The sequence below is a fragment of the Monodon monoceros genome, unplaced genomic scaffold (genome assembly GCF_005190385.1).
Source record: "Monodon monoceros isolate NGI ecotype Baffin Bay Population unplaced genomic scaffold, NGI_Narwhal_1 Super_Scaffold_3, whole genome shotgun sequence".
Taxonomy (NCBI): Eukaryota; Metazoa; Chordata; class Mammalia; order Artiodactyla; family Monodontidae; genus Monodon; species Monodon monoceros.
Window position 1 is genome coordinate 57967424 of NW_021703780.1, and position 144179 is coordinate 58111602.

The 144179-nt window shown below is 47.0% G+C and overlaps 1 protein-coding gene and 1 pseudogene across 13 annotated transcripts; one reads left to right on the top strand and one right to left on the bottom strand.

Annotated features, from left to right (window-relative positions):
- Positions 1-2225: 2225 nt before the first annotated feature.
- On the bottom strand, positions 2226-106456 carry TRAK1 (trafficking kinesin protein 1). Of its 13 annotated transcripts, none has more exons than XM_029243172.1 (17): positions 97249-97678; positions 80087-80281; positions 46248-46324; positions 38205-39296; positions 37861-37868; positions 36485-36585; positions 35545-35653; positions 33585-33663; positions 32489-32619; positions 31746-31820; positions 31073-31210; positions 27366-27442; positions 25814-26050; positions 24440-24756; positions 18106-18324; positions 8333-8435; positions 2226-5067 (listed from the first exon to the last, which is right to left on the bottom strand). In XM_029243172.1, the coding sequence occupies exons 6-17, from the start codon at positions 36556-36558 to the stop codon at positions 4269-4271; spliced, it is 2358 nt and encodes a 785-aa protein (XP_029099005.1). In that variant the 5' UTR covers positions 36559-36585; positions 37861-37868; positions 38205-39296; positions 46248-46324; positions 80087-80281; positions 97249-97678; the 3' UTR covers positions 2226-4268. The 13 variants fall into 13 exon arrangements, with proteins under 13 accessions (XP_029099005.1, XP_029099003.1, XP_029099004.1 ...); XM_029243170.1 differs by having other exon boundaries at positions 37661-37868; XM_029243171.1 differs by lacking the exons at positions 37861-37868; positions 97249-97678 and adding an exon at positions 106173-106456 and having other exon boundaries at positions 18169-18324; positions 39180-39296.
- LOC114907046 lies at positions 67950-70939 on the top strand (annotated as a pseudogene).
- Positions 106457-144179: the final 37723 nt, after the last annotated feature.

Here is a 144179-nt window from a genome sequence, read left to right on the forward strand (position 1 = left end):
CATCCCAATCTTTTCTTGTATAGCATCTTTTCCAATTTGGGATCAGGAATTGCATTCGTTGTCCCTTTATTCTGGAACAATTCCTCTTTCTTTCATGGCATTGATGTTTTTCAAGGGAACAGGTACATGGTTTTATAAAATGTCCCTCAATTTGGGTTCGTCAATTTGTGAACTTCATGATTCAGGTTTTGCATTTTTGGAACAGCAGCATAGAAGTGCTGTGTCCTTCCCAGGACATCACACATGAGTGGTACCTGATACCAGTTTGTCCCATTTGGGTAATGTTCAGTTTGATAACGTGTTTAAAGTGGTGCCCAACAGGTTTCTCCACTGCAAAGGTACCTCCCCAGCACTTCGAAAATTAATAAACATTCTATGGGAAGGTACCATGTATGTAAATATCCTGCTACCTAACAAATTCTTACCCAATAGTTTTAGCATCCACTGTTGTCTAAATGAGTTAGTTTTGCAAAATTGTGGTTTTCCTAACTCTATTGTCCCTTCTACTCAGCATTCTACTTAGAAGCATGCATTCCAGCCTCCTTTTCCCATCCCTCCTCCCCTTGGAATGCCCTCCCCACTTGGCAAATCCTGCCCATCCTGGAAACCCAGATCCAGGGTCACCTTGTCTCAAAGCCTTCCCCGCCCCAGCCAGTAGATTAACCCACCCACGCTCTCTCTCCACTTCAAGCAAGGTGGCTACAGCTACAGCTGTCTGGCCTCCCTGAGCCCGAGATAGGGAGGCACTGGGGAGGGGAACCCACTCCTCCCACGGCAGGACTCCCACCCGAACTCCGCCTGATCTAGCACAGTGGTTCTCAGAGCCTAGTGAGCCCCAGGACCCCTTGCCGGGCTTGGTGAAACACATACCTGGACCCTACCCCCTGGGATTCTGATGCACCACCCCAAAACCTCACTGGCTTAACAACAAAAGTTGGTTTCTCCTTCAGAGCGTATGTCAAGTGCTAGAGGGCGGGGAGTCTGGTCCACACAGAGACCCAGGATAATGGTGGCTCTGCCAACTTGTGACACCATCATTTCAACATGTGGCTTCAGAGCAAGAGAAGAGCATAGAAAATCATGCATGGACTTTTCTCTGCTCACAGCTCACTGGCCAGAACTAGTCCTGTGCCCTGCCCACTGCAAAGTGACTGGGAAACACGGGGATCAGAAGGGCCATTTGGTGACACCGGTTTCTCTGCCGTAACCATGCTCCCCTTCTCTACTGGCACACAGCCATGCAGACCTTCTCTCTGTTCCTCAAACACACCACATGCTTTCCTACCTTTGGGCCTTTGCACCAGCTGCTCTCTCTGCCTAGATGCCCGTGTGCCAGATGTCACATGGTTGGCTCAAATGCCACTTCCTTGGAGAGGCCTTTCCTGACGGCCCAAAGTAGCCACCCCATCTCTCACACCAGCCTATTTCAATTCTCTGTTGAAACAGGCCTTATTATGCCATGTTTGGGGTCATCTCTCTCCTATTAACAGACTGTACGCACACTCCATGAGAGAAACTGATCACTTATCACCATGTCCCATAGATGTTCAAAATATATCTCCCTCAGCGCATCAACCCTAAGGTGTATTACTATTCCCATTTTACAGGTTAAGAAAATGGAGGACCCAAACAGAAGTGGCTTGCCCCAGGTCACACCACTACCAAATGGTAGCACCTGATTGAAATCCATGCCGCCACCACCCACTACTGTTCGCTTGTGTGATTTCACTGCTCCCAAATATTAAGGTGGCAGAAAATTTTATTTTATCCTTTCGTTCTCCATATGGTGATCCTCCACTGTGCTTGGTTTTTAAGTCTCAACAAGTTCTGTGGAGGGCAATTTGGCAACATCTATCTGGGAATTTATCCTACAGATATGCTCATGTATGTGGAAAATTACATATACGCGAGGCTTTTTCATTACAGTGCTGTGAGAGGAAACATTTGGAATTAACTTATAGGTCCACGGGGGTGTGTATGCATTCACAGTGGGCGTGTGCACGTGGTGGAGTAGTATGCAGCCCTGAAAAGTGAGAAAGAGCTTCAGGGTCTGATTGGAAGGTTATCTAAGGGAATGTATTACATTAAAAGAAAGGTGGGTTACAACAGAAGTATATGACTTTCGTTTCAGTTCCCCCAAGAGCTGAATACCTTCAAGTCCTGCATAGAGATGGTCTCCTCAATGAAAAGAACAAAATACAAATCAGAATAGCAGTGTGCTTTCCATCATTTGAACTTATTTTATTGGTACTAGCAAATAAAATTTAATTGTTGATTTTGGATGCATTACAACACACTTTTTGGTAGTGGGTACACAATGTTGATCATTTATTAACTATACTAAATACTGCAACCTCCGAATTGTTGATTTTTACACGGGTATTTCCTTTATGAGGATGGGTGGCCCCTCTCTCTGAATACATAAAATGGTCCATTCCATCCATGGTTTTCATATTCCTTTGTTATTCTACCTACGGCTTTAAAATACGTTCAAATAAAAAGATGTAAGTTCCCTGCAGTGAGTGCACACATACCACAGCGAGGAGAGTTGAAAACACAATTAACCAACACCCTCGTGTTCAGAGAATAAATAGTATGAAATCATGGGACCAAAGCTTGCTCCTGGGGACTTTCTCAAAGTATCTTCAGTGGACATAAGGTCACACTCACTCAATTGAAGGATACGTCTTTTGCCAAGGGTGGCGGGAGGAGGGTAATGGGGGGTGCAAATGACGATTTCATTTTCATATGGTGTTATCCTTCCATAAATGTCTGGAAGAAATGGCCACAGAGCACCGTGATGTGCAGTGCAGTCCTCAGATCAGAATAAATAAATGACCTGCTTGGATTGGAAAGCCGCAGGCGCACCGTGACCGAGCTGGAGAGGACAGAAGATGTTTGTTTAAAATACAGCACACACAAATAATAAATAAAAGTTTGAAACTTAGTCAGTGACGGCGATGGGACCAGACTCCCTGTCTGTTCATGGTTCTTCTCACAACACCTCTACCTTTTCCTAAGGATGAAAAGTGGCACAAGGACACAAAGGGCTTTTGGGGACCACTCTGTTCTGAAACAAGAGGGCAAAACGTGTTTTGAGGGCATCGAATGGCTGCAGAAGAAGACCACAGACATGAAAGCATGCTCACCAGTCTAGGGTCCAGAACAAGGACCAGAACAAGAGGACCGCCAAAGCCTCATTTCTCTGTGAACCAGTCTGGTGTTACCTTTGGCCGTGGTTCTTCTCTTTTACTGTTGACAAAATTTCATCCACCACCTTTCCCCAACCCCCTTTCCTTATGATCCTATTGTTAAAATCGCCTTGGTCTTAATTTGGTTGTGACACTGGGTCCCAGAAATAAGCTGCTATCTCATTAGCTGCTTGGTGTGTCTGAAACTTGTATTTTGGTGCCACAGAACCACAGAGAGAACATTCACTGCGACTTCCCATCTAGTACCATTACTTCCCTGCATATATTAAAAAAAAAAAAAAAAGCAAAAAAATAAAACAAATCACACAGAACACACAGGGGCTGCCAAACGGGGCAGCAGGAGTGTAAATACATTCTCTTTCAGGTCAGACGTCTGGCCCGACGGTGGATTACAAAACACGGAGGGATGAATTCAGGTTGAAGGCATGAGAAGAAAAAGTCACAGCTCAAGAAAAGAAGCGACCGTCCGTCGGGGCCGAGCAGTGAAGGTCTTGAAGAAGCTGGGACCCAAGAAAGAAAGAACAGCTCTCCCATCGTGAAAGCTACAGCAGCTGCACGTGGCAGCAGACGGAGGCCCCTTACGCTCTTACAGGGAGGGTGAGACGAGGTGCCCAGTGACACCAGGCGGCACAGCCACCGTGCTACGTGACAGCTCAGGATGTGTGGCTCCGGCAGCCAGCCACAGCTTCACTGGTTTCCTATCCATGGGATAAGAACACACATGGGGGTTTCAACGCTTCTCAAAGGAAAGAAGGAGGAAAGACACCGGGCTGCCCCTGCCCCCGGCCAGCACGGGCCAAGTCCTCAAGAGAGCGATGTCGGTGCTGGGGTGCTTCCCGTGGGATTCGAAGGAAGGGCAGGGCAGATACAGGTCTCCAGGTCCTATGTACACATTTTACAGAGTCTCCACTCTGCCCCCATTAGGCACGAGGCTGATTTGTCTAGCTCAGGAGGGGATGGGCAGAGGAGAGCAGAGGAAGCGTGTGCAGTGAAGGGGGAGGGGAGGGAGGGGAGAGCAAGACTGGTTTCCTCTAGGGGAAGGGCCTTCTCCCAGCCTCACCGTAAGCTAGTTTGTTTGGGGAGTTTAGCACCCATCAAGATGCCCGAGGTGAGCGTCACGGGGGCTTTCATCTGCATGCTGGACCCCACCATGGTGGGGAAGCTGCGATTCCGTCGGATGCCACTGTTGAGCTGGAGCCCGCCGATGGCACTGGTGACAGTGGGGCATCCGAGGGGCAGGCCCTCAGGTACCAAGCCTCCGGGGACAAGGGCCTGCGTGGGGCCCGGGGGCCCACAGAGGAGAGGTCCCTGGTCCTCAGTCAAGGTGGGGACGTGGGCTCGCCCCGAGTTCACCACTTTGGCCACACCAAACCTCCTAACTTTGTCCACGAGGTTAAGGTTGGAGACAGACACATCGGTCTGGCTTTCGCTGCTCCGGACAGCCTTCTTCTCCCTCACCTCCCTGAGGATGGAGCTGGCTGGCTTGGAAGCCAGGAAGTTGTCGTAGGGAGGGCTCGTGCACTTGAGCTCGAAGGAGGGCGGGGAAGACACGGGCGACTGCATAGGCGAGTTGGGCGGGGTAGAGGGGATCACGGCCATCCTGGGGGTGTAGGAGTGCAGGATAGAGCCCCGGCCGGCCCTGTCCCAGCTCTGGGGGTCGTAGACAGCCGCGGAAATGCCCCGCTCCTTCAGCAGCCACACCAGCCCCAGGGATGTGCTCATGGTGGTCGTGGACTCACGGACGTTAGTGAAGGATTCGGCCAGGCTCAGTCTCCGCGGAGTGCACGGCGTGGCCACCGGCGTGGACTTCAAGTGGCTGGTGCTGCCACAAGCTGGAGTCGGGGCCGAGTTAAGGCTGATTAAGAAAAGACGACAGGTCATTGATCAGAAAATGCCCACGAGCACCAAGGAAGCAGTCCGTGGCCAGCCGCCTGCAGGGGTGCAGCGCAGGCCTAGGACATGCTAAGGGGACTCCCCCAGCCCAGGCTCCCCAGGTGCCTCTTTCCATGTCTGCTTTTCCTCTCACCAAAGGGGCCATGGATTCCCCGTAGTGGGGACGTGGTTTAAGTTAAGGAAGCTGCATGTGATTTCCCTCTTTCAGCCCTAGAGGGTGGGTACAACTGTCCCCTTTGCAGGTGAGGGAACTGAGGCTCAGCTTAGGTGACTTACTCAACGTCACACTCACCTACTCAGTGGAAGACCCTGGATTTAAACACAAGTCTGAGTGACCCCAAAGATAGGGGAGGAAGGCCTTCAGCAGAGAGGCTTTCTGTCCCTACCAAATTTACTCAGATTCCTGCCCTCCTTCCCAGTAGCCGCTTCCCTGAGGCAAGACGTTAACCAGGGCTACGGGATATGAGAGTTTATCCCGGGAATGGCCGAGGCAGGTGGGACATCTCGGTGGAGGACCCTAGGGTGATGGGGAGACTGAGGCTGAAGGTGCCCATCAACTCAGCAGCAGACCCGGGCCTCCTGACTCCCACCACAGTGTTCTTTCCTCTGCACCCTGCTGCCCTCTAGTCCTTCTCCCGTGGGTGCCCAAGTCCACCTTGATGAGTGGAGTTATTGGGACAGAGGGAGCCACGTCACGTATTATCAGATCTTCATCTATGGAACCACCTAGAAAAAGGCCCACTGGGTGTATGAAACCTGGTTACTAAAGGAAAAGTGGAAAGATTCCTTCGTCTACTCATGTCATGCTGACTGAGGACCCACTATGTTCCAAAAGCTGGTATCCAGCAGTGAGGGAGTTAGGGCAGAAGGTATAACAGAGGGGCAGCAGGGGGGAATGCACTGCTGTCTACCTGAAAACCAGGAGAGACCCGCTTTTAACAACTGCTTCAGGGATGGAGTGAGGCCACCCAGGCACAGAGGCCCTGAGCTGCTGCTAGATGAGCAACTGAGCGGCACAGAAAACACATCCCTCCTGACGGTCTCATGAGATCTGCCCTGGCACCTGCCTAAGGACGCAGCAGGGGCTTCAGGTGCCCCTGGGAACAGGCAGCTGGGTGGTCCGCGGGAGCCGGGGGATAGAGCCCTCTCTCCCCAGCCTGACAGGGGACAGGCCACATACCTTGGACAAAGCACCAACTTAGGGAAAGGGGAGGAAGGGGATGGGCTCTGGAGCAGGTCCTTGGAATGAGTGGAGCAGGGCCCCCTCCTGCAGGAGGGGCAGGTCAAGGGCAAGTACAAGCAGAGGCATCACTTGGCTGCACACTCAGGAGACCTCACCACTGGCCAGCCTGCACAGGGTGAGGAACCCAGAACAGGCCTGTCTCACACAAGCTCGGGACCGGGGATGCTGGTGGGTCGGGAGTACTCAGAGGAACATGGGATTAGAAACCACAGCAGATTCCTCAGGTTAAAAGGTGGATTCTTCAAAAGGCACAGGTGGGGCTTCCCTGTTGGTGCAGTGGTTGAGAGTCTGCCTGCCGATGCAGGGGACGCGGGTTCGTGCCCCGGTCCGGGAAGATCCCACATGCCACGGGGCAGCTGGGCCCGTGAGCCATGGCCGCTGAGCCTGCGCGTCCGGAGCCTGTGCTCCGCAACGGGAGAGGTCACAACAGTGAGAGGCCCGCATACCGCAAAAAAAAAAAAAAAAAAAAAAAAAAAAAGGCACAGGTGGAATTCTACAAAATTGATCTACAAGCAATAGAGGGCCCCCAAAAAATCTGGACTTAAAATCTTGTTCACAGAGCCATTCCTAGGGAGATTCTCTATTTTGTTTCAAGCTGCCATTCTTTCAAACTCAGGTAAAAAGCCTTTTCTTACTACTGACTTCTCAGGCTTTTTCATCCCTGACGAGGCCAGAAGGACTTAGAGAAGAAGGCAGGAGTGTGGTGCTGAGTCCTATGGCTACAGTCAGAAGGGCACCAGGATGCCAGCCTCTCCCAGGGCAAAGCTCTGTCCAGTGGTTTTAAACACGATCTCTTCAAACATAAAGCTGAGGGATAGGGAAGCCGGGTTCTCCAGAGGCAGGAAGGAAGACTGAGAGACAAGCTAAAATTTAGAGGTCCCCTTCCGGTGAGAACCTCGGTTAGACCTGTATTAGTGCTGGCACTCGGAGCGACTGGGGCATTTAGACAGGTTAGGGGTATCCGTTGTCAAGGCCGAGTTAGCCAGGCACAATCAGAGACACATCCACGCCTACATCGTGGGTTAGTGGCGGCCACGCGTGCACACACAGCTCCTTCATGGGGCCCTGCTGGTGGTGTCCTCACCCCCTGCCTTGCCCGCGGGCTTACTCTCTGCCCTACATCTGCTCTCAGCTCAACGGGGCCTGGGGCTGCTTCGTCGTCCTCCTCACATGACCTGCGGAGAATTATTCATCATTGAAGGTGCTCCTTGGGGCAGCTGCTCCCTCCGAGCTGGCCCTGCTCGCCTCTCTCCCGTAAGTTACCTTCCACTCACCCTGCCACCTCGTACCACAGAGAAGTCAGCTGATGGGGTCACGCTACCACGTTGGGGGAGACCATTTTCCCTTTTACTGGAAGCTCTGAAATCCAGCCAAGCAGACCGCCCCCCCCCCCCCCCCCGCCCAGGCCATACAAGTCCTCTCGTCCCATGGTACCAACTCTTACCACTTCTTGGAGGTGCCCAAGGGAAATGGACCACGCTGGGCATGTGGTTCCATTCAAGTTTTATCATTTCGGTCATTACAGGGTGGCTGTGATGCATGGCCCCTGGGGCCATCGCCAGAGGCATAAGTGCTACCAGAGGGCTCAGTAACTCCATTCTGTGAAAGAACACGTTCTACTGACAAACTTCGGGGCAAAAAGCCAACAGACTTGGACTTAGGGGCTGTGGTAGTGCCCTAAACTTCAGCTGGTTAAGAAGGGACGTAAGAATCTTCCACGGCCAATAAAAGAGCAACTAAAAGTGGGTCCAGGTCTCTCTATCTGTGCTGGATCTGAATCAATAGCGGTCTTGATTCAAAAAGAAAGAAAGAAAGAAAAAAAGATGGGACTCAGAACAGGCGACTGCAGTGCTTGGGAGATGCTTCCACTGGCTAGGGGTAGATTTGAATGAGCCTCTCTACTTTGGCTTTCCTCAACGTTAAGTCTCACAGGGAGTGTCTCAACCTCACCCCACCCTGCCCACCCCCCGGCCGGGTCCCTTACCTTGGTGTGACCCGCGTGAGCTCGTCTGAAGGGTGCAGGATGCGACAGGTGGTGAAGGTGAAGGTGGAGTTTGTCTGTGACATGCACTTCCCAGGGTGGTGGGCTAAATCGGGGGGAGGGGGGGAAGGGAGGAACAAAATATAGTCCTTGCATCCAAGTACACCCACGAGAAAAGTCAAAATCCCGCATGGCCCTGGACAGATGCAAGAAGCGATGGGCTACCTTGTGAACTGGATCTGGGCGAGGAAGGTGAAACGCAAATGTTCTGGATCGAAGGTGGTCCCTCAAAAATAACCACACTTTTGAGCACTGGTGTGCAGAGCATCGAATTCCAGCTTCCAACCCAGTCCAGACAGGGTTTCCCATCAGCGTTCTTTGGCCAGTAGTGGATTCAGTTTGAAGGGCTAATGGGCCCTTGGGGGTAAATTTGGGTTCCCTCCTCAGAGGTCCAAATCGGCTTCCTTCTTTTGTTGCTTTACTTTTCTTTTCATTGGCAAATAGGTGCTAAACTCTGCCAAGGGGAGGGGAGAGGTGCAGGGCAGGGAGAGGTACTTGCGCCTGGGAACAGGGCAAGGCTCACGGGCTCCCTTTTCTGTTTACACAAAAAGGGGCTTGAGGAAGCTGGCTCCACTACTGTCTAACTGTGGTCGACAGGGAGGGAGATGGGGCCTCAGCTGCCTCAGCAACAACGTGGCAGGAGTCCCAGGGCCTGGGTTCTCCGTGGGGCTGAAGTGCCAGGACCTGGGCTGGGCTGACACACAGCGGTGCGAGCAGCACCAGTCCCCCTGGGCTGCTTTCTTGCCATCTCTAGGATGTCTGGTTTCTGATGAAAATGAGACAGAACAAGTCGTCCTCAACTTATTTCCTCTGAAAGCTCCAAAGAGTTGTTAAGGCAGCTGAAAGACTAAGATCTGGAGCAAAGTAAATCACAGAAGCGTTAGGACCATGCACCAGAAAGCCGGCAGGGGATAAGTAGGAATAGAGTCTACAGGAGACATCATGATTGTAGAGGTCATCCTCATTCATAACTCAAATGTAAAAAAAGAAGAGGGAAAAAAAAAGGAAAAATGATGCTGCTCCCAATAGCATGCAAGGTGAGGTCTGGGTCAGCCCCCCTCCCCACCCACTCCACCCCTGCAGCCCCTCAGCCCCCAGAGACCTCCTTGGGAGACAACGGATTAGGATATTGGAGGCCATGAGCACGCTGAAGATTCGAAAGGCTGGGACTAGAATCTTCTAGCTCTTTATGGCAAGTTTTCTCTTGGATTTGACAAAAAGGAAAAGGAAAACAAACCAGAAGAGATCGGTGCCCCGAACCTACAGATCCACACACGGGTGATTGTATCTTAAAACAAAAAGAAAAGAAAAAACTAGAACCCAGATGAAACAAACAAACAAAAGCATATTGGAGACATGCAAATTGAAGGCAGGCAGGACACAGCCAAGGCACAAAAATGGTGGCGGTGACTCAGGAGCTACGCAAGGCTGGTTTCCCCTGATTATTGTGGTCCAATCCATGTCTTTGTGTCAAGGAAGGCTCCCGTGGCCCCTGGCATGGCAGCCAGCACCACGGCCACAAGAGCAAACTCTCAGCCACTGGGAGCTCCAGGCAAAGCAGGAGGGGGGTGGAAAACACACGTAAAAATAGCCTTTATGCATCTTTGTTTCTCAAGCAAAAAAGTAATGGTTTAGGAACTCAGATAATTGAGAAATGACTGCAAGCAAAACAAAAATGTTAGAAGCTATGAAGAAAAGGCAACCAACCAATCACGATTCTCTGATTGCAATAAGGTCTAGAAGCAAAAGCAACAAAAAACCTGAGAAAAGCATTCCAAATAACAGGCGTGAGGGGTTATTTGGGAGGGAGGAAAGAAAAGTGCAGTAAGTAGAAGTAATTAAGGCAGAACAGTTGAAAGAGAGAGAACATTTTTTTAAAAAATCAAACAAAAGCAAGGCTTGATTTAAACTTAGAAGTGTACTCCATTTAAATAAATACACGGCCAGAATATCAAATCAAAAGGTCACACATGTTCACTTTCTCCACCCCATTACATATCGGATCTTCAATCGCAACAGTTAGTGTGAGATGGACATTTTAGAGAGACAGTTGCATCAGCAGAAGCAAAACCCATCTTATTGCAAATGGGTTTTGGGAATAGGAAAAGGCTGCTAAAATTCAGAGGTCATCATTCCCCAGAAGCGATGGACAGCTTTAGAAGACCAAGGAAAATCAACAACAAGGATCAAAAGTGCCAAAGCCAGAGGTTCGGCCCCTCCGCAATACCACTGGGACGCCTGGACCGGCCAGCTCTCCGAGTCACCACTGCCCACCGGGCCGCTGCAGCATCTCCCTTCCTTGGGACACAACACAGAGACAGTGAGTCACCCGAGGCTCCTTGAGCTGCTGGGGGCTGATTCCTACAGTTCTGTGAACAGTAGAGAGCAAATTCCCAAAGCAAGAGGCACTGACAGAGTCCTCTAGGCAGGGAGCAGGGGCTCAGTGGGAGCGCTCACTACTGCAGTCACCACTGCACCCCAAAGCCCTGCCTTAGGTGCTGTGGGTTAACCGCATGCTGCTCGCTTGGGGCCTCCAAGGGCAGGGGTTTTGGATTTAATGTTCTGACTTCCTACTTAAATCCTCATTCCTTTTCTCGGTCTGACTGGAGGACTGCAGTGTTGTGAGCCAAAAGTATCAACACTGCCAAGTACTTTCATCAAATATTTTATTTAGGAATGAACTTGCATTTCCCCCCCTCAAAAGACCCTAACCTTTATTATTTTTCTTTGTCCCTCCGGCCATGGGCTCTGAAACTGGTACAAAAGCCTCATCTGTCAAAGAGAGCCTTTAAACTTAATTGATCCTTGATTATTCAAGACCATCTACGTTGGTGAACTACATACAGGTAGCTACCGTGCAGATTTTTTGTTCTTTAAAATGTGCCACCTGCAAGCACACACCCTTCAGCCGAGGTGGGGTCTCAGAGGGCTGTATAAGGAGGACAGTGCCCCTGCCCACTTGCACTCTGACCGACCCCGGTGTGCTCTCTGCCCAGAGCAGGTGCACTTGGTAAATGGCTCTAACTGGCTGTGCTCCTCTGGGGGCACATGGTGCCTGGTACTGAATGGGAAATTGGGTGCTTGGGATCTTGCCGCCGCAGCCAGTCGTGAGGGAGCCCTGGCCCAGCCCTGAGTCTCCAGTGAGTTGGGGCTTCCTTCTTGGATGCCCTGAAGACCACGCTGGGGATTATCTGCAAGTGTGCTACCCAGACCAGGTTGACTGCTGCTTGGTGGAAGGCTCAGGTCTCCAGGGAAGATGGGCAGGAAAGCCCAGTGCTCTCCTCGCAGCCCAGGGATCCAATGGTGAGAAGAGGAAAGAAACACGGATAAAGTTTGGTATACTGGCAGGGACCTGCAGGGTGACTGGGCTTTGCAGCCTGGCCGTCCACGTGATGAGATCTGTTCACACGAGCTCATGCATGTCGGTCAATTGGAACGATGCTTTCCTTCCCCCACCCACAGGGAAGGCCAGGCTGGGAATGTGCCGGGAGACCAGAAACTTCTCTCTCTAAAGGCCATCATAGCATCGTCCTTAAAAGAGCCCTCCCGGGAGCCCACACAGCTGTCAGGGTGCAGCTGCACCTACTGAACTCTATGGGGAGCTGGGACCTACACACACACGGCTTCCAAGGGGATCTCTGAGGACAGAGGAATGCTGGCCATGCTACACATCCAAGCTATTTTTTGGCTTACAGAAGTAACTTATTAAAATATTTTCTTTAAAATGACAAACCCATCCCAAAATCTTGGAAAAAGGGGTTTTTATCTTTGTGACATACTGAGAGCCTTCCAGATTCTTTTCCCACTCTTCACGGGAAGTGGCCAACTTGTGCAAAATAAACAAAATGGCTTGACATTTTTCCCCTTTTCTTGATTTGAACATGTCGTGTGAAGCTACCGTCACACGACTTGGATCTGCTCTGCCATTTCTATAAACTCATTCACCAACACACACACACACACACACACACACACACACTCCCCCCACCTCCTTTAATTCTAGTAGCTGCCACCACATCAACAGTGGCATCCACCGGCCGACCTTTTCTGTCCAAGAAAAAACAAACCTATTGAAAGTAAAAGCATTGTCCATCCAGCTTAAAGCCATGGCTTGAAAGCCCTGCAAACATCAGTACTTTATTTTTTTTCATCTTTTTACCAGCTTCTAATGACTTTGTTGTTTTTTGCTCAAGGAGTAACCACAGTGGAGGTGGGACGCGTATCTTTGCCTGTCAGCTACATGCCCCCCCCCTTTTTTTTTTTTTAAGCCATGTTTTAGAATTCTTCCTAAAAAACTAAACTCTCAGGGCATAGAAAAATGCTCTAAAGACTTTTTCTATCACTTCTTTATATAACTCTGCGTATAAATTTTTCTGGAAAAAAAAGTTCTATGATGAGTCCATGTGGGAAAAACTCCATAAAACCTTTGTTTGCCGTGTGCTTCATCATTTACATAAATGCTGTTTGGGATTAATGTGGCTTTAACAAGTGTTTTTCTCTGGGGGGGTAGGGAATCAAGGGCAGTTTCAGATACAGCAGTACAGCTTCTTTTCTTTTTTTAAAAATAAAAGTGATATTAAACTACACAGTATTACAAGATGACATTTTTAAGCCCTTAGTTCCAGGCTTAACATGGGCCTGTGACTCTTTTTCTCTGCTTCTTAAGCATTTCTTTTATACAGCCCCTGTCTGGTCCTGCAGCTCTAGGGACCCCTGAGTCCCCAGTGCAGACATCCAGCCCATAGGCACTGGGGAGGTTTCTAGCACAGAGATTGTGAACCACATCACAAGATCTCTTCCTGGTTTCTGTAAAACTTGTGTTTCCTGCAAAATTTTTAAAAATAAAAAGTCTACTTGTCCCCCTTACACCAAGCTGTCTACTCTGTTTCATCTGAAAAGTGACTTAACAGAGGAACAATCTCACGGAATGGCAAAGAGAGGACCAGAAATTCCCTCAGGTGGCCCTTGGGATATCTTCAGGAGATAAAATGACTTCAAAAAAGAGAAAGATATATTTATTTATTTTTGCCTGCGGCAGGTCTTAGTTGCAGCACGCAGGATCATTGTTGAGGCATGCAGCATCTTAATTGTGGTGCCCGGGCTTCTCTCTAGTTGTGGCGTGTAGGTTTTCTCTTCTTTAGTTGTGGCGTGCAGGCTCCAGGGTGCATGGGCTCTGTAGCTGTGGCCCGCCGGTTCCAGAGCACATGGGCTCTGTAGTTTGCGGCACGCAGGCTCTAGTTGAGGAGCTTGAACTCAGTAGTTGTGGCACGCCAGCTTAGTTGCCCCGCGGCATGTGGGATCTTAGTTCCCTGACCAGGGATCGAACCCATGTCCCCTGCATTGCAGGGTGGATTCTTTACCACTGGACCACCAGGAAAATCCCAAAATCACTTTTCAGAATGCTGTTAAAATATCAAAAGGGCAAACGCAAGAGTCTCTTTGGATTCTTCGGATGCCAACAAAGCTGGACCCTGCGCCCTCTGCCTTCATGTCCGTCCTGTGGCAAACACCAACAGGTGTGGGAAGCGGGCCTGGCTAAGCGGCCGCAAGTCCATCATCCAGCTAGTGCTACCAGAGCCTGTTCAAGAGCGTACTTCTCCCGTGCGTCAATAGGCGGCGCAACTGGACAACTCACCGGAACCTCAACGCGCACCCACGTGCTACCTCAAGGGCCATCCACTTTAGAAGAGGCATTGTGCAAACAAACGCCCACTCAACAATCCACGTGAGTGCCCCTTGGAGCACGGCAGTGCCCTCCTATGGTTTTCAGAGGTGAGGTTCCATAGAAAAAGCGGTTCCAGCAAGCGGGCTTGTTCTGGAAATGTTAAGCAGGGTTGACTCCGTGCTGTTTGGGATGAGTCAATTATGTGATTCTTCATTCATTTTTCACTTCGGGCTGCACTGGCCTGGTTCTGGTTTACTATACATTTTGATGCAAGAGCACAGGGCTTCCTTAGCATCTCCTAATACAGGGGGGTGAGAGCGGACCCCAGCTTTGTCCATAATAACCAAACTCCTGTAACTGCTACACACCAGGGTGGGGTTGAAAAGTCTTCTCACTAGAGTGGGATCTCTTTGTCAACTCCCTGGGTGGAGATAAGAAGGAACCTTCCCAGAGGGTCTGTGAATCGAATGTATCAGGCTTTCCCTTCTACATTCATCAGGTCCTCGCGGCCAACGTTCCCTCACAAGCCCCTTTGGGTCCTGCTTCTGCAGTGGGACTGACAGTGCAACAGGATGCCCACCCAGGGCTTTGCTCACACCAGCCCCTGCCCCAGAGGAGGCTGGAGTGATACTCAGTTCCTCGAGCTTTCTGTCTGCCTCCTTTCATCCACCAGCTGTTCCCTTCTCTTCACGTAACCTCTCCTGAACAGAGCCTGGAGCTACGTATCAAATAAGCAAGCTACAAAAGCAGCTAGTGCTTGGCTTTTGCTTCTGGGGGCCCAAGTGCTGCAGCTTCAGGGATTTTCAAGGGCACTTTTGACCAAATGTGATTTTTGCCTTCAACACTCAGCCTCAAAAATGACACACAGCTCCACTGCAGCACCACTGCCAGATAGGCTGCCATGATTTATCGGAGCCTGGTTTAGGATATTTCTCCCACTGGAAATGGTCTCCATGTGTATGAGCATTAAGTAAATCGACCTTTGCTTTCTTCTATGTTGCATTAATCCTGCCTGTCTCTCCTTTAAGAATCAAGGCATCCACGATAATTCACCTGGACTGTCCATCCAACCATCTGCTGACCTAACTCTGTGACTTTAAACTCGGACCTTAATCCTTTACCACACGCAGCCTCTTCTCTACACATAAATACCTAAAATTCAGAACACTGGCAGTACGAGATTATGTCTATTTCTGATAAAAGTGCACCTTCCATACGAATTGAAACATAAATATTACTGAAATAAAGTAAAACTGTAATCTAAAAATTGTTTTACATAGTCCATTTTAATCATCTAAATTATTTACAAATATAACAAGGATTTATCCTTTTTAAAGACATGGGATTATAAAAATCAAATAATGACACAAGAATACATTAAAATATATTAATAAATATTTTTCAGTACTCAAAATGTTTTCTCCATGAGAGCAGGCTCTAGACAAAAGTGCCTAATATACAAGTTTTCCCAATTTCCTCCCATAATACCAGTTATTAAAAAAGAAAGGTTAATCACCTTCTGTCTTCAAAGGTTCTCCCTACTAAGTCTTCCCAGGCAGATGGCAGCTCCTGGAACTGTGCCGTTTGGCAACGGGAAAGGGCAGACCAAGGCAGGGACCAGGCCAGCAGGGGGTACAAATTCCAAGACAGAGGAAGCCCCAGGCTTTCCCACTGAAACTTATCTGTCTGCCTGTGACTCCAAGATTGTGTGCATAATGCCACTCAGGGTCCCTGGGATGATTTATGTAGAGTGACGTGCTTCTTACATTCCTAGAATCAAAGTGGTTCTGTCATTCCCCACAGGGAAAAAAGAGCCAGATCATTGTCCGTGTCTTTCCCTCCTGCACTGAGCTTTTACCAAGTCTTACCCAGAAAACAAGTTCGAAAGAACCTTTGCCTAGATGATCAGACCTTCCCTAAATTACCTTCAGCGATCTATATAATTCTTTCTGGTTGCACACTACCATTGGGACTCCTCTGCAGTTTCCACTGTACATTTGCATGCCTCTCCTCCAAGTTGCTGGGATGGATTTGCTGCAGGTTTCAGGAAGGTGGGAAGAAGCAATGGATACGCCTTTGTGTGTGGTAAGGAAAGTGGTTAGGACTTAGCTCCTCATAACTGGTCCCCTTGCTCCCTCTGTCCTCAGAGAGATATTCTTAGCTGAATTGATAAGCTTTATTCCTTCTCTACAACTTCTCCAAGAGAAACCGAATGGTGCTTCTTTAAATTTACAGGATTCACCTTCTAATCCACCTGCAAGGCTGCAGGGAGGGGTCACCACACTCAACACGATGCCTGCCCCTTCAGCCACAAAATTAGCAGACACAGTGTCTCCTGTACCACGGTCTGCCTTCCAGAGGGGCACCAGTGCCGATGACACAGGGAGGTAACAGTTCCAGAGGGAAAAGGATTCCTTTTCTTAAGTGAGAAGATCCTAAATAATGTGCATTTTCATTCCCTTGCAAGCTTAATCTGGTAACTCAGTGGCTAAAAATTAAAATAAGACATAAACAAACCCAGGTGCTAAATAATCCTTTTTACTTGATGATACCTCTAAAGTTTATGTCAAAGAAAAAAGAAAAGTTCCTTGGCCAGAGGTGTGTGAACTTGGCCAGGGGATGGGAGACACCACCATGAACCTCAGCTCTCTCCTGCCCTGTACTCTATGGGGAGTGTTGTACCTCTCAGGAACGAAAATTATCAGTCACGAAGATGAACGGCCTCTCCTCAAATCTGGCGGCTTGGGAATGTCATGAGGATGACGACATTGGGTTAATTCATCGTTTTCTGGGTCTCTCCCCTCAGCCCAAGCAGCCAGGGGTTCCAGGAAGTCTGGGGTAAATAGTAAACCACGTGACCCTGTGATGCTAGGGCCCTGGGCACAAAGCTTTTCATCCCAGTGAGGCCTAGGATGTGTAATTCTGCAACCTCATGGTCATATCTTTAATATTGGGGTGGAGGGAGGTGGGCACAGAGATCAGCCAGTGCTCTTTCCAGATCCATCTAGAGTTCTCTCTCTAAAAAAGCTTACTGACATCCTCTCAGGGTTTGCTGGATTAAGAAGTATTGCTAAAACACTTAAAAAAAAAATCTACTTTGGGGCTTCCCTGGTGGCGCAGTGGTTGGGAGTCCGCCTGCCGATGCAGGGGACGCAGGTTCGTGCCCCGGTCTGGGAAGATCCCACATGCCGCGGAGCGGCTGGGCCCGTGAGCCATGGCCGCTGAGCCTGCGCGTCCGGAGCCTGTGCTCCGCAATGGGAGAGGCCACAACAGTGAGAGGGCCCCGTACCACAAAAAAACAAAACAAACAAACAAACAAAATCTACTTTGAACACATGTATAAGCTGGAAAGAAAACACATACGCCTTCACTGCAGTTAGGAAAGGGAACAGGCTGATCTACGAAGTGATCTCTGAAATCCTGAACACTTTCTGGGCTTCTTCCAATTTTAATGCATCGTGTAGGTAACAGATCCTCTCATTCACCTTCTGAACGATCCAGCACTCATAATTGCCCCTAAAACTGCCCAACTCAGCTCAGCTCAGTTTGGAAGTCACCAGGGGACCCGAGAAGCTGCCTTTTAGACATGGGGAGAGAGCCAGAACAGGAAGGGGGAGCTGATGCTCGGGGCGGGTAGGGGGCAATAATCCACTTCTTTTTAGCAGCCTTTCCTGCTCCCCTTTAAGAGCCCACCGGGCCATGCACCTCCAAGGTGGGCAGGGAGCCGCACCCATTTGTTACAAAAGGAGGCATCAGACTCTATTAAAAAACGGAACCGCACAGTGGGAATGCTTTCATCATCACCCACACAGACGAGCAGAAGCTACAGACAGAGAGCCACTACGGATGGTGCTTGGGACAGAAGTGAGAATGGCCCGGAACTCTGCCTCCGGTAGAGATGCCAGGTTTACAGGAGTGATCGCGATGCCCTCACCAGACCCCTCCTCCTCCTCGGCCGCTGGCGGCTCCTGCATCTCCTCTGGGAAAGCCTGAGGCCGGCTCGGGTAACTCCTGCTGCCTGAGACAGTCACGCGTGCTCGGGACCTCTCACCTGAGGTCTCTGGGTGCTGAACTGGCGTGGAGGTAGCTAGGCCCGGGAGGGAAATGTGGTCACCTGTGTCATCTTCTTCGAAGTCGTTAAGGCAGTACACTTCGTCCAGGTCAACGTCCAGCGTCCGGAAGCCCTTGGTGACCACACCAGGCCGGGGGTCCAGGATGCCCCCGAGGTGAGGCTGGGCCAACTGCTGCCAGTGGTGAAGGGTGGCAGAACCTTGCAGGGGAAAGGGCAGAGGGGGCGACAGGGAGAAGAGAGGGTTAGGACGGGGGTCGAAGCGGATGGCTGTTCACCACCCTCCAGTGCGGAGCGTGAGCCCCAGGGGGCCCTGGGTGCCACAGGTGGACTCTGGTAGGGACACCCATTGAGCTTCCCTTGCCCCTCCTGCTGTGCAGCAGGTGCTAATCCCCTTCCATGCCCGGAAGGGGCACCAATTTAAGGACGAAAATCAATTTTTTTACAAAGTAAAATTAACGCCATACTATGTGCCAAGGACGTTTGGTGACAAACTCTTTATTTTAATCAACTGATGTCAACCCCCAAATCCAACACAGAATCACTTGAGAAATAGAAGAGGAAAAGATAAGCGAGGCAAGCACAGAAGAGGGGTGGGAGGGGGGAATGTGTATGGATTCTATACCAAGTACACACAGCTGGGAACAGGGAAGACAGAGCAGAGGCAGAATAAGACGATGTCAAACCAACTCTAGGACCCACAACAAGAGAAGAGCAAAAAGAAATTAAAGCAGCACACAGAGAAGTGGTGGGCACGGCCGTCACCTCCTTTACCTAGGTTTTCTGTATTCCGCCAATAAGCCTGACAGGCTGCAGGCTTTGGGGAGTGGGAACTGGCTTAAAGAGACGTGATTTAAGAACACATAAGTCCACACAGAGGTCTGAAGCAGAGGAGCCCATCTCCTGGCTGACACCAGAGCCTGGGACTCAGATGACACCAAGCAAGGTCTGTAATAACACCGGAGTGCGTCCTTGAGGACCTGGAAGGTAAACCCGGTGCTCCCAAAGAGAGGTGTTCCAAGACCAAGTCTGCTTAGGAAACTTCGGTTAAGAAGTGTATTTACTGAGGAACTACATCTCAGAACCTTTAGCATGTTACTCTGTGCCGGAATTCTGCCCAACCCATCTGCTAGAGCAAACTTTCTCCCCCTTAGGACACTTAATACCCCTCACACGGCCCTGGTACTGTGGGTGCCCCGCCCGTGGGCATTCTATCCCCATTCCACAGATGAAGAAGCTAGCCACACCAATAACATTCCACGCTCAACAGAGAGACTTTGAGAACAGTTCTCAATGAACTCCCAGACACTCACTGCTGGTTTCCCGAGGGCATCCTGTGTTGGGAGGGTAAGAATCCCTCCAGACTACCAGGATGCCCTGGGGAATGTCAGAAAGGGGAACCAGGGATGCCAGGGGCCAGGAGCTCAGGAGTCAAGATGAAAGAGAAATGAAAGGCAGGCAGGCAGGCAGTGGGGTCAGGAAGTGGTCCAGAAATGTAACTGAACTCCCCGACCCTCCGCTGTGCCCAGTGAGTGCACTGCCTCCAAAACACTGCTGGGAAATAACTCTTCATGGGGCAGTCTCGGCCGAGGAGTCTTGAAAGGATTTTGCAAATGGGCAATTTGAAATCCACTTAAAAGAGAAAAAACTGTACACACTTAGGGGTCTCTCCCGGTTTTAAGTGTCCCAAGTACGATAGCAATCTACGTAACCGCAACCTATTGAATATAACTAGAAAATACTCTAAATGCAAAAAAGAAAAGAGATGAAAGGTACATATAATGAAACAAACCTGTGCATGGGATCCTGAGTCCCAGGTGCCACGGCAACATTTTTTAACAAGCTACCCTGTATGAAGGCGTACCAGCAGGGCAGCTTGCTTTACATGTATCACCTAGACTCACTCCTCAAAATCGCCCTGCAAGGTTAAGTATTATTACCCACACCTCACAGACAGAGGTTCACTGAAGTTACGTAACTTCCAGAGTCACTGAGTTAGCGGTAGCATAGCCAGGGTTCAGTGCTAAAGGCCCAGTTCTTTCTGTAAACTCATCCTGCCTCCCTCCTCAAACCATAGGTCTGAAAACTAGCCAGGAACCTGGGCTCAGTGAGAATATGGAGGAATAAATGGCGGGCAGGGCAGCTTCCCCGTGGGCGTCCAGGGCCTGCCAGGAGATGCACTCTCCCACCAATGGGGTTTCTCCTGCCACTCCTGGGGACCTCCACGCATAATAATCCAAAATGGGCCCCCGGTTTGTGTGTTCACTGTTCACATGTCCACATTCCTGGCAACAAAACTGCACTGGGGAGAAATTTTAAACAAGGCAATACGACACCCAGCTTGGGGCGGCGCATCCAGGTCTTAGAAGGAAGATGAGAAATCCCCAGATGCAATGTGGCCATGGCCACACTGGGAAGGGGACTAAAGGGAAAGTCAACACAATGGAAAGTGAAGAACCATGTCAAGGAAGTGGCAGATCTCCTCATCCTTCTGAAGGGGGTTCTAGACGTTTACAATGCACCGGGAAAGAACTCATTGAGGCTGGAGGTCTGGGCCCGGAAAAGAGTCCCGTGGGCCTCCATTCTCCATCTGTTTAACAGGCTGCCCCATCTCTCCCCACCCCATGCATGAGTCTGAGAGAGAAATGAGGCTACAGAGAGTTGCTATTTGGAGTTAAAAAGGCTACAGAAGTACATGGAGTTTTTTGCATTCCCTGAAAATGCAGAGCAAGGAAATCTAGTGAGATTACAATGCAAAGGTTATGCGGAAAGATGCATAATACGTGCCTTTTCACCCCACGCCTCAGGCCTCCTTTACTCATGGAATAGCCAACCTTTACTGAGCACTAAGGGCCAGGCTCTCTTCTAAGACGCCTACACTTACTGACTCATTCATCAGGATAACCCTGCCATCCTCACATTACAGATGAGGAAACCGAGCGCAGGGAGGTAAAATGACTTGCCAGAGGCTGCACAGCCAGGCTTTAAACCCAGGCTGGCTCCAGTGCCCAGCCCCTTGACCATAAACACCACATCTCAGACAGCACTGAGGAGGCCTCACATAATGTGAGCCTCAGAAATCAGGTGAGTAACACACATGAATGGTCTTCTAATTCTCAAACAGGTGTCTTCTATTCTACAAAAGTGACTATTGGTGAAAACCTCTGCAAACTTGACTGTCATGTGAGTTATGCCATGCAGGGAGCTCATGGACCATCTCCACTCCTGACTGGTTCTGAGGGCCCGAGCAAACGTGGTGGTCCAGGCGTGGCAGTGGATGGGAGGTGGAGTGTGAGGAGTTCTGCCTTATTCAGAGCCTTTGTTGTCTCTTTCCTATCCCCAGCTCCCCCCCCACCTCCCGTGCCCACCCCTCCTGGCCTCCTTTATTTGTCAAGCACAAAGCAGGAGGATTGCTGTACTATTAGCTACCTCCCATTACCATCACCTTCTCCCCACCCACATGAGAATGAAGCTGGGGTCAGGCAGGCAAAGAGGGGAACCTTCACGTTCCTAGTTGGCACCAGGATGGTCTATGGAGCAGGGCGTGGACAGCGCAGAAACGTAATTACGGCCACTGCCCCTTTCCTTCTGTTTGCTTTCTTTCCACACCCCGCTGTTCTAACTAAAAGGTTTTCATGCCACCAAAGGAGAAGAAAACTAAATCCATGTATGTCAGCAGAGCACCTAGGGCTTAAAAGTTAGAACTAAACCTGCTGGATAATGTACAGCTTGGAAGTGTATGCTTTTCCCTAATTACATATTAACTTGTTTATATTTGGAAATACTATCTGGTTATAATCAATCAGAAAGGAAGAGCAAAATAGAGGGGAAAAATACTGCCTGATTCATCCTTTTAATGCCGATATATCTCTTTCTAGTTTGAATATTTTGTTTGTCCTTTACCTGCTTAAAACGTGTAAGATAAGATGAAGAGACAAGAGTGCTAGCATTCTTAAACACCTAGCCCAGTTATTTTGGCTGACACCAATAAGCAGACAGCAAGATTAATTAAATAGGTAAGGGAGACACAGATGGACGACACAGATTGGCTATCTGCTATGATCCCAGCCAACATTCTCCAGGGGCCTCACCACAGGTACATTTACCTGGGCCACTGGAGAGCACGGGGTGGCAGTGGAAAAGGATGTAAGAACACTGGCCCCAGCAAAATACTGGTCCAGGTCTCAACACTGGTAAGGCTAGCCCTTATACCTGAATTACTGGAAAAGGGGCAAGTTCAAGGAGCCTACAAGTTAACAAGCACCTATCAGATGCTGGGCACGATAAAAACACATCACATTTATTCCTTGACACAATCTTGAGTGGTAGGTGTGAGCCCTATTTCACAATAAGGGAAACAGGACTCAAAAAGGTAAAGTAACTTATCCAACACCACAGTTAGAGCTGTAATGAACACAGCATCAGGCAGACTTCCATGTCAGCACTTTACCATATCAAATTAAACATGGTAACACAGAAGTAATTGTAGAGGAGAGGAAGAAAAAAAATATTGGTTGTATTTTAAACAACTAAGAAGTCAGAGCACTACAAAATGGAGCCAGAGGGATAGATCTCTATCATGAGGATACCTTACAGCCCATAGTGATAAGACATGACTTTTTAATGGTAGTGATATGGGTTCCTGGTGAGCAGGGTACTATAGTTGAAATTTATCTTGCAAATCTAATGGGATTTCCTCTTATTCTATTAATTTATCACAAAACTACTGCTATCTACGTCACAAGATTAAAAGAGAAAAGGATGAATTGGTCAAAATAACTTTTAAAAAAATCTCTTCCTACAATATGCTTGGAAAATGAATCCAGAAACATATCCTTAGATGATCTAATGAAACACAAAGTAAAATATAGAAAGCAGACAAGATAGAGATGATAAATTCCAATGACCTCTGAGAGACAAAGGAGAAAAAAGAAAAGAAAGGCAAAAAGTAAAATTGCAGAAATGGAAGATTTTATTGAAAGAAAAACAGACATAATTATGGATCAGAAAACAATCACCAAGCTTACAACTGAATAAACAGTTAAAAAAAGGATGAGCCATCCCTCTTCTGAAATCTAAGAAGGACCTAAATTATACAATTAAAAAGTAATTATGAAAAAAGAATGTTCGCCCACCCTCTTCCTTCCTTTGGAGAATTATGGCACCCAGCATTTCTTGGGTCTTTTACAAGTACAACCTCATCTTACAGCATGCATCCTAACAGGGGTGATACTGCCCCCCAGGGCTGAAAACTGGTTCTTCTGGGGTGAATATCTGTACTCTCTTTAGGCACAGATACGCATATAACACATATATCTATGGCATTAACTTTTCTGGGGGGGAGGGATTGGGAATTCATGTCTAAAATGGCTTCTTAAAGAGGGTAATAAAAAAAAAGGTGAGAAATACTGCCTTACAGAAATTCTGATTTGGCTTTGCATTAGATACCTAGTAGAATTCTGAAATACCTTCTCAAACTCTCTTGGGTTTCCAAACTAAAGAAGAAAAAAAAAAAAATTACAAGCACTTAGTGGCTCTCAGCAGGGTAGCGGTAGGTAAGGGGAACACATGTTATAATGCCTAAAGCAAAAAGAAGGAAAAAAGGGGAGTTTTTCCATGGGGTTAATCATCTAGGGTGTCCATGACACTAGAAACTGAATTGCCCCTGGAAAAGGTAGGCTTAAAGAGGGACAGGACTCACTCGCCGCCAGAGCCACCCCCTTCCCGGCCCCCAAATTGTGGAGGTCTACAAGCCTTGCTCAGAACACTGCATCTGCGGAAAGCCACACCCTCTTTATCTGAAGACCAAAGCGGAACATGTGAGTCAACAAACAGCAAACCGCTTTCACCTGGTTATTGAAAAAAAACAACTTACAGCGTTTGCTTTGCACACCCCCTCCCTGACACCAAATTTTTTGAGAAGTCAAAGCATCAATTGGCTACACTTCTCACACCCCCAGGCATGTCCTGATTAACCTCTGAGGATGTTAGGAGCGCCTCTGCCTCCCCAAAAGATTTGTACTTCTAAGGTCCTAAATGCAAGAGAAAGAGAACTAGGAAAACCGGCGCCAACACGTTTTCTTTTCTTTGGCTGAGTTGGAGGTTAGTCTGGGCTGCCTGTGTGTGCATTTCCAGACCTGCACCGGGAGAGGTGGAGGCCTGGGCACTCAGAGGAACTCAAACCAGCAGCGCGGGTGGCTATCTCGGAAGAAAAAGGAGTAGGCGTTACAGAGGTTGCCAGCTTTCCGGTGGTGGATCAGGGACCACAGAGAGTCGCTGAGGAGGGCAGAGAGGGGCCGAGGCCCCTTGTGATCACCTTCCAGCGGCTTGACGATCTGCAGCTTCTCGGGCAGGTAGGAGCGGCTGCTGAACGACATGCCAGAGAAGCCGGTGAACTCCGAGAAGCGCGAGTGCGTGCCCAGGGACATGATGCTCTCGGTGGGCGTCAGGGAGCCGCTGAGCAGCTCGCCCTTCTCCGCCAGCTCCCTGAGCTTCCGCTCCTGCTCCTCCTCGAAGAACCTCCTCTCCGAGAGGTAGTTCTCCCGGCGGAGGGACAGCCGCCGCAGCGCCGTCTCCAGGTCGTGGGAGCCCGGGGTGCCCGGCGTGCCCGGCTTCTTGCTCCGCTCCTCGTTTCTGGAAGGAGGGGAAACGGGGGGGTGAGCGCGGAGCACCCAGCAGGGGGCGCTAGACAACAACGGCCTTACTGCTAGTTTCCAGGTGGCAGCTGGGTCTTTTAAGGAAACCAAGGCAGCTGAAATTTAGGCTAAAATGGGGAAACAAATGCCTGTCCAGAATAACAATTCCCTCTGTTGGTTCTTTTTTTCCTCGGGGAGGTGAGGAGGGAGCACTAAGGTGCATTGCAAATTTGCACACACTACATAAAACCCAACCCCTACAAAACATCTCCCTCATGACGCCTTAGTCGAAACCTTCTTCAGGCTGATAACCAATATTTTATAATAACTCTAAGTGGACTATAACCTTTAAAAATTGTGAATCACTATGTTGTACACCTACCTGTAACTGACATAATATTGTACAGCAACTATACTTCAACAAGAAAAATGATAAAGTCCAGAAAAAACCAGAGTTCCGATAGAGCAGTTTCCAACTGTCTGACCCATCAGTCAGAAAAGCCAATTTTGTGAAGTCATAGGAAAAGGATGGACAATGAAATGGCGGTGGTGGTGGGGTCCTGCAGGGCTTCAGGATGAGAGGGACAGACCACCACTGAAGAGGACCCATCCCAGTAATGCATAGTGTGGCGGGCACTTGCCAGACACCCTGCACCCCACCTCCTGAAGCAAACCAGATTCTGCTCACAAGACCAAGCCTGAGTCCTCCTCAGCCTTTCAGAATCCAAGCTACAAAGGGGTTCATGAAACAAATGTCTGGTCTGTAGCCTAACAGATAAAGGTTAACAGAAAAAAATTGTCATTTCTCCTCTCCTCCAACATTTTACAGAAAAGCCGACTTCTGGTGCATCCTGTTATAACTCTTTAAACTGGTTAACATAGCAGCATCAAGATAAGCATAAGCTCAGCCGGTTGGTACAACAGATTTGAGAACTGAAAGGTCTACACTTTTCAGGCGACTCTTATCAGCCCCCCTTCTTCTGATTACCGAACCTGTGTTCAATCCCCCCTACCTGTCCCCAAAGCAGAAAGATAAAAGACCCTGGCTGGCTCACCCCAGGTCTGCTGACTCCGCTTCCAGGATGATGCTGTTGGTCTTGTTGTCAAGGACGACATTGCTGACATCGCTGCCGTAGAAGCTGGACCGGGGGGTGCTGACACAGCTGGACAGGAGGGAGTTCATGGCCGAGGACTGGTTGGAGCCAGGGATGTTCATGGGGGACGGGGTCAGAGACCTCTGCTTGACGACCTGGTTGATGTTTCTTACGGTCTCAAAGACTCGCTTCTGGTGACTGGGGAGAATGCACAACATCATCCATGACTAAGCAAATGCAGGAACGACCCTGGAGTTCAACCCTCCAAACACTATCCACTGAGAAGCCAACAGGCAGCTGGCCCACTGTGACCCCCAAGCAACCCGACACCCTGTGCCTTTCACGTGTTTCTTAGGGTGTTGGTTGGAATTCAAGAGACTCAATACCCACAGAATTCAGGGCTCCACTACGTGGTTGTGTCCTAAAGTTGATACTGCTTCCTACCGGAGCACAGGCTCCGGACGCGCAGGCTCAGCGGCCATGGCTCACAGGCCCAGCCGCTCCGCGGCATGTGGGATCTTCCCGGACCGGGGCACGAACCCGCGTCCCCTGCATCGGCAGGCGGACTCTCAACCGCTGCGCCACCAGGGAAGCCCCTACAAATATATTTAATGGTAACTTTTGTCTCCCACCTAGTTTTCTTCTCTCATGATAGTCTCTAGAAAGCAAATTCCAGGAGGGCAGTGTTCACTGCTCAGCACATAACAGGGCTCAATAAATTTTTGCAGAATGAGTCTTTGTTGACCATTCATATTTTTTTAAAAAAGTAAGACTTAAAGTTAGTCTTAAAAACTTCTATGATGAGATGATAAACACCAAATTAGTCTTTTTTTTTTTTCTGGAAACTGCCATTTCTAAGAGCAGAACCACACTTTGATGCTCATTTGTTCTCTTTTAAGGAGAAAAAGGTAGGTATGTTTCTATAATGGCTGCTTCTTTCTGGGCTGCAAAGGGCTTCACACATGCACCGAGGCTTAGGGACTGGTCACTTCCAGGATCCCGTTTAAGTTCTGTCTATGGGATTTGGGTACAGAGAAAACTTGATGAAATCAGATCCACAGGTTCCTTACACCTCTGAGCAGGCCAAGTGCAAGGTTTCAAGTTAGGAAGAGAGATGGCACAGGCCGGTATGTATGCAGAAAGGAAACGGAAGACTTGCTCACACCCCACCCCCTGAAGAGCCCTCTGTATCTCAGATTGCATCTTATTCTTCTTTTCCTGACAGACGTCAGAATTTTTTTAAGTAACATTTTCCACTGAAAAGAAAGATAAAAATGAGCGGTGGTATCAAGATGGAGCCTGTGTGAAGAGAGATGGGAAATACATCTGTCCTTCCCTAACTTTCTGCAAGTTCATAATATATATTTAGAACCCAACCAGAGGAGGAGGGGGGTTGTCAGCTGTGTTCTCTAATTTCCCTTAATCTAGACTGTCTGCGGAAGGATCACAGTGATCACTGCTGGCATCTGAGGCCCACCCCACAGTCCCTGGGAGCTGAGAACCAAGGCCGTACGCGATGTCTGGCGACTCGGGCTCTTCCAGCTGTAGCTCCTTGCGCATGGTTCCCTCGATCTCCGCCGCCAAGGAGTCCTGGGAAAAGCCGGGAGACACACAGTGAGTGAGCAGCAATTCAAGTGCTCTGTCTCTAGAAGAGGCGCGAAGACAGCCTGGACACAGAGCATAAACCGAGGCCTCGGAACACAGGGTGACAGCACCTGCCACGGGCAGAACGCCGGGCTGAGCGATCCCCATGGAGCTGAGTGTAAAGCCCCTTGGCTCCTATGAACTGAGGGTCTGATAGCAAACCCTATGTTCCCTGGGCTAAACCATGGAGCCGTGGCGGTGACCACAAGAAGAGGCAGAGAGCTTGCGGGGAAGGACCTGAGTGATGGGTGCTGTCACTTGGGCTCTGCTCTTGTGATCCCTGGCCTCCGGCAGGGAAAGCTCCCGTGCCCACCAACCATCTGTGGCCCACCCACCTTTAACAACCGGCTCACATCTCACTTCCGCCAGGAATCCTTCATCTCCTCCCCAAGGAGACAGCAAACACATGAAGACCTTGCCAGTTCTCTGAACACTCCACTTGCGTCTTTCTCTAGCCAGGTTGTGAATTTGTGGGTCTGGGGAAGACCAGTCATTGAGGACTTCTCACCTCCTGGATGGGCCAAGCCCCAAGCTCAGACTCAGCAATGGAGGGGCCTGCTGAGTACCCCTCTCCCTGAACCGCCCACCAGGCCTCACTGGGTGAAGCGGAGGCTGACAAACAATCCCTCATGCTCACGCAGGTGGATGCCGATAGGACCAGGGTGTGCAGAAAAGCACCTGCCGAGGCCTCAGAGGAGGACACCACCTAGGAGAACCTGAAGAGAAGGGCTAAATTCGTGCCGAACTTCCTGCGATGACGGGAATGTTCTCTTTCTGCACCATCCAGTATGGGAGACACTGGCCACAGGTGGCTACTGAGTGCTTGAAATGTGACCAGTGTGACTGAGGAACTGAGTTCTTTTTTTTTGCGGTACGCGGGCCTGCCACTGCTGTGGCCTCTCCCGTTGCGGAGCACAGGCTCCGGACGCGCAGGCTCAGCGGTCATGGCTCACGGGCCAGCCGCTCCGCGGCATGTGGGATCCTCCCGGACCGGGGCACGAACCCGTGTCCCCTGCATCGGCAGGCGGACTCTCAACCACTGCGCCACCAGGGAAGCCCGGAACTGAATTCTTAACTGCACTAATTTTAAGTGATTTAAATTTACGTAGTCACTTGTGGCCAGTGGCTTCCCAGCTGACAACGCATGGGGCCTCCTCCAGGGCCCCCCAGTCCACTGGGGATGCTCCCGTCTGGAATTTGTAATTTTTAAGCTAGTTTATTTTTCTTAATACTGTTTACATTCCAAGTTCTGCACAAGGGAAGGACCTTCATACCACTTAAGAGAAGAAACAAGATACCAAACTACTAATGACACTGCTGTTCTGAAGGAAGGTCACAAGCAAGGTCTGTGACATTTGTGGCCATGATCCCCCCTGGGCCATCTGGAGATGAGCATGGATCCCTTCTCAGAATAATGTTTTTAAATGAATAAAATAATTAGGATTAAAGAGGAAGCCAGATGAGTTAATTACTAAAATATTAATAACTGCAAGTATGATAGAGTAACACACAGGATCGGGTTTCAGGACTGGTAATGACTGAAGCGGAGATTAGCACAGGTGGTGTCTTGGGACATCTGTGGCCACTGACATGTGCTATGAAAAGAGCTGTGATTTCGATGGATGACAAAGTCACGGGGATGCTAATATCGCTGTGGTTTGTTACCTACCTTCATGAAGGAAGGAAACACCAAGTACAGTTAGGGATTAATGAACATATGAGATATAATCCTCCCTCGAAGTTCAAGGGCCCACTGAATCCTGTCTGTAGATCCCAGATTAAGAACTCTTGGCCATAACGCAAGAGAATTGGGAACATACTTGAGCAAAGCCTGCTACTCACTGTTTTATTCGGCAGTTAGAAGGGCTGTGGGAGCAAGAGAGGCAGAGCCGGGTGTTCTGCTCCAGAGACACAGGCATGATGCAAGCTTTAGATTGCCTTAAATACCTTTCATGCATAATGCACTTTAAAAATAGCCGTCTTCAAAAACTGAGCTCTGCCAACAGCAGAAAAAGGGCAAACAAAAGCTCCGCCTCAGCAAATAATAAACGTTGAGAATCAATCTCTCCAGAAGAAACCCAAATGCAGACTTAATTCAACTTTTCTTACGTCCTGGTTCAGCTTTAAAGTACAGGTCTGTCCTTGAGAGCAGGAACACAGGACAGTGAACCCCAGGCATGCAGGAGACAAGACAGCCCCAGGAGATGTGAAACCGGGAAGGAGGAAAAGTGAGGCAGGGAGCGTACAAAGCTACACGGGCCCGTCTGTGAGCCGAGCATAGTCAGCTCGCTCTAGATGGGGATTCAGGGGATATATTGTCCTTTGCTGCCTTCACTGGGATTCTTGGAATCACTGGATCACCAATCAGCTTCTTGGAAAGCTGACTTATTTACGCTGTGTCTTTCTTTTTTGGTTTCCCTTAGATTTCAATCAGGTGGAGAGAGAGCGCCTGACTTTATATACGAAATCAAAGAAGAAAAGGAGATCATGATTTAGAAAAAGTGGTTCAGACAGCAAGGGGTTGGGTGACAGTGTCTGCAATGCGGAGGGGGAATCTGTGAAGAAAAAAGAGCCCTGAGTAAAGGTCAATTTGAAAGGGACCAACTTTCACAAACATTTATACAGCCCTCCACTCCTATTTCATTTAGAGGAGTTTCTCTCAAAAGGTCTTCTCTCCTCAGAGAGAACTGGTATCTCATCAAAGCATGGAAATAGAGCCTGAAAAGTTTGTGGTGGTTTGCTTTTCAGTCTGTTGATCCAGCCATCCAGATCTAACATCTAGTAAGCACCTACAACTCTACAATGTACCAAGCACTGTGCTAGGTGCAGAGTATTAAAGAGAGGGAAGGAGGAAAGAGCAAATAAGACATGGTCCCCACCTTCAAGGGGCCCTAGTCTGACAGAAGAAGATAAAATGAGAAAGTTCCCCCCAATACTACTGGGAAATGACCAGCAGAGGGGCACCACCCTGTGCTGACCATAGGGAGAGGTCAGCGTCCTGGAAAGCCCCCTTCTCAACCACATTCCCCTAAAGCTTAAACATGAAACAGATCAGGCCAGGGTGAAAGAAATAAGACTGTGGGGAACTAAGACGAAAAATATAAAAACGTCACACCCAGCATAGAGGGAAATCTTTTTTCAGATCACAGATGCCGAAAGCCACCAGAACGGTTAATAAGCATACAAAGAACCAGCGGAAGCTTAAGGCAATTTAAGAATTCTCCAATGCGCTTGTGAGCCCAAAATAGCACATACTCTAAAAAGGTCGGGGGAAAAATAATGTAGAGTGCCTTCCAAATACCTGAGGTGCCTACTAAATCTAGTTCCTACTAAATTTATCTTCCAAGGGCAGGAGTAGAAAAGACAGATTCAGAGGGACGGAAAATAAAGGACCAATTCGTCTCACGTGGTTAAGAAGCCACGGGCTGGGCTCGCGAGCCCTCATCTCGGATCCAGATCCAAGCTGCAAAAGGAGAAGCCACCTGCAGAGGCTCAGCTCCAGACCCGCCCTCCTCCCAGGAGCACCCGCTGGCCTGAGGGTGGGAAGTGGGGGTCAGGCAGCAGGCGGGCACTCACCATGGGAAACAGGCCCAGCGAGTGGTAGCGCCTGGACGTGGTGTTGGGCATGGTCTTGTTCCGGAGGTTCTTGAGCTCTTCCTGGGCCTCGTGGAGCATCTCCATGCACTCGGCGTACTTGTCCTCCAGCTCGCGCAGCTGCCGGACACCAGGAAAGGGCAGAGGTCTGGGATGTGAGACCTGGTACCGCCCACCCACCCACCAGGATCACTACCAGAGGCTCCCGCCCTCCACGGGACCTGCTGCCCTGTGTCCTGAGGCCAAAGAGTCCTCAAGGCATAGTTTTTCTTTTACTTGCAGACTCGGAAATCTCCTAAAACACTAACGAGCAACTGAGAGAAAACAAACGAGAGGGCGAATCATCACTCCCTCGTTTCCTGCCACGTCTTTGAACGGGGCTCCTCTGACATGGCGTGCTCTGTGTCCTTTCCCTTATTGGAACGTTTGTCGTGGGCCCGTGCGCACCGGGCTCCAGGCTGGTGTACAGCCCAGCCCCCCAGGTGCTCACGACCAGCGTCAGCTCAACTGGGAGCTGCCTTAGGAGTAAGAATGACATTCAATTCAAAATCAGAATGGTTGTTAAGATGGGCGGGACCCACACAGCCTGTTGGAGGGAGGCTGATGTACCCCAGCTGGGACTGGGGCCCTGATGAAATGAGGGAGAGCCACTCACCTCGGCCGTGAGCTGCCGCTGGGCATCCTTGGCGGCCCCCAGGTGTTGGACAAGTTCTTCATTTTCCACTGCACACTAGAACGTGGCAAAGGGAAATCAGCTTCTCTTTTAAGACACGTAGAAAAGTCTAACTTTTCCCCTCTTATTCCCTGATCCGTTATGATCCTATCACACGTCCACAGGGAGATTTTATCTTATACTGGAGTAAAATTTTGTCTTTTATATAGTTTGGAAGGCAGCGTACTTCCTGTGTCCGTGTTCATTCCCTATCGCTTACCCCTACCCTCCATAGTCACAGCCGCTCTCTGGAAGCATTTCACCTCAGGCTTCTAGCAAAGGCCTGACGTGGGGAAACTTAATTGTTTTTTCGCTGCTACATCTTAAATCTAAAGGGGACAAGGTTCTACCGCAGAATATACAGGTGCCCTAAGGACAAATACCAAACTAGATCATTCAGACTTTGAATTCCCAAACTCTCTGTTTACAGCCCCTTTACCTTTCTTAATGAGTTCTATTCATTTGCAGATTTTTCTTAGGAGGTGAGTGGTGATAAATGTGATCCCCTTGCCAATTCAGGGCAACAAATTTTATGCTATTGAATCCGCTAAGCTTTAGCAAAAGCTCTAAAGGGACGGCACAAATTCCTAAAATATGAATCTAAAGGGCACTGTCTTTGGGGTAAATGCCCCTTCTCCATCTCAGAACAGCTAGTTTTGTATCGGCCAGAGAAACAGAAGCCTTACAGCTTTTGCCTTCTTCTGCAAATCAACTATCTGGGAAAGCAGGTGTGTGATCTCCTCCTGCTGGCGGGCAGCATCTTCCGTCTTCTTGGCCAGTTCCTCCGAGATACTGGCAATCTGCACGTTGGCGTCCCCTTTGACCAAGAAACGACAGTCGCAAGAGCCAGAGAGAATGGTTTCTTTGCGGTTTGTCCAAGAAAAAAACATCTTTATTACAAGACAGGGGGGAGTAGTGGAGAGGGCACGTGAAGATGGCTTGGAGGGAGAGTCCCCATCTTCCTATATGGGCTCGGTCTGTCGTGAGGAGGAACCGGCCCACCAGCTGTGGCTCGCAGGCTCTGTGTGGGTCCTCACCCCATTGCCCAGAGAAGATAGGGCAGGCTTTCGCAGTCAGCCGTGAGGTGCCATACCAAACAGAAGGCGCCTCTGGCCAATTCTGCACGTTCCACACAGGAACACACCCCCATCAGTAACAGGAACCCCTGCTGCACTCTGTTCTAGAAAGGAATTATCGCCATGCACAACACAATTCCCCTGGGCGTTTTCAACCCATATTCAGAGCCATAACTCATTTTACTAGATTTAAACATAGGGTGCGTTTCATTGACTTAGTGTCTTGCTGACACTCAGAATACTGTGTTGCCCATTTGTCTTAACGTGTAAACTTATAATGGAGAGGGTCGGGGGAAGCACATCGTATTTGCAAAGCTGAGAACTCTGGCCTCAACGTTTACACATCAAATTACTGATACTATAAGGCTGTTCTTCCACATCTTCAGCTCAGGACTCCGATGCTGGACCTAACTCAGACATTCGATAACCAGTATTCCAGCAGAAAGCCAAAACTAAAATTAATTTTAATTAATTGCGAGAGACTGGGAATGTATGGCTGACAACACCGCACCCGCTGTCTCATACACGAGGGTGAGGGGTGCCACACAAGATCACGGGAGGCCTCTAGTTTTCGGAAAAAATGCTACTGAGCCCAGGCTGGCAGGAAGACCACACTCTATCAGGTAATGCAAATCCATCTGGTCTTAATGATGGCAGATGGGGAAAGTAAAAGCGGGGGACAGGAGGGGCGGGGGGCAGGCCATACTCAGCTCCTTCACGCAGTCGTTGACCAGCTGCTGCTCCTTTTCTTCATAGGTAATGGTCTCCGTCTTCAGCTGGCAGGCCTGTGGACAAGGCTCAGGTCAGAGATCCCACAGTCGCACCTGGACGGCCTAGGGGATGCAGCAAGGGCTAACCTGGGTCTGGAAAGCTGCCCTTCAGCATCTCCCCAGCTGTGACCCACTGAGCCCTCAGATATAGAAAGTCAATCCCAACCACTAGAGGGCGCCACACAAAGCAGCTGCTAAAACTCTTGTGAGCGCCCCCTCTATCAGTCGGCCTGTCTATTCACGTGTGCCCGTCCTGGCTCACAGTCATGGACCCCCTTGTGACCCAAACAGTGGCTATGACACAGCCCTGCCTACCGTGGGCATTCTAAGGATAATCACCACCACAAGAATGGCTAACACTTATCACACCTACTACGTGCCGGGCACCATCCTCTGAGTTTCTGGGTGGGAGTTAGACCTGTTGTATTCAGCTGAGCAAAAACAGGGTATAATATGAAAGCATTAAAGTTCAGAGACCCAAGAGCTACCCCTCGGACTCTGGATGGCTTTGCTCCTGGCTGAAAAGGTGGGAAGAGATCTGAAGGCCCCAAGAAAATGCCCCAGTTAGAGAGGTATCTCTGAGCCCTCAGGTCCTGGCCCCAGAGATGCCACAGTCCTGAAAGCCAGATGCAGGAGCCGGAATCTGTGGCTGGGATCAGATTCCCTCCGCTTGCTTTAGGGGAAGACTCCGACAGAGGGACAAATTGCTGTGTGCCTGGGGCTAGAGCATTTACTTGGGGCAGATGCTGGAACTCAGAATGGGGAAAACTGGACTGTAGTCGTGGCTCAGCCACTGCCTGGCAGAGAAAGCTTGGTCGCACTGGGCTTATGTGTCCCATCAGTAAATGAGAGGCTGGAAGAGTTGATGGCTAAGAGACACGAATGACCCTTTCCTCAGGCAGGAGAGCATCCTGTTAAGCCCAGACATGAGGCTCTTCCCAACATGTGAGGCAAGTTCGAGGTGACAGGTGGTCTGCCCTATTGGAGGGACTCTGGGGAACCCTGGGCCAGCTTAGGTGAACATGCAGCCCAAACTTGACAGACAAGGGCCTGATCGATAGGGCTGTACCACACCTCTGGCTAGAAAGCATAAACTCATGGATAAGTAAACAAATAGTACTAAATTTGCATGCATCTGTATTTCTGGATAGGGGTAGTGGGTGAAGGGAAATAATGTGGGGTTTGGAGCCACAGAGACTTACAAACCCTGGCTCTGTTGCTCACTAATTTGCGAGATCTTTGGCAATCAAAACACTTAGTAGCCTGGGTCCCGGTTTTCCCTACTGTAAATGAGAATCAGAGTAACCAACTTCCAGCCTTGTTGTGAAGATTTTTTTAAAAAAAGAATGCAGGCAAAGTACCCACCACAGTGACTAGCCAATCAGAAATACTCAAAAGCACGGGTTTCCAAGCTGCCTCACTCAGTTCAACCTTTTTAAGTTAACTGTCTAAGAAATATGTCTCCAAGTTCTCGTGTACTATTAGGGCACATCTGACCTGCAGTAAAGTGAAAACGAGGCTTTCACACCAGGCCTCCAAGTCACTTCTACGTCCGAGCTGGAGACCACCATGGCAAGGCCCCACTTTCCAGGAGCTTTGGCCCTGACCGAGAAGGAGAAGGGTTTGCCACTCTTACCCAGCCTCAAGCTGCATAATTCACCAGTCCGTCTGCTGCAGCCCGGACAGTATGTGCTGCCCTTTGAAGGCAATGCCCAGCTCATAAGTGAGGCACGCCCTCTGGGCACTTGGTGTGGCTGTGACCCCAGGTCCACATGGCTCTTTCACAGACCATCACCCTGGAGGACGGAGGGGCTGTAATCACAGCTATTCTCACCAGACATGCAAAATGGGGCCACCACCCTTGCAGAGGGGACGAGGGCAGGGAGTGCACTTCACCTCTGATCGAAGTACAACGTTCTCCTCTTCAAGGTCCTTCAGCTTCTTTTGGAGAGAATCCAGATGAAAGTAATTCTGGACGGAGGAGGACGACTCATTCCTCTTCAACCTGGGGGAGAAAGTTCACTTTCTAGGGAGGGAGGCATTTCCTCCGACCACCTGGCAAGCCATGGAGAAGCACAAAGAAGGGCCGTTTCAAGGAAAGCTCATGAAAGGTGCAGGGGTGACAATGACCCATCAGGCTGCTCCCTCACCACCAGGAAAACAGCACAGGCTCACAACACTTCAGGGCCACATCCCAACCCTTTGCGGCTACTTTGCCTCAGGTTTCGGGGGAACCAACTCTATTTGAAGTCTACACAATCTGGGATGCCTTCTATGTGCCAAGAACTATTTTAAGTACCCTACATGTATGAACCCATTCAGTGCTCACAGCCCTAAGAACTGAGTACTATTATTATGCCCACTTTACAAATGAGGAAGCAAGCACAGAGAGGTTAATAACTTGGCCATGAGCCACAGAGCCAAGATCTGAACTCAGACCATCGGGCTCTACAGTTCATGTTCCTAATAGGAGACTCTGCTGACTCAGAGAAGCCCCTCCCCCCAGGCACCCCCCAAGGACCCACCACAGCACTGCTGGCTCCAGAACCCTGTATTTCCTCCAAATGCAGAGTCCAGCCTGTTACTCCTTAACAGCCAGGCCAAACCAATCTGAACTGACAAATAAGCAGTAAGACCCAGGAAGAGGAAAACTAAAATCCCATCAGAATGGGAAAATCCATCTGTCGGAGGCACTCAGAGATGTCTGGCCTACAGAAGGCTGAGAGCAGCTGACCTGTGCTGTCAGTGAAGGTGACGCTGTCTAGGCAACTCCAAGCACATGGACCACAGCCAGCCAGTGCTCCGGCCTCTAGAGACAGGCCCTTGGGTGACTTACGGGGTGGAGCACACAGACTCCGGCTCGCTCTCCTCTGCGGCGCTGGTGTAGAACTGAAGCAGCTCATCCTTCATGGACAGTTCATGCCGGAGCTGTGACACCTGCACAAACACAGCCCGTCACGCGCTCTCTAAATGTGACAGCATCCCCACTCGTGCTTAAACACTTATTGCTAACTGACAACATTTTTTAAATTCCTCATTCAAAGTGAAGGCATGTCACCGATTTTGTGCTATTCAAGGAAAACAAGGGGCTGAGTTTGATCCCATTTAAGAAAAATGCAATCAATTACTTTTTGGCAAAAATCCCTCTGTTTAAATTTGTAGTTTTTACTTTGGTACAAAGAAGAGGTGAGAGGGGACTAGAAGGTGCTAGAATGATGGCTGGGGCGGGGGGCGGCAAGACAGCATAGGGGCTTTGCAAGTAAATGGATGACCAGCTGGGAAAACACTCAGAGAAGCGGACCATGTTACCACATGGAGGAAGAGGCCATTCACTTCTGCCAAAACCAAATCCCATCTCGGACCAGGACCCCTGGTGATGTCAGTTCCGGGTGGGCAGCTACAAGCAGCAAGCCCGGCAACCCTTGTTCTCCCGCTTGGAAAATCTCGTAGCGCCACCTTGTGACTGCTACACCCTCACAGGAATTCTGGCCAAGCTTGGCCAGACCCTGCTTTGTACTCAATGATTACAAGATAGGCATTCCAGATACAGGAAGAAAAGAGGCAACCATGAGGAACTGGCCGTACCGACTACTCTGCAAGGATGGTTCTGCAAGTCGCACTTATTTATACTTCAGGTTTAAAATAAACAAACCTGAACCATAAAAATTTTCACCTGCCCTTTCACCATTCAGCACCGATGAATAGGCAACCAGCACTGTGAGCGAGGATTATAATCGTTTTAATTCTTTCTTGTTTCTAATTTGATTTGGGGTCTATAGTTTATCCCAACTTTCCTACACAACACCGTGAATATATTTTATCTTCCATGGAGAAACCAGTTTTACGTACGTAAAGGCTTCGGCTTCAACACCTGGACTGATCATTTAATGATGTGCCAAGGGGAAACAGTTTTCAAACTCCAAGGTTTCCCAAGGGGACAAAAAGTCACTTCCACCCCCAAGTGCAGGATGCACTTTGTGTGAGGAAAGGAAGCCCCAAGCAAGGGCAGCACCTTGGAGAAGTAGCGCATGAGGGGCGACGGGTGACCATTTACTGGTTCCTGATGGCATGTCCCTCTGCTCAGAAGGGGCCAAGTAGGGGGCCAGGCTGACCTTCTCCCATACTTGGGAGAAGGGAGATCCAGGTCATGATGCTGGAGGCCGGGACAGCAGGGGTCAACTTTATTTCTCCTTGAACACGACCGTATCTTACCTCATCACCTTTTAAAGAAAGCCCAGGATTAAAACTTGTCTTTATACAGTGCTGTACATCAATTATATCTCAGTAACACCGGAAGGGGGAAAAAAATCAATAAAAATTACAATAAACGCTTAAAAAAACTTTTTCTTATTGAGTGGCTACTCTGTTTCATCACATTAGATTGGTAAACCCAGACAACAATAGCTGGGAATATCTTTAATGAGGAAAAAGTCTGAATACGTCTTAGGGACATGAATATGGGCATCCCCATCGCGCCCCCCCCCCCACTAAGAAAGTTTCTGATAGAAAATAAGGGAGAAGAAATGAGAAGAAGGAAAGCCAATCAAAGTCCTCACAGTTCAGATTCACTGTTCAAAGGCCAGTTACAGGGCTTCCCTGGTGGCACAGTGGTTGAGAGTCCGCCTGCCGATGCAGGGGACGCGGGTTCATGCCCCAGTCCGGGAGGATCCCACATGCCGCGAAGCGGCTGGGCCCGTGAGCCATGGCCACTGAGACTGCGCATCCGGAGCCTGTGCTCCGCGACGGGAGAGGCCACAACAGTGAGAGGCCCGCGTACCGCAAAAAAAAAAAAAAAGGCCAGTTAGGATGATGGCAAAGACACTAGCAAGGGGGGCCTGGCTGTAAGCTCCTAATTCTGGTTGTAGCAAACCCGCCCGACTCTGCAGCCTTCCTCCTCCCGTCCACACCGTATCCCTCCCAGAAAATCAGTGCCGCTCCTCTGAGACCTCAGCCCCTAAGTTAAGCCTAAAATGTTCTTCCCCTGCCCCCCACCCCCCATAATGATGGGGGCTGAAGACATAGACCAAGATTTGTATCATTAACATAGTAGGGCTTCGATCATGAAAACAATAGGCTATTTTTGGGTTTGTTTTAGAAACACAAAATTATATTGTGCTGACGAAGGGGCAGTCACTGCCTCACTCTGCAGCATGGCTGCAGTTCCTTCTCCGCCTGCCAACGCCCACCCTGGCTCAGGGATCTCCGCTCATTGTTGGAATAGCCTGTGTGCCCTTCAGCCAAGCTCTGAGTGTCTTTCTCAGCTGACATGATGATCTAGATTCTCGGAGGACACGGGCTGTAGCTGGTCCACACTGGGGGCCTACTGACCATGTGAGGGCTGGTCCCAGCCTGGGCGACCTGTCCACACTGTCGGAAGGAGACACAGGTGAACAGGAGGGGCAGCAGGAAGGCAGCTCTCCATGTCCGGGGAGGGCCTTCCCCAGCGGGATCCCGTGAAATCATGACCTTCCTCAGGCACGCCTGTTGCGGCACCCAAGCCCCTGCAGATGCCCCTGCTGGCAGGTCCTTACCTCCTCCCTGATGTGTTCCACCTGCTCCTCCAGCAACTCATTCCTCTCGGTGAGTGTCTTGTTCTTCTTCAGCAACGACTGGCCGATCCGAGCAGCCAACTCTAGATCCCGCTCTTTCTGTGAAAGGCAGAAGCGAGAGCAGAGGTTGAGAAAACCTCTGGTGCTTCCAGCAGGAGCCCACAGAACTCAGGGTCAACTGAGGAAAACAAGGGCGTTCAGCAAGGACAAGGGAATCAACTAATTCACCATCCACACACCAGCATCTGACACCTGTTCAAAGAGGAGCTCACTCAGCTACCAGGGACCCAAGCAATGAAAGGGAACCTTCCGATCTAATGAAAACAAGTCTCTTCCTACAGGAAAGACATGCTTCCAAAAACCTTTCTGTGCAACTGCTTTTGGTCCTTATGTAATCATTTGATAACCTATCTCTCTACCTGAAGGGCTGGGCTATTGTATCGCCAGCACCCAGCACAGGGAGACACTCGGTAACTATTTGCTCAATGAATAAGTGAATCCAGAAATTCCAAAGTGCACTTAAAATAGCCAAGGCAGCCTCTCTGGCACACATTAAGCTGGAATTTACTGAGTTCCTTAGATTTACCGCGTATGAAACAAAAATGTTTAAAGTTACTCTAAACTAGGATACAGTTATGTGTTTCTTTGACTTATGGAAGGTAGGCTACTTAGGCTTTATTTTTTTAAAAAATAGCTTTAAAAACGGAGAAACAATGCATAACATTGCCCTACTTCAGAAACAAAGACTGTTGCAGACAGAATTTTCTGTTAGCTCAGTTGCTGACATTTAGAGCACAGCAGGGCACAGAGGAAAATCTTTACTGGCATACAAAGATACAGCTGCCTTTATGGGAGGAAAGCTGTTGCCTGACAGTGGAGACAGCGGGGTGGACGCCGTCACCAAATGCAGACTCACTGATCCTTGCTGGTGAAACTGCTGGCCATCACGAGTAGATGCACTTGCTCACTTTTAGGCGGGGACTGGCATGGGGAGGAGAACTCCGGAAAATGAAATCCTTTTAGAAGCCTACGCTAATTATTCTGCTCATCTGGTGTAAAAAAGCAGAAGAAGAGGGACATGGGGTTTTGAGCAGAAAAAAGCTGGGGATTCAGGAATCTCCGCTTCTGATAACGATGTAGTCTTATGGCTTCCACTTAACAAGGATCGGGTACCCTCTAGATCCATCTTTCCCAAACACAGATTCTAAACCATCAGTAGGTTGAGAATCATTTTAGTCATGGCAACTGTCATTTTGTTTTAAATGACATTCAACAGCATAGAACTGAAATACCAAAGTGCATTCCACGTAGTAAGGTTATCACTTCATGCTTAAATTTTGCTTGTCACACATTTACCGACAACCTAAGAGGCATTTCTTATAGCAGGTACCCGTCAAAAGTTTAACTGCTCCAGGTGAACCGTTCTACCCTAAAATTTGAGAGTCTGGGTTCTGATTCAACATCCCTGGGGTCCAGTTCCCTCGTCTGTGAGATGAGGTAGGGTGGACGGGCAGACTTGCTGAGGGACCCTTGGAAGAACCTTCTAGCTCTATGATTCATTGAGTTGTAAGATACTTCAAAAAAGCATTTTTTATTTCTAACTTCTTATGTATCCACCAAATTATACCATGCAATAGTAGCACACCTTCCTTTGCCATCACGGGAGTTTTGCTGAATTACGAGCAGAGCACTGGAGGTCAGAGCATGGTTTGGGGGGACTGAATCCAACAGCGATTTGGCTCTCTGGAGCTCTTGCATAAATGATGGTCTCACTCCCCTAGGTCTTCCATGGTCCTGAAACCTGTAACTGCTCTCCCAGAAGCCAGCTGGGTATCATGTCAAGTGAGCCATAAATTCCTCCAACTCCTTCCCAATCTGTGCCTCCCCCTCATGCCCTCCCAGGGAACAAAGGGGACCAGTGAGTCTGCCCAACGAACCAAGACGCCCCTCTCTGTGCATTCATCCGTGCCGGCTACTGTGTCTACCAAGGAGGGTCCTTATCTCAGTGGCCCTTTATTACTTTTCAGACACAACGGTTGTGAGTATTTGGTACTGGGAGGAAATGACCCATAGGGATTGTGTGAGGGAACCCACTTCTACAGGGGCCGTCTCAAAATTAGCAACTAGTGCAGGTTTCAGCTGGCTAACTCTCCGTGAAAACTGTAGTACCACTGTCCATTTCCCTTTGGAAGTGTGGTCTCCATAAATCTCACTCCAGTCTGTTAAATCTTTCTACTAGAGCAAGCCCTCAGACTGAATACCCAGCAGGTGCTTCATGCTCGTTGGCTCACTGCCTACTGTCCCGTGCTGCTTGCCGTCATGCAATCCAGCTGCTAAGTTCCAGCACACACAGACATTGCATATGCAGATTTCAGTGCAAACACATCAAGCCAAAATCATAATGATGAAGACAGGCTGGGCAAGGCACTGATGAGCACGTGAAGAATGCTGAAGGCTTCCCACGGCACACAGGGGCCAGAACCCAAGAGGAATGGGACGCAGGCACGGGAAGGAAACAAATGCTGAGGGGCTCGACAACGAAGCCCCTCGCCCCTCCCCACTATACCCCAATACACGTCAAACCTCAGACTTGAGGGCCTCCTTGCCCTCCGGAGGGGACAACTCTCACTTTGTCTACACCCAAAATCTAACCTGTATAGTAACATAAAGAAAATGCTCTGCTGGAAAAAAAAAAAAAAAAAGGAAGTTAGAGTAAAAATATTCAGAGATGAAATGAAATTCTTAAACAAAAAAGTCATCAGGTCTCTGGTTTTTCTAAGGCAAAAGGCCAGTTGGGTTTCTCTTTAAGAATTTCAGTAATCGGGCTTCCCTGGTGGCGCAGTGGTTGAGAGTTCGCCTGCCGATGCAGGGGACACGGGTTCGTGCCCCGGTCCGGGAAGATCCCACATGCCGCGGAGCGGCTGGGCCCGTGAGCCACGGCCGCTGAGCCTGCACGTCCGGAGCCTGTGCTCCGCAACGGGAGAGGCCACAACTGTGAGAGGCCCGCGTACCGCAAAAAAAAAAAAAAGAATTTCAGTAATGAAAAGAGTCTCATTTCTTACAACCAGCCAACATGTGATAAATATTTACTTCGAAAACCAGGAAAACAGCTAGGAAATGACCACTGGATCAAACTCCAGTGAGAAAATGAGACCATAAATAAATCTCAATTTGGAAATCAGCTATTAGAAGAACTGGTTCTTTTATTCCCCAGGAGATGGCGGTCAGGTGGGGCTCATTCTGACTCTCCTAGCTCCCTCTCTGCAGCTATGTTTCGCTGAAAACTTAATGCACTGTAGGATATACGTATATGTATGGCTGATTCATTTTGCTGGGCAGTAGAAGTTAACACAACCTTGTAAAGCAACTATACTCCAATAAAAATTTTTTTTAAAAAGACTGTGACTTGTGTCTCAGCCCCTTTTAGCAATGACCATGAACACTCGAGCCGCCTGGCACGGCCCCAGAGACGGAGAGCTGCCTGCCTCCCACGCTGAGCAGCTGACTCATCTCATTCACCCATTTTGGGATAAAAAAGCATGACTAAGGAGCTCCTGGAATAACCCTCTCCGTAACTGGGGAGGAGACAGCTTTGCCCAGAGGTAAATTCCGAACAGCAGCAAAAGCCAGGGCGAGCTGCAGAATCCTCTTCCCCTTTAACCCGAAAGCAAACCCTTCACATTGGCCAAGGGCTATGCTCCGGCATCCCGTGCAAATCCCGCCAGCACCCCGCCTGCCTGCGGCAGCCGTGCAAAACCAAAGCAAACGACCAGAAGAAACGGGACCAAAGCCAAGAAAAGCACAGCATGGCACAACCTTCACGCGACTGGGGCAATTAGACTTTAACCAGGAAACCCGCCTAGTTCCAAAGAAAGGCAGCAACTCGGATGTGATTCTTATCAGGAAAAGGAGAGGCACAGCGTTGTATATAAAACACGCTGATGCCCACAGACCATGGCCATGGTGAGCTGTTAAAAATAAAACAAAAAAGCACAGCAAAGAGCCACCTGAAGAGACTGCCCCACAAATATTCTTTTGAGCAACTCAGTTTTTTTTTTAAAGACAACAGCATACTTCTTGATACAGTGACACTCATTTAAGCAATGAGCTGTGAGGTGCTGATGACCAGGATCTCCATACAGGGCTGGAGTCTCAGGCTCCTCTGAAGTGGTCCTCAAACATCCAAGCAGAGACGGGTCTGGCCCTGCAGAGTCCTCACCCAGCCCTGCCAGCTCACACCCGGCAGGAGCCAGGAACCACGGGCCATGGATACTCACTGAAGCAGCATCCCATTAAAAAAAAAGTTATCCAGTTCATGTTTTTAAAGTAAAAATGTCTCACTGACAATCAACTAACCGTACTCCCCAAAACTAAACAAACAGGGCAGTAAACAACTACAGCCAAAATCAACAGGGCCACGTGCATAGTGGTTAAGGGCCCGGGCTGGAAAGCAGCTGAGCCACCGGGTGTCGTCTGTCCTCTCAACTGTAGGTCCCCTCACAGTAGGATGGGGGAAATAGTGGCATCTACTTCTGAGAACTATCGTAGAATTAATGAGATGATGCACAGACGACACCCAGCTCTCAAAGTTTACCCTTAATAATAAGGGTGACCACAGAGGCAGACACTTATCAAAGGCCCATCATTTCCAAGATTAAAAGGGCGAAAGAAATCAGGACCCAACAGGGTCCTCGCCTTGGAAAAACTTCTAACCAATCCAGTTGGATGAACAAAGCCAACAGAATGACAGGGTGGTTCCCGAGCTCAGGGCTGGCTGGGGCACGGACTACCTGGGGCTGGGGGAGTGTGACAGCTTCAGAGATCCCTAATGAGCCCTGCAGTATGACACTCAAGGCAAGAAAAGACAGAGGGGCCAAACGGTGCAAAAGGTCACAGGTGGGAGAGCAGGAGGCAGGTCCCGGTGATGAGTATTAAGAGGATACAGGAATGTGATCGAGTGTGTAGCCTTGAATGCCATGCCAAGGAGTTCTGAGTGTCGCGGGAAGCCGAGGTCATTAAAGAGGGCTTGGGAGGGTGGCAGCTGCAGGGAAGATGACAGCAGAGAGAAAACTCAAATCTCACTGCCAGGGCTCCAGGAGCTGGAGTGGTGGCCTTGGAAAAAAAATAATAAAGGTACAGACGTAGGACCTCCCTCAGAAGACTTGAGGACTAATTGGGTATGGAGTGAGGAGTGGATTTAGAAACAGGACAGTGTTGAGGAAAATTGACACAGCAGGAAGGGGGAACATGGTAAAAACTATTTTCAAAAGTTGGTGGTGCCAACCAAGCTAGCCTACGAGGTCACTAATGCCAGCCGCCAAGACGGCTGCAACTGGAGAGTCACCAGAAGGCCAGTGCCCTAAAATGCCTCACCAATGGCCCTGTCACACGGCCAAAAAATCTAAACTCACTTATTCGGGGCTGAGGAGTTTGTAACTTCCCTGACATGCAGGTGGTCAAGCGGGTCTCGGCTCCTGCCCTGTCTCAGCTACACTGGGTCTACCCATGGGTGGCCTCCAGGAGAATGGGAGGGGAGTGTGTAGCAGGGCAGGTGAACCCTCAGGAACTTGAGGTAGGGGTAGGGGAGTATTGGAAGGGTCCAGCCCTCAGAGCAGGTAGGAGAACACTGGATGTGCAGAAGGGAAAAGCGCAGGGAAAGAGAGAGACATAAAAATGGGGTGAAAAGGGCTTCCCTGGTGGCGCAGTGGTTGAGAGTCCGCCTGCCGATGTAGCGGACCCGGGTTCGTGCCCTGGTCCGGGGGGATCCCACATGCCGCGGAGCGGCTAGGCCCAAGAGCCGTGGCCGCTGGGCCTGCGCGTCCGGAGCCTGTGCTCCGCGGCGGGAGAGGCCACAGCAGTGGCAGGCCCGCGTACCGCAAAAACAAATAAATAAATAAAGGGATGAAAAGATGCCCCCCACCAAAAAACCTCAGGTCCCACACTCCTGCTTGGTCCTGTGTTTCAACTTTGTTCTGCCACTGGCTGAAAATGATGATTTCTGTGTCTCTCATATCTTTCTACTCTCTTCCTTCAAGAAGGGCTAATGAATAGTCACATGACCCCAAATCATTCTAGATTCTAGAGCAGAAGCCAGGGTCTAAAAGTTAGCACCTCTGGGACTTCCCTGGCGGTCCAGTGGTTAAGACTTCGCCTTCCAATGCAGGGGGTGTGGGTTCGATCCCTGGTCAGGGAGCTAAGATCCCACACGCCTCAGGTCCAAAAAACCAAAACATAAAACAGAAGCAATATTGTAACAAATTCTATAAAGACTTTAAAAATGGTCCACATCAAAAAAAAAATCTTTAAAAAAAAGGTTAGCACCTCTGCATTTGAGGTCTGATTTTGTGGGGAGAGTGGGAGGCAGTGCTTTAAGATGGGCACTTATTCAATAAATACTGAGAACCTACCATGTTCTGACCTGTTGAAGGCATGGGGATACACACATTACACTCACCTGCTTCCAGAGGCCACCATAGCACCTTAATTCTCAAGTGTCAACAGAATGCTGAGAAGAAACTGAGAAAAGCATAGTCTCTAAACTAACTACAGCTCATCTAATCCCAAGCACGTTTCCTAAAACTTTCCTTGCCATGCTTGTTTTGGTTATTTCCATGCTGACACCGCATAATAATATTCCCTTAACCTGATGTAACTAAAAACATAACAAAATGCAACTAAAACATTACAAAGATATGGATAATGATGTATTTTTCTGACATTTTTGTATACACTTAACATATATCATTAGTATATATTTTAAGGGTTTATAAATCTTAAACAGGGTATTCTACAGCAAGTATTTAAATGCCACCCTATTCTTTGTCATTAATACATTCCTTTTAAAATCCAAAATACCCTGTACAAAGTTTCAGTGACAGAAGCCAACATAGCTCTCAGTTCAAAAGATAAATAAAATAAAGCCACTGAATTATACCCTGAGAGGGCTCAGTTGCTGAGATTCTTCACCGAGAAAGATGGTAATGTATGCTTTAATTGATATAAATTATAATCAGCTATAAATGACTCTTTGCCTTGCCCCAAATCACTTACCTCCTCAAGAAGCCGAGTTACAGAATCTATGTCATTATATGTCTTAGTCATCTGGCCAACTCTTTCAGCACATAAAACTGCAAGAAATAAAAATGACAATGAAACTACTGATGCTAAAAGCCTGCCAAACAAACAACCCACCTAAAAAAGTGACTCTAAAGTCGTACTGGGCATAAAGGGTGATTGGTTTTGCTGGGTTCAGCCCCACCAGGTTTCGTTCCCCGGTTCCAGAGAAAAGATTCAAGCTGTGGGGTGAGGGGGCAGGGGTCTACTGTTCACTGCAAAGCCTTGACGCCGCGCGCGCGTGTGTGTGTGTGTGTGTGTGTGTGTGTGTGTGTGCGTACGTGCACATACGCACGTGCACACTCGGGGGTGGTGCTGAGGGCAGGGCGCTGGAGTGGAAAGGGGTCTGGCTTCGTATACGGTCAGCAAACCAAAGTGGGTCAGTAGCACAGCGACTGAGGTATGAACCGTCAGAAAGATCCATAGGATCTCGAACCCACTCACTGTACAGACCCAACTACGTGGATAGACTGGGTCCTTCCCAAAGCAGCTCTTGGTATAATTATTAAACAGCCTTAGCTGATAATTTCATAATGGCACACAGCCCACTCTTCCCCAAATGGACTAAATTCTAAGGCTATGCAACCAGTTTCCAAACCATGAAAACCAGGGTGACAGATTTTTTTTTTTAATCCACACTCCCACCCAATACTCTCATATATGGTATTTCATGACATATGCCATTTGCTTAAGAGGCCTTAAGAGGCTGTCTGCAGGCCACTTTAGGACTGTGCTCTTCCACCGGAGAAAAAGGGTGTGCACTGAAAGGAGGCTTTAGTCTCCAGAAAAATCTCAGGGTGGTTTTATTTTAAATCAATGGCAAGGAATCGATTTGTAGTCCAAATACCATGAAGGTAGCATGGGTTTTATTCTGAGGAGGAAGGAGTGAAAGCAAATGGATTTAGGGCCAAAGTGTAAAATTTTTTGAAACCAGCCACTTAGGGGCTACATAATAACTTGTTAGTAACTCCTCATAACTAAGACTCTAGAAAATCATTCTTTTAAGCGTAGAGAACTTAGCTTTCGCAACAACCCACTTGCAGTCACAGCCCATGCAAGGCCTTTGGGAACTGAAGTGTATTGCTAAACCAAACTCAGTGGCGTTACTAATGGCTAACTGCAACTGGAGAGCAATAGGTTTCTAAATATTTTATAAATCCAAGTAGAGATCATCCTAGCGGGTGAGCGCAGAGAAATCTGATCTGTTGGAATGATTTTCTAGCTTAAGGAGGAGACCTGAAATCTGGTTCCAAATCTGAAACCCTCCCAACACAGGGCCCTCAGAGCTGGGGGCTGGGGGGACGAGCAGAGGTTCCTTTGCTGGCCTCTCCTCCACCCAGTTTATGGCAGGAACCCTCCAGCCAGTGGAGGGAGCATTGCCTCAGGCATTTTCCTTCTCTTCCCAGGGGTTGGTTTGAACCAGAATTTAATTTGATGGAGACGGAGTCCAGCTCAAATTGCTCTAAATAGATCATCAGCCCGAGGTCACAAGAAATCCTTAAGTGGAGATTCCTGTGCCTCGGACAGGAGTTGGTTTTCATGCTGCACAGCTGTGATGCTCTGCAATGGTACAGACAAGACCCGGGAGCCCTCTAGCCAGGTCCCTCTAGGAGAGCATGGCGTCCCCTGTCATCTACCGGCAGGTACAAAGGCCTCTCTGTTGAAGCTTGTGCTGCGACTCTAGGGCCAGCTAATGTCCCCCTTGCTCTCCTCAAAGGACCAAGTCCTCTGCTTTCCTGGAAAAAAAGACGACCAGGCTACATTTTAAACTAATCTTGGTTCTATGTCACCCTAACATAAGAGAACAAGATTCGGAGCAGCTTTTTGCTCTGGGATTGTCTTAAACAGAAATTATACTTATATTTTTAAAGCTATTTTTTAAAAATTGCGATCACGGTCGTTAATCACGTGTAGATAATCAGATGCAGATGTCAGAAATAACACAGAGATCCCATATACCCTTTAAGTGTCACCCAACGGTAACATTTTGTAACATTATATTCACAACCAGGGTACTGACATTGCTACAATCCAGGAATCTTACTCGATTTCCCCATTTTACTTGAATGCGCACGGGAGCGCATGTGTGATTGTGAGCGTGCATGTGTGTGTGTGAATATTAAGCTCTAATGATGTTATCGCCTGTGTCGCTTCTTGTATCCCCCAGCACGAGGACCCCTCGTGTTGCCCTTTTACAAAGCTAATTGTAGAAATATTTAACATGCTTTAACAGCCGAACCCAATAAAACGTACACCTGGGCCAGGGTTTTTTCCAGCATTAACCAGTCAGGCACATAGTGTCACCACGTACACGGTGACTGGAGGCTTGGGGTGCAGAATATGCAGGGAGAACCTCCGGGAGGTTCTGAGGTCTTTGACAGAGCCCACCTACAGAAGTCAGAGGCAGAAATGAAAAACTCCTACGGAAGCATGTGCACTATTATTCCAGTTATGTTTTCAAAATACATATAATCTCACCGGCGGGGGGGGTGTACGGATTTACAATACACACAAGAAAACAGCAAAGCCATTAAAAACGCTGATATTTGGATAGAATTACCAATTTTAATATTCTTTTTTGTGCTTAAAAATTTTTTTTTGGAATGATCATGCACTGATGGGAAAACATTACTTAAAATATTTTTCAAAAAATATGCAGTTGACTACAATAGAGGGTCCTTCCTGAGGTAACTTTTAAGAGAAATTAGTAGCAGCAGCAGCCTACTTTTAGCAAAGCATGCTGACTACAGCCTGGCCTTGTTCTTAGCCCTCTAGATGGATTATATCATTTATTTCTCAGAGCAATAAATACTACAGGGTAAACACTCACATTAACCTCATTTTACAAATGAGAAACTGAGGCCCAGAGAGGTTAACTAACTCATCCAATGTCACACAGCTCGCAAATGGCGAATTTCAAAATAAAAGGAGACTCCTAGCGGGGGCAGCAGCTAACATTTATGGAGGCCCTGCTATGTCTGGGGATTTAATGTGCTTCTTTTCGTTTACTCCTCAGAACAATCTTGCAGGGTAGGCGCTGTTATGATGACTACTCCACGGATGAGGAAACTGAAGCTCAGAGAAGTTAAGGACCTGACCAAGGTCACAGCAAATGAGGTTGCATATGGCGGGAGCTGAACCGAGGCCAGTCTGGCTCCTGAACTAAACTAAGGAGCCACAAAGAACGCAAGGGCAAGGCTGAGGTCAGCACAAATCAACAAAGTTTAAGAAGCACAAAGAAAGCAAAAAGCATCTGTGGTGTAGGTCAGATCCCTGACTCTGTGGCCCTGAGGCTGAAGTTTTCATAGGAGACTCTACCAAGGTCATGAGGCCCTGGGCAAACTCCTGTAATTGTGTATCTTGGGTTTCTCTTCCGAGAAATGAGGAATAACAAATGACTCTTTAAACAGGAAGACAAGCACAAGCTGCACGTTTCAAGCACCAGTTTTCTAGATACTCAATCTAAAATAAACTGTCACAAGTTTCTCTCTCCAGGAGAACAGTATTTCAAATAGAAGTTCCACTTCTGACCAAGGGAGCTCTACCAAATAAATCCACTTCCCCCAAAAGGTGTCCAAAACAAACGAAAATGTTATGCTCAGCAGAAGCTAGACATAAAAGACCATCTATTATATGACTCCATTCATATTAGCTATCCAGCACAGGCAACTTACAGAGACAGAAAGCAGATCGCTGGTTCCCTGAGATTAGTAGGAGTAGGAATGGGGATTAATTGTAAACAGGCACGAAGGATCTTACGGGAGGGAGATGTGTATGTTCCAAAACCGAATTATGGTGATGGTTGCCAACTCAGTAAATTTACTAAAAAACACTAAACTGTTCACTTAAAATGGGCGAATTTTACAGTATGTAAATTATACCTCAATATTTTAAGTTACCACCAAATAACATGCAAACAAGCATCCCTGAACTACCTATGCCATATTCCAGCCACGTCCCCATAACATGACAAGGTAAACACATTCTTCCATGATCTCACGATGGAGCCTTCCTCCGGCCCCAAGAATGTTCTCAGACAGCAAAACTGTTTAGGAATAGCAAATCATCCATTCGAAAACTCAGCACTGGTGAACGGCACATAAATGTACTAATCTATCTCACACAGACTAGACTATTTTTATTTTTTATTTTATTTATTATGTTTTTTTTTTTTATTGGAGTATAACTGCTTTACAATGTTGGGTTCGTTTCTGCTGTACAATGAAGTGAATCAGCTATATGTATACATATATCCTCTCCCTCGTGGACCTCCCTTGCACCCTCCCCCATCCCACCCATCTAAGTCATCACAGAGCACCGAGCTGAGCTTCCTGTGCTTTATAGCAGGTTCCCACTAGCTATCTATTTTACACAGAGATAGCTGTCATAAATACTTGCTCAGATGGCAGAAGAATTTCATGATATGTCCATAAGAAAACCGAGAGCCAGCTCTCTCCAGTTTTACTGTTTCACCCTTCTCCCAAGTTACAGCCACTTCCTGGAGATTCAGCCATGCCCTTCCTTTGCCTGTTGCCCTTCAACATCTATCTTCAAAATAATTTAGACTTGGCCCCAAAGCCCAAGTGTATTAACTACTAAGACCCATAAGACACACATGATTTGGCTTAAAAAACAAATAAAACCTAACTATTCTCATGCAGCCCTTGAAGTGTGTACAGGAATAGGGTGAGGCCCACAGTACCTGGTAATAAAAAACAATGCTCATTTGTCAGTAATTAGAACAAAACGAGAAAAGGCAGAACAAATGCTTTGTATTCTTGTTTAAATGGCTTCACGTCAAAACTGGCCAGAAGCGTAACGAACCTAATTCTTACGAATGTCCCAGGTCCCTTCCCACTCACATGACGGCAGCTGAGTCTTATTCATTTGGGGCCCGACACATGGTTGATGCTCAAAAAAAAGGGAAGGTTTTGTTTTACTCCCAGACCAGTCTTTGCAAAGAAAGGCTCATTTCTAAGCAACCAGAGGGCCCAGAGAGGGGTGAAAACATAAAAGCCTGGTGTATATCTCATCACCTCCAGATGAGCATGTGTCTTGGAAAGGGGAGGTACCCCCTCCCCGCCAGGCTTCCTGCATGAAAAAGAAGCCATCTGGAAAGAGGTAATCAAGTTCAAATCCAGTGTGACGCAAAGACATGATGAGGCACAAAGCTGCTAAGAAAGAAGCTGCATTAACAGAAAGGCATCAACTAATAAGCAGCTGTGGTCTTAAGCTAGAAGCAAACGGGCAGGCTGCTGGCTACTACGACTGCTCTTAGGTGAAAGGTGCTGGTTTATCATGGCAGCTTCAGGGATGGTCTGTGGGACGGCGTGGTGGCAGAGGCCGGCCTAGAGCCCAGTCCATCGCGAAGAGTGGTCTGTTTTGGCCACGACCAGCATCTGCATGGTGCTGGGTCTGTGCACTGGGAGGCGGGAGCGAGGTGTCTTGCCAAGAGCAGAGACCTGACCGTACAGCTCTGGCTACATTTACCTGCCCATCAACATCACCATCAGCTGAAATTTTAGTGTGACGATTGTACAGGCTCACTTCCCCTTGCCAGGGTAGTCTGAGAGCAGGGCACCAAAGCAAGTTACTGAAGAGGCCAGGAAGAAGAAAGGAAATAACTATTAAGTATTTACAACATGCTAACTGCTACCATGGGCATTTTACACATATTATTTCACTTAAAACCCAGAATAACCCGATGACACAAATATGACCCCCATGAAACACTATGAGACAGAGAGAGGGGCTAAGTGACTCGTCCAAAGCCAGACAGGACATAACCATGTACTTGAACCTGGTCTGTTGGGTGATATAACCATCCGCCCTTCCCTAACCTTGAACACTCAGAGTTGACCTATGGTGGCCATCCATCACCAGAGCACTTAATGAAGGCCTCCTTGGTAATAACCAAGTGGTTCACTTATGGGCTGCTCACTGTGTGCCCAGCACTCTGCTAAGTGCTAGATGTCTAAGTGCTGGATGTAGACCCCTCCTTCAGGGTCTATCCTCATCCTAGAAGAAAGTACTACTATTACCCACATTTTAGATGTGAGACTGCACAAGGTCACAGAGCTATAATGAGAGGGTCTGATTCTATTTGACCCCCAAGTTGGGGCTCTTAACCACAGCTGAGTAAACACATGAATCCTACCCTCGAGGACTTCGAGGCCTAATTGGGAAGGTCAGACACATGTAAAAATTAGTATGGAACAAGCAGGATGTGCCAGGTGACAAAATGCTCTTGGGGAGTTCAGACACAAGATGACTGGGGACTGGGGGACAGGTGCCCCAAGTGGGCAGAGCAGTGAGGGGACCCCAAAATGCACAGACTGTGGGTCAGCTTTGCCCATGGCCAGCCCTGGGGTGATGCTGGTACCCCCACCCCAGAAAGAGAACCGCCCTGAACAAGGGACGTCACCAGAGGCCCGCGTGGAGTAGCCATGGATACTAACAAACAAACCCCAGGCTGAAACCAAGGTGATGAAAACCATGGGCAGAGAGACCTTTGTAACAGTGCTGAGGTCAGTGCTGATAAGCTAGGCCAGCTCCTTTCTCTAACGTGATCCTACAGGAGAGAGTCCTGTAGGGACTCAGTGCTGCTGGCCACGCTGAATCAATACAGACCGCAGGGCCCAGGCCTGATGGCTCTTTCCATGGGGTGGACATTCCCACCCCACAAGACAGCACAACCACCAGCGGGACGCGGCACCATTCCCCACATGGCCCAGCCTTCCCCCTGCAGCCCAGGATGTCCCTCTCAAACTGGAGGAATGAGCTCCGTTTGCACTACTTCTTGTGCTTCACCTTGGAACCATCTGGAGAGTTTGGACATGGGACGTTGGCCACCGTTTTCATCTCAGCTTTTGTGGATGATAATTACTGGTCAGTGCTCAGCACCCGAAAACTGCCCTTTGTGCGAAAGACTGACAGCAGGCGCCTCTGAGGAGGGGAGTCAGGAAACCCCAGACCATGCCACATGCTCTTCTCAAATCCTGCCACCCGAAGGCAATCCTGAATGACGCCTGCCAAGAACTGACTGACCAAGCTTGCAATTGGGTAACAGCCTCAGAAGCGTCCAGGTGAAAAAACATTACATAGTCGGCCTTCTTTAGGCCTCTCCTTGAGAAAGCTGAGGGAAAACTGCCATGCAACAAACCACAAGGGAGTGATGACAAAACTCCACTCTTCACCAGTGTTTTCCTGGTGTAGGTGCTGCCACTCGGGCACAGAGGGGGTGTGACCACCATGTCACTCAGCATCACTGTGATTCCCCCCGCTCCAGCTCGTCCTGAGCAGACGGGATGGGGGAAAACGAGCAAAGCCTGTCTTCAAGAACACCACTCAGTAAGAAATCACTTGAGATCGACTCAGTTTCTGCACAACGCAAGCCTCCAGTGACCAGAAGACACAGAGCCCAGGTATTTTCTCTCCTGAAGACAGAAAGAGCAATGCTGCCTCTGACAGCTGTGTGAGCCAAGCAAGCTGCTTCTCCGGGTGCCTTGTGGGTTATGAGGATGACATGAGGTAATGGGAGGCAAGGGCCCGAGGCTCTACTAGCTGAGAGCCTGGGTGTGGCGGAGGGCAGACCCCAAGGCAGGGCGAAGGCCCTGCTCTGTGCTTGTGGCCCTGGGACTCTGGACAACATATCTGAGCCTCAGTCTCTTTGAGTGCAAAATGGGAGTAATGCTTATTTCAAAGGCTGTTTTGAAGATTAAACGGGTGACACCGGGAAGCCTATCACCCCCACAAGGTGACCTGGGAGGGAACAACAAATGTCTCCTGTATCCATGGCTACCAATATGAGTGTTACCCCAATCTCATTTTGTCCTTCAGTTTTCAATCAGAAGTATCTCTTTTAGAACCATTAGTGGTGTAGAAAACCACCTAAATCACCTCAGAATCCAAGGAACACGGTTACATCCATGTCTTGCACATATTCTCACTATTCACAGGGGCAGAAGAAAACAGGGTCCCACCCAGTGAACACCTTGCTCAGGGATACAGGTCAGGCTTCCAGCAAAACTGGACACAGAAACCAAGACTTCCAAACCAAACCTCTGTCTTCCTGATCTACGCCACAGACTTCCTTCAGGCCGGGAACAAGTCTAGTGAATTTCAATTTACAAAGAAAATTAAGCATGTTGACAGTGAAGTCTAGTTGGCCTTCCATATCCATGGGTTCTGCATATGCAGATTCAACTAACTCCAGATTGAAAATATTCAGAAAACAGAAAATTCCAGAAAGGAAAACTTGAATTTGCCACACTGGCAACTATTTACATAGCGTTTACATTGTATTAGGTATCATGTGTAATCTAGAGATGATTTAACGTATACGGGAGGATGTGTGTAGGTTATATGCAGCTACTATGCCATTTTATATAAGGGACTTGAGCATCCATGGGTTTTGGTATCCAAGGGGGTCCTGGAAACAATCCCCGGCTGATACCGAGGGTCAGTTGTATCTTTCTTTTGCAGTTACTGTCCTGAAAATATTATTTTCACCTTCAGGACAGCTAAAAAAATTTTTATTACTGAAAGGAGGGAAATTGGATGGGAACAAAGAAGAGACAAGGAAGAGAAATATAACAGTCTATCTTAAGATGGCAAATACAGAGACTGTTCCCCCCCCCCCCCGACCCCTACCATCGAATGTGATCACAAAGTAGAGACCCTGTCATCTGTGAGATGTGGACCAGCACAGGACAAGGTGCACTGGAATAACCCAGAAGGTGTGCTAAAACCCAGATTGCTGGGTCCCATCCCAGCATGTCTGACTCAGCAGGTCTAGGGCGGGGCCCAAGAATGTGCATTTCTAACCCGTTCCCAGGTGATGCCGATGCTGCTGTGTAGGGACCCTACTTTGAGAACTGCTAGCACAGTACCTAAGAGCAGTCTATGTAGGGCCCTAGAGCCAGTCTATGTAGGCTGAAATCACCTATGAGCTGTGTAACTTTAGAAGAGTTGCTGAAGGTTCCTCTTATAAGTCTATGAAATGGAAAATGATAACAGTACTTAACCTCTTATGGTTATTTTAAGGATTAAATGCATGAATCCACTTAAAGTACTTGGAATGGTGCCTGGCACATAGCAGGTACATACTAAACACTGGTATCATCACCATCTGGCTATCAGTTTAAAAAAAAAGTTCAAAATATATAGATATATGTACATAAAATACATACAATATGATTTTTCTTCTCTTGACGAGGATATATGATACTGCTCTAGAACCTAGTAAAACCTTTCATTTTAGAATCATATGGTTCAATAATTGATTTTAAAAATGATCTTACTATGCTTTTAGGCAGCAGCTCATCTCATACTTCAATGTGCATAGGAATCCCCTGAAGGTCTTGTTAAAATGCAGATTCTGACCCAGTAGGTCTGGGGTGGGGCCTGGGAGTCTGCATTTCTAACAAGCTCCCAGGTGATGTGGGTACGCAGGATGCACGCTGAGCGGCCCAGCTTCAAGGGACACGAGCTGATCCAGTGAAATGTGGGCTGGCCCTAGTTCTTAAGAGCAGATGGAGGCCTTTCTCTTGATCACTTCCAGGAACCCAACAAATGCACAGTCCCAGTCGGTCTTTCACTCCTCTCTCCTTTCACCTCCACCATCTCTTTCATGAAAGGACCAGGCAGGGGGTGCCAGGTTTCAGCACTGCTCTCCCCCTTTCTCCAATTAAACACTTTTAACTGTCCTATAGGTGAAGTGTTAATATTTTCAGGGCAGTAACCTCAAAAGAAAAACACTTTCAGTATATAGCCAATTGTAAACCATTTAAAAAATAAAATTTAAAAAATAAAAAAACCATAAAAAAAATAAAACCATAAAAAAAATAAAACAGGCCATCACAGAGGAGAATTTTGAAAAAGTCTTTTGATTGCTTTTACTCAAGACCTAAAGAACTTCTTGCAGTCACTCTTTAAACATTCTGTTTCACAACACCGCCCCCCCCAAAAAAATCCCTTTTTCCGGGCTGTGAGTGAAAGCCCCAAAAGCCCAATTAGGAAACTCACACTCAGCATTTGGGTGCATCTTTATTTAAAACACTCCTCCTCTTCTCCAAAAGCAGCACCCCTCTGATACAGCCTGGTGGTGAGTTCCCAGGTAATTTCAATGTCAGCCCTTGTACTTTTCTATTTGAAGTATTTCTAAACTTTTTTAAAATTCCTATTTCAAATTGGTGATTAATAATTTTTTAAAATAAACAATGTCCTAAAGTAAACAAAAACGTATTATTTAATAATGACTCAGTTTCTTGTCCATTAACCCACCAAAAGCCATTCAGTCAGAAGAAAACAATGAAAACTCTTAAAACAGAGTGCTGGAATGCCGTAAAGTGTGTGCATGCGGGGGGACTACCGACGTTTGCAAAAAGTATGAATTTCAGGGCTTCCCTGGTGGCGCAGTGGTTGAGAGTCTGCCTGCCGATGCAGGGGACACGGGTTCGTGCCCCAGTCCGGGAAGATCCCACATGCCGCGGAGCGGCTGGGCCCGTGAGCCATGGCCGCTGAGCCTGCGCGTCCGGAGCCTGTGCTCCGCAACGGGAGAGGCCACAACAGTGAAAGGCCTGCGTACCGCAGAAGAAAAAAAAAAAAAAGTATGAATTTCAAAGACCTCGGTTAAGCAACAGAAGCTAGACAAAATAATACACACTGTTTGATTCCATTTACATAGATCGAGAACAGGTAAAACAAATCTAAGGTGATACAAGTCAGGACAGTGGTCTCCCAGGAAGGAGGTGTAAACTAGAAAGAAAGTGGGGCAAGGGGACTTCCCAGGATGCTGGAAACGCAGCTTCTCTCCTGGCAGCTTTACATTCACCACGTAAGACGTGTGTACTTGACCTTATACCCCACCACGAAAATAAAAGACTGCTGTGAGATCAGTGAAACAGCCAGGCCTACATAGACACTGAGAGGGAAAGGATCAGACTGGCGCAAAGAACAGAATTTACCCTCCTCCAAGAGGTCCAGGGTTTCAGGCTGCTTGTGGATGGGCTTCCTCTCTTCACCCTGGCAGTCACACTCAAAATATTCTTCTTCTCCTCCCACATCTCTTAGGGACATTGCTGAAGTCACCCCAAAGCCAAAACATCACCCAAAGGAGCGGTCCCTGAAGGAGCTCCTGGCTGCCCTCCCGGAGGAGGCATTGGGGCCTGGGGCCCCCGGGGCGCACGCTGGGCCTTGGCTGGGGCCACGGACGAGCCCTGGCTCAGCTGAAGTGGAGAGTGTGCACAGGGCCACTGGCCCATTGGCGCCCAGACGACCCGGAGGCGGGTGGCTCCCACAGAAGGAGGCGGGGCAGAGGGGGGGAGAAGCACCTATCGGAATGGGAAAGCCCTGCCCAGCCCTGGGGTGGCCCTAACGGGTGCTCTGGAGTCAGAAGGAAGGCGAGCAGGCAGGTGCACGGCCGTGGGCCAGCTCTCTGCATCCAGATTCTTCTTCCGCTTTTGCTCCCCCAGAAGCAATGAGGAATGGTAGCTTCCTGGAAGTTTCGCAGCAACTGCACAGGGCAATACCATCCATGCCTCAAGCAGGCACACCTGTCTAAAGGTGGAGCTCTGGCGGAGGAGATGCCCTGGTGACTGATTGCCCAGTTCCCTCAGGTGAGAGAGTTCCTGTGGGCGTGCTTCAAAACTTGAGACAAATCTGACTGTGACAACAGCATGACACAGGGCTGAAGAGGGAAGGAAAAGATCATTCTGGTTTCTAGCAAGAGGAAAAGAAAAAACTGCAGTAAGCACTACTTGTATTAAGCTTACTTCATCCCAGTTTTTCTTTGGTAATAATACATTGCATTTGCTCTTTTTTAAACTGCGTTTTGTAAATCACACTCTCACTCTACATCTGTGTATACACAGCCAAATTTATAAAGATTTTTCTTTTCTAATGGCAGGATAAGGGGGGAAAAATCTACAGCCTAATAGTTTGCAAAGTTGCCTGAGAAAAGAATCAAGTTTTATTGCACATCTCACTACCAATTCCTCTACACTGTTTGATTTTGCCTGTGACAGTGAAATGGCAGGTCCTTCCATCAAACACACTGAACGGTGGCCTGAAGCAATGGTGTCTCAGAGAATCATGGCACATTCTACAATTCCTGTGCTTCAGCCACCTGCCCGCTACACTGTGGCACGTCTCCCTGCTCCTAAAAGCTATACCAGGAGACCTAAACCACCTCTCTGCCCAGTCACCTCCCTCAGGTAACCAAGGGGGCCTTTAGCAGAGGCCAGATCATCAGCAAGAATTCTCTGCACAAGTTCAGGAACTAGGTCTCGTCCATCTTTAAATCCTTAGGGCTGCAGATCCTGCTAAGTCGGCTAAAAATGTCTGCTAAACTGAATCGCTACCTCCATAAAAACAAATAGAAGACCACAGACCAGTGCCTATAAATAGAAAACCAGAATAGAATAAAGATTTTATTACGAAATTAACACCTAGAGACATACTCATTGCCGGGTTACTTTTCTGGAACCTGAAAATGATTGCTACATTTTAGGATGATAAAAATGTGTTCTTTGTAAAAAGTAGGGTCAGGGCTTCCCTGGTGGCGCAGTGGCTGAGAGTCCGCCTGCCGATGCAGGGGACACGGGTTCGTGCCCTGGTCCGGGAGGATCCCACATGCCGCAGAGCGGCTGGGCCTGTGAGCCATGGCTGCTGAGCCTGCACGTCCAGAGCCTGTGCTCCACAACGGGAGAGGCCACAACAGTGAGGGGTCCGCGTACCGCAAAAAAAAAAAAAAAAAAAAAAAAAAGTAGGGTCAGTAGAAATTCAGTAGCAGGGAGTTCAAAATCACATTTTGAAAATCTTCATAAGCTTTAAATACAATGTTTATAAAGGCAGACACTCAGGGGAAAAGAATCGTTCTTTAACGATTGGGGCTTGTTAACTCAATGCAAAGGACAGTGTGAAGCTCTGGGAGGGGAGGGAGGGAGGGAGAAAGCTCCACTTTGTGCATTATTCATTCGGCGAGTATCAGATTGACTATAAGACGTGCAGGCTAGTGGGAGGGGCTGTAGTATATATAAATGAAAAAAAAGCTGATTTCATATATTTGAAAATACTTTTAAGTGATTTTACTCATAACCAGTTGGTTATACTCATCTTTTAACTCAATTCTAGGCTACCTTTAGCAAATGATGTTCAAGTCTCTATATATTATATAATTAAAATATATATACATGTAAATTAAAAGATAAATTTAGGACATGGCATTGTGAACACAAGAGCATCCTAGCCTCCCCATGTCACCCCATTTCTCTCATTCTTCAGGGTACTCCCCACCTCAAACCCTTCCTCCTTCCCTCCCTCCCTCTGCAGGGGGTGTGAGGGAATTCTCCAACCTCATCCACACCTGCATTCACTTCAAGATTAAAGGCAGAGATGGGACAAAGTGTACCTTCTCTGAGAGAACAGTTTTCCAAAAGTCAAAGCAGAACAGACCCCTAAAGACCAGCACGAAAGCCCGGGAATCCCTGTGCCAGGTGACGGATGGACCATGGGACATGGACATGGGAGGTGGAGCTGAGGGTGGCCCAGCTCACCCTGGACAGTCAAGCAGCTACAGTGTGTGCTGTCCCAGAAGTAAGGACTAGAGCCGTGGCCCAGAGCAGGGGGGCAGGGCACGGGTTCTGACCCACGTCCGGGAACGTTCAAGGCCACAGAAGGCAAGTGTCACTCGCCTCCCTCCAATCAGAGGGAGCTCTTCCTGTGAGTGTCCTCTCCAGATTTATTCTGCACACCCCACAGAAGTCCACCCTCCGCTGCCCAAAGAGTGGTCACGAGCCACTAGGGCTATTTACATTGAAATCTCTATTGATTAAAATTAAATAAAATCCAAAATTCAGTGGCAGTAGCCATATTTCAGATGCTCCATAGCCACATGGGGCTAGTGGCTACCAAACTGGACAGCACAGAACGTTTCCATCATCACAGAAAATCCCACTGGACAGGCACGCCCAAGGATGCCCCTCGTCTTCAGACATGAACTTGATGCTCCTCAGCCAGCTTGGCCTGCTTTTCCCCTGCAACCTGTTCCCGCTGACCCCCCCTCACCCTCTGCCAAGAGTCTCCTTCCCCTCTGTATCCCATGCATTCTGCTCCTCTCCACGAGCCTCCCTGTCCTTTTACTTCCCTGCCTGTACAGAGCAGGGTGGCCCGTCACTGAGGGTCACTTCCCCAAGGCCCTTACTTATGCTATTTAAAAAAAATAAATGAGAAACACAAAGCTCTGAAAACTTGGGCTCTAAGCTCCCTCTGGCCCTCTCATCAGTCCTCTAGTCCTCCGCTTCTACATCTGAGGGAGGACGTTATCTCTGCTTTACCAAAGTTGCTGATAAAAATGTACAGCTACGTCATACATTTACATTTAGTTCTTTTTTTTTTTTTTTTAAATCATCTTAACAGCCATTCAGAATACTGCTGAGTTGGAAAGGGAAAGCCAGCCTCTACCTCCAATGGTGCATCCCACAATAAACACACATGAAAAATGGGGCCTGCTTACATGTCTGAACACAAGTGCAGGAAAGTTAGAAAAGCATCTCAAAAGCCTAGTAACAGTTTTTCAATTAATGCTTAAAATACCTCTGACAAAACTTCACTCGCAAACCAGCCACCCTGACCCTGGGTGACATTTTAGAGGTCACTGCAGTCAGGGAACAGCACCCGTGCCACCTGTGTGTAATGCTGTGGATTTTCATTATGGAATAAGAAGTCCTAAAAACAACCACTGCGCAATCTGCCTGAGTGTCCCCATTTATAAAATCAGTATGAATTAGACCACCTCCTGCTGTGACATTCAAACCTATAATGTTGTAAAAGGGGACACGACGGTGGATGAGTACAAAAGAGATTGCAGCAAGAAACAGGTGGTAAAGATACCATACCTTTTTTTTTCTGGCTGCGCTGCACAGCTTGTGGGATCTTAGTTCCCCGACCAGGGTCTGGACCTGCGTCCTCAGCATGAAAGCGTGGAGTCCTAACCGCTGGACCGCCAGGGAATTCCCAAGATACTATACCTTGTTCAAAATACCAATTACCTTTTGAAAGGGATTTTTAAAAAGAACTTAATAACTAGTACTATTTCTGAAAAAATAAAATTAAGCACTGGCCTGGCACTTCGCCGATCACAAAGAGCTTTTACTTTATCTACACGCATTACCCTCCTTCGCAACGGTTCTGGCCAACGTGGTTATCCCCATTTGCCAGATGAGAAAGCTGGGTTGACAGAGGCTCACTGGGGCACCAGGATGTACCCAAACACTGGTAAAAAGAAACAACAGGCCCCAAATGGAGTTGCTTGTGCTAAGCCCCAGGGCAGCCAACCAAGACTTAATACCTGACCTAAATGCAGCTTCAGCCTCTTCCAGGAATGGAGTCTTAACCAGTCCGTCTGGAATTTCCCGGTCAGCAGTAATGAGGTAATCTGCCTGATAGACCCCATCCATCCCCCAAAGAAAGAGAGATAATCTGCTTTTTCCCTGTCCCTGCTCCCATCTGTCTATAAAAGCCTTCCATTTTATACAGCTCCTCAGAGATCCTTTCTACTTGCTAGACAGGATGCTGCTCAATTCATGAATCGCTGAAGAAAGCCAATTTGATCTTTATATTTATCCATTGAATTTTGCTTTTTAACACCACACAGCCATGCAGAATGCAAAACAGGCCCCAAAGGCAGACTCCAGGCCAGCACTCTTTTCTGGCATTCTACCTATTTCTAGAATAACTACAAAAGTGCACTCCAGGGCTTCCCTGGTGGTGCAGTGGTTGAGAATCTGCCTGCTAATGCAGGGGACACGGGTTCGAGCCCTGGTCTGGGAGGATCCCACGTGCCGCGGAGCAACTAGGCCCGTGAGCCACAACTACTGAGCCTGCGCGTCTGGAGCCTGTGCTCCACAACAAGAGAGGCCGCGATAGTGAGAGGCCCTCGCACCACGATGAAGAGTGACCCCGCTTGCCACAACTAGAGAAAGCCCTCGCACAGAAACGAAGACCCAACACAGCAAAAATAAATTAATTAATTAATAAACTCCTACCCCCAACATCTTCTTTTAAAAAAAAAAGTGTACTCCATTTCTTTAACTTAGGGACATATATAATTGCACCCAAGCCTTTCTGAAAATTAAAAAAGCCTCACACTCTTTATAAGCATACTTTTTTTAAGTGACCAGTGTAGCCAAGAAACAACATAGGATTTCGTGACAGACATAAAGAATTATCTTCCAGACCCCTGTGCCCAGGAATGGTCTCCACTCACACTGGCATAGTTTCCCAAACACACCTGACGTAAACAATCACCGAAAGTGTGCACTAAAGATTCAGATTTCTCAGGGCCTCTCCTGGTCTGGAGTTAGTCTGGGAATCTGCTTTTTTAATAAGCGAATGATTGCCATTATTTGCCAGGTTTTAGAGGTTCCTGCAATGAGAGGTGGGACACAGCCAACGCAGGTAACCAGGACCCTGTTTGACGCTACAGTTGTTGTTGTTGTTTTTTTAATTTGTATTGGAGTAGAGTTGATTTACAGTGTTGTGTTAGTTTCAGGTGTACAGCAAAGTGACTCAGTTATACATATACATATATCCACTCTTTCTGATGCTAGAGTTTAAACGGTAAACACTGAGTACATGTGTGAAAATTCTGCGAAAACCACTGCTGTACTCTGTTGATCGCTAGCTATTTCAAACCTCTAAAAATTACCTTAAGGTATCGGGCAATCAACCCCTCCAATTTCCTACTATTCTAAGCCCCTGCCCCGTACCCCTTGTTTGGGCGGTAGTGGGGGCCACAGAGTATTAGACTCCACAACTAAAACTGATTAAGGGGGAAGGATACAATCCGTGGACTGAATAAAGCTCTCCTAAACCTCAAAGAGGAAAGAGAAAAGCAGCCATTTCTTAATTCCACCTTTAAAAGAGGGGTCCCTAATCATCCTGCAATCCATATTCCCACCCATATGTATTACTTTTTCGGTGCTCACCCTGCAATTTAAGTGCGAGTCGGTAACTCTGACATAAATGATGATTTTGCATCTTTTTCAAAACATATGACTTATCTTTTGTTATTAGTATGGAAAGTTCCCTAGAAGTTTCCCTCACTAAAGATTCGAATGGCAAATAATAAGAGAGACAAAGCAACGCTGTGTGTCTAACTCCTACCTGGCCTCCTCACCAGGAAGTTCAGGACCAGGAGATGAAAGGGTTATTCAAAGACTGATTTGCAATTTTAAAGATGCACAAACACAAAGGCAAATTGCCTTCATTTCCAGACTAACCTGCCGAGGTCAGGAAAGAACCCTAGTTAGACACGTATAAACAAGTAACGACAACATTAGCATATTCTTGAATTCCACCCTCTTTTGTGGGGTTTCCTAAACCAGATTAGTTCTGAGCTTCCATTCCTTTAATTCCCTGCTTTACTTAACTATCTTTAAAACGAAATGTAACGGGATTACGAAAATGTCAGTTGCCACAGTAAATTCCGTCCCAGTGGCCTTCTCTGCTTCATCTAAATTGGGATGGAGGATAAAGGCAAGTATTTTACTCAGCATAATTCCGACAGTAATTGCAATCAACATTTATTTACCCTTGGACAGATGAGCTGCCTCTTCTTCCATTTTCCTTTTCTGCTGGAAGAAGAGAGATCTGGCTGCCTCGGGGCCAAAAGACTCAACTGAGAAATGGCTGGGTAAGAAAATCCTTCCGATAGACACTCAGATAAGAGCAGGCCTCCTCTCACCCTTCAGATTAACCCCCGAGAGTGACTGGCTTCATCTCCTCAGACAAGGGTGTAAACAGAGCTGGACGGTGTCGCAATTGGGTCAAGACAGTAAGAAACCTTCCTCCCTCACTTCCAGGATGGCTCCGTGGGAGCTATGGCCACACCCAGTGCATCCCCGGGCTGTGAGACAGGCCCTCTGCTGTAACCAATGCTCCATGATCCTGTGGTCCATACTTTAAAAAGTTATGGAGGGTTCAGCGAGTCACAAATCACCAAGAAAACTTCAAGAGGTCAATGATGGATTCTGAAAAGAAGCACCCCTATAATTGCCTCCTGGAGTTGGGTAATAGGATGGGAACTTGCTTCAAGAATAATATACCCAAAAGAGAAAAAACTGAGTCATCTTTTCCCCTCACAACCCTGGGAGTTGCCCACCATAATCATTACTCAAGATGTTTAAAGATGCACAGGGACTCAACGTGGCAATGTCTTCATCTAATGCTTGGGGATGGTGGGGCTCAGCTAGGGAAGTTTCTCAGCACATTTTAATATCCATTCACCCCCACTAAGAAAGGCTCTTGGCCCTTTTCCTGCAGCCCATAGTCAAGGCAGAAATCAGCAGATAAAGAGATAATTATGTAGTTCTTAGCTTACTAATGAGGTCAGGTCCCAGCCTGTTACATCATTCAGGTTAATCAAATGTAGTCATGTTAGAGAGACTGAAACTCCAGATTCAATTAAAAAACAGTTAGTTACCTTACCTATTACTGGCTCGCGTGAGGCTGGGAACGTATCATCACTGGGGGAATGGACCCTCTAAGTATATATATTAATTGTGTCCTTTTTGTGTGTGTCTATGTAAAGGCATAGATTGAGAGTCACTTTAAAGAAGAAATTAAAGATGACAGGTTAACTGTGTCATATACAATTTGATGCCAACAGCACAGGAGCCCGAGGCTCCTCCCCTGTAGCCTGAGAATGCACCTCAGTGCAATTTCCTGATGCCTAGAACCTCCTGAGGCCGATCCAGCCACATAAACTCCACCCAGTCTCCTCTGGAATGTGCCACACCCTCCCTGCACACAGAGCGGAGGATACCAGCTCTTCCAGCCCCTCCCAATATCTCCCACCCCCATCTCTGGGAGCCCACAAGGAAAATTCATTTGACTTGTCTGCCAGGTGGGAGGCTGCTTCTGCCTTTTCTCCAGCCTCCCCTGTGCCCCCAAGTCTGGGCTCAGAAAAGGGTGGATTCTCCCAGGGCAGAGGACCACTTCCTGAAGACACTAGTCCCTGAACCCTAACGAGGACCTCATCTCCACTTGCGCGCGCGCACGCGCGCGCGCACACACACACACACACACACACACACACGCATCACCCCAGAGAGAATTCAATCCCACTGAAGTGTGATGCTCACAAGCCCATCACACACCAACACCACCTCCAAACTGCCAAGGAGCCTCCCACAATCACGAGCCCTGCCCACCTGCTGTCTCCTCCACCATGCCTTCGCAAGGGTCAGAGCCATGCGGTGCTGGTCCCGTGGCCCTCCTTCTTCCCGTCTCCCCAGGAAGATTCCAGGACACCCCCTCCCCCGAAGGAGACAATGGCCCTACACATCCCCGCTCTGTTCTGCAGGAGTCATAATTACCGTCCGAGCATTCTTCATAATACCAGTCTAGTTCATAATAATCCGCTTCGATAAATTTCTGCATAGTCAGTATTCTTGCAGAGGAGAGAATGCACTTCACGGCGCCATCGACGTCAAGTGAAACGCTGCCATGCCTCCCCGCCCTTCCAAAACACTGGGCAGAAGAGCGTCCCAAAACACGCCAGAATTAAGCTGTGCATTCTTAATGACAGTCTGGAGCCAAAACAGAAAAGGGGCAGTGAAAAGAAAAATTGTGGAGGGTCGGAGGAGCAGAAAGAAAGGCAATTTGCAGAGCTATCAGAGACCCTGGCAGCCCCGCTAATAAAGCGACACCAGCCAGCAGCCCTGAATGGGAGTAGCCAGAATCGTCCTATCCAGAAGCACAGAAGGTGACGTCAGGGACACACACCACCACCCTGAGGTCTCACTCCAGCCTCGCCTCCCGCTCCCGCTCATCTTTCAATCTCACAGTTGCCATAGAAACAGGCCGGCTCTAAAAAATGATGCAGAGATGGAGGAAATGTCTTCCAAGGATGCTGGGAGCAGGGGCTGAGAGGTGCCGCGTTGGCAGAAAGGAGGGTGCAGGTGGAAAAGGGGGGCAGCACCAGGGACCTTACCACCATCGTACCCTCCAACAAATGTCAGCACAAGTTTATTTGCTTATTTCTGGGTCACTACAGAATCTGCATTTGAAAAGGCCACCTTTAAAAATCTGCAACCATTACTTCTTTCCTCAACCTGATTTTAAACATTAAGCATGTTTTCTTAAAAATTTTAACGACCACCTAAAGGAAATGTAAAATACTTAGAAAAATGGAAACGTTTTCATTTAGATACAGTCCTGTTCTCTGCTCATGCCTTTGCTCAAACTCCTAGAAAAAGATCCTGCAACATACAAATAGAGGAGAAGGCCATTACAAAGGGGCCCGTGCAATATAATAGGCTGTTTTCATGGACATTTATATGTGTAATCAAGGTACAAAAATACACACCTGAAGGAAACAGCCCACCCTCAGGAAGGTGGTTCCCTCTGGGGAAAGAGTGAAGGAATGGGACTTTGAAACTGTACTTATAAGTGCATCGGTAACGTTTTATTTATAAAAAAAAAAAAAAAGTGAAGTTAACATTTATTAGTCCTAAGTGTTTAGCATGTTTGAAATATTTCTTTTAAATGAGTAATGGGATAATTAAACAGATTTTAGACTTCCTATAAGTTAAACTCACTCCCTAAAGCAGGGTTTCTCAACCACAGCACTACTGACATTTAGGGTCAGATAATTCTTTGTTAAGGGGCGCTGTCCTGGGCATGGCAGGATGTTTAGCAGCATCCCCGACCTCTACCCATTTAGGTGCCAGAAGCACCACCCTCTCTCTCTCTCTCTGTAGATGTGACATCCAAAAATGTCTCCAGATGCTGCCAAATGACCCTTGGGAGCAAAATCTCCCTTGGAAAACCACTGCCCTAAAGCAAAACTACCTACAGAACCTCACCAGCCTGTTAGCCAGGTACTGTAACCACCTGTTGGTGGCAACAGCAACAAGCGTGGCCTTGATTCAGTTTTCCTCTTAACTTTCTATAATATATAATATACAATTTGTGTATAATTTGTGAATGAGTAATAGTAAAAGGACTCTTCAACCACCACTGGGAGGGCAAGCTTCTTTCCTTCCACAGTGACCAAACGGGGACAATTTCCCTTTATCCTTCCAATGGCATATGATACCTCAGTGAATGAACTTGGAGGAAAAGGCATCCCTCTAGGGCAGGGCTTCCCAGGCTTTAACGAGCATGTGAATTACCTGGAGCTCTTGCTAAAGGGCAGATTCTGATGCAGCAGGTCTGCAGTTGGGCCCAAGATTCTGCATTTCTAACAAGCGCCCACATAATAGCAATGCTGCTGGTCCCCAGACTACACTGGATGGCAAGGCTCTTCAATAGAATAGACAGATTGGGGTGGGGGGTAGATTTTACAGTGTGTGTGTATGTGTGTGTGTGTGTGTGTGTGTGTGTGTGTGTGTGTGTGTGTGTATCTGCCTGTCTGTGTGTCTGGTAGAAAATTTAGAGGAAAACTATATAAGAGTGTGTGTGTGTGTGTGTGTGTGTGTGCGCGCGCGCGCCCTCCTCAGACCCTAACTTGGATACACATTTAAAATTTTCTAGGACATTCACCTAATTAAAGTCAGCAGCCAATGATTTTGATTCCGGCTGTAACTGCCCCCATTATCTGAACATATCTCATCTCTCCCTTTGGTCCTTATCATGTCTCTTCCTGGCAATGATGGCACCTCTCAAGAGCCCCACAGCAAACCACTAGGCGACCTCTCAGATGTCATTCCTCATGACAGGTGAGCTGAGGCTGGTGTCCTAAGGTTTTCCGAGACTTTATTTTTTTAAAGTTCCCTAAGGTGTTTCTAAAAAGATGATTATAGGCCTCATAAATAAACCTACCAACAGTTAACAGGTTCCTCAAAATCACCATGTTCAACAAGTTCAATCCAATATTCGGGGCGGGGAGAGTCCAATATTAATTTTCAAAATGAAGATGTAATAAAGGAACAGGAAATGCAAACTCCACAAAGCATCATAGAAAAGTTAGGTGCAGTTAGAAACCCCTTAAACAAAGGCTGGGCCCATTTACCTCACAGTGCTACGAATTTCAAAAATATTTTATTCATCCCACATCACCATAAAAGCAAAAAATCAATGGATGGATGGTCAACCAATGGCAGGCAGTTTAGCTTCATAGCTAAGAGCAGAGCTTCTGGAGTTGGGCGGCCTGAAGTTTGGTCCAGGATCCTCATTTCCCATCTCTGTGACTTCTTAGACACCTGAGTCTTATCTGCTCAATGGGGTGACTATACCTGCCGCATAGATGGGGCGAGGCGTTAATTAATTAATGCATGGCAGAGCACTTAGCACAGTGCCTTGGGACAAAGTGAGTTTGCGATAAATGTTAGTTGGGATCATCTTCATCACTCTAATTCCTTAAAAAAGGAAACAAGCCAGTATGAGCAATTAAAAAGAGAGCACAATTTTCTAAGCTGTAATTAGGGAAATGAGGTAGAAACGTCATTTATTAGCTTTTCCCAGCATAATTCGTTAGAAGGCATTGAGTTCACAGTAATGAGCAGAAGTGGCAATCTGGGGGTGGGGTGAGGCCATTTACAAATTACTGAACACAACTTACCTCAAATCCGAAGACTGCATATACCCAATTGACTTTTTTTTTAATTAATTATTTATTTATTTTGGGGGGCTGCGTTGGGTCTTTGCTGCTGCACGCGGGCTTTCCCTAGTTGCAGCGAGCGGGGGCTACTCTTCGTTGCGGTGCACAGGCTTCACATTGCGGTGGCTTCTTTTGTCGCGGAGCTCGGGCTCTAGGCGCACGGGCTTCAGTAGTTGTGGCTCGTGGGCTCTAGAGCGCAGGCCCAGTAGTTGTGGCGCACGGGCTAAGCTGCTTCGCAGCATGTGGGATCTTCCCAGACCAGGGATGGAACATGTGTCCCCTGCACTGGCAGGCAGATTCTTAACCACTGCGCCACCAGGGAAGTCTCCCAATTTATTTTCTTAGAAAATGCGAAAGAAAGCAGAATGTGTATGAATAAGGAAACAGCATCATTTATGGGTGAATTTTATGGGCCTTGAGCAAATTTTAAATTGAACCTCTATACCAAAACTGCCATGTGATAGGCTCAGAAGGATGCAGTAATCCATCCACAACTCTGCAGAGATGGTTCCAAGGTTAAAATACAGGTTTCTCTGCCTTCAAATCCACACTTTCCTCCAACATTCCCACGACTCGAGAGAGTTACAGCCCTCCTTTGCCCAGGCTTACTGCAGCTGAAAAAGCACCTCCTCCTCCGATGTTCCTGGGCTCCCCCCCATCACTGCCCCACCCCAGGAGGATCAGGAATCGGGACTGGTCCCAGGAGCAGCCTCAGAGAAGACCCCCTCACTCACCCTCATGTTCACACAACACTATTTAAGAAATGCTGACTGCACATCAGACAACAGCCCTTTACAGCTCACTCACTCCTCAGACCCCTGCTACCTAATACCCCCTCATTGGGCAGACAAGGAAAGGGGGCTCAGAAAGTTGAACTCACTTGACCAGGATCACTCAGCAGAAACCAAGAGCAACTGAATCCAAACCCGGCACCAACCACCTGCAAAGCCTTTTCTGTCTATAAGTGAGAAAACAGGCCTGGGCTCTGAGCAGCGGCGGCCGGAGCGCTGGGGCGGGCCGCTCTGCTTTCCCAACGCCTCCCGCCGTGCTGCCGCCTCCTGCTCGGCCAGCCGCCGGCTTCTCCTCCCCAGACGGCCCTCAGCCCGCGCGCCAGCCGGCTCCGTTACGGCGACCCGCAGTCCCAGCGTCGTGATTAGTGATGATGCACCAGGTTATGACCTAGATTTATTCTGTAGACCTAATCAGTATGCTGAGGATTTGGAAAAGGTGTTTATTCCTCATGGACTAATTATGGACAGGGCGGAACGGCTGGCTCGAGATGTGATGAAGGAGATGGGAGGCCATCACATCGTGGCCCTCTGTGTGCTCAAGGGGGGCTATAAATTCTTTGTTGACCTGCTGGGTAACATCAAATGAACAGAAATAGTGATAGATCTAGACCTATGACTGTAGATTTCATCAGACTGAAGAGCTACTGTAATGACCAGTCAACAGGTGACATAAAAGTAATTGGTAGAGATGATCTCTCAACTTTAACTGGGAAGAATGTCTTGATTGTTGACGATATAATTGACACTGGCAAAACAATGCAAACCTTGCTTTCCTTGGTCAAGCAGCATAATCCAAAGATGGTCAAGGCTGCAAGCTTGCTGGTGAAAAGGACCCCTCGAAGTGTTGGATATAGACCAGACTTTGTTCGATTTGAAATTCCAGACAAGTTTGTTGTAGGATATGCCCTTGACTACAATGAATACTTCAGGGATTTGAATCACGTTTGTGTCATTAGCGAAACTGGAAAAGCAAAATACAAAGCCTAAGATGAGGGTTCAAGTTGAGTTTGGAAACATCTGGAGTCCCACTGACATCACCAGGAAAATGATCAAATGTTCTAGTTCTGTGGCCAGCTGCTTAGTAGAGCTTACTGAATGTATCCTCTAAGAATTGTATCCGTTTTGTATCTTAGAAAGGTCAGTTGCTGCATCCGCGAACTCTTTATTTGCACTATGAGCCTACAGACTCTCAGTTCCCTTTGGGTGGATTGTTGTCTGACTTGTGAATGAAAAATCGCTTAAACCACACCACTATTTAATGAAAATATTGAAATTGTATCTGTAAGAAACATTTAAAGAGAAGAATATATTAGTTTTTTAATTGGTATTTTAACTTTTATATATTCAGGAAAGAACAGAAGTGATTGAATATTGTTAATTATACCACTGTGCCTTTAGAAAAGAAGCAGTCGGTTTCATATCAGTGACAGCATTTAGAGGTATCGTTATGTCGGATAAACCATATGTCCTGGAATTATTTTAGGAGCTTTCAGTAGTATTAACTGTATTTTCCCGTTTGTTCAGATTATTTCTGGCGAAGCTTTGTCAACAGTTCCTTTTAAATACGGGTCAATAAGTTCTAAAAACCTACCACTTTTGAAGTCTTCAATGTAAAAATCCTTAAAATAAAGGCTGTCTCTTTAAAAGAAAAAAAATAATTGAGAAAACATTCAAGGAGTATTTACAAATAAAATTTGAAAGAAAAAAAAAAGAAGGGGTAGAATTAAAGGAGATAACTCAAGTTGGCATCGCACAGAGAAAACAAATTGAAAAGATATTTTTAAGAACGATATTAAAAATGATCAGGAGAGTAAGAGTTAAGTTAAAATTACCAATATGTCTTTTGTGATGTTAAAAAAAATTCTATAGGTATACCTCAGAGATCCTGCGTTTTTGGTTCCAGACCACCACTTTCATAAACCAAATATCGCAATAAAGCAAGTCACATGAAATTTTTGGCTTCAAAGTGCATATAAAAGTTATGTTTGTATTATATTGTTGTCTATTAAGTGTGCAATAGCATTATGTCTTAAAAATACGTACATACCTTAATTTAAAAATAACTTATTGCTAAAAAAAATGCTAACCATCATCTGAGCCTTCAGCAAGTGGCAATCTTTTGGCAACTGTAACATCACTCATCACGGGCTTCCCTGGTGGCGCAGTGGTTGAGAGTCCGCCTACCGATGGCAGGGGACACGGGTTCGTGCCCGGTCCGGGAGGATCCCACATGCCGCGGAGCGGCTGGGCCCGTGAGCCCACAACGGGAGAGGCCACAACGGTGAGAGGCCCGCATACCGCAAGAAAAAAAAAAAAGATCACTCATCACGTCCCCATAACAAATATAATAATAATTTAAACTTTTGAAATATTGAGAGATTTATCAAAATGTGACACAGACACACAAAGTGAGCAAATGCTGTTGGAAAAATGGTGCTGACAGATTTGTTCGTTAAAAAAACCTTCAATCTGTAAAAAATGCAGTTATCTGCAAAGCACAATAAAACGAGGTAGGCCTGTATTGTCAGCTCTGTCAAGAAAGCGGCCCAACTAGGACACTATTCCACCCAGCCCCAGCACATCAACATTCTGGTGCCCAGATTTGGGTTAAATCTTAACAGGGCTCCTTGGAGAGTTGCTGATTCCACGTCTTTGGGCAGGAAAATTCAAGACAGGCCTGCAGTAGCATGTTGCAGAAAAGCAAAAGACCACTCCAAAAGGTCTGGGGTAGAAGGGATAAGGAATAGGCACCTGCTTAAAAGGACATCACCAGCCAGCTTGTGATAATTCGAACACCAAAAAGAAAAGATAGCTAATAACAGTTAAAGGAAAGGGGTTGAGTCTGTAAAGGCCACGAACATCAATGAATATGAAAATTAAAAAAGGGCAACCAAGTGAACAAGGCAAATGATATATTGCCTTAGGGAAAGGGGAAAATAATAGAGAGACATTTTTAATCCATCTTAAGAAGTAGGGGAGGGCGGGTGTGTATGACTGTTCTCTTTCTGGCACTAATATCTTTTATAAAGCACTGTATGAACATTTCTCTAAGTAGAGTGGCTATGAATAAGCCAACCACATATGGAATGAGGAGGTAGGTAGAAGAACAGAAAAACCTCATGTTGTGGCCACAACTACCCCCAGGTAGGAGGAGGATCAGATCCTGGGCTGCAAAGTTAGTTATATATTGTCTTTTGTAAGCATTTAAGAGACTCTAATAGATTTGGTCTGCAAAGTTAAGAAGACTCTAATTAAATTAACCTGTAATCAAAGTTAAATGTGTAAAAGAATTTAATAAAATTTCTGAGTTTCTAATTATTAGTTGTGTGAACACATAACTATTCATATACACATACACAATTTAATAGACTCATATGTATATATATATATATACATATAAGAATTTTTAAGTTATTCAATACATTTTAAAAATGACTAAATGCTAACAATTTTGGATTAAATTACTACTGATGCAGTTATGAGTTTGCAGATAACTGCAAATTAAGATGAGTTTCTGATCTTAATTTTTTAAAACACTGCCACTACCAGCCACTGAGCTCCTGTGGCAGAAGGCAGACTGCTAGCGAACAGCTTGCTGTCAACTACCCCCTCCCAAACCATCTCCACCTCATTTCAAGCACAGGAAAAGCAGGCACCCATCCCACCTCCAGGGAGAAGGTGGGGACAGAACAAAGGCAGGAGATGACACCCAACAGAGACCTACAGACTCAAGTGCACCCCAGCCTGGATGCAGTCCTCATTAAAATCACTCATACATCTGAGAAGCATACAGAGAAGAAACAGAGTTCGGATATGTTGCATGGTTCCAAGTTTGCTTCCTGCAACCTGGGAGGGCTGCACAGGGCATCTCACGCCTGGGACCGGCAGGTCATGTAGCAGACGTCACAGGGTTCAAAACGCAAACCAGAAGCTCAGAACACAAACCGTACCTCAGAACCACTACGGCCTGAGCCCATCACCCAGGAGGGGCGGATGGGCTACAAGCTGAGCTGTCATGTCAATTTCCCACCTGAGTCCGTTCCAACTTTGTCTTAGACATGCTGGATTCACATGAAAAGGAAAACGGTCAATCTGTACAGAATTGCTTGCCAAGCATTTTTGTTCTTAAAAGAAAAAGCAAAGATAAATCAGCATTGGAATCTAGAATGATGAGAAAGAGTGAAAGCTGGCAGGTGGCAGGTGACAAAGTAGGCCTAAGGGTCACAGGGTCATCTGCTCACTGGGATAAGTAGCTGGCTGCTCTGCTCACCAGACACTGTGCCCAGGGGTCCTGGTCCCGGTCAGTACCCTGCATGGATGTGGCTGCTTTGGACCTTCAGAGATAAGCTCCTTCAATTCTCCCGGACGCCTGGCGCCCAGGCCCACGCCTGGAGGGGAATGGCGGGGAGGCGGCGCCTTGACCGCGTGTCGCTGACATGTGGGGAGTGATGGTGCAGCCAGAGCTTCTCTGCTTCCACCTTTGACCCTGCAGAACTCTGTGTAGCTAAAAGCAATGAAAATGGGCCCAAGGAAGAGCCCGCTCACAGGAGGAGCGAGCAAGAGAGGGGAGAAGATACAATTCCAGGGCTCACTCAGGTCCTCACCTGGAAACAAAATTGCCTGAGGTCTTGAGAGCAGCAGAAAGGACACAACCAGTACGTGGGCGTTTACATGAAAGAAACTCACGGTAACTATTTATAAATATATTATAATGTGTACGTTTTAGTATTATTTTTGTTAGCTGATGATAATGAAATGTTTTCTCTGGCTATTAGATCCCTTCTCCATGCCCTGTACAACCTCCCCTGACTCCCATCTTTTATCTTTCCTTCCTTCTTTCAACCCCACCTACCACAATGTTTGTCAGCGCTCCACATGGCACCCCTCCCGCAAACACACACGCACACACACACACGCACACAGTGTTTTCTCTTAGGTCACCATCTCATATAACTTTTGACCCCTCCCTTTAGAAGGTCAGCATTGTGTGTTATTTATCCCTTTAATTTGCACAGGCTCAGTGCATATCGTGGTGCCTTTATTTTTGTTTCACTTACGATTTTAGTTAGATGAAGGCAATCTTTGGAAGGGGGCAACAAACAAAATCGTCTTTCTATTCTGTATGTTGTTTTTAATTTTGCTTTGTTTTTACAAAAAAAGATAAGAAAGGAGAAAAAACTTGTTTTTTAATTTGAAGAAGATGCTTTTCCATTTTCTCTTATTTAAGAAGCACTTATTAAGCACCTGTTTAGTACAAGGCACTGGGCTGAGGACTCTGGCCTATTCAGACATGAAGTGGGCATGGGCTGTACCATAATGGTTGGACTAGATCAATGGCCTTTGATTTTTTTGCCGTTGTTTAAATTAAATGTTACAAAATTAAAATGGGACGGGGAGCTGGTTTAACATGCAGGTTCCCAGACGCCATTCACTCCTCCCACACAAGCAAGGTAGACAACTCAGTACAGGATGCCAACGGAAGGCCTCAAGGGCATCTTGTGTTGGCCCAACCTGGTGCAAAGTCCCTGGTTAGGTAATGAAAGAAAATCAATAATCAGATGTCTTTGCTTCCTTAGCCAGAAAACCTCAGCTGAAACTCAAACAAGTCAAGCTCATGAAAGATTACAGGTACATAACAGGCACTCAATAAATACCTGTTGATTGATTCATTAATAATACTTTACAGCAAAAGCAAACAGTGAGATGATATCTTGAAACTCTTATTTGCTTCATAACCTTCTCTTCCTAGGAAAAGGATTGTTCCAGATAAACTCAGAGGTGAAGTTGTCAGCAGATCATTTGCACTTGATACAGAGAGAGATTTCTTCTCTCGTCCAATGCTCCTTAACCAAAAAGTTAACAAAAAGCACTGCTCTTAGAAAAGGAATCAGAAGGAGGCGTAACTACCTACATACCAACACGGCAACCCTCATGGCTGGTGTCCACTAAATGTTATGAGACTAGAAAAATCTACAGCACACAGAGTCATCTCCACTTGAGTTCAGGGAAGCATAACCTATAGACCACAGGACACAGGGGCAAAAATCACAGGGAAGAAGGAAACTTCATCTTGAAATTAAGCTACATCAGGCTAAGTTTCACTTGGGACCGTGACCTTGAGTGAAAGAAAATGAATTCTGAATATGTCGGACACATTTTTATAAATAAATAAGCTACTGACATATTCTAAAGCTGAGGGTTTGCTTTCTTTACATTTACTAAATGTGTTTTATTCCTAAACTAGAATTTTTTTCTTATTTAGCTTCTCTGAGAGAATGGCTAATTAAGACATAAAGTGAGACCAGACAACCTAGGTTTGAAACTCAGCACCCCACCTTACCAGCTGTGTGATTTGGGGCAAAAGCTCCTTAGCTTCCCTGAGCCTCAGTATTCTCATCTGTAGAATAGGGAGAGCAAGACTATTTTATTCAGAGGTCACTGTGAGAATTAAATGAGATACTTGCAAAGCATTAAAAACAGTGCCTGGGGGCTTCCTTGGTGGCGCAGTGGTTGAGAGTCCGCCTGCCGATGCAGGGGACAGGTGTTCGAGCCCTGGGCCGGGAAGATCCCACATGCCGTGGAGCAACTAAGCCCGTGCGCCACAACTACTGAGCCTGCGCTCTAGAGCCTGCAACCCACAACTACTGAGCCCACACACCACAACTACTGAAGCCCGCGTGCCGACAGCCCGTGCTCCGCAACAAGAGAAGACACCACAACGAGAAGCCCGCGCGCCGCAACTAGAGAAAGCCCGCGTGCAGCAACGAAGACCCAACACAGCCAAAAATAACTAAATAAAATAAAACAGTGCCTGGCACACAGTAAGACTATCCTTTCTTCCTGTTGCACCATCGAATCCTAAATGCTCCATATTTATGGGTACATTTGCTGTGTGGGTCATTTTCATTTTCTGTGTTTCTCAGACTCAACAGGAGTGAAAATCCACTTGACTGTTGAAATTTGTCTGAAAAGGTCATTCTACCACCTGGTAAAGGTGGAAACCCAAAGCTTTCTTGCCTCTTCTTAACAAGCCAGGTGAGGGCCAGATTTAAAAGGCAAAGCATCGTTTCTCTCCTCTGGGGGATGACATGTAGGAAAGGGAGATGAGTTTTATCCCACCCAAGGTGTCCGCTCTGATCTGTGTAGCAATGGTGTAGGTGACCCTCTTGTCCAATGGTTCTCACCTGGGGGAGCGTATCAGAACCCCCTGGGGAACCACTTACCCTGATTCCCAAAGAGAACCACTGCCCTGATTGATGCAGAAAATAAATCTAAAATGAAAGGAAGGTTTACGTTGTCTTCCCACACACCTCACAACTGATTTAATATGCTGGGGAGTCACAGTGGTGTGAACCATGGCGTGTCCTGGGTTACAAGTGTAAACAAACAGATGAAATCCAGGTACAGAGCAGGGCTCCTAACCTCTGCTTCCACCGACCCCTGGGCCAGTCTGGCAAGGCTCACACCCCTCCTCAGAAGGAAGATTTAGAGACGTAAAATAAAATACAAAGGACTACATAGGAAACCAATTGTATGTCAATGCAGTTATTAAAACTTCAAAAAGAAGTCTGCGATATCCGTGCCTCTTTATCAATGCACATTAAATAACAAGATCAGCACATCTAATAATGAATGTAATTTCAAAGCAGTGATGAGTAAAGACCTTATTTCTTCTGTATCTGCTTCTTCTGTAGCATGACATGAAAATATCTGTGACTTCTACTGGTGACAAAGTCACAGGCCCTGGTAATACCACTGTGCTTTGTTTTTTCTATGTTCATAATGAAAGTAAATGCTGCATTTCAGTTAGAAGTTTATGAAATTAAGGATGCAATTTTTTTTCCTTTACAAGTTAACAGAACTCCAATTTCTCTCTACAGACCCTTTGGGGGTCCCAGGACCTCAGTTTGAAAGCCCTGCTCTAGAGGGCGCTGTATGTAAGTTAAGAGTTAATGCTTGATCGTTCATTTAACTGATATTTAGCAAATACCCACTTTGCTCTAAGCGCACGTACCACAGAAGAAAATACAGAATTAAGGTTAGACTTGAAGGCAAACATGCTCTAAGAACTTTTGGAATCTCTGCTCAATGTTTATTTTGGTTTTCTAATTTTATTATAATTTGTGTTATGCACTGCCAAATCCACCAGGATTTTTTTTCTCTCTCTCCTTTAAATATATCACTAGAAGCAAAACAAACAAACAAATAATAACAGGCCACAATGTCTGTTCAAGTATACTGTTAAAAGGATTTTAGAAGCTATAGATCAGTGCTATGGAATAAATACTACGAGCCCTCCACACCTCAACTTCCTTGATAATAAAATCAGCCTGGCCCAAACTGTAGTCATTTTACAGGGATGAGATGAGTCAATTCGTATGAAAGGTCTCTGACAACAGTGAGGTATTATCCTTGGGTGGTGTTCCAATCATACTGTGAATGTCAGTGATTGATCAGTGTGTGTATGAGGGACCCGGGAGCCTCCCTCAGCAGAAATGGCCAAGCGGAGTCCTGCAGAATCGCAGGAGGGTCTGTTAAGGAAGAGTAAGTAACACACAGGGATTTCTGGAAAAATAACTCTGCTGTGAATTCTACTGTGAAGCAGTCTGGAGAAACCAAACACGAAACCTACCGGGGAGGTCACCCAGGATGCGGTTTTCCAAAAACTACCACATGTCCCTGGGCATACAGATACCGTGAGTAAAAAACAAAAGTGACTTGTAATGAGCCTCCTCTAGGCTACAAGATACACTGGAAGTTCTGAAGCGTCAACTTGACCATTAGTTCAAGTCTAATGTGCTTCATATCTGCCCTGGTGTAGACTATTCTATTTTTACTCCTATCAAAACTGACCGTCTGCAGTGCTCACAAACAGACTGTAGGGTTTGCATGAAGTATAAAAACACAGGCCAATTTAAACAAAATTCCTTCCTTACTAATATCTAATAGAGAAAATGTGAAAATAGCCCAGATACATGCTAAAGAAGAAACTTGCAAGTTCGACTTGTTTATTATTAATGATTTCACAAATTCAAGAATATTGGAGATTGGTTTGTATTAGCAAAAATAATTACAGAAAACTTTACAGATGCACAAAACGCTGGGTTTTTTTTTCTTTTTTTTCCCCACTTTATTTATTTATTTATTTTTTTGAATAAGTTGGTTTTGAACCAAGTTATCTCGAAGTAGAAGCAGGACTGCTGTACTCTTTTTTTTTTTAAAGGTGACACAATGATACATGGATATGTAAATGATGTCACTTTCAAAGTGACATCACTAATTTAGACTAGGTTCAAATTAACTTGAATTTTAAGTCAGGAGGGTCAAAACAAGAGAGAACTGGTCTTCCCAATCTCACAGGGCTGCCATGAATTTCTAAAGAGAAAAATTACATCAAAATTACATCTTGAGTGAACGTCAGAGATATCATTGGTATATGGTAAATGAACTAGACCTCAATCTAAAAACAAAAAAGCAATATCACTGGTATGAATCTTTTTAATTATCGTATATTTTTCAGATCTGCAAAATCAAGTTTCACATCCTTGTCATCACAAACACACTGAAAGAAGCCCCATCTAGTGTACTGCTCACCCTAACAGGTGTCAGCTCTGCAGCCCACGGCAGGACCAGTTTGCTGCTGCAGCAACATTTTGCCTCTCCTGAATAACCAGTGGGCTTTCACACAGAAATCAGCAGCCTTGATGTGTCAGGCTATGTCCTATAAACACTGAGCAGCCTAGAGATTCCCAATACCTTGGGTTTTAAATGCAGACAAGCTCCTCCCCAACACAAGTTTCTAAGGATTTACATGGAAGGAAATGGGAGCATTTTTTTTTTTGGCCCTGGCTAGGGAAGTCCCTGGGAGCATTTTCTTTTTTCTTTTTCCATCTTTTTTGTTGTTGTTGTTAGTAAACTTTTATTTAGTTAGTTTTTGGAATTTTATTTATTTATTTTTTATACAGCAGGTTCTTATTAGTTATCTATCTTATACATATTAGTGTATATATGTAAATCGCAATCTCCCAATTCATCCCACCACTGCCCCCCCACCCCCCTTTCCCGCCTTGGTGTCCATACGTTTGTTCCCCATATCTGTGACTCCATTTCTGCCCTGCAAACGTGGGAGCATTTTCTGTTCTTCAATATGGTTAAGAGAAAGCTGGTTCAAATGAAAACTCATACTTGTCCCCACTACTCTGACATTTCTATCCAGAAGACTCAAAGTCAAGGCCTTTTATGGGGCTAAATCCCACAGCCGCATTTCTTCAAGTACTTTCCACAGATGGCAGGCTGCAAGATGCAGCGGCCAGTACAAGCACTCACGTGCGGCCATGGCTAAGGAGGACAGGGCATCACAAGAAAGGGGAATCACTCACGGAAGTACTTCAGCGTCTCCTCAATCTGCTCGGTCGTGAGGTCAATGTTGGCATCTGGAGAAATGAGGGGGGTATGGAGCCAGTCGTCGTGGTCATAACCGTAGATGGTGTCAGCTCTTAGCTTGTAATGGGGCAGCTGCTCCTCCAGCAGGCTGATGATCTCAACTTCCGGAAGGTCAGTGCTGTTGCACACGTCTGGAGGGGACAAGATGGAGAGATGAAAGCCCGACCTGGTGGTGGCCCCGCCGCTGCTAGTGACCTAACCCTGGGGCCTACAGCCAGTGTCTTGGCTACTTACCCGCAGCACAGAGAGGCCAGATGAGGCCACATCAGAGATCCTTTTCCAATTTAAATTCTACTCTTGAAACTAGGAGTTATGCATGCTTACCGTCAGACCTACCTGAAATAGTTCCCGCTTGTTTAGCTGCCTACTTTCTGTGATGTAAAGCCAAATTTCTTGTGCTTTCACCATCTGGGCTAAGTCTTTCTTTCCAACCCTTTCTCTGGCCATTCTCTCAATGACTCTACAATTAAGCCAAACCAGTTATAATTTCACCAATATGCCAAACTTCTTCCTGCCACTGTTAAAACCATGTCTCCACATAGATAAGATTTTGCCTTTGTTTAATTCATTCATTCACCTGTTCATCCTCCTGCATTTCCTTCCATCCACCGATCCATCCATCCATCACCACAGCTATATCCTGAGTCCCACAGTCACAGGAGACACGATGCAAAATGCAACAGTCATGGTCCTGCCTTTGCAACGCTTGTATCCTCATGGGGCTTCCAGCCATTAAACCAACAAGTGCCCCTCCGTCGAGGCACAGCTTGAATACCACCTCTCCCCCGACAGAATGGTGTTTTGAGCATACCAGGCAGTATTAACCTGTCTTCCTCAGGAAGAATGTGGACACCTTTGCCCAGAAGAAGGGCTATACCAGAGACTTACCAAAATCCCCATCTCCTTCGTATTTAATAAGAAGGCTGCACGGCAGCCAAAAAAATTACGGAATCACAGGTAAAGAGAGCGTTCAGTGGCCAACTTCCCCCCTTCTGGGGCAGGAGCCCAGGGAAAGCACCTGCTAGCCGCGCCCCCCCCCAAACCTCCTACCACTCCACGCTAACCGTTCTTACTTAATTCAACATATAAAGCTTCACTGCAGGACATTTCGACTCAGGAAGTCCACATGGCTTTTCAAGTGCTTACGGAAAGAGTTATAAGTGGAAAGTAAAGACATCTCAAATTTTACTTGGAGCTCTGGGGACTGGAGGGGGACATGTGAACGCTCAGGATTCTCTGTCTCATGTGGGAAATGTCACAGCCAGCGCACTTGGCATTTCAGCCAGCCCCCACCAGGCTGGAGCTGCTCAGACACTCTGCAAAGGTCTGCGGAGAACAGAGTGATGCCCTCCCCTCGGTCAGGGCCAGCAGCCCAACCTCAAGGCAGACGATGTCTCATATCTCTTTATCATCTCCCACCAACGACAAAACACCCTCCAAAAGGCTCCAGCTGAGCTCCTAACTAAGGAAGTATTTCCTCGTCTCACAGTCGAGTGGGGAGTAAGTTCCCACAAAGCTCATCTCGAGGTGAGGCCTCACAACCATAAAATGACGAGCATCTGGCTGAGGGGATACAGGGTCAAGGAGGGATGACACCCAAACGATGGCATCTCTTGGCTAACCATAGATCTATCTGCTCCACAAAAGCCCACGCCAGCCTGTCCCTAGGAGAACGGGCAGGGTACCAACACATTCCTGCGTGACGCTCCCACACGACAGGCTAGAATCTTCTGGTGTCACTGCCATTTGGTGGTGGGAAAGGCAACGGACTCCAAAAAATAAAAATAAAATCCCTTCTAAGAACACCGTGTTACTTGTGAGCACACTGGCAGCTGCTCAAACGCTGAGACTCCCCTGTCCTTCCAGGTTCCCAGGGCTGAAAGTCAACATATTTACAGTGTGGGTCCTTGTGCCCAAGAGGTATCGTTTTCCTTAAAGCGTATGATGACCAGTGAGATCAAGTATCCAAAGGTGAGGCTGTGTCAAAAAGCCTTTTTAAAAAACTCTGAATGTTTGACTTTTCCGTAATGTGACCCGCCATGTAAACGTCAACAAGTTTTCAGCTGTGTGGCAGGCCCAGAGAATTAGGAGACGATTTTAAAGACTGCCCAGGGAGCTTTCCTTGACCCTGGCTGCAGGGCTAGGGGCCCCAAGGACCCCCTGTGGAGCGGGACACCACCTCTGCCACATGGAGAAGACACATCTGAGGCCTGAGGTTGGGTAAACATAATATGAGAGCCTTTGAGAAGTCCCCCGGAATGCTTTCACTGTGCCAAGCACCAAGCCAGGAGCCTTCAGTGCATTCTCTGACCCTCCCGGCAACCCGCGACGTAGCTAATATTTGCTCTGACTGATAGGTGAGGAAGCTGATTCACGGGAGCTGTGGAATATCTTGTAGGGCAAGGTCGCCTGGCTAAATAAGTGGTAGATTGTGTACAAGAAGCCTCAGCCGTCTGACTGTAAGCTGTGCCCTTCCCTCTGCCATCTGCTGCCCGTCTCCCAGGCGAGAGCACTAGAAATGCTGGGGGATTCCCAGGCTATTCTCAACGGGAAGTTTTCGTCCTCAACAGGTACAGATTTCATAAGTATGGTAGAGGTGTCCGACTAAACACACTGACAAATCAGGGAGGTGTCTGGATGATTTTTCCTTCCAGAGCGTAGGAAGTAGAGACAAGAACTGAAGTAGCTTGTCTGCCAACCCACCCCCACCCCTGGCGCTTACTCAAGCTCTGCGTGAAAGGGCACTGCTGGCCTCACCTGGAGGAAAGGAACCTTTGAATGCTCTCTACGGTCATCATTTCTCCACTGCTCCAGCTCACACTATTAACAAGCTATACCATGTGGTCTCGGGTAAGTCTCAAATGAAGGGCATCCACCTCCTGAGTGAACCCAGGCCCCGAAAGGTCCATGGCTTCTGGCAGATCGACAGCAACAGCAGCCCGGAACCCACCGACCCCCAGCCTGGCAAACCATCAGAGGCCAGGCTCACCCAGGCAAGTCGGGTGGACTTAGGCTCAGCGTCCTCCCCTTCTCCAATTACAACAGCCCCATGGATGCCGGCTCCACCTGTGAAAGACACTTTTAAAATCACAGTATTGCCCTGCTTTAAAAACCTCCCAGCTCCCTATAAAGTGCTTCATGATTCAGCCCGCACTTTCCCAAGACAGAGTCTACTGACTGCTTCCCGATATCCAATTTCTGCTTCTTTCTTTCGGTAAAGTCACCCCGAAGGTGTGGCTGGGCACGTGGCCACACAGCTAAAAACTACATTTTCCACCTTTCCTTGCAGTAAGGTCAGTCCATATGCCTGGTTAACAGGATGTAAACAGAACTTCCGAGTCAGACCCTATCCAACTGTCGAAATGCAGAGATGGGGTGGTGCTGGAGGAGCCGCCTTCAACTGTATAAGTAAAGGCAGCACCTAGGGGGTTACCAGAGCAAACCTGGGTGCCTCGGACAAGCGGATAGGGGCAGCACTCCTGGGCCATCTACCACTTGGACTTTTAAGAGAGAAAGAAATACACAACTACCTTATTAAAGCCACTTCTCAAGTGTCCCTTTAGTGAAGCCACACCAACTTTTTGCCATCCTCCAAACACATTTTTGCACAAACCTTGGTTTGGACGCCAGCTGTTCTAGCTGTCTGGAATGCCCTTCCCTGCCAGCAAACTCCATCGAAAAATATCACTTAAATTCACCCCATATTTCAAGCTTCCCTTGACCTCTCCCCTCTGGCTATGTGTTTAGTACAGAGATTATTTCACTACAATGTTACAGGCGTTTTCTAACAGAGAGTCCCTGGGGAGGAGCTCTGAATTACCCCTTAACATCTAACCCAGCCCTCAGCATCACGCTGGGCAACAGGAAGTGCTCCGTAAGCGCTGGATGAATGATGGGAAAAAGGGAGGAAGAATCAGCAAGGGGTGGCAAGCCTAGTCGGACAAACACCCAGCCTTTAGCATGGGGGAGGTGGAGCCATCTAGTGTCCAGGTCTTTTCAAGTCTCACTCAGTATCTTCATCCAGCACGGAGGAAAGTCCCCACGGGGAAGTGAATGTCGCCTCAACCGCTCAGCAAACGCAAATCCAATCCAATGTCCAGCATTCTTATAGCACCACCCTGGGAGCAGAATGTAAGACCTCTTTTCATCTCTTCAGAGCTATAACCCTTCCTAGCTTTCTCCAAGGCATAAGGTTTGAAGCGGGTCCTCCTGTCCAAGCATGGGGGCTTCACTGAGGGCTGTGGGAGGTGGGAGAGGGCCCTGAGGGTCTGGGGCTGTAGGTCCAGCTATGTCCACTCTCCACCTGACTTGGGCTAGATCCATAACCCCCAGAGGGGGCTTGAAGGAGGCCCCTCCATCTAAGCATTTGCACTGACGCAAAGGTGACACGCCAGGTTCATGAAACGTGCCAGGCGCCCCAGATGATGCACACACTTTACAGCAGAGGCTGCAGCTCTAAATTAGTGTCCAACGTTTAAAAATCAGAGAATCTCATGCAGAAATACAGGTCCCTAGCCTGTTGGAAAAAGCCAGCATATCTAGGACCACACAGTTATAGGCTCTGAGTGGTGGCCACCTCCAGATGGGCGGGGGGTAGCTCCACTGGGGTTTCTGGGCCTTCTGCCTGTACACAGGAGCTGAGGGCGCTGGGCCCAGGAGAACAGAGAGCTGCAAGGGAGAGGAGGACAGTATCCTGAACACTCCCCCAGGCTCCGGAGATCCTAGGAAAAACAGCAGGGGGAGAGGCGAGGATAAAAGGAGGGAGAGAGTGCAGTGCTGGACAAAGGGGAAAAGCTTGGCCAGAGAAAATCTGGCAAAATCAAAGTAAGAGAGGAACAGAAGGGCACAGGAAAGGAGGAAGGAGGAAAGCCAGACCCTGAGGCAGGCCAGCCAGCACCACGACTGCCACCTGCTGGCAAGTGCCTGAGGCCCTGGATGCAGCAAGAGCTGCTCCAGGAGTTTGGAGAATGCGCTCCCAGCCCTGGCCCTGCCCCCAACTTCGCCATGTCACCCGCAAGTCACGTCTTGGTTTATCTGGGACTTTGTCTCTCCATCTGTAGAACAAAGGCATCAGGTTGCAGAAAAGCTCTTTTTCTACCCAAAATGTCTCCGAGCGACCAGACCAAGGGCTGTGTCTGGGGGCGGCCGCCACTCCCAGCACACCCCGCCTCCAACGAGGGGGGCCCATAGCACCTGGATATGCCGACTTCTTCTGAGAGGGCGGGGATCTGTATTTTTACATAAGATTCCCTGATTTTTAAATGTTGGACGCTAGTTGAGAATTCTGTAAATACCTGAGGTCAAATTAAACACATGTGCCTCCGGTTTGCACGCCGGGGTTTCCCATCCTGGTGTCTAACTCTGGGCCTTGGGAGAAGGTTCCAGACTACACTAAAGGTGACAAACAAAGAACGTGACCCCAGCCTGTGCTTGAAGAAGTTCTGGCTAGGGTCCGTAAGCCCCTGTCATTACGCATTAACCTTGGCAGTGACTGCAAACCCACAGCCATGTTTTAAAGTCTTCACAAGACGAGACAGCTCACCTACTCAGCTGCCTGCAAATCATTCTGTACAGACTTGGAAACAACGCCTTTTTCTTGAGTTATTAGGATTAAAGGGCATGGGCTCAGAGACTCACACACAGGCCATACTGGTGCCAGGGACACATCTGATACTTTGCAACTGGTATCTGCCAGACGTCCTTCTGGAAAATTCTTCTCTATCATAGGGTCACATAGTTAAGAGCCTCACCTAAGCTTCGTTGGGGAACTCAGTGTTAGTAATTATTCTCTAGAATACCACAAAAGTTGTGATTTCACCAACTACAAAGGGACCTTTAGAACTAGAAATTACTGGCTCAACCACGTCATTTAATAGAAGAGGGCTGCACTCAGAGAGGCTGAGGAGGTGGCTGAACGTCACAGAGCAGCCAGTAACAGACGTGAGACTGAGGCACGGTCCGCTGCATGGCCCCCCGCACCAGGAGCCTCAGGAAGTGGCAGGACCACCCCGCAGGCTGACATTCTCCACTGTTTACCCAGCACCCTGCCTGGTAACCAGTAAACGCTCAATAAACATTTTGCTGAACGATACAAACCACTTGTGTCTTTTCCTGCATTTCACTTACTCTCACAAACCAGCAGGGAGAGCAGGGTGAAGGGCAGGAACACATTTACAAACCAGGAAACCAAAGGTTACACGAGGAGCCCAAGTCATTCCACTAGGAAGTGACTGAGCCCACTGCACACACACCCCTGCCCCCCGACACCGTCCCCCCAACTCTAATCCACACACGACTCGCTGCTATTCTCTGCGGCCCCTTGAGAGGATCACCTAGGGAAGGAACCTGCAAGAAAGCATTTCTCCTCCCTTCACTCGTTTGTGGGCATTTCAGCAGAACTGGGGGACCCTCCCGAGAACTGAGCCTGGGGTGATGGTGCCCCGGGGCAGACAGCACTTCTGTAATGGGCTCTTTATATGCTCCTTCGGTTCTACCGCAGACCTTCTGTGCCAGGATCTATGAGGGTGGGATCCAGGAGCTGGCTTTTACATCAGGTTCTCCAGGGGGATCTCGCCCATCAACATTTGAGAGTTGACAGCCCCTTGTGATTTTCATTAACTAAATTTGCTTTAAAAAAAACTGATAAATAAGGCCTGTGGCTCAACGTTCAAACGGTCTAAAAGGGCAACGTGGTCCCCTCGCGCGTCCCTCCCACGCACCTGCACTCTCCCCATTTCCACCCGAGACTTCTCAGACCCCTCCCCAGGGCTGGCGTGAGCTCACACCCAAGCCAGCCTCTCCCAGCCCTGCCACTTACAGAAGGGGACACTGAGGCCCTGCCAGAGGTGCGGGGACCTGGGCGAGGTCTCGTGGCTGAGCAGTGTTGGCACTGGACGCCAGGTCTCCCGATGCCTTCCTGTCCCCACCATCCTGAGTTCACCTCCCGACACACTACCTCCTGCTCACATTCCAGCCCCACAAGGACATGACGGGGACAAGAGTTCTCTTCTCTTCCTTGATGCCTCGCTGTGAGCAGTAACCAGTGTCTCCAGAGACGTTCGCATGGAAGCAGAGAGGCCAAGGTAATCAGGATTCAGAGAGAGAAACAAAACCTGACGCTGGAAGGGCCGTGGCCTTACCTGCCACCAGAAGTGACTCTTTCTAAGAAAAAGGATAAACAATGACCCCGGTTCAGTTCCACACAGGTGGGGTGTCAGGTTCTGAGCTGTGGCTTGATCACACACGACACCAGCTCCCCATGACAGCAGCACAAACGGAGACGGCCGAGCCGCCCAGCGGCCGCCTTCACGAGCAGGGTCTCCAACACAAGGCGAAGTGCCACCTCGTGCAACTGAATGTGGCCCCGGCCACTCAGACTCGCCAGCGTGTTGTGCAACCAGAGGGCAGGAAGAGGCGGGACAAAGCAAAGTCAGAAGAACCCTGCTATGGAGGCCCCCGGATGTCAAACTGATCGCAGTGTTTTGCAGAAATAGTGACTCCAATGGGCTTGGCACAGAAATCTACAAAAGCAGACGATACCACATTACAAGATAGATTGATTCTAACACTAAGACATAAAGTTAGAACTGCACAGAAATTTTATTTTAAAAGGAAAAATTAATGTGTTAATTTTGAGTTAAACCTGCAGGAAAATGCTCAAAACATGGGGTGGGGTGGGGTGGATTAATATTCATTCGAATTTGTTTTACTAGGAAATAAATAGAAAAAACTACTTTGGTTTTCCAGTTTTCTTGATAATTTCTCTTAAAAGCGTACATAATCTATATCTTATAATTATTAAATTACCAGGCGAAAATATTTACATGAAAATAGCCAGTGTCAGTGTGATTGTAATTAATGCGCTCACAGCTGAATTAGTGTTTAGACAGATGGAGCTGGTGGAAATTGGAACGACACTTGCAGTAAACGGTTTGACAGCATGTTTGGAGGACCAAAATTCTGCCATGACCCTCAAACAAGTAATCTCCCATATGGGATTAAAAATGAGAGCGGAATCCAAAAAATCTGAAGGGCAAAACACATAAGTCTGTTTATAGTACATACCTGATAAAGTTAAAAACATGCACAACCAGGTTCCTTGAAAAGTTAAACAGAATTACCATATGATCCAGCAATTCCACTTCCAGGTATATACCCAAAAGAAGTAAAAGCAGGGACGTGACCAGATATTTGTACACCGGGTTCATAGTAGCATTATCACAATAGCCAGAAGGTAGAAGCAACCCAAGGGTCCTTCAGTGGATGAACAGATAACAAAATGTGGTAGATATGTACAACGGAATATTATTCAGCCTTACAAAGGAAGGAAATTCTGACATAAGCTACAATATGGATGGACCTTGAGGACGTTACACCAAGTGAAACAAGCCAGTCACAAAAGGACAGACACTCTGAATCCTCCTGTGGGGGCTGTTAGAGGAATCAAATTCAGAGACGGAACGCAGAAAGGTGGCTGCCAGGGGCTGGAGGAGCGGGGAAGAGGAATCTGTTTAATGGGTGCAGCTGCATCTGGGGAAGATGACGAAGTTCTGGAGATTTACAGAGGTGATGTGTGCACAACAAGGTGAAGTGTACACTTAAAAATGGCTAAAATCGGGCTTCCCTGGTGGCGCAGTGGTTAAGAATCCACCTGCCAATGTAAGGGACCTGGGTTCGAGCCCTGGTCCGGGAAGATCCCGCATGCCTCGGAGCAGCTAAGCCCGTGCGCCACAACTACTGAGCCCGCGCTCTAGAGCCCGCGAGCCACAACTACTGAAGCCCGCGCGCCTAGGGCCCGTGCTCCACAACGAGAGAAGCCACCGCAATGAGAAGCCCGCGCACCGCAGTGAAGAGTAGCCCCCGCTCGCCTCAACTAGAGAAAGCCTGCACGCAGCCAAAGACCCAACACAGCCAAAGAAAGAAAGGCTAAAATGGTAAACTTTATGTTATGTATGTTTTACCATTATTTTCTAAAAATAAATAAAAGATGACCACTCTACTCATGTTATCGCCCAATGTACGGTTTTTGTTGGTTCTGGTTACAAAGTCACATAACTCCTGCTATTTTTAGTGTCCCATCTTGTAGAACACAAAGTTTTTCAGAAGCAAATATATTGTTCTACATCAAGAATGCCTGTCTAAAGTTTAATTTTTGTGCAGTCAAATTTTTTTCCACCAGTTTTACTGAGATACAATTGGTATACAGCACTGTATAAGTTTAAGGTGGACAGCATACTGATTTGACTTACACACATCATGAAATGATTACCACAATAAGTTTAGGCAACATTCATCACCTCATATAGATACAAAATTAAAGAGAGAGAAAAAATTGTTTCCGTGTGATGAAAACTCTTAGGATTTACTCTCAACAACTTCCATATATAACAACAGAGTTAATTATATTTATCATGTTGTACATTACACCCCTAGTGCTTATTTATCTTATAACTGGAAGTTTGTACCTTTTGACAGCCTTCATCCAGCGCTCCCTCCCCCGAAGCGCCCATCCCCCCCCTTTGGTAACCACAAATGTGATCTCTGTTTCTATGAGTTTTTGTTTGTTTCTGAAGTACAACTGACCTACAACACTATGTTAGTTCCTGTTACACAACACCGTAATTCAATATTTCTATATATTTCAAAATGATCACTAGGATAGGTCTAGTCACAGTCTGTCACCAACCAAAGATACTACGAAACTACTGACTATACTCCCCACACTGTACATTTCATACCGTAAATCATTTGTTTTGCAACTACAAGTTTGTACCTCTTAATCTCCCCTTGATCATTTTCTTTGTAATCCTAGCCTTTGGATGGCCTTCCCCATCTCAAGATTACTAAAATATCCAGCAATATTTACTTCTAGCACTTCTATGGCTTCATTCTTAACATTCTCTCTTTGAATCACCTGGATTTTATTGGGTTTGAAGGAGCTATATAGGGATCCAGCTGTACTGTTTATAATGATAACAAACAACAGCAATGATAATGGCAACTGTTTATGGATGCTACCATCTCCAAGCATTTATCTCCACTGACTCATTTAAACTTCCCAACAGCCCTAAGAGTGGAGACTATTAGCATCCCCACTTTACAGAAGGGGAAACTAAGGCACAGAGGTTAAGTAACTGGATCCACATCACGTGGTAAGTATTAGACCTGGCTTTCTCACACAGAGTCTGGACCCATTGGCCATAGCCACCACCCACGCTGCCTCTGGCCCTATGGTTGCACTGATTAAATAATTCCTCCGTGTAACTCTCATTTCTCTAAATTCTCCTCCTCCTCCCAACTTCCACTCTCTTGAGTACTTTGCTTTGAGACTTCCCAAAACATAGCACTTCGCTAAAGCTTTACTTTTGACCCATTCAGAGACTTTGTCTTCAAATGTCAGACGTGACTGATCTTACTTTTGTCCTGCCTCCTGGTGGTTCTACTCTCGAGGTTCTGTTACCTGTCTTTTGTTTTATAGAATATGTGTCACCAGATTCTTTTTTTTTTTCCCTAGTGATTTAGGGCTGAGTTTCCTCCAAGTGCTGGGAATGGAGGGTGGCAGGCACTAGGCAGGGTGGCCTCCAGCTATGAGTTACCATCACCATTTACCCTTTTGTTTGTTTTTTTTGTTTGTTTTGCGGTACGTGGGCCTCTTACTGCTGTGGCCTCTCCCGTTGCGGAGCACAGGCTCCGGACGCGTAGGCTCCGCGGCCATGGCTCACGGGCCCAGCCACTCCGCGGCATGTGGGATCTTCCCGGACCGGGGCACGAACCCATGTCCCCTGCATCGGCAGGCGGACTCTCAACCACTGCGCCACCAGGGAAGCCCACCATTTACCCTTTGAGCTATGCAAACATCATCATTTTCTTATGGGGGTCATGTTGTGAAAGACAAGGAAACACTGATTTGGAAGGTTCACACTCTATCTTTAAGATATGACACCTTATGATATCACATCAAAGAGGCATGATAGACACTGCTAGTGGCTTCCCAACCACCCATACTCTCCTACTTTCCTTAGTATCAAAGACCTGGGAAGTCTACATTTCTCAGCCTCCCTCCTAGCAAGGTATGACCAAGAGCGTTAAGTTCTGGCCATTGAGATTTAAGCAATGGAATGGTGAGGCTTTCCCAAAGGCTGCCTTCCTACAACCTGGAACTTGGACAGGATAGCTGGAGCTTCAGCAGCCTTCTAAGACCATGAGGTGACCTTAAGGATAGAAACCACGAGTATGGTGGAAATGAAGGACAGGAGGAGCCCAGGCCTTTGAGGACAGGAGGGTCACACCAGCACGGCAGAGCCTCCCTCTGAACTTCTTTTACGTGAAAGAAAAATAAATCCTATCAGGTGAAGGCACTGCTCTATGCAGCTGAGCTTAAGCCTTGCTGATACAGGTAGTTACCTTTACATTACTAGGAGGTAAATCTGTATTTCTCTCATTATCTGTAGCAAAAATAGGATAACTTGCTTATACTTCATCTCACTAATCTTCCTCCCCCCTCTTGGGTTTTGTTGCTCTAATCTGGGGGTTCAGATCCAATTTCCTGTTTTCAAATTATTAACTCTTTACACTTAACCTTTGCTTTCTGGTTTCCAAAAACATTTACACCCAATATTTACAGTTAGACTCTCAAAGACCTTCAAGGCAGCCTGAGCAGCTACCAGAGTTCAGGGCCCAATCCTTCTGTCTATCCTCTCCTCCCCAAAGTCAGCCCTTACCAAGGAACAAAGGAAGTCAGTTAGCATAAGGGATAAACTTTGAGATAAAGACTTATGTGCCAAATCACAGAAACTTTATTTTATTAATAGAACAAAATTTTGTGAACCCGAAATTCCTGCTGTGCCTCTACCATTCAATGCAGTCAACTGTCTTATTGTTAATCTAAACTAACTTCCGGAACAGGAAATTCTGTTTATAAATGAACAATGGTTACTTTTTCAGAACATCACATGAGATCATCTGGATATTAAAAGATTTCAAACTCATCCAAAAACAGATCACTACAGTCTGATAATAAACAGTTAAAACAGATGAAACAATAAAACCTGGGCGTGAAACGATTCCACGTTACTTGAACCAGGTTTCAAACCAACACAAATGTAAACTCAAAATGTAGAAAATTACAAAGGATAACCTCCTACAAAGAAGAATACACATGAAGAAATATAAGCCTTTGTTAAATATAAATAAATAAAGGAAAAAAAATTAAAGTTATCTCATCAGGTGACGTATGTATGATACACAAGCGTCAGGAGCAGTTAAAGTTCCTCTGAGGTGTGCACTTGAATAGCATGTATGACCACTCAAGATTCCTTGCTCAACTCCCCAACGCCAGGGATGAGCCAACAAAAGCAAGGACAGCAGAAACCAAAAAGCGACTCTCTGAAAGCTTATTAAAAATGCAGGGCTTCCCTGGTGGCGCAGTGGTTGAGAGTCCGCCTGCCGATGCAGGGGACATGGGTTCGTGCCCCGGTCCGGGAAAATCCCACATGCCGTGGAGCGGCTGGGCCCGTGAGCCGTGGCCGCTGAGCCTGCACGTCCGGAGCCTGTGCTCCGCAACGGAAGAGGCCACAACAGTGAGAGGCCCGCGTACCGCAAAAAAAAAAAAAAAAAATGCAGCCACACTGGGAGACATGTGAGTGTATTGGTGGGTGACAGCTAAAGGGCCTGGGGTGTCTTTTTGGGGTGATGAAAATGTTCCAAAATTAACTGTGGCGATGATTGCACAACCCTGTGAACATACTAAAAACCATCAAATTATACACTGTAAATGGGTGAATTCTATCTCAATGAAGTGGTTACTCACACACCAAAAATGTAACCCCACAAGGAATGTGAAAAAAGGTCTCTGGGCACACCTACCACCACCCTTGGGCATATCTCCAAATCTCCTGCCAAACACTGTTCATGAAAGACGTATCTGAATCCATCCAAAAGGTTAAATCACCTTCCCTATCATCCTAGGAAAGCCCAAGGAATTTCTAATACCCTTCACTGCCATTTCTACTGAAAATGGGTCAAGCAAAATGAGATTTCATGCTTAGAAACAATAAACTCTGGCTGCCTGGAGACTCCCAACGATATGGAACAACTGTTCACGGCTTAACAATGCTGAGGAGAATGGGCTATTACTGGACCCAACAGGAGCCCTTTGAATTTTTATTTTTGGCTTCTCAGCTAAGAAGGGATATTTCTCTCTTATTGTTAAGTTGAAGTCCTGATACAGATCAGGGCTTGAAGGTCTAGACCAGCAGTCCACCAACTACAGTCCACAGTAAAATTCGGCCCCCTCCCTGTTTTTATAAATAAAAATTGCATTGGAAAAGAGCTACGCCCATTCCTTTAGGTATTGTCTGTGGCCGCTGTCTGCTACAACAGCAGAGGCCACAGAACTGACAAACCTAAAATATTTACTCTCCGGCCCTTTAGGGATAAGTCTGCTAGCCCCTACCCTAGGCCATCGGAGCCCAGGTCCTTCCCCTACCCACCCCCACTGAGTTTCCTAGCCCAGCAGAGCTAAGAGACTAGGCAAAGGGCTTAAAGGTCACTGACACCACTTCAGGGGCTTTCCTGAAGACCACCTACATGCCTGTGCCATTCAAGACCACTACTGCTACCTGAGGGTCTTCTAAAATCCAGGTTGATCTTCCCTCATTCCCCACCCTTGCTATGGCTCACTTTGAATGAAGTATCATTTCGCAACTCAGTGACCTTGAGCTAGGCCATGGAACTTCCCTGGGCCAATGGAATGTGTCACTTACTGCATGTCCAATCAGAGGCTCTGACTGTGCCTGTGTGGTTACATTTGTCCCCTTGAGCTCCTGTCCCCTGCCAGGAGAAGAACACGGCCCTACACAGCTGCTGCCCGTCACCCCAAATCTTCAAATGAGACAAGTGAAGCAGACCTGAAATGAAGCTCAGGCATGGAAACTTAAGACAAAGAGCAAGGAGTAAATGTTGCAGTAGCCACTGTGAAATTGAGAGTTGTTTGTTACCCAGCATTTCTACAGCAAAACCTAACTAATACACACACCCAATTTAAAAGCATGTAAAGTACGGCCACCGATAACTAGGAGGATAAAGTTCACTGCATAGGACTGACATTCCATCACCATCAGGATCTCCTAACAAGTAGTCTAAGCAAGGAAGATGTGGCCACTCTTGGCTTTCATAACACCCTCCCTTAAAAAAACAGCTCCTGGAATTAACTCCAGCAAATAGCAGATGGGAATAAAATAAAATAAAGGTGGGATGGACCAAGGCAGGAGAAGAGATGGGAGCAGATTTCTTTTGTTCTACACATCTAAAGTTGCCGGCCCTACCTGTCATACTCTTTAGACAAGTAACTCCTCTCTCCTCCAATCCCTTTCAAAAGTTGCACACCCAGGGCACTGCAGGTGTCTGGTCTCAAGGTTAAGGCCACCACTCCAGTTGCTAGTGCTCCTCTGGCCCACTAGGTGGCGCTGCATCCGCACCTGGGCAGGCCCACACCCTCCCTCAGGTCCCAGACAAAGGGAGGAGAGGACACCAGAATACAGTACTTCCAGGCCTGCCTCAGACTCAGACTTGACCCTTCCCATTTCTACTCTCCACAAACCCCTCCTTAAATAGAAATGAAATAGCACTGAGCAATGGAGTTCAAACCTACAGTTAACGACAACCTGAGTTGTCTGTTGTGAGGTTTTTTCAACACCGAAAAAAAAAGTATAGTTATCAGATACGCTGAAATCTAACGTGTTGGGTTGGGTGTGAGAACTGAATTCCTACCAAAAGAAGAGAAGGGAGGTCAGGGTTCCCATGCCCATCGGCTCTGCCTCATCATCATGTTTCTAACCATTAAGAAGCAAGACCTTCCTTCTCTCCCACCAAGAACATGACCCACATGCATGGTCCATCATGTAGATCAAAATCCAGTTTAGCGCTGAAAACCTCCTGGAAGAGGAAAATTCGAGTCTTGCCCTAAGTTGACTCTCTGGGGGTCTGGGCTTCGTGTTGGCAATCTCTGGCTCCTCTGGCCATACCAGGTCATTTTCTTCCACCTGCCTTAAGAAGTCCTTGCTAGCTTGAGACTGAAAAAGGGAATACTGCCTGCTATATCAGTAAACAAAGGATGTCACAGTCATCACCGATTGCAGCCATCACCAGACAGTGAGCTGGTGAGCCCTGAGGGAACTCGGGAAGGAAGAGAATACCTGCCATCTAGCAGCCTTCAGACTGCAGCCACTCCCTACCGTGAGCCCCGAGGAAACTCAGGATGTGAAAACACAGGATACTGGCCCCAGATAGCCGAGATGCCTATCAAAGGAATGATTTCAGTGAGCCCAGACTCTTTCATCTTCCCATACATAGAGAAGTGCTAAATTCCTTAACTTGGGATATCTGTTTGTTTTTAATTAACAATTATCTTTTTTAAATTTTATTTATTTATTTATTCTGGCTGCACAGGGTCTTCCTTGCAGCACGCAGGATCTTCCTTGCAGCATACGAACTCTTAGTTGCGGAATGTATGCGAGCTCTAGTTCCCCCACTAAGGGTCGAACCCAGGCCACCTGCATTGGGAGCGTGGAGTCTCACCCACTGGACCATCAGGGAAGTCCCATAATGATATTCTTTTTTTTTTGTGGTACGCGGGCCTCTCACTGTTGTGGCCTCTCCCGTTGCGGAGCACAGGCTCCGGACGCACAGGCTCAGCGGCCATGGCTCACAGGCCCAGCCACTCCGCGGCATGTGGGATCTTCCCGGACCGGGGCACGAACCCGCGTCCCCTGCATCGGCAGGCGGACTCTCAACCACTGCGCCACCAGGGATGCCCCAATGATACTCTTTTGACATTCAGACTACCTGCCCTTTGTTGCAAAAATTCTATATAACCTGGCTCCCCACTTGCCTCCTTGGAGCAGTTCTCTCAGGGTTACTTGAGATGCTGCCTCTGGGCTTGAAGTCCTAAAAATTCCCACCAAATAAAACATAACTCTCAATCGTTAGGCTGTGAATATTTTTGAAGTCGACAAGACTCACGCTGCCCCTGGCTTGTGCTCACTTGTCCACTGCCCAGTCCATCCCCCTGCGGCATCAGGCTTGCAGTCATCATCCCCATGACGTGATGGGCACATCACCTCCAAGCCAAACACCGTCCAACTCCCCACCGCTCAACTCCTGGACCCCATGCTCCCCCTCTGCCAGCGACCTCTGAAATTTGAAATCCACACATCTCCCTCCCTGCCCACAACCCCCAGTCCTCACAGTTCTCAAGACCCCCTCCCCTTGATCCCCCATATCGCCTCCATCGCCTCTTCCCATGCAGCTTCAATCCCACAGCCCTCCCTCCCTCCCTCCCTCCCTCCCTCTGTGGTACTTTCGCGGCACCCACAGGACAAAACCCAATGCTGCACAAAACCAACAGTCCACCTTACTCTGCCCTGAAGCTGGGCTCCGGGGGGTGAGGGGTAATCACAAAGCATGATGGGTAGACGGAGAGCCCTAGAATGCCGTGGGCTCCCAGGCTCACCGCGCTTGGCGCCCCATCTCCTCCTCCAGCACGGTGCCCAGGGGTGCCAGGGAAGGAAGTCCGATGGGCTGGGTAGGGTCTGAAACAGCCTCTCCCCGGGCGGGAAACTAGGGTAACACAGCCTCTGCGCAGCTTCCAGGTGCCCAGAGCGGAGGCGGGCTGGTCCTCTCTCCTTTCCTCCTCTCCCAGAGGTCACTTCCCTCCCGAAGACTCCCAGAACTCCCAGCCTTCAAGCCTCCTCTTCACTCCATTCCCCTCCCAGCACGTTTACCTCCACCCAAGAATTCAGAAGATGTCCTGCCTAGGAACTGCAGGCAGAGTGAGACAGGCCCTCCTCCCTCCATCCCCTCACCTGCAAGCTCACACCTTCACAACAAACCCCTGTGTTTCCCAATGAGCATTACAAAGCCCTTCATTATCACAGGAAGCCTGTTACCTAAGACACTACAGCAAAAGGGCCAGCTTTACAACAGGCCAACCTCACCTCTCCCACATGCTGGAAAACACCAAAGAACATTAACGCAGCACTCCCTGTAACCTGCTGTCTTTACCTAAGTGGTTCTGACTGAACGGGACGGCGAGGCTTACCATGTCTTCACCAACCGAGATCCACCTCCGTTGTCAAATTGTTTTACAAGGCAAAAAATTAAAAACTGTAACTGTTTCTTTTTATGCAGTGGGGGAGGGGAAACACAGGGAAAGGAAGGAGAGAAGGGAAGGAGTAGGGAGATGGGGAAACAGGTAGCACGGAGGAGAGAAAAGGAGTGGGAGGAAAAAGAAAGAGGTGGAGAGAAGAAGGGGGACGCAGTGGCGAGAGGAAGAAAGAAGCAAAGGAGAGAAGAAAGGAAAACTGAAAGCAAAAGTTCTCCAAGAGCGCCCTCTGGAACCAGAAAGCCTGCTGGCCCCTGTCTCTATTCGATTTCCCTATTCCGGACATTTCACATGTGACCTTTTGTGTCTGGCTTCTTTCAACGAGCACACTGTTTTCAAGGGTCATCCATGCCATAGCATGTATCAGTACTTCATTCCTTTTTATTCCTGAACTATACATACTCCATGGTATGAATATACCACATTTTGTTTACCCATTCATCACTGGATAGACATTTGGGTTGCTTCTACTTTTTCGCTATTGTGAATAATGCTGCTTGGAACACTCACATAAAGTTTTGTGTGTGGAAATTACGTTTTCAATTCTCTTGGGTACGTAACTAGGAGTAGAATTGGTAAGTCAAACAGTAACTAGTATGTTGAACCTTTTGAGGAACTACCAGACTGTTTTCCACAGTGCAAGCTTTCACCTTGACTGCAACATCATGAGGGACCCTGAGCCAGAGCCACCTAGCTAAGCTACTCCTCAGTTCCTGACCCACAGAAATATGTGAAACTATAAATGTTTGCTGTTTCAAGCTGCCAAGGTTTGCGGAAGTTTGTTACACAGCAAGAGATAACTAACAGATGAGAATTAAACGAAGTTAGACACAAAAGGTGTTTAGGACAGTGTCTAGCACATAATAAGTGCTCTATCAATGTTAGCTACTATTATCACAGTATCTTCCCACCACAGGGCCTTTGCTCATGCTATTTTCACTGCTTGGAATGCTCTTTCCCTCCCTCCCTTCCTGCTATCTCCTACTTATCCTTCAGATTTCTGCCAAGACTACTTTCCCACAGAAACCTTCTTAGAAATGCCACTTCAGGGAATTCCCTGGTGGTCCAGTGGTTAGGACTCTGCACTTTCACTGCCAAGGGGCTGGGTTGGATCCCTGGTCAGGGAACTAAGATCCCACAAGCCACGTGGCGTGGCCAAAGAAAAGAGAAAGAAATGCCACTTCAGAAATCCCCTTTATACAATCTCTTAGCACCCTGTACTTGTGTGAATATCAAACATAGTCATAGTTAAATTGTAATCTGTGTAACTATTTTCAAGACATTTTTCCCCTTCCGAAATATAAAAGAATCTCAACCTGGCACACCGCCCTACCCTCTGTACACACAATGAAATCTCAAGAATACCTCTTAAAGGCCAACAACCCACTAGAAAAATAAGCAAAGACAAAAAACAGGTTGTTTGCAAAAAATGAAATAGAAAGGAGGCAGAGACTCATTCATAATTAAAAAGAAACAAAATAAGATGAAATACCATTTTTTATGACTAGCTGATTAACCGTGATGAAAATGGTTGATCAAACTCAGAGACTGCCACTTCCCCACATGGATGCTGGGCACTTAATGGGTGCAGGCTCTCTGGAGGGCCGTGCTGTGATGCACGCAAAATCCTAAATGCACATTTCCTGTTAGCCCACAGACATGCACGATAAGTGACCCAAAAGATGTACACGCAAGAACGCTGTTCCTTGGAGCACTGTTAAAAAGCAAACACTGGAAACAACTTAAAGCATCTGTCAAGAGGGGACTGACAAAAAACAGAGGCTCTTTTTTGGCCACTGAGTGGCGAGTATGATGAACTCCCTGCCCTTATAGCTGCTACTTGCACAGCAACCCTGTCTGCAGGGGCAGTGCCTGCCTGCTCACTACATACCCTAATGAGGCCAGGTCCACACACCTACAATCAGAATCCAGGCTCCATCATTTTAATTTAGTTTCTCCTTTACATTACAGTAAGGCATTACACTGGTTCTTCTAAGATGATGTGTTTAGAGGGATTCGTTGTCTATTAATTTCTGATTAATAAAGGAGGAAGTACACAATGTTTGTTATAAAAAAAAACATGTCTGAGAACAGCTGGTTTAAATAAATGGAGATGATAACGATACAGCCAAACGAGTGACTATAGAGCCATTGCAAAGCATAAGGCAATATTCTATGTACTGTAATGAAACAATCGTAAGTAGTAGTTAATTTTTTTAATGCAGATTAGGGTATATGGTATGGTCCCATTTGTGTATTTCTAGAAAAGGAATTATGTGCATAAAAACTTCCTGGAATGATTTTTTTTAATGGTTAAACTGTACAGATGGACGAGTGATTGTTACCCTACGTTGACTATGCTTTGGTACAATTCCAAGTTTTACCATTTGCATGTGTTACTTTCATCATTTAAAACCCTAGTTAAATGAAATTATTAGAAGAGAAAAATCCACAATGAAGGAAGTTAAATGGGGCCAGAAAACAACACTACTGGATTGTAAACCCAAGGATGCCTGGTTTCCATGAGAGGACAGGCCACCCCACTCTGCACCTCCTTAAAGGTGAGGGTGATAACAGTACCTGCTCGGCAGGATTGTGCTGAGAAAAAAGTGAGTTTCCAGAGCAGTGCCTGGAAGCCTGCCAAGCACAGAGCAACTACTCAATACGTGTCAGCCATTGCTAGCATCTGTGATGGCTGTCAACTTGACTGAGCCATGGGGTACCCAGATATCTGGTCAAACATTATTCTGGGTGTTTCTGTGAGGGCGTTTTTGGATGAGATGAAGATTTAAATCGGTAGACTGAGTAGAGCAGATTCCCCTCCATGATGTGGGCAGGCCTCATCCAATCCACTGAAGGTCTGAAGAGAACAAAAAGGCTGACTCTCCCTCGAGTAAGACAGAATTCCTCCTGCCTGACTGCCCTCCAGCTGACATCAGCTTTTTCCTACCTTTGGACTCAAACTGAAATACTGTCTCTTCCTAGGATGGCGAGCCTGCTAATCTCTGGACTGGAATTACACCACTGGTTGCCCTGGATCTCCAACTTGCCAACTACAGATCTTGGGACTTGTTAGCCTCCATAATTGCGTAAGCCAATTCCTTATAGTATGATATATATATGTAATATTATATATATATATATATATATATATATATATATCCTGTTGGTTTTCTCAGGAAAGCCCTGACTAATACAAGATTTGTAAAATTTGATTTGTTCCAGGTCTAATTACAGTTACAAAGTTTCTGTTCATAATAGTTTCACTTGATTTGCTCAAGTCTGTCAATGTTCACACAAGATCAGACGCCAGAGAAGAAAGTCAAGTTTCTCTGGGCCGTGAGTCCCAGAGTCACCAGTGAACTGTGTGGCTGGGAGAACATCCAAACCCAGCTGCAAGGCACACCCAGCACCCTCTCTTGCTGAATCCCTGGAAAGCCCCTACAGCAAACCTCCGCAAAGTGGGACAAACAGGGTGCTGACGGCAGAGGCCCACATCTGGCTGCTTCAGTCCCACTAAAGAGCATCTTGAACGAAGTGTGTGTGAAGTGACACTTGCTCTAATACTTGCAAAACAAATTCATGTAAATCCATTATGAAAACTTGGCATCTAAAAGAACACCCTTAGGAATAGTATTTGTGGCTGGGACCAAAGCACCCCTGATCAATTCTTTAATAAGATTACTCTTTACTTTTCTTGTAATTTATTATTTGCCAGCTTCCTAAAATGGTTTAAAGTAGGCAAGGACTAACACCAATACATTAGGTGCATTAAAAACCTGCTTCAAATTCAGAACGAAACCAATTAGGAGGATAAAAATATAGCAGGCACCTGCAACTGTAGCCTCCCAATCACATGTCAAGAATCTTACTAATATATTTTAACTAAATTTTACCATATATGTCAAAACCTTGTGTGATAAATATTCTACCCACTCACCTAAGGATGAGAAATGGAGAAGCAAGGTCAGCTGGTAACTCCCAATCTCATTTACAGCATGTTTAAAAGGCAAATGTGAATGTTTTGTGTTTTGCTGAAGATTAAGTGTTAGCTCTAAAATCAGCATAACAAGGCCCTCCTCCTGCACTGCATTTGCAAAAACAAACCAACTGCTAAATAGGGGCCATTCCACTGAGAGAAGAAGCAAAGAACATTTCTAAATGATAAATTTGAAAAAAACTTGTAATTCCCTAGATTCTAATTCACGTTTTCTCTCTCTGTGAAAGAAGATATGTTTCACTGTCCATTCTTTTCTGTTTCACCTAGCCAAGTAAGCACCATTTACATCATATATTTTCAATGGAAAACACAGTAAAAATTTTATTCTAGACAGGAATTGACAAGCAAGATTTTACATTCAATTCATAAAAGAAAGTCCATAATACTTTAATTTGAGCATGTTTTCAGAGGACAAATCATCAACTCTGATGGCTTTCGATCAGTGACAGAAAAGGGACAAATCTGAAATGGTGGCCCTGTGATGACAAGGACACCAGACAGGACAGTTCCCATAAGCATAGTGGCAGCAATCCTGTCCGGGTCACAGCGAGTCATTTCCACCTCTGCCCACCTCCAGGGCTCTGAGGGAGAGGCCAGAGCTCATCTACGGACACCAGCAAAAAGCTGGCCTCGAACAGATGCTAGTTGAACAGAATTATTGAACAAGCCTGAAAATACTTTAAATACACAGACGCACACACACACACACACACACACCCCCCACAGCATCTCCATTATCTCCCATCCAGAGTCTCATCTGTCTTGAAACCTAAAACTGAATAGAACAGGGCGAGAGGAGCTCATGCCTCTGAGGAACTCACTGGTTTGTGGCCCAGCAGACTGTGAGCAACAGCACACAGACGGGACAGAAACCAGACGGGCCATCGATCATCAGGCTCTGATCAGCCTGGAGGAAGTGAGGAGCAACGCCAGCCCCACATCAAGAGACAGGCCAGGGCAGAACTCATTAGCAAGCTCGCCGTCACCGGGGTGTGGATGGAGGTACAGGGCCAAGCACGTTTAGTACAGAAAAAAAGAGAAGTGGGGCAGAAAAGAGGGAAGGAGCGGGGGAGACACCCTGCCTGACACTGTTCTTCACCTCCTGAAAAATTCCTTGCTGACCCAGACACCAGGTGACGCTTTAAGAAACCAGGATAAGACACAGGATCAGGAGGATCAGTAGGAGAGGCCAGAAGGGGCCTCAGAGACTGTGGTCAGCCGCTGCAGAGAATTTCAAAGAGCAAGGTGGTGGAGTCCAGAAGCCCGGTCCCAACTCAGACCCACTGCTCATGGCCCTGCAGGGGTCACCTGCCTCCCCTGAGCCTGCATGAGGGGCTGAGGGGTGAGCAGCCTCCGAGGTCCCTCTGCTCTGCCTGTCAGTAACTCGATACTGCAATTCCCCACCCCAGGTCCAAGGACAACCCGCCAAGCCGAACAGAACAGGAGAGAAACAACTTTCCCTGTGGCCTTTTCACCCTTCCGGCCGCAACTTTCACAAAGAAAAGCAACAGTGGACATGCCGGGCAAACACACTTACCACATGAGCTTGTCCGAATGAGCCTGCCTGGGCAGAGTCTTGGCAGAGGCTGGGCCCTCACGGGCTGCTCAAACTGACATACCAATGCCATGTGCAGAAAGAAACTCCAACAGCAGTTCAGAGCGAACAGCGATCCCCCATTAGCACCCGACCCAGGCAGCACCTCAGCACAGCCAGCTTCTGTGCCTACTCAGCAGTTCTCTGAGCTTGCTTGTTGGGGCAAATCCTAAGACTACTCGCTGCCCTGGAAGCACAATGGGTTACGTAACTAGAGGCAGCATGGGCACCCTATCGGCTCATCTTGTTAAACTGCCCCAAGAAGAAAATGACGCACCCCAAAATGTGATATCCCTAGGTTGAGGATAAGGGGAGGGAGAGGGGGAGCAGGGCTTTGTGATGGGCATTTGGGCTTTGCCTAAAAATTAAAGAGGAACAAAAAGTCTGCTGTTCATCTCAGCGCTCCCCAGGAACTGTGGGTGGCGTGGATTTATTAGAGGCCGGGTGCCAAACGGTCTCCCAGGACTGCACTTGGCAAAGCCCTTGGAGTCCACATACGCATTCTCGGAGAAACTCCAGATCTCTGGAAAATGTTTTCTGTTCTGTGTCTTCCTCTCGGTGACCGACAAATGAGACTTTAACCTGAGCGTGTTCTGCGTTGTCGGGCTGCGTCTTAAACACGTAACAGTGTCTGTGTTTACGCTCCTGTTTACCAAGCCACTGCCTCCTAGTCTCCCGGATCCTTTCCCCTCCAAGGCTCACCCAGGCACCCTCCTTGATGCTCTCCCGTGTGCTGTGCTTATCACTGGTGTAACCATTCTGCACAGCCTATTTCCACTCATCTACGTCCCCACCCAACTGGACAATATTCCTTGGTGGGGGATGGGGGGCAGGTGGCAGGGAACACATACCCCGGGGGTCATGACCTACACGCAAGCCCCGCCCCTTAGAGCTCAGGGTCTTAGGCCAGATGCTGAACCTTTCCTGATTTAGTCTCTTTACCTGTAAAAACAGGACAACAGTCTCCATTTAATGGGGATGCAGTACTAATTAAATGACACAACTCATTCATTCAGCAAATGTTTACTGAGCACTGGCCACAGGCAGGCGCTCTTTCAGACACTGGGACTCGGTGGTGCACAAAGTCCTTGCCCTTAGCGAGTTTCTATTCTACTGCAAGTTTGGTCAACGAAATACAAACATGTAGTACTCACGGCTAAGTATGGGGAGACAGCTAAAGCAGGTAAGGGAGATGGGGAAGGTGGGTGTGGACCACCCTCTATGCAGGGGAGTCACAAAAGGCCTCTAAGGAAATGCCATTTGGAGAAAGTAAAGAAGGAATCAGGAGGACATCTAGGGTTAAGGCGATCCAGGTGCTGAGCAGCGCAAGAACAAAGGCCCTGAGGTGGGATGTGCCGGGTGTATCCAAGAATTAGTGAGGAGGCCAGTGTGTCCGGAATGGAGTGAGTGAAGAGGAGATAGGTCAAAGGGGCACAGGCAGCCCTGTCACTTAGGCCACGGTCAGAAGGGAGCCCGCTGGAGGTTTGGAGCACAAGAGTTAAACCACCTGACGTTGTATTTAAAAAGCCACTCTTTTGGCTGGGCAGAGATTGGATTGCACAGAGGCAAGAAGGGAAACAGGAGGCCCAGTTAGGAGCCCACTGCAATGATCTGGGCGTGAGATGAAGGTGGCTTGGACCAGGGTAGTTACTGTGGGGCTGGTGAGAACCAGTCAAACTCTGGACACACTGGGAACAAAGAGTCAACAGACTTCCCAGCAAACCAGGGTCTGATAGAAATACAGAGGTCATGAATGCTTCCAAGGCTTCTGGCCTGGGCAACTGGAAGGATTAAGTACCATTTAGAAAGACCGCAAAGAAAGCAGGTGGAGGGGGAAATCAGGAGTTCATTTCTGGCCAAGTTAGTCAGAGATGCCCAACAGGCGTCTAAGTGCAAGTGTTGTTATGTGGAGTCAGACCGACACATCTGGCCTTCGGGGCAAAGGTCCAGTCTGAGGACAGGAACTGGAGAGTGCTCAGCGTAGAAGCACATTCTAAATCCCGGAGCCCGCGTGAGATCACTTAGGGCGTGGGTTACCCGAGAGAGTGAAGGGCTGAGCCCCGGGGCCCCCAAAGTTCCCAGAGGGGAGCAGCTAGCAAGGTCGGGACCCAAAGCCAAGGGAGGACAGTATTTCCAGGAGAAGGGGGTGGTCGGCAGTGTCAACTCCTGCTGAAAAGGCTAAGGATGGACCCCTGAACCGAATGAGGCCGTCAGCACTGGGGGCACGGTGGGGTCACAAGCCTGCTCGCGGTGGGCACAGGAGAAAAACAGGAGGAAAAACAGAGCAAACCGAAGAGCAGAGACACAGGCGCTAGCTGCAGGGAAAGCAGAGCAAAGAAGGATTCTTTTTAAGAAGGGAGAGATGATAGCATGCTTTTGTGCTAACAGAAAAGATCCAGGAGCAAGGAGAAACGGATGGTGTAGTAGAGAGAGGGCGGGGGCCGGAAGCGTGTCCTTCAGGGCACAGGCAAGCAGCAGTAGGATTTAGTGCACACGTGGAGGGGAGGCCCCTGGTGCAATCGGGAGCTCAGGGGGTCAGCACCCAGGCATTCGGCTGGGATCCCGGCACCTCCAAGCCCCTCACACCCAGGAAGCTCTTGACATGGGGTGGGGCTGGGGGCCCTCAATGCCTAACTGGAGAGAGAACAGGGGAAAACTACACACCATTCCCACTCAGAGCCCCCTCCTGTGAGGGCTCCAAGCAGTTGTCTCAATGATCCCTTGAGGAAAGACACAAACGAGAGCTCCGTTACAATGTGCCTGAATAGCAGATGTCGCCAGCGCGCTGGGGGATGAGCGCCCTGTTCTCAAGACACTGGGAAGGCATGACTGACAAAACTCGACAAAGTTTTTGTCTGTGCAAAACTTGACAGTGTACAAAGGGTGCTGCAGGGAGTTCCCCACTGCTGCAGCCCACAGCATCATGGCATGTTATTTCCATTACACCTATCTTATGTCTGAAGAAACTGAGCCTCAGAGAGAGGGGCAGGGGGCCAAACTACACTGAGCCCCGCTACGGGCCAGGGACGCTGCTCAAGGTTCAGTGATCCCGTCTTTAACCTTCACGACAGTTCTATGAGGTGCTGTCTTCATCTCAGACAAGTCAGTTCTGGATGGCCAGTCTCATGATCCCAAAGCTCAGCCTCTTTGCACTTCGGTAGTCCCTCCCCACTCTCCACACCCCTCCCCGGGACCCACTCCTACGGCCCCACCCTTCCACGGCCCTCACTGACTTCCCCCGTTCCTGGCAAGGAGAGGTGCCCTTACCAGTGATGGTGCAGGCATCCCGGTACCCTCTGCAGCCGGGAGCATCTTCCACAGCCTCGCTTACATAGTGTTCCTCAGGGATGCCCGGGCTGCAGGCTAGGACTGCATGGTTGCACGCCTCCGAAGGGGGCACGGAGTTGGCCAAAGTGTCGTCGTGCAGAGCTGTGGCGTCCAGCTTGGCAGGTTTCACGGGGAGGTGCCCACTGCCATCGGGGACCCCGCTGCCGGAGTCAGGGGCAGTCGGGCAGACGGCCCCCAGGAGGTCTGGCACACCAGCAGCGGCTCCTCACGGGGAATCTATGGGACAATCCAGAGAGAGGAGCTCAGTGACTTAGAGTCTCTGAAAAAAAAAAGAACAGAATCTTCAGAAAATAAGGACCCCGAGATGATGTGGGATCAGACTGTAAATTCTGTTTCCTTCAAGCCAAGGTACTTCCAATTGAATTCTTCAGTTTCGATAAAAGAACTGCAAGGGAAGTTCCATTCAACCAATCAGGTACCAGTACAGAACAAAATACAGAGTGTGTGGCTTCATTTACTAACTGAAACCTGTCTTGAAGCAGCTCTAAGCAAATCAACAGACTGGACCACAGCTAAAATGATGACACCTACCCTGAAATGAGCATACCCAGGTCACCTGGCAGCCACATGGAGCGTGGGAAGAGCTATGCATGAGCATCCTGGGGAAGACATGCACCTCTCTAAAAAAAAGCCATCTTTTTTTTGTATATTGAATTATATAAGATGTGATACCTCTCTTAAACCCTTTCCAGCCACCGTATATTCTCAACTCTCCAAGAGCTTTACGGCATGCCCCAACCTTAAGCTACAGCATGAAATTAGAAGACTTCTTTAAGAATATGATGCAAACTACAGACCTTATGCCAAAAAAACACACGCAGGTTCAGGAAAATCAGCCCATTCATAGGCTCTCAGGAATCCAAGGGCAGCAGGTTAAGGGTCTGGGGACTAGCAGGTCACTCTCTCTAGGGGCCATTCCAGCAACATCAGCCTGACCCAGGGTCCACACCCCCGCGTAAAATCTGGATGGGCCTAAAAAATACCTGCTAGAAAAGGGATGGTGCATGGCAGAGGCTACTGAGAACCCCACTTGGTTCCAGTAACAGCAAACCTACATGCAAGAGATGTCTCCACACGGTTCAGGAGAGCGCTACCACCTTAGACATTAACTTTCAATTCAGCCAAGGGCCCTTTCCTCCAAGCCCACCTCCACATACCACATACTGTGGGTATGCACACATATACCCAGAAAAAATGCCGAACATGACCATCATGAACAAGACAGAAAGCCTGAGAAACATTCTTCAGCAGGACAGTTCTCAAAGTGTGGCCTGAGAACCCCCGGGGTTCCCTGAGACCAGTTTAAACGGTCTGCAAGGTCAAAATGATTTTCTAAGGTACTTTCACTATCATTCTCTCATAGATGGTACGATGGAGCTCTCCAGAGATTTCCATGATGTGTGATGATACCTTTGTTCTGAAGGTTAACGAAGGGAATGTGTACTTCTGAATCCTTGTGGTTTAAAATTTTCTGTTTTGATTTCTAATACAATATGGGTAAATCAAGGTGACACACGTGAACAAAAGCTCTTTGGGATCCTCAATCATTTTCCTGGGACCAAGAAAGTTTGAGAATTACTGTTCTAGTAATAATATATTTACAGTTCATTTTTTTTTTAAATAAGAAAAAAAGAGAAAAAAGAGTAAAGTTAACAGAGATTTACTCAACATGGTGCAGTCAGTGACGAAGGGAAACAAACTACAGCCCTCAATATGAAGTTATTTACCAAAATACACCAAGAGTTCCTATTGTAAATGGTGATAAACTCCCTGCCCTCATTAAAATGAACATACAAATATAAAGTAGGAAGAGGTGCGGGAGCCTGTACATCCCTGGTGAAAAGTGATAGGGAGCCAGAGATAAAAAACAGGATTGTATCAACAACATCTCCTCAGTGATTCAAGTACAGACAAACGGAGAAGCCGCCCAGTAAGAAAAACCCTGGAATTCTCAAGAAGAACTCCCAAAATATTGTGGGCAGCAGAGGCCTGAGGGAGTGGACTAGAAGACCTTCCAGAAGGGAACCAATTAAGCTATTGTTATAGGGTACTCTAAGATATTTAAAGACATAACGACCCCACTCTTCCCGAGGAGCTGCAGGTACTCGGACCACACCTTGTGAGCTATCCCTATTAAACAGATGGACAAAAAGAACTCAGAGGTGGGGAATACGAGCTAAGTAGGCACGGCAGTGAAATTAAACCAGGGACACTTAAAAGAAGAAAAATGGGCAAAGGATATGAAGATTCTCTCCCCTCCCCAAAAAAGAAGTACACAAACCAAACATTTTCAGGACCCTTAATTGTGATCCAAAAAAATCTCTTTATCAGACTGACAAAGATTTAAAAACTGTAACAATGCTCAATTTGATAAGAGTTTTGAGAAACTTATAGTGGAGAGATGGGTAATAAATTCAGGACAGCTTGGCTAAATGCATGTAGCTTTCTGGCCCGAGGATGCACAGACCAAGGGTGCTTATCACAGTGAAAAGCTAAGAACAAGCTAACACGTAACAGAGAGGATGGAGCCAGTTACGGTGCAGCCACAGAGACGTGAACTCTGCAGCTGCTAAAAGGAAGTGTCAGAGCAGATATGAATTGATCAGCGTGGAAGGATGCTCTACACAGAGAAATGGTAGGTAATGAACACGGGCTCTAAAAGGTTTTGAAAACTCATTAATGGATTGGACCCTCATTCGAATTTTCTTCAATCTGTACTTCGACGCAGTCTATATGATCCTTACACAAAAGTTTGAAATAGTTTCTCCCTTTGCAAAATGCCATTGTCCCCCTGAAATCAATAGGGTTTTTTTTAAAGTTGAAATATAATTAACATACCATATTTTGTTAGTTTCAGGTGTACTACATAGTGATTTGACATTTGCATACGTTATGAAATGATCACCATAAGTCTAGTAACCATCTGTCCCCACCAATCAATGTGGTTTTTAAAACAAAGGGTCAAAAACATAAAGATTTCTTAAAGAGAACTTCAATCATGGATTTTACAACGTTTGCTTTCATTTTCTATAAAATGAGGGAGTTGGCCTAAATCCTGATCACCAGCCCCAAATCACTACTGTCCCTCCTCCTAGTACCTTTGCTTCAACTTACAGCTCTCACACACTAACTCAGAAACACAGCCAAATAGTTCAAGTAAGTGCAAACATTTTCTCAAAAAAACAAATTTTGGAGACACCAGCCCGTGCTCACTCAAGCCTCAAGGGGAACTCAAGCAACCACATTCAAGTCCAAAGTCCCCTTTTTATGGGCATCAACTGGCAAAGCCTTCAAAAGCTTGAGAAGCCCTCTTTTTTTTTTTTTTTTAAAGTAGAACAAAACTACTCCAATTGATTTTTTTTCATCTCAAACCCCAGTTAAAATAATTAAGCACACAGATGTGTATATTCAGCATTCACATACATACCAACTTGAGGTCCATCATATCCCATGATTTGTGAATTTTAATTCTCACCATATGACTTTTTTGCCAGAACAGTATTTTTGTTTTACTGTGGTTAAAAACAAACACATAACATAAAAGGTACCATCTTAACCATCTTTAAGCTCAGGAGTGTTAAGTACATTCGCACTGTTGCACAACCCATCTCCAGAATGCTTTGCATCTTGCAGAAATGAAACTCTGTATCCGTTAACCAATAATCCCCCACTTCCGCTCCTGCCAGCACGGGGCAGCCACCAGTATGCTGTCTATCTGTATCTCTATGAACTCACTACTCTTAGTGCCTCCTATAAGAGGGATCCTACTGTATTTCTCTTTTAGTGACTAGCTTATTTCACTTAGCATAATGTCCTCAAGGTTCATCCATGTTGCAGCATGTCAGAATTTCATTCCCTTTTAAAGGCTGGATAATATTCCACTGCACTGAGAAACCCTTCTTGAAGTAAAAAGATCAATCTTTAGCCCACGAAAATCTAGTGGGAAATAATCTAAATCTCTATCAATACAAAAGCAGTTTATAAATTATGGCCCGCCCAAATCACTGGATTTTATAAAATAAGATTATCCACATAAGGCACTTACATCCATGCCAGGTACATATCACAGTCTCAAAATAATCATTATCATTGAAAGTATCATTTCCAGACTCTCGGAATCAGGCACCTTTCTGGACTCTCCGCCAATATCCATATGCCAACATTTCCAAACCTATTGTATTTATATCGTGAAACCTTTTGCCACAGGATATCTGGCCCCATGGCATTTATTTCATGGAACAGACTTTGGGGAAAGCTTCTCTGTATTTGGCAAACCTCCATACCTTCATCACCCCCCTGTCTAGGACTCATCTCTCCCACAGGCTGTGGGAGCTCCTTGAAAGCATGGGCTGGCCCTAGCACCTGTTAGTTACTGAGTAAAGATCTGCAGAATAAATAATAATGAATGAAACAAGGGGTTTGGTCCAAACGACCTGAGGATTTCCTGAAGCTACGAAGCTGTAGTTCTATGATCCATACAGGAACCAAAGGGTCAAAACTCCCAAATTACACACAGCTAACCCTGAAGATTCACAGAAATCAATGGGGAAACTTTCTGAAACACTCCTGAGGTGTTCCAGGGATGCAGACCACCTCCCATGGGCCCTTCAGAATGGCCTCAAATGAACCTCACTTCATCCTTTCCAATACAGATCAACATACACCAAATGTGATGTCACGATTAAACGTGTAAGATCATCCATATACAATAATTCAGGAATCAGGAAGCCTCATTTATAGACCACTGGAAATCTGGGTTGCAAGTCCCTCATCCAGTTTCTAGAAGAAAGAGTCACAGCAGGTACCCTGTGAGGAGACCCAGGGACCGCGGAGTGCTGAGTGGTGCTCAAAAGGGCACCGTTAAGGACTCAATTTCCTAGGACAACTGTTTATCAGTGTTTTTATTCATAATGCAGTTTTTCTGCTGATAACTCAGGATCTCTAACAGCTCAAGGATCAGAAATAAACAGAGCCAGGCATCTGATCAGACTTGCAGAGGAGGCAAGCCTCCACTGTGGGAGAGACCGCCTAGCACATGGCCTCAACGACCCCAAAACATCGTTTGGGGTGAAGAGGAGAGAGATGAGTTCCTGTAGGTCTCCAGCCTCAGTTTCCTCCTCTCTGAGGTAATAACACCCACACCTCTCGGACTGATTACGGACACAGATGCAAATAATGTACCCAGCACAGTGTTAAGCACACAGCAACCCTCCAAGTTCACACACTCTCAAAGTGGTCACCTCCCCCTCAAAATGATTCATTTACTGTCTAAGAGAAGTGACCCTTGCATGTTCCTAAATTTTCACAATTTCCCACACCAGTATTCTGTTAAGGCAGTGCACAATTGTAAAATCTTAACAGTATCAACTTTTGTTGAGACTTATGGTGTGCGCCAGATACTATGTCAAGTGCTTTGGAACCTCTAACTTCTACCACCTGCCGCTGGTCACCTCTCTCTTAGCTGAGTACTGCTACCAGTTCCATTTTACAGCTGAGGACAAGAATGCTCAGAGAGGTTCAGTAACTTTCCAAAGGTCACAGAGCCAGCAGGAGGGGGAATCCAGGTCTGAACTGAGATAAGTGATGGGAACCCCATGGGAAAACGATCCTCAGCACCTGGTTACTGCCCCTCACTCTAATGTACGCAGGCATTTCCAAGGCTTCACACGGGGTTCAGGAACAAAGCAGCCACAGCCCTGGATGCTCTCTGGCTCTGGCCAACCCTGGCACACCAAGCAAAAGGCTTCTTTCAGGCAGAGGGCACAAACGAGGCTTAAGCAAAGTGAGAGTGCATGGCCCTGAGAGATGAAAGCGCCTCTGTCTTATCGATTCTGCTTGGGGAGCCTTTGGGAAGGAGAGATTTTTCTTCGCAGAGGAGTGAGAAATTCTGCAACCTGGTCAAATTTTCAGCAAAAGAGGTACCAGGAAACGAAGCAGGAAATAGTACCCAAGGAGGCAGGCTGTTTTGCATTTGAGCTGAGAGGGATCTCCTGCCTCTCGCCTGGGGCGCTTGGCCCAGGTCCGGTGCCTCACTCTTCTCCTCAACTCGTGATCAAGATTCCAGCCCCTAGGCTGTCAAAGAGTACTGACCAAGCTGCTCAAGCCTAATGCAGTTTGCTGCTGACAGAATACATGTGTGCACGATTTCCTTCCCCTCCAGCATGGGATTTTTGTGGCTCAGAACCTGAGCAAAAACTCCAAGAGCTGTGTGACACTGAGGGGATGGTGTCACTCCTCTGGGCCTCAGCCACCCCATCTGAACAAAGAAGAGACTGAATGAGCAACAAAAAGCCAGTGGCCTTGAAGATAAGCCATGCCAGGAACCCCAAGTGCAGGCAGGTGGAGCTGCAGGAGGGCTTCTGTGTCCTAGTCAGCCCTTCCCCCACTGCCCCAGTGCTATTAGCATGAACCCTCTGCCACCCACGTGTAGGCAACTTCTGGCAGGAGAGCCAAGCCATACTGTGCAGACACAGCTGCCCTTTGTGAACACAGATCACCTGTTTCCCAAGGGCTAAAGGAGGAGCTTCCTCCAGGACAAACTCAGAGGCTGTCAGGAGAAAACCAGAACAGATCTTCGGGGTTGGCGGCCCAACAGGTGACAAGGAGAAGCCCGTGCTGGGTGACCCCCTCCATGGTCAGCCAGGTGCCTGCCCTTTCAAGGTTTATGTTTGGGGGGCAGAGGCAGCCAATGTATCTGGGGGACTGACTTACTGTCACAGTTCAGCAATTCTGAACAAACAGGTCCCAGTGCAGCAAAAGTTTTCAAAACGGGATAAATTGTTCTCCAGGGTCATATCAGCCCTCTACTGCTATTGTGACAAACTGCCACAAATTTAGTGGCTTGAAATAGTCATTTTTCAAGTCACAGTCCTATAGGTTAGCAGTCTGACACGAGCCTCGCCGGGCTCCAGCGGAGGCGTCAGCAGGGCTGCGCTCCTTCCTGGAGCTCCAGGGAAAAACCCGTATCCAGGTGTATTCTGGTTGTTGGCAGAAATCAGTTACTTGTGGTTGCAGGACTGAAGACCATACTTCCATGCTGGCTGTTAGCCGGGGGCTGGTTTTTGTTCCTAGAGGCTGCCCGTGTTCCTTCTCCTCCTTTCCTCCTTTCCATGGGCTCCTAGAGGCCTCTCTCCAGTCCCTGCATGTGACCCCTACATCTCAGAGCCAGCAAAGGCATGTCGAATCCTTCACACACTCTATCTTCTCCTTCTGCTGCATCTTTCTAGTCTCCTCTTCTGTCCTTTTCTGTTTTTAAGGGCTCATGTGATCACACTTCAGATAATCCAGGACAATCTCCCTATCTTAAAGTCATGTGACCAATAGCCTTAATCCAACCTGCAAAGTCCCCTCATAGCAGTACCTAGATCATTACGTGACTGACGAACCAGGCGACAGGAGCCTTGAGAAAACAACTTCAGAATTTTGCCGCCCACAAGGGCCTTCGGTTCTAAAGGCACAGTATGCTTTAGAAGCCCCCACTAGCCCCAAGCCTACTGAGAAGGCAGACCACAGTCAGCCCACAGCCTCCCAGGCCCTTTCAGCTCCAGAGCAAGATGACTCAGATCCAACGATGGGTACCACACAGGACTGGGTTTAGTCCCAGCCCAGCCACCCCCTACTGACTGCAGTCCCGGGTCAGGTTCCAAGACGTCTCATCTATAAAATGTGGGTACGACCAATGGTTGACAAGCTGCCGGAAGAAGCAGACACAATGAAAGGAAATGGCCTGCCAGGCCTAGGACGGCAGGCCTGAGACCGAATCAAAAGTCTGGAGACCCACCTTAGGGATCACAAGCATTTAGCACCTGGACATGCAATGGAGGCACTTTTTCACCACATTGTTTCTATCTTAGGAATAATCACATGAGGCCAAGGAACTTGCAGGCTGTGGATAGTCCTAAAGGAAAAGAGCCATTTGAAATCAGGGTGAGCACCCCAGAACCTTGATACCTGCTTGAGGCCGACACGCTCGCAAAGGATCTTGACTAAGGCATGACTAGCACCAGGGTTCCCCCCTCTCTGGCCAGGGCTATTTGCTTTGATGCTATCTTACAGCTACTTCTCTGAGCAAACGGCTGCCTGCTTACATGGTGATAAGATGAACATGTGCTTTTTGCAAGTGCAGAGAGCCCCAGCACTCCTTGCAAAATGAGCTACAGGTCTGGCACTGGGCTTGTTCATTTACATGCATGATCTCGTTTAAGGATCACAACCTATGAAGTAATATCCGTATCTGCTTTTTACAGGAGAGAAAACAGCCTCAGAGAGATTAAATTACTCTCCCAGGATGTGAACCTAGATTTGAATGGCTCCAAAGATGTTGCTGTATTACAGTTTTGAGTGTATTGTGCTTATGTCCTTAAAGTTGTTCGAAGTCCAGTGGAGAATCAGATATTTCATGGGGTCCTCGACCAATGATCATTCTCCTGCATCTAGCCACTGTCTCTCAAAACAATGCTCTTGCCATAACAGAGGCAAAGGAACTCAAAGCGAAGACCCCACTGAGACCACTCAAGCCTGTATAAGAAATATGCACACCCCGAATTCAAAAAGAGTCATGTACCAAAATGTTCATTGCAGCTCTATTTACGATAGCCCGGAGATGGAAACAACCTAAGTGCCCACCATCGGATGAATGGATAAAGAAGATGTGCCACATATATACAATGGAATATTACTCAGCCATAAAAAGAAACGAAATTGAGCTATTTGTAATGAGGTGGATGGACCTAGAGTCTGTCATACAGAGTGAAGTAAGTCAGAAAGAGAAAGACAAATACCGTATGCTAACACATATATATGGAATTTAAGAAAACAAAATGTCATGAAGAACCTAGGGATAAGACAGGAATAAAGACACAGACCTACTGGAGAATGGACTTGAGGATATGGGGAGGGGGAAGGGTGAGCTGTGACAAAGCGAGAGAGAGGCATGGACATATATACACTACCAAACGTAAGGTAGATAGCTAGTGGGAAGCAGCCGCATAGCACAGGGAGATCAGCTCGGTGTTTTGTGACCGCCTGGAGGGGTGGGATAGGGAGGGTGGGAGGGAGGGAGGCGCAAGAGGGAAGAGATATGGGAACATATGCATACGTATAACTGATTCACTTTGTTATAAAGCAGAAACTAGCACACCACTGTAAAGCAATTATACCCCAATAAAGATGTTAAAAAAAAAAAAAAGAAATATGCACACCCCAAACAGACCAAAGATGGGGGTCTGACCTCCAGGGCCATGTTGGGCTGGCCGACAGCTGACGGGCGACTGTGCAGGTCTTCTCCTCTCCTACTTCTCCATCATATCACTCCCCACTTCATCTGACTTTTCTGGCCAACGGGACAAGGGGCTAAGGAGTAGAAAATATCATGTAAGAGTTGAACAGCTGGAGGAGGAGGAGATGAGTTGCAGTTTTGCAGCAACGGTGTCAGGAAAGAGCAGGACCGCCAAGAAGCAGCCACTGGCCCTACAGGACGATGCTGCTCTCTGTGGGCTTTCACACGCGTAACGCCATTTGTCCCGCAAAATAAATCCATGCCATAGCTTGGTAGAACCGTTCTCATTCTGTGAGGTGGGGAAAGGTTAAGCGACTTGCTCGAAGTTTTCTCTCAGATAATGGCAGAAGCATCTCAGATAATGACGGGAAGCATTTCTTATTTACTCAAAAATGTCAACTACTGCTATACCATGCTGCAAGAGGAAGGAGCATCTTGGGAGAGGGCATGTGTGGCCACCCACAGAATGAAGAAGAATACTCGGAGGAGCTGATATCAGCAACTACAGCCAGAAAGCCGGAGCCACGTGAGGTAACCAAAGGCACAGGAAAGGAGATGCCATATGGTCTCCAGGATGGCAATCAGGGCTCTCTGTGAAGTCCTATGAGCATGCCTGAGGGTTCCTAAAAAAGGAGAGGCCAGGACAGCTGGAGACTAAGGCAGATACTGTCAAGGTTTCCACGAGGATGACTGAAGGGAAGAACTCGAGCACGGAATGGGGGCTGCACGGGTGTGCCCGTCACATATGCCCAACACCTGCGCCTGTCACTTGTGTCTGTCACGTCTGCCTGACCCGGACACCTGACAGGTGTGCCCGTCACGTGCGCGGTGCCCATCATGTGCACGGCCCCCATCACGTGCACCCGTCATGTGCCCCTGACCCGTGCACCGGACAGGTGAGTCAATGCTCCCATCATGTGCGCCCAAGACGACTGCAGTGCCCTCACATGTGTCTTTCCTCCCTTGCTCTCTCTCTCTCCCAGGCTCTCATGCCCAGGCACACACAAGCACCCACGGACACCAACATACACGTGTGAAATAAATGTCATTCTTAAGGCCATACTGTTCTCTAGCTCTGAAGGTGAATCCCTCCGATTTTTTTTTTAAATCAAGAATCACTCAGAGAAAATTTCCATCACTCAAGTCAAGTGGAGAAAAATGCCTCTGACCCAGCTTAGTCCCATAACTCAGCCTTCTCTTTCTAAACTGTGCTGAGGACAGAAGCAAACCCACCAATACAAGGCAGTGCCCCCTGCAGATGCCTACGAAGTAAGGACAAAGCCATTTCATCGGTCAGGTCTCACTGAATGAGAAGTGTCATGTGACCAATTCCCCGGTTTCCAAAAATAATTCTGCTACAACCCAGAGCACAGAAGTGCCCAGCCACGCTGCCTTCTGTAAGCCCAGTGCCCTCTCCCAGAATAAGGAAGAAAGGAGAATAAAAAGGCAGCGCGCTCTGACAGCCTTACGTAACAGTCCCTGTCTCTCCGGCTGGCCGCAGCAGATTTATAATGTGCCATAAATAGCTCCCTCTCCAGGGAAAGGAGACCACGCTGTGAGGCTGAGCTGCAGAGCCTCACTGACAGCCTGCCTCTCCTCTTCCATCCCCAACGGAACCTTCATGCGTCTTGCAGCACAAAGCGAGTTCAGTGAGAGCAGCTGGCCCAAGCCCAGCGCAGACCTAAGAGACCTGAGTCACCTAAGAGACCCTAAAAGCTGAACAAGACATTCAGGGAGCACCGTGTAGCACAAGCCAGTGTAGGAACCATAATTACAGCACGGTCCTCTGCAGACAAGCCTCCCCAGCATAGCAGGCCGACAGAGCCGCTCTGTGCTCCCAAACCAAGTCGGGACAAACAGCAGCCTCTGGACATTTCATTCTGCTAGCCAGAGAGTGTAAGCCACCCTGGCAGGTGGCAGGCAGGCTGGAGGTGGTTCTTGGTGGAGCATCATGGCCCGTATGCTCCCTGCCCCAATTCGAACCCCCATCAGAAAACCCCGATCTGCACCAGAGTCCTCTCCACATTCCCAGGTCCAGGGAGGAACCCTAGAGGCTGGCCAAAGCCGGGCAGGGTGTAGCAGGAGTGGGAAGCTCATCCCAAATCCCTGTGGGGTGGCTTGTTGGAAATCTCTGCGATTCCAGGCTGGAAAGCGGTTGCTCTGAAGAGGAAAACTTTCCGAGAAGACTCAGATGTTTTAAATGAGGAAGCCCTGCAGCCCACACTGCATGTGCTGTCACTTCGAAGGGGTGTGGGGTGCAAGAAACGGGGAGAGAGAGAGTCGGGATCCACGGGGAAGGCAAGTACGTGAGGCCTGTTAGTGATAAAACCTCACCCAGCCAGAACAGTGGCTGCGGAGCTGTCACGCTCAAGGATAAAGGTAATATAATAACCAGAGTGAGGAAGAGGCCTGGGAATGCGGGGCAAGAGTGAGAGAGGAAGAGAGGGAAAGAGAACAGTTCTCTGTACGGGACCCCTTGTTGGGTCCCGGCTTTTACTGCACTCACTCCCCGGGTGGAGTCTGGCTTTAAAAAAAATCATAATGACTCCAACAAGGAAAAGAACACGAATGCTTCCCGGTTATTGCAGTGACCGTGAGCCCGGCCAGGCCCGGGTACATTACCCCAGGGAATGCTGACCTAAAACTCAGGGCAGCCTGCAGGCCTGCGTCATGGCCCTCCTCCAGTTGCCGATGGGGAAACTGGGGCTGGAGGCAACGCCCCACAGTCCCAAGAACCTAGAGGCGGGGCCAGTGTTGAACCCAAATGTGTTTAATGCCTTAGCACATGGCAAACGCGCCAATGAATGCGTAACGACAACATCAACTTAGTTCATGGTATTCTTCTCTTACCACTTATGTAGATCTAAAATTTTCAAAACCAGTTGGGACATAAAAAGGAGCGATCCTACATGAAAAAGAAACTTTTAAGATTATAAGAGAATGTCGATTTCAAGACAAATGCTTTCAAAGAAACCATGAAGATTATTTTACACTGAAAAATGTTAACCTCCCCAATAAAAATACTCATGTAGGAATCATTATGAGAGAAAATTCAATAATAGTTTTCAGGAGAAAAATCACAAGTAATCAGAGAAATGAAAATGAAAACAAGTATGAGATACCCTCTTATTATCTATCCCACATGCACACCTTTTCCCCCTAGTTATAACCTGTGCCTCTGACCATGTGGGTAAGGAGGTCACTCACACCCGGGAGTACGCATCAAAAGCAGTTCCACTTGGGGCTTCCTGGTGGCTCAGTGCTTAAGAATCCACCTGCCAATGCAGGGGACACGGGTTCGAGCCCTGGTCCGGGAAGATCCCACATGCCACGGAGCAACTAGGCCCATGTACCACAATTACTGAGCCTGTGCTCTAGAGCCGGCAAGCCACAACTACTGAAGCCCACGCGCCTAGAGCCCGTGCTCCACAACAAGAGAAGCCACCGCAATGAGAAAGAAGCCTGTGCACCACAAGGAAGAGTAGCCCCTGCTCGCTGCAACTAGAGAAAAGCCAGCGTCCAGCAACGAAGACCCAACGCAGCCATAAATAAATAAATTTATTTTAAAAAAAAGAAAAGAAAAAAATAGCAGTTCCACTTCTACAATTATTTCCTAAGGAAAAATCATAACGGTGCACAGAGATTGAACTTTCCTCTTCCAGCACTGCGTCACAGTGAAACACTGGAAAATAAAAAATGTCTAATAATACGGATTTCAATGAAATAAAACATGGTCCATCCATATAACAGGTCTGTACATGTTCCATTCCTAATGATGCTGCAGAGAAACCCACGGAAGCCAAGAAAAGGTACTCGGGATAGCCAGAGTGGGAAAAAGGCAGGTCACCAAACAGGGTATAGAATATAGTGTCTCTGTTTCAGTAAAAATGAGACACATACACATATAATTGAAGAGGATCTCCAGTAGAATTTCATCTCCGCAGGCATCCTTTTCCCATCCACAGAACTACACCCAATAGCCCTGTTACCCCTCCTTATTAGGTCCTTGGCTGTCCTCCAGCACGACAATCGAGCCCTCACCTCTCCAAGCTTCAGCACCGCTGCACCGTCCTACCAGCCCACACGTTTAAACAGCCTGGATATGAGCACATTTCCTCACCATGGCCACAGAGGTACAAATGTCATTTCCTAAAGCACATCCACTACAAGTTCAACCCCTCTGGGGACAGAAAGACACCGTCACCATTAGTCACTATGGGATGTTGGGCAGGTCGGTTTAACTTCTACAAGCCTCAGTTTTCTCATCTGTAAGATGGGAAATAGTAATAGTACCTAATGATGCAGGGCTCTCACGGGGATTAAAGGAGATAATACACTAAAGTCAAATGTCCTCTAAGCCCTTAGTAAATGCTCAATAAATCACACCTCTGCTCAGACCTCTGAGAAAACTCCCCAGAAGCGGGGGTTAACCTTCTGGGGAAATGGGTGCCCTATTTCAACAGGCACTTTCCTACAATCAGACTTTATAAAAAGTTCAAGCACACATAATTTGAATTCCATGCCTCCTATAGTATTGGCAGAAACTGAGTAAAATAAAGACTTACTCCTGTCTGTTTTGTTCACTGTTGTGTCCCCAGTGCCTGGAACATAGTAAAAGTCGAGTGTAGAATGAATTAAATGATTCACCCTTTATGCTCAAACCTACTGAACACAACCAACCCAACTGTTCTATCTTAACCACAACTACACGATAGGCTAGTCACCACGATAATTGTGGTGACATAAAGTACAATGGATTTCCACTGAGTCATCTGTCGTATTAGGAAATGAGAAGGAAATGTGGGATCTTCCCGGACCAGGGCTCGAACCCGTGTCCCCTGCATTGGCAGGCGGATTCTTAACCACTGTGCCACCAGGGAAGTCCTTAAATTGTGTTTTGAAGAAAGCTTCATTTCCATTTCCATGTGAGCTTCTCAACGTGCACTGAACCTACAGTGAAATCATAGCCTTGTGTTTTTGAAAACAGATTCCGCAGCTATGGAAACAAGTTGTCACTGTATACTGACTTCACTGTAGGATCAAGTGAGAAGAAACATCTCAGCTTGGACACAGCTACTTAGCTACAAACATTGTTCTTTTCAATAAAAGTGCTTAACCGTAATCAATAAAGCCCTTAAGTTCCTAATTCTCTAGACAAACTGTAGCACATAAAAGTTCCTTCAGCCAACAATTCATACTTCAGGCACATGTGTAGTAAAAAAAAGTGTCCCATTCCTGATTTTATTAATTCTAAATAATCCCCCGAGAGGCAAGTGGGTTCCACTTGGTCCACATTCAAAGTCAGATTCTAGACTTAAACCAGCTTGACGGCAAAGAACAAATTCTCTATAAAGCACTAATGCGGGCATCTGGAAATTACCAGAAAGGAATGGGAAATCTTAGCTCAATTTTTATCATCCACTTTCAGTAAGTAATCCAAAACAGACCTTGGAATTACTCATGAAGTAGCACAAATAATTAGGAATGTGTGGTACTGACAGCAGAAGCCCAAAGTCTCTATATAAGAATATCCCAGGAAGCAGTGAGGTCAGAGATCAGAGCCACCAATGGGCTGAAGGAAGCACATTTTTACCCCAGAAAAAGGCACTCCATTAGTCTTTCTGACTGAAATTAACAGGGCCGTTACTAGGAAACTCGTCAAAACAGCCATGCAAACATTGAGTGAACACTGACAGCTGGGCCTTCAGTCACAGAGCTTCCTGGGATGGCAGGATCTCACTAGGGTGAGGGATTATGGTTAGTACAATGCATAAAGGCAACAGCAAGACAGGAAGTGAAAGGAGGAAACACACCAGCTAGGAACTGGATGGCGGGGAGCCGGGGGTGGGGGAAGGGGGCAGGGAGGGCTGAGTCATCCCCAAGCAGAAGAGGGCTGGCACCTCACTAGTCCCCGCAAGACACCACCCCCAAGGGTGCCAACTGCGGGAGGCCCCACAGAGGCACCACATCTGACCGTTGATGACCTTGCTCAGAGGGACCAATACCCACATGCAGCTTTATTTAGCAAGCCAAGCTCTTTGTCTCTCCATCATATTTCCAGAACAGAGCAAGCAGTATCTCTGCACAGCCTTGGTGGGTCTAACACACCTCACAGCTCCTCTTCACAACTTAAAGTTGAACAGCAGACCCAGCTAAGACAGCTTGCTCATAGCTTTAAAACAACACCACCCACGTGGCCTCACGGGAACTGATGGGGTCACATTTTTACAACTGTGTTATGCTTTGCCTACACTGTGTTTTTAATTTTTGGACTAACTGCCAAGTCTTAAAAATCATAAGTTTTCACACACAAAAGTCTGGATTGCTCAGCCCCTCTTGATAAATGTGGAGATCCGGCAACTTGAGGCTCACATTCGTGAGATTTTGCTGACAAGTAACACTTGGTCAGGACCTAGAAAGCAGCTGCCCTCCAATGTGCCAAAGTCCCCACCACTCCCTAGTACCTGGTACCCGGTTGATCTCATCCCTTTGTGTTATCCACCTGGCCTCTATTAGCATGTTCTATAGGAAAAAAAGGGGGCAACATTCTGGAATAGCTTTGCTTCCACCAATACAGAATGATTCCAATCTTGGCAGATCTTCTTTTATATGTCAATGTCATTTGCAAAATTCCAGTTAAAAAGAATCTCCGGAAAGGGGATTGGTTTTAGATAGAGTTCTGATTAGCTTATTGTTTATACTTACAATTGTGACATATAACCCAACATAAAAATTTTTTAAGAAATCCTTAAACTTCACATCATGAGAATTTTCTCCAACAAATCCTACTGTTCAATTTACAATCAGAATCTTCCAGGAGATCTATTAGACCTTCAAAGACTAGATAATCCCAATTATACTTAAATTGTTCCAGAGCAAAGGAAATGAAAAAGAAATCCATTTCTTTTTATGAAGTACATATAACACTGACACCTAGGTACTTCCCTGGTGGTACAGTGATAAAGAATCCGCTTTCCAATGCAGGTTGGGTTCGATCCCTGGGACCCCACATGCCGCGGGGCAACTAAGCCTGCATGCCTCAACTAGAGCCCGCATGCCACAAACTACAGAGCCCACATGTCCTGGAGCCTGTGCGCCACAACTAGAGAAGAGAAAACCCACATGCCACAACTAGAGAGAAGCCCGTGCACCACAACGAAGAGTCAGCATGCCGCAATGAAAGATCCCACATGCCACAATGAAGAGCCTGCGTGCCACAACTAAGACATGAGCCAAAAATAAATAAAATAAAAATAAATAAATAGGGACTTCGCTGGTGGCGCAGTGGTTAAGAATCCGCCTGCCAATGCAGGGGACACGGGTTCGAGCCCTGGTCTGGGAAGATCCCACATGCCGCAGAGCAACTAAGCCCGTGCGCCACAACTACTGAGCCTGCGCTCTAGAGCCCGCAAGCCACAACGACTGAGCCCGCATGCCACAACTACTGAAGCCTGCGCGCCTGGAGCCCGTGTTCCACAGCAAGAGAAGCCACCGCCATGAGAAGCCCGCGCACCGCAACGAAGAGTAGCCCCCGCTCGCCGCAACTAGAGAAAGGCCGCACACAGCAATGAAGACCAACGCAACCAAAAATAAATGAACAAAATTTTAAAAAATAGATAAATAATAAATCTTAAAAGAAACCACTGACACCTAAACCAGATAAATACAGCACAAAAAAAATGTAAACTAGAGACTAACCTCACGCGTGAATAGCAGCACCTTGCTCCACGAGGAAATGCCAGCAGCATTCTCAATAAGGTTGGCGACAAAGTTATATCTATACTACTGTAATATCTCCATGGCTATGTAACAATGTGCACAACAATCGACAGCCTTCATCAGTAACCAGTTAGAAGATGCAACGGAAGATAAAACGCCAAATACGACAACAAAATATAATACTCAGAAGTAAACTGAACAAGATTCATGTAAAACACAGGAAAACATTTTTAAAAATCCAAGTGATTCACTATGACACAAATTAATTGTAAGAGTAAAATACTGGAAGCAACCTCCATGTTTACATATAGGAGTTTATACCAAACAATGGAATACTACGCCGCAGTAAACAAAAGAATGTATCGGGAAGATCTCCGTAAACCGATTCTAGAACAGTCTCTGGAATATACTGCTAAGTGAAAAAGAAAAGGTTACTACTTTCTCTACAAGGAAAAAGGGAAATAAAATATTCACACTTAAGTAGCTATTTATTTTTACAAAAAGAAATAAGGAATAAACTAACAATGGAAAATGGATTACCTTTGGGGGTGGGTAGGAAAAGGGTGAAAGATTAAGAAGGTAATGAGCCGCCTTTGGGTAGAGCCTTTCCTACACTTTGGACTTTGGATCATGTTAATGTTTTACATAATCTAAAATTTTAGTTAAGCCAATGAAGATGGAGACTCTAACACTGAATATAAACAGAAAGAAATGGACATAACCAGATAGCAAACAGTAACAACCTTAGCAACCTTAGCACTCAGAAGAAAAGAAAGCATCAATCAAGAGAAAAAAAAAAAAGAAAGCATCAATCAATGTCACTGGTGCATACAATACTCTTGTATGTACTCAATGAGATACATTCTCTAAGGGTCAAAAAGAACTGCAAAAAGTAAATCTTGAATTTTATATAGTAGGTTTGTTGATGGTAGTGGTATGAGTGTAGCCAATTTTTAAATTATTTGGGGTGCAGTGTGTAAATATATTGGTGGTGTTTATAACAAGGTTCGGGAGTTGTCAGTTTAGTTGGAAGGGCAGGGAAGGCATTTTTGGCAGAAGGCACAAGAAAACCGTAAAAAAGTTCAACATGGGTGGAACTTAAGATTTGGGGGGTAAAGGTGGAGAGGCGAGTGCAGACGCAGGCCACTTCAGCACACAGCTCCAGGAGCTACTACTCACACTGTAATCTATGTAATCGTATACTAAGGTGGCCCTGGCCTCGTACCCCATGCTAAAAAGAGCTTGGCCTTTGTCCAGAGGCAAATAATCCACCATGGCAGACATTCTCTCGGCTGCAAGTTCACCCTGAGACGCTCAATGATTTAAAGGTAACCATGGGCTTTGACATGAGAGCTTCATGGCCTGGAGCTCAGGAATACTCAGTATAAACCAACACTGCCAATTCAGATCTGCAGAAAGACATGTATCTTAAAACCTATTCTAAAACCTATTCTAGAATTTCCACAATTCTGTGACCTCTGATTAGACTCAAACAATATCAAAGCAAACGGCCTTTACCCAATGTAACTACTGAAAAAAATGTGGCTACTTAACCCATTGAAAATATATCCTTAATATTCTAAGGTAAAATCAATTCATAGATCATTTTCAGAAAAGCGTTTTCATTTCCCAGAAGAAATCTAGCACAAATATTTTAACTTCAGTATTTTAGGAAGCATTCTGTAAGCTGCTTAAAATCTTTACTTTTCAATTGCTTTTCCATGATAAGTTCATAATAAAGCAAGATTCATCCTGTCCTTATTAGTCTAGAATCACATGGTAGCTTCCCAGATTCCACTTGACAACATCCTAAGAGTTCTCAGGAATTACATTCAGGTAACTCAGCAAGTTCAGAAAACTGTTTCGCAACTCAAAAGTCCTCCTGCACTGACTTGGGACTGTCTGTGAGAGAATTCACATTTTTGTGATGCGTCACCATCACCCAATCCAGGAGCCTTCTGTGGCATGTCCCCCAGGTCCTATCTCACCTTGGTCTTGGGGTGTTTCAGTTATCTACTGTTATACAGCAAACCACCCCAAAACATAATTGCTAAAAACAACAACGACTGACTACCTCTCACATTTCTGTGGGTGTGGCAGAGGCTCAGCAGGATGGTTCTTCTTCTGGTCTCACTTGGGACCTCTCACGAAGTTGCATCAGATGATAACAAGGGCTAGGGCATTTAAAATGAGTTCCCTCACATGTCTAGCACCTTGGCAGCGATGCTGCAAGACTGGGACCTCTCTCTCATGTGGAAACATGTTGTTTCCACCCATTGGGCTTCTCCAGTGGTGGCAGGAGTGTTCAAAGTATGAGGCAGAAATCGAAGATCTCTTTAAACTCGGTCTTGAGAGTTACACAGTGTCACTTCTGCCACAGTCTACTGGTAACAGTAAGTCCCAAGGCCAGCTCAGATTCAAGGGGAAGAGATACAGACTCCACCTCTCCACAGGAGTGTGGCAAGAATCTGGAGCCCAGCCCAGATTTGTATAAACTCCTATATGTAAAGACAGCATCGTTCCCCTCGGACAATAAGGTACAGCTGTGCTGCCCCTGCCTGCTTTCTCTTTGTTCACCATATGGCTCACAAGAGAGTAAGAACTTGGGACTTCCCTGGTGGTCCAGTGGTTAAGACTTCGCCTTCCAATGCAGAGGGAGCTAAGATCCCACATGCCTCGCAGCCAAAAAACCAAAACATAAAACAGAAGCACGATTGTAACAAATTCAATAAAGACTTCAAAAATGGTCCACATCAAAAGAGTAAGAACTCACGAAGTCACCAAGTCTTTCCTGCAAGAAAAGTCTGATTACGCAAAGAACCTTAATGCTTCTTCGGCTATGGTCAAGGACAAGAGTTGCCAAACTTTTTCTATAAAAGGAAAGAGAGTGAATATCTCAGGCTTCGAAAGCAATATGGTCTCTGTCACAACTATTCAACTCTGCCACAGCAGCAGGAAAGCAGCAGTAGATAATATGCAAACAAATGGGTATGGCTGTGTTCCAATAAAAGTTTATATACAACAACAGGTTGGAGGGGGATGGAGTTGGCCTACAGGACTTAATTTGTCGAGCCCTGGGCTAGGAGAATGAGTGCTGGATTTCGGACTGGAAAATCAGGCCTGGAATTCTGACTTTACTCACTATCCATGTGACCTGAGTTTCTTCAACTTTCTGAGGTTACCTTCTTCATCTAAAACGTAGAGAAAATGCCATTCATCTTCTGAGGCGGTTGTAGGAAGGGATATGCGTGAAAGTGCACAGCCCCTTCCCTCAGTAAGAAAAACATGCCTTAGTTCTAGCCTGCAGGGCCTGGAGAACAGCTCCTCCAGAGGGGGGGGTCCCAGGGAAATCTAGCTGGCAGGACAGAAGGACTGTCCACCACTGTTTCCCAATGGAATGGAACCTTCACTGATGAAAACTGTATTTCGCAGCAGACTGAACAGTCTTTGTTAGAGACCTGGCCCTGTTTTGCTCTTCCTCGATAGCAAAATATCTTGTTTTAAGGCATATAGACAGTATGGACGCAGATGGTTTTTCACAAACAAGTAAGCATACATGGTCAGCGAAAAGAAAAAAAATACCAAAGTACGCAAGCCTCAGAAGTGTGATTACTCAAATAGAAAGTTTATTCAGCGGTACAGCAGTGTGATCATATTGTATTCAAGCTGGTTTTGTAGCTTCTGAAAAGGTTAAACAAAAAACAGTCTCTGAGACAAGTATATATATACATTTTTTAATGCTAAAGGCGTCACTGGAATTTTTTTAACATGGGAGTGCAAGCTTTACTTTTCTAAAATTGGCCCTGATAAGGAAAAATAAAGTATTCAAAAAATCTATCCTTAGCCAAAAGGAATTTAAAGCATTAAAGTACTTGGTTTGCATCTCCCCTAATAGGGCAGTGCTTTGTAATACCAACAGTCCTCTAAGAAAATAAGAGATTTCTATGTAGCTGGCAGCGTTCTACTCCAGCTTTCAGAAGATTCCATTCATCCACAGGAAAGTAGACAGATCAGAAGTTGAGTGATTTGTCCACTGTCAAAACCTTGTCCGCTGTAGGATTTTCCCGCAGCACCCACAGGAGCAGGATCTCAGCCATGGCCCCTCTTGCAATTTCATCGCCCCCTTCTGCCACAGCGGTGTGGCCCTGGCCAGAGCAGCTGTCCCAGTCTCCAGGAGAGACAGCTGCGTTCTGGGGGGACGGCGTTAGAAGGGCGTGCGTTCCCTCCTAAGCCCCAGAGTGAGTGCCAATGGCTGTCATCATTTGGATTGAATGTCCCCTTCCAAAGCAATCTGGATCACTTCCAGAGCAAAATACTACTGAATAAAGTTAAAATCTAGGCAAACGGATGGATGGAAGGATGGATGCTTCGGACTTGTTGCTCCTGATCCATAAATTAATAAATGGATGTATATTGTTGGTCTTCTGAGTCAGAAATGAGATGGAAAAGAAGTGAGATGACTTAGCATGAGACAAGCAAAAGCGAACATTCCCAAATTCCCTTGTATTTGTACTTGAGCGGAATGGAATTCTCACATGATAGCTGGGATGTCTATATTAAGGATCTCAGGCCAATCTTCTACTAAATAAAGTTCCAGTGGCGTTGAGTTCACATGATACCCAGAGCTCTCCAGACAGCTGCTTGTTCTCCCCACATCTCCCGCTTTGGAACTGCAGCTTCAGAGTAGCTCCTTGCCTGTTCTTGCCATGGCCAGAGTCCATGCTGTACCCAGGAGGTGTGAGGGTGATGAGCTATCAAAGGACTGACAGATAACAGAGCTGCCTCTCTCACGCTCTCTGTGTATGTGTGTGTGTGTGTGTCCGGAGCCTGTGCTCTGCAACGGGAGAGGCCACAACAGTGAGAGGCCGACGTACAGCAAAAAACAAAACAAAACAAAACAAAAAAAACCACCACTGAAGGTCGATGGGTATGAAACATGTTAACATCAGGGGAAGATGGATCAAGGGTGTGTGGGAACTCTCTGTACTCTCTTTGCAAATTTTTTGTAAATCTAAAATTATACCATAATAGAGTTTTTTTTTAATAAATAAATAAACTTTAGGTCAACTTGAAGGCTTGAAGCATATCATTCCAGTTTCCAAAGGCTCCTCCTACATAAGGAGATGAAGCTGATCAGGTCCCCAAAGGACTGCAAAACACACCTGACGTTCTGTGACTCTTTAGTGTTGACATCAAGACGTTTCCCCCCTCCCCGATGGCAGGCTGCAGCTATACACTAGTGAGATTGCTAAGCCGAGTCCCACCTGCAGGACAGGCAGTCAACTGCTTATTATGTTCCTAAGCCTTCCCACACTGTCGGTGCCTCCCTGCCTCCACTCTCCCAAACGCAAAGGGATAACAAATACCAAGACGTGACAATGCGCAGGGGAAGCAGAGGGGCAGTATTCACATGTCTCCTTCTTACCCACAAGAACCTTCCTCAGGAGACTGAAGCAGACTGGTCCTAATTGCGACGGCCCGTGTCAAAACCATGGCGGGGGTGGTGGGGAGAGGGTGGGGGGATGGAGGGTATGGGGGTGATGGTCAGTGGGGGTGGAGGGTGGGGGAAATGGGGGTGAAGAGGTGGGGGGATAGGGGAAGGGGGGGTGAAGAGGTGGGAAGGGATGGGACCACGGTGATAGGCATGGACCAGTCAATGCCTGCTCATGCCTCCCCCTCCCCCAGCCCCAGGTGTTGCAAAGGAGGAGGCTAAAGAGTGGAACAAAATCTGGATTCTGTTAGGAAAGAGGAAAGGGTAGTAGAAGACGGATATGTGAATTGGCAATCAGTTTCTGCTACTCCCATCATTCATTTGCTCATTCATTCATTCATTCAAGCAGCACCACTGTGAATCTGCTGACAGTCTGTGTCTTGAAAACTCTTGCCCAGAATTGGATTCTAGCCCTCCAGGAGCTTATGGTAGAGCCACATTTGCATAAGAATATTCCATTTCTCTGATATTCAAAGTAGCACTGGATATCCCAGGCAGTCTAAATACCAAAGAGTAATTTACTGGTTTCAGAGTGATTTTAATTACTGCATCGTAAAATGCACCAGTGCCCCACTTCCCATCTCCATGGTCACTGCTGGCTGGGAAGCTGCTTAATCTGAATCGGTTGAGGCAGCAGAAGGTGCCCTTCACCAGGCCCCATCCTATTAATAGCAGCTGTGCGTGACTCAGGTTACAGGTTGGCTCAAATCCGTATCAAACTGGCTCCTCCAACTGAGGCAATTTTGGTACTTAACTTTGTCTCTCACATGAGATTCTTATTTTTAAAACCCAAGTACTGGAAACAGAAAAGTTGATGTTGAAGTATATTAGAAAGGATATAGAGCAGTCTATTATTACAATTAAGGCCAGAAAAAAGTAAGCACTGTGATTTTCAAAAAAAAAAAAACCATCCCAAGTACTCCATGTTGTATCCTCACGTGGCACACAGTTAAAGCTTAAGATACGAAAAACACATACTATTATGTTGCATTTGGGACATTAAAAAGCAGGATTTCTTACCTTGTTTCTACAAGATTTCTGAGTGAATAGAGCAAAAAAAGAATGCTTTTGATTTGACAATTTCTAACATTCACCTGGGTTAAACAAACTATTTAATGTCAGTTAACAGATATACTATCTATAATTTTAAAACTCAATGATACAAGAGAAAAGGGTATATTTCTATTTACGTTGAAATATGGTAAGCATTTATTGCAGGATACTTAACCCCAGGTATATTTCAATTAAACAAAATCATTTCAAAGGTTTGAATGACACAAATGGCCAATAGGCACATGAAAAGGCATCCAACATCAACAGACATCAGGGAAACGCAAATCAAAACCACAGTGAGACACCAATTCATACCCTCTGGGATAACTAAAATCAGAAAATAATAATAAGGTACTTCCCTGGTGGCACAGTGGTTAAGAATCTGCCTGCCAAGGCAGGGGACACAGGTTCGAGCCCTGGTCCGGGAAGATCCCACATGCCGCGGAGCAACTAAGCCCATGCGCCACAACTACTGAGCCTGTGCTCTAGAGCCCGTGCTCCACAACAAGAGAAGCCACCGCAATGAGAAGCCCGCACACGGCAACGAAGAGTAGCCCCCGCTTGCCGCAACTAGAGAAAGCCTGTGTGCAGCAACAAAGACCCAACACAGCCAATAAATAAATTAATTAATTAATCAAAAAAATAAAATAAAAACAAATTGTTTTTAAAATAAAAAAAAGATAATAACAAGTGCTGGAACCCTCATACACTGCTTGTGGGAAAATGTAAAAGGGTGCAACCACTCTGGAAAGCAGTCTGGCAGTTCCTCAAAAAGTCACCATATGATCTAGCAATTCCACTCCTTCCCATCTACCCAAGAGAAATGAAAATATATGTCCACACAAAATCTTGCCTATGAATGTTCGTAGCAACATTATTCATAGGAGCCAAAAAGTGGAAACAATCCAAGTTCATTAACTGATAAATGGATAAACAAAATGTGGTATATATCCACAGAGGGAATATTATATGGCAATAAAAGGGAATAAAGTACTGATCCATGCTAGAACATGGATGAACCTCGAAAACATCATGCTAAGTGAAAGGAGCCAGACACAAAGGACCATATATTATATGATTCTATTTATGTGAAATGTCCAGAATAGGCAAATCCAAGGAAACAAAGCAGATTAGTGGTTGCCTGGGGCTGGAGGATTGGGGGAAATATGGAGGAAGTGGTGATGAGTATGGGGTTTCTTTTTGGGGTGATGCAAGTGTTTAAAATTGATTATGGTGATGGCTGTACAACTCTGTGAATACACTAAAAACCAGTGAATTCTACACTTTAAAGGGGTGAATTGTATGGTATGTGAGTTCTATCTCAATAGAACCATTTTTTTTAAAGCTGTTAAAGTCTATGGGAAGGGGTGACAATAAAGGGATAGGCACAATTTGGAGTGATGAAACTATTCCGTATCCTGGTGGTGGTCACACAACTCTATACATGTATTAAAATTCACAGAAGTGGATGCCAAAAGAAAAAAGTCTATTTCGCTATATGACAATGTGAAAAATAAACATTTTTCCATGAGTCTATGGCTTTGGGTATGCACAGCTGACGTATTATGAACAAATGCTCAAAGATAATCACGTCAATGATTAGTCTGTAAGACAGGGAATGACTGACCTCTTGCTGACTTGGCTGTATCTGCTTCAGTGAATAAAATAACCAAGTCACCTCCACTTAGCACCACGCATAAATTGTAACATTCCCTTCCAAACAGTTCAACCATGCTGGGAACAGGTATGATGGTGATAAAACAGCAGAAGGCCATTTTGATAGGAAATAATGGAGTCTTCCGATATAATGCCGCTTCTTCCAGCCACTAGGTGAGGAGTGGGACTGGCTGTACGACTGGTGAGCAGGTGACCTGGGGTGAGTTATTTCAGACACTCCTGCTTAAACCTACCCACAGCTTCTCATCATTGCTTAAATAAAACCCAAGTTCCTGATTCTGGCCTGCAAGGCTCTCACTGTGCAGCAGGTATCTGGCTGTACCAGGCTGGGGGCCAGGGCAAGGCAGGACAGCAGCGTGGGCCATGAAGCCAGCCAGGCCTGACCCTGCAGCCAAAGGGAAGACTGAAGGAGGTCATTCACTCCACGGGATTGATTCATTGATCACGCTGACTCAGTGCTCAGCGCAGTAACCGGCACATATGAGCCCTCAATAAACAGCAGCTACTGTTACTAATTTTTTTTTTTTTTTTTTGGCTGTGTTGGGTCTTCGTTTCTGTGCGTGGGCTTTCTCTAGTTGCGGTGAGCGGGGGCCACTCTTCATCACGGTGCGCGGGTCTCTCACTGTCGCGGCCTCTCTTGTTGCGGAGCACGGGCTCCAGACGCGCAGGCTCAGTAGTTGTGGCTCACGGGCCTAGTTGCTCCGCGGCATGTGGGATCTTCCCAGACCAGGGCTCGAACCCGCGTCCCCTACATTAGCAGGCAGATTCTCAACCACTGCGCCACCAGGGAAGCCCCTACTACTGTTACTATTATAGACACACAAGTTCCACACACATACACAGACACACACACACACACACCCCAACGTCAGCTTCCTAAGGACAGGTGTCTGCCTCCCCCGTATCCTCAACACCCACAGAACCAGTCTTAGAGAACAGAGGTAAGATTCAGGAAGAGCCCAAGTGTTTAGAGAAAATTCTACAAAAATTGAAAGCAGACCTTTCCCAATATCTCTGTCACAGCTTACCTAAGTGTCAGGGTAGAGTAGGCTGTCTTCAGGGAGAGAGATTTTGGTTCCCACCTGTGTGAGACGAGCAGTAAATCCATCGCTGGTCATGGAAAAGGCACAGGGGACCCTCAGCAGACAGGGGCTGGGTCTCATTTCACTCAGGAAAGACAAATCAAGGAGGCAGGGAAGGCAGTGTCCCTGGATTTGGAATACCTCTTTGCTCGGGCCAGCTGAGGCCTGCTCTACCTGCCCAGCCAGGTCAAGCAGGGTCAGTGTGAACTTGGCTCAGAGCAGGCCCTTGCCAGGGCTCCTGTGGGCCTGGATCCTGGGGGCGGCGGCGGGGAGGCAGTGGCTCTTCTGACAGGATTTCTCCAGTCTTCACCCGGGTCCAGGAGGAAAGGAGACCACACCACAGAAGGGGGCCAAGCAGAGTGCACCCAGCTCCCTCACGGAGAGGATAGGCTTAGCAGGACCCTCGAAAGCAGCCACTTGCCCCAAGGGTCCTCTTTTACCCTCTTCCTTCGCCACCAACGTGATCCCTAATTCTGAATGGGACTGTGGTATTTTCTCTCTCGCAGAGTGCTCGGGTTTTTTTTTTGTTTTTTTTTTCCCCAGGGATGGGCGGTTGGGGGGTGGTCATCATCCACCTTTTCTTTCTCTAGGTGCAAAGGATGAGCTCAGCTATCACACTACACAAACTGTAAACGTCCACTAAAAGTCAAGCAGACGGGGTCCATAAGGTCCACCAGCTTAAACAAATGGAAAAGAAAAGATTTCATTGTACGGGGCATTGCCTGGGAGAAGCAAGAACTCATAAAAACAGCCATTGTTCGGGAGGAAAGAATCCGACGGCTTTATTCCAGGCAGCACATGAAAAAGCAACATTCAGCCAGCTTGCAGAGTCAGGGAATCTAAATGGCAGTGGAGTGGCCGGTCAGCCGGCTCCCCCTGCCTTTCCCCCTTAACAGAAGGCTTGAGAGGAGCCAGGCACACCAACACCACCAAATGCCATGGGAAAATGGCTTCTTGAGGGCCTGTGCACCTGGCCCCCGATTTGCTCAGGATGCTGGGAACTCAAATCCTGAGGCCCCTCACCACCCCAGTCCTTAGCACACTGGTGTCCGTGGCTCTTGCATGATGGGGGGGAGGGTCAGAGGGAGACAAGGGAGAACAATGCATACAGTGTGAGCTCAACCAGGTTAAACACACATCTCATAAGCATATGCACACAGAATAAAGACTGGAAGGAACCCCCAGAATGCCAACTGCTGTTATCACTAGCATCCACACACACAGACCTTGTTAGTTCTTCACATAATGTACAATAAGACAAGTTATTTTTTCCTTCCAGATTTAATCATGCTTTGGGTCCACTTGGCTACTTTCCCAAATCAGAGGCTGAAATTGCTCAACAATGGCATAAGCAGCCTTAAGCAGTGATGCTCCAGGGATATTTCCCTCAGGAAGCCTCAGGTGAGATTACGGCTCCCTAGGGGGATAGCTTTCCAAGTTTTCTGGGACTAAACCCCAAACCCACAACAACTGACTTTTCTGTGTGTGTCTACAAGATCATCTGAACGAGTTAGCGTGCACTAGAACCTTCTGGAGGGCTTGCGAAAACACAGATTGCTGGGCCCCAAGCCTGAGTTTCTGTGGTCTGGAGTAAAGCCCGAGAATTTGCATTTCAGACAAGCTCCCAGGTTAGCTGATGCTGCTGGCTGGGGACCAGCAGGAGGGCCACTGTTCTAAACCAAAAGGTAATTTCAAGCCAAACACATCCCTAAGACACCAACACACCGAACTCCAGCACAGGGCTGATGCCATGCCCCTCAGAGCCCAACCTGGGGTGGAGCGTTTTTGCTTTGTAACCTCCTTTAAATTCTTGTGAGTTTGGACTTCAATGATTACTCCCTGCTTCTGACGGAACCTGCAGATCTAATAATTCAAAAACTGGGCACGTGCTAAGTAAGCTATCGTATCACGAGGCCATAGCGCAGCTGCAAAACACAAAAAGGTCTCCAAATAAGTCACTGGGGTGTCGCCAGGCAGTAGAGAACACAGGATTAGAAGGGGGAAAAGGCGATCCTGATGAACAAGAAATAAAGTTATTTTAAGACCCTCAGAAAATACCAAAACTCACAGTGTTCAGAATTGACAATCAAAAAGCATACATTTGGGGTTTCCCTGGTGGCGTAGTGGTTGAGAGTCTGCCTGCTGATGCAGGGGACACGGGTTCATGCCCTGGTCCAGGAAGATCCCACATGCCATGGAGCGGCTGGGCCCGTGAGCCATGGCCGCTGAGCCTGCGCGTCCGGAGCCTGTGCTCCGCAACGGGAGAGGCCACAACAGTGAGAGGCCCACGTACCACAAAAAAAAACCAACAACACAAAAAGCATACATTTACTGGGAAGGAAGAGAAAGCTACTCAATTAGCACCAGAAATATGACCCATTGGTGCTTTATGGATTTATGATTGGCAGTTAGTTTTAAGGGAAAACATTTCTATTTCTTCCTCCCAAAACAAGTACTATAAATTACAGCAGACACTGCACCTTCTAGCCTAAATCCAAGCGTAACAACTGTGAACACACTGATCCATCTTCCCCCCGTTAGACGGGCTCCAAGCATGCAGTAGACATCCTCTGAATTCCATCTTCGCAGGAGTGGGAACTCCAGCAAGAGCTGGTTTATCCTCCTGGCCGGTCAGCTGAGCCACAAACTCCTCCAGAGCAGGAAAGTCTTGTACAAGCAGCCAGGCAAGGCAGCACAGAAGCAACCAACCAGAACCCACACCTGCCGGTGGAGCCACCTAACTCCAGCCTGTCTTCCTAAGCTATGGCCTTCTGAGGGGCTCTTAGGAGTTCCAGATTAGTGCAAAACTTACGTGTGATTTTTTTTTTTCCCCAGATGTGCTCTATGGCAGATCTGAATCAATAGAAAGAAATAAAACTGTAACAGTTGGACTTCCCTGGTGGTGCAGTGGTTAAGAATCTGCCTGCCAATGCAGGCGACACGGGTTGGAGCCCTGGTCCGGGAAGATCCCACATGCCACGGAGCAACTAAGCCCGTGTGTCACAACTACTGAGCCCACGTGCCACAACTACTGAGCCCACGTGCCACAACTACAGAAGCCCACGCGCCTAGAGCCCGTGCTCCACAACAAGAGAAGCCACCACAATGAGAAGCCCACACACCGCAACGAAGAGTAGCCCCCGCTCGCTGTAACTAGAGAAAGCCCGCGTGCAGCGACAAAGACTCAACGCAGCCAAAAATAAAATAATAATAAAATAAATTTTTTAAAAAAACAAAAAAACAGTAACAGTTGCTCAGCCAAAACACAACACTTCCAGTGATGCAACGCTACCCAAGTGAGTCCCCAGTTTTTATCTGTTTGCCACTCAGTTTGGAGACCACTGCCCCAGAACACACATTACTGGCTCAGATACCAGCCTGGTACAGGAGAGGAGGGAGGTAGGAGAAGAAGGCCAATCTCTGCAGGCTCAGAGGTGTGCAGGCACAAGTGCTCTGCTTATAGGATATACTAAATTGTTCAATTACCTGAAGTTCACACAACCAAAAAGCTCCAACAAACAGATTTTTTAAATTACCTTTATATGTAACGGGCAATTATGACAATTCTGAAGAACGTCTAAATAAAGAGTACACTGCGCAGTGTTCCAATTTATTAAGCACAACGGCCTGATTTCCAGCCCTTCCAGCTGCAGGAGCCTTGGCTAAGTGGAAAACACATGCCAAGTCCTCAGGATCACAGAACACCACGGGCTGGGCTGAGATCTGCGTCCCAGTCTGGGGCCCAACCACGGCAGCGAATGGAGAGTCCAGGGGCCTCAGAGGCCCCATCTTCACTTTAAGCGTTAGCATTAGGCAAAGGGTATCTGATCTTCCTTATCCCAGAGTAGACCCACGACTACCCAACCTCACAGAGAAACTTCAGCTTTTGTTTCAATGAATTAAATAACAATGTGATTCCACCTTTAAAACTTCTACCCTGGAACAGTTTCCACAGTGGGTTTCCTGTAAGTGAAGATGAGTCCAGCTTCCATATAAGGTTATAAAATGAAAAGGTATACATTTATAGAGATAAAATATACTATAAAGTGTGTTCTCATGAGCAGAAGTTTATGGTAGCAATAGGTTTCTGCTTTGAGAAATTTTAATCATCACATTTCAAAATTGCCACATCTTACAGGAAATCTTTCTTTTTTCACATCTTTATTGGAGTATAATTGCTTTACAATGGTGTGCAAGTTTCTGCTTTATAACAAAGTGACTCAGTTATACATATACATATGTTCCCATATCTCTTCCCTCTTGCGTCTCCCTCCCTCCCACCCTCCCTAGCCCACCCCTCTAGGTGGTCACAAAGCACCGAGCTGATCTCCCTGTGCTATGCGGCTGCTTCCCACTAGCTATCTACCTTACGTTTGGTAGTGTATATATGTCCGTGCCACTCTCTTGCTTTGTCACAGGAAATCTTTTTAAAGAAACGCACAGGCATCAGCTGGTAAAGATTTTATTTTCTTCGAGGAAACTGGTTTTATGGCTTGAGTTTCTTAAACTGAGCTAACTTAAAAATCCAGAGAAATCATGTAATTCAAGTGAAAAAACAGAGCCCAGAAAGAAAACTGGCAGCAGGCTCATAGCTGTTTCAGTGGCTGACCAGCTGACCTTTGCCACTAAATATTTGTAATAACTAATAGATAGCATTTATTAATAAGCACTTAACCTGTAGCACCTCCCCTCACCCTCACCACCTGATGAATGAAGCACCCCATCTCAGTCCTACTGAGGAGACCGCAACTTTAGAAGCTTAGGAAATGATCACACGGCTGGCAAGGGGTAGAGGGGGCTAGAACCTGGGAGGTCTGGCCCCAGAGCCCAAGCTCTTGGCACCGCAAGACGAAACTTGTACTGGCAGATCCAATTTATCGACTCTACTTTCTAGGAAAGTTGCCCTCTTACACAGAGAAAACTCCTTCCACATAACACAAATGAGATGCAAACGACCTGTAAAAAAAAAAAAAACAGCCTGAGCCTGGGCGGGAGGGGAATCTGGGGGAGAATGGATACATTCTCAGCCATATGTATGGCTGAGTCACTTTGCTCTGCACCTGAAACTATCACAACATTGTTAATTGGCTATACTCTAATATAAAATAAAAAGGTTTTTTTTACAAAAAAAAAACAGGCTTAAGAGTAGATGGGGGTGAGGGAGGAAGACACTGTAGTAATGAAAAAGCAGTATTTTAAAATTCCAGCATCAGTGTTATGGTCCACAATCTACAACAACCCAGTGCCTGGGGCCACCTGAAAGGTGGGTTTGTACCCAAGCCAGGGGACAGGGACACCTGGACTCCAGCAAGTCAAGAGAACTAGCTGGTCACGGGCCACACTTTTTATCCCATACCAATCCACTTCCGGAGATCAGCACAAAGAATCACAACCAGACGGCAAGGAACACTTGCCTTTCCATTTTCAAAACACTAAACTATGATCACAGTCATCATTTTGTTTTATTTAAACTATACAGCCTCCCACTAACCAAAGGCATTTTAAAGGGCCAGGAAGAAGGCTGTCCATCAAGTTATCAAGAGCTCTAAGAGGCCAAAGTATTGTCCTCTTCCAAATCCCAGTCCCCTGGAGAAGGAGCGGGGAGGGGCTCCTGTTCCCTCAGCAGGCCACTGTGTGAGAACCGGAGACACAGGGAGCAAAGCCAGGGACTGGCTCAGAATCGGCCAGACCTTCCAGACACAGCCTGTCTGAGACCATGGACACTGGGATCCCCTTTACTCCCCACCTCCATGGAGAAAACAGGACACAGGGGCTCGCGCTGGAAAAACCCACAGACAAAGGCCAAAGACAACATCCATCTAAAGCTGGAGAGATTCGCCCACAGGGCTGGGGGTTTGGAGCAGTTAGAGGGGTGCTGGGGTCAGAGCAAGGACAAAGGATTCCCAAGACAAAGGGGGAAGGGAGAGGGCAGGGGTCAGGAGGAGGGAACTAGGGAGAGGAGGAGGGATGAAGGAGGGACCAGCAGGAGAGGCCATGGGGAGGAGACAGGAGGAAGAGAAATGGGGAAAAGACAGGAGGAGAGGGGCGAGATGGAGGGGAGAGAAGAGGACAGGCAGGAGGAGAACTAAAAGCAAAGACAAAATGAGACAGCTTAGGGCTTCCCTGGTGGCGCAGTGGTTGGGAGTGCGCCTGCCGATGCAGGGGACACGGGTTCATGCTGCCCTGGTCCGGGAAGATCCCACATGCCGTGGAGCGGCTGGGCCCGTGAGCCATGGCCGCTGAGCCTGCGCGTCCGGAGCCTCTGCTCCACAACGGGAGAGGCCACAACAGTGAGAGGCCCGCATACACCAAAAAAAAAAAAGAAAAGATGAGACAGCTGAGCTCCATGAAACGGTTGCCAAGCTGCTGCCTGTAAACCCACAATAACAACCACCGATACACTAATCCTTACCCCAAAAGGGGAGGAAAGGTCAGCAAGAACCGTAAAGCAGAGTTCCCAGGATCGAATTCCACATAAGCATCCTTCCTAATGAATTCTTTACAAAGCAGACCAACATCCTCTGGTAATAAGAACCCAGGATCATCATTCTTTTTAAAAGATGAGACAAAGAGATCAGTATAATTAGCAGCACTTCCAGACCATGACAGGTCAGGGTCTACTTCAATATTAAAGACAGTAATCACAGCAGTGGCAATGATACATAATCAGCCCTAGAGAGTAGAACAGCCCTTTCGCCATCCAAATTAAGAATTGTATTCCTTGTCTGGGACATATACTGTGAAGCAATCACTTTTATGGGTTCTTTTTCCAAAAGAAAAAGGACAAAGAACTTTAGTTCAATGAAAAAGAATTTTTCAAGCACAAGCAATTTCTATTAAGAAGTGTCTGTTTCATTGAAAAGAAAAGGTATTTTCACTTAATGGCAGTTCTGAAAAATAATATAAAAAAGTAGTGAGGCAATTTCTGAAAATCATTTATTGTAATATACCATATTAATAAAATAGAGGACAAAGACCATATGACCAGCTCAAGAGATGCAGAAAATGCATTTCACAAAATTTCAACAACCTTTCAGGACAAAACATTCAAGAAATTGGGAATAAAAAGAAACTTCCTCAACCTGATAAAGAGCAGCTATGAAAAACTTACAGATAACATCAGACTTAATAGTGAAAGACTGAATGTTTTCCCCTATGATCAGGAACAAGACAAGGACGTCCACTCTTGCCACCTCCCTTTAACACTGTCCTGGAAGTTCTAGCCAGAGAAAATAAGCACAAAACTACTTGCCGGCTGGGCAACCTCTAATTGGTTTCCATGAACCCACCTCTGCGGGGGTCAGCTGGGAGGATAAAATGCTATAATCCATGTAAATGCTCAATAAATGTTATCCACTGTTATCATTAAGAAAGAAGAATTTCCACTAAGATCAGGAACAAGACAAGGTTGCCCACTCTCACCACTCCTATTCAACATAGTTTTGGAAGTTTTAGCCCCAGCAATCAGAGAAGAAAAGGAAATAAAAGGAATCCAAATTGGAAAAGAAGAAGTAAAGCTGTCACTGTTTGCAGATGACATGATACTATACATAGAGAATCCTAAAGATGCTACCAGAAAACTACTAGAGCTAATCAATGAATTTGGTAAAGTAGCCGGATACAAAATGAATGCACAGAAATCTCTGGCATTCCTGTACACTAATGATGACAAATCTGAAAGTGAGATCAAGAAAACACTCCCATTTACCACTGCAACAAAAAGAATAAAATACCTAGGAATAAACCTATGTAAGGAGATAAAAGACCTGTATGCAGAAAATTATAAGACACAGATGAAAGAAATTAAAGATGATACAAATAGATGGAGAGATAAACCATGTTCTTGGATTGGAAGAATCAACATTGTGAAAATGACTCTACTACCCAAAGCAATCTACAGATTCAATGCAATCCCTATCAAACTACCACTACCAAACTAGTTCCATTTTTCACAGAACTAGAACAAAACATTTCACAATTTGTATGGAAACACAAAAGACCCTGAATAGCCAAAGCAATCTTGAGAACGAAAAACAGAGCTGGAGGAATCAGGCTCCCTGACTTCAGACTATACTATAAAGCTACAGTAATCAAGACAGTATGGTACTGGCACAAAAACAGAAATATAGATCAATGGAACAGGATAGAAAGCCCAGAGATAAACCCACACACATATGGTCATCTTATCTTTGATAAAGGAGGCAGGAATGTACAGTGGAGAAAGGACAGCATCTTCAATAAGTGGTGCTGGGAAAACTGGACAGGTACATGTAAAAGTATGAGATTAGATAACTCCCTAACACCACACACAAAAATAAGCTCAAAATGGATTAAAGACCTAAATATAAGGACAGAAACTACCAAACTCTTAGAGGAAAACATAGGCAGAACACTCTATGACAAAAATCACAGCAAGATCCTTTTTGACCCACCTCCTAGGGAAATGGAAATAAAAACAAAAATAAACAAATGGGACCTAATGAAACTTCAAAGCTTTTGCACAGCAAAGGAAACCATAAACAAGACCAAAAGACAACCCTAAGAATGGGAGAAAATATTTGCAAATGAAGCAACTGACAAAGGATTAATTTCCAAAATTTACAAGCAGCTCATGCAGCTCAATATCAAAAAACAACCCAATCCAAAAACGGGCAGAAGACCTAAACAGACATTTCTCCAAAGAAGATATACAGACTGCCAACCAACACATGAAAGAATGCTCAACATCATTAATCATTAGAGAAATGCAAATCAAAACTACAATGAGATATCATCTCACACCAGTCAGAATGGCCATCATCAAAAAATCTAGAAACAATAAATGCTGGAGAGGGTGTGGAGAAAAGGGAACACTCTTGCACTGCTGGTGGGAATGTGAATTGGTACAGCCACTATGGAGAACAGTATGGAGGTTCCTTAAAAAACTGAAAATAGAACTACCATATGACCCAGCAATCCCACTACTGGGCATATACCCTGAGAAAACCATAATTCAAAAAGAGTCATGTACCAAAATGTTCATTGCAGCTCTATTTACAATAGTCAGGAGATGGAAACAACCTAAATGTCCATCAACAGATGAATGGATAAAGAAGATGTGGCACATATATACAATGGAATATTACTCAGCCATAAAAAGAAACGAAATTGAGCTATTTGTAATGAGGTGGAGTCTGTCATACAGAGTGAAGTAAGTCAGAAAGAGAAAGACAAATACCGTATGCTAACACATATATATGGAATTTAAGAAAAAAATAATGTCATGAAGAACCTAGGGGTAAGACAAGAATAAAGACACAGACCTACTAGAGAATGGACTTGAGGATATGGGCAGGGGGAAGGGTAAGCTGTGACAAAGTGAGAGAGTGGCATGGACATATATACACTACCAAACGTAAAATAGATAGCTAGTGGGAAGCAGCCACACAGCACAGGGAGATCAGCTCCGTGCTTTGTGACCACCTAGAGGGGTGGGATAGGGAGGGTGGGAGGGAGGTTCAAGAGGGAGGGGATATGGGGATATATGTATGCATACGGCTGATTCACTTTGTTGTACAATAGAAACTAACATGGTATTGTGAAGCAATTATACTCCAATAAAGATCTATTAAAATAAATAAAATGAAATACTTTGCCCAACATCAAAAAAAAGAGAAAGAAGAAGCAAGTCTTAGAGCCCAATTTTAGAGGCTGAAAGAGATTATCTAGATCTCGCTCAGGTTGGTTCCTCTAACACACTCTCCCAACACAGAACATGCTATTCCCTCCACCTGAATGGCACTGCCCCCTCCGTTTGACTGGCTACTTTTCCTTTAGCTCTCGGCTCCTCAGGGGAGCCTTCCCAAACTTCCTAAGCCACAAGTTCCTATGATAGCCCTCCAAGCACAGTGGCCTCATGGTCACAGTTACAACTTTACATTTGTTTGTGAAATTGCATTATGTCCATGTATACAACCATACTGTAGACTCCGGGGGGCAGGTCTGTGTGTCTGTTCACCATCCCCAGCATTGTGCCTGTCATTCATTCAACGAAATCACTGTGGCAGTTATCTAGAATAATCTTTACTTAAAACCAACTGATTATGGACTTTAATCACATTTACAAAATACCCTCACAATAACAGCTAGATGAGTGTTTGATTGCATAACTGAGGACTACAGCCTAGCCAAGTGGACACATTGAACTGACCATCACACCCCCTAAGATCAGGAACAAGGCAAGTATGTCACCTTTTACCACGCTTACTCAGCACAGCGATGAAAGTTCGAGCCAGTGCAATAAGGCAAGAAATGGAAATGAAAGGCACATGGGTAGGAAAGGAAAAATAAAACTGTCTCTATTTGAAAAAAACAAAACAAAACACTGTGCCAGGCACTCTGCTAGTTCCTGAGCATCCCCAGTTCACGTGATATATGACGTCCCTGACTTACAGCAGCTTCCATTCTATTTAGGGGAAAGGCTGGAAACAAAACCCATAAACCAGTGAGTAAGATCGTAGAAGAAAATAGGCAAGGGTGGTCCAGTGGTTAAGACTCTGTGCTTCCAATGCAGGGGGCACAGGTTTGATCCCTGTTCGGGGAACTAAGATCCCACCTGTGGCGCTGCCACAAAAAAAAGAAAGAAAGAAAATGGGCAAAAAATGGGCACACCATAAGTATTTGTCCAATAAAAGAATGACGAAGACCCTTCTCTAATTAGTTACTTAACTCCTAAAACTATCAAAGTAACTTTTGTTTGTATCAGACCACAATAGCACGGCTCTCCTCCATGGTTCCACAGTGCTATCTCTGCACTCTGCCAGGTTAACTTCAAAGGAGCATAAGCTCCCCAGAAGGTTAAAAGGCACTTCAATAGCCAGGGACAGATCTGGCCTGAAAGTGAGGAGACACTGCCTCTAATTCTCAGGACCAGAAACACATCAATTTTTCCCAGTTGCGACATGAGTCAGAGCAGCCACGGCTATCTCATGACCCAGGAATTCTGTTACACGGCTCTTGTGACTACAAGTTGTGATTTTAAAAGGTTCATGAATGTGTGATAAAAGAGAGCACAGGGAGGCTGCAGAGAAAGTCGGCTCCTGTGAGGCCGGCTGCTATTTCCAAATCCATGCCCTTCTATCACCCTGGTGGAGGGACGGAGCAACTTAAACCAGCACCATGAAAACCAACTGAGTTAAGATTGGAAAGCTCACTTTTGCCCTTCAGTCATTCGAGAAATATTTATTGAGCAACTATTATGTGCCAGGCACCATTATGTGCCCCCCTAGTACTGGGAATATAGCAGAAAATGAATACAACAAAAACCCCTGCCCTTGTGGAACTTGCAATCTGTGGGGAGTAACTATCTCAACAAGTTTTGTCCCCTATACTACACAGACAGGAATGGCCCTTTGGCTCAAGAGCTGAATGCCGAGTCAGACGTCTGCGTGCCTTCCACTGTCCAACTGAAGCCTTGCACAATGCTCTTTACTGTCAAGGAGCCACAGACAAAAATAACAGCAGTGATAGGCCACTGGAAAAAAACCTGCTGATACAGACAGGTAACCTGGTGTCAGGAAAGGCTTCCGAGGCCAATCTCAGGTCAGAACTAAAAGGTGAGTGGGAATTAGCCAGCCTGCCAGAACAGG

What these genes read in the sequence shown, in the direction of transcription:
- TRAK1 (XM_029243174.1), bottom strand. Translation starts at nt 102,939, where the DNA reads ATGGCATTGGTATGTCAGTTTGAGCAGCCCGTGAGGGCCCAGCCTCTG. An exon ending in CATTCGGACAAGCTCATGTG is followed by an intron (nt 80,282 to 102,848) that starts GTAAGTGTGTTT and finishes TGTCCCCTCCAG; the next exon opens with ACGTGTGCAACAGCACTGAC. An exon ending in TCAGCACCCAGAGACCTCAG is followed by an intron (nt 8,436 to 18,105) that starts GTGAGAGGTCCC and finishes CCCCCGATTTAG; the next exon opens with CCCACCACCCTGGGAAGTGC.